This window comes from Canis lupus, chromosome 5 (genome assembly GCF_011100685.1).
Source record: "Canis lupus familiaris isolate Mischka breed German Shepherd chromosome 5, alternate assembly UU_Cfam_GSD_1.0, whole genome shotgun sequence".
In the NCBI taxonomy this organism is placed as follows: domain Eukaryota; kingdom Metazoa; phylum Chordata; class Mammalia; order Carnivora; family Canidae; genus Canis; species Canis lupus.
In genome coordinates this window covers 56040918-56182670 of record NC_049226.1, presented here as the reverse complement: position 1 = coordinate 56182670, position 141753 = coordinate 56040918, and the positions used below count along the sequence as shown (strand labels likewise).

The 141753-nt window shown below is 50.7% G+C and overlaps 4 protein-coding genes across 8 annotated transcripts in view; 1 reads left to right on the top strand and 3 right to left on the bottom strand.

The window, feature by feature from the left end:
- The window catches only part of CPT2 (carnitine palmitoyltransferase 2), a 26613-nt gene extending 24155 nt beyond the window's left edge, over positions 1–2458 (top strand). For both annotated transcript variants that reach the window (XM_038537499.1, XM_038537500.1), the window contains exon 5: positions 1818–2458. In XM_038537499.1, the coding sequence (XP_038393427.1) occupies positions 1818–2149 (332 nt within the window). In that variant the 3' untranslated portion in view covers positions 2150–2458. The remainder of the gene's footprint in view (positions 1–1817) is intronic.
- An 8523-nt stretch (positions 2459–10981) lies between these two features.
- Positions 10982–19055, bottom strand: CZIB (CXXC motif containing zinc binding protein). 4 transcript variants are annotated; one of them, XM_038537501.1, is made up of 8 exons: positions 18899–19052; positions 18608–18691; positions 16804–16860; positions 16392–16473; positions 16155–16186; positions 14497–14574; positions 13727–13792; positions 10982–12472 (listed from the first exon to the last, which is right to left on the bottom strand). In XM_038537501.1, the coding sequence occupies exons 1-8, from the start codon at positions 19010–19012 to the stop codon at positions 12395–12397; spliced, it is 591 nt and encodes a 196-aa protein (XP_038393429.1). In that variant the 5' UTR covers positions 19013–19052; the 3' UTR covers positions 10982–12394. The 4 variants fall into 4 exon arrangements, with proteins under 4 accessions (XP_038393429.1, XP_038393430.1, XP_038393431.1 ...); XM_038537502.1 differs by lacking the exon at positions 16804–16860 and having other exon boundaries at positions 18899–19055; XM_038537503.1 differs by lacking the exons at positions 18608–18691; positions 18899–19052 and adding an exon at positions 17732–17840.
- Positions 19056–20961: 1906 nt separating this feature from the next.
- Positions 20962–32230, bottom strand: MAGOH (mago homolog, exon junction complex subunit). The gene is made up of 5 exons (XM_038537505.1): positions 32013–32230; positions 29323–29381; positions 27951–28061; positions 23267–23349; positions 20962–21199 (listed from the first exon to the last, which is right to left on the bottom strand). Exons 1-5 carry the CDS (start codon positions 32098–32100, stop codon positions 21100–21102), a joined length of 441 nt encoding a protein of 146 aa, XP_038393433.1. The 5' UTR covers positions 32101–32230; the 3' UTR covers positions 20962–21099.
- A 3778-nt stretch (positions 32231–36008) lies between these two features.
- LRP8 (LDL receptor related protein 8) lies at positions 36009–115717 on the bottom strand. The gene is given in 20 exon segments (XM_038537492.1): positions 36009–40623; positions 42905–43081; positions 44170–44342; positions 48035–48103; positions 50033–50257; positions 51096–51248; positions 52417–52558; positions 53967–54106; positions 54359–54477; positions 57524–57751; positions 59322–59496; positions 62872–62997; positions 63084–63203; positions 67384–67506; positions 68321–68692; positions 71743–71755; positions 71757–71872; positions 79682–79804; positions 114750–114869; positions 115585–115717. Coding segments are annotated over 20 exon segments (2886 nt in total). The 3' UTR covers positions 36009–40584.
- Between the last annotated feature and the right edge of the window lie 26036 nt (positions 115718–141753).

Genomic DNA, 141753 nt, shown 5'->3' with positions numbered 1-141753 from the left:
TGAATCAGCATGGTGTTCCACTTGGTTCTGGGTGTATTTTGGTCTCTGTGTTAGAAAGCACTAATTTCCACCACTGTAAAACAAAACAAGGGATGCCTGAGTGGCTTAGCAGTTGAGCATCTGCCTTTGGCTCAGGGAGTGATCCCAGTCTGGGGATTGAGTCCCCTGTGGGGAGCCTGCTTCTCCCTCTGCCTGTGTCTCTGCCTCTCTGTGTGTGTGTCTCTCCTGAATAAATAAAATCTTTTAGAAAAAACAAGAAACAAAATACAAAAACCCATAATTCATATATCTACTAAAATTAAATTGAATTCATTGAAAGGAATCCCAAAATGAAGACTATATCCAGGACATGTAATTATGGAAATCTGAAAGTCAAAAAGGAAAAAACTTAAAAACAAAGAGTTGGTAAAATATTGTAGTTAAGGCAGGAAAAGAGAAAAAAATATTGGAAATTTTTAACCTGAAAGATACATGAATCAGAAAAAAAACTTCAAGTTCTATATACTATTTTCCCTGAGTCCTGGAGCTTTCCAGTGCTACTTGCTCAGTACACTTGCTCTTCCCCTGTTCTTCCAGCTGGTCTTCTGGGGGGATGGGGGTGGCCTGCTGGGCTGATTCTTAGGTGTCCATGCCTGGCGGGAGATGCCCCGCCCCTTGCCTGGTGGCCTGGCTCAGTGTGAGCTGTTTATCCTGTGAGGCCTTTGTTCCCTAGAGGCTGCCACCTCACCCAGGTGAAAGGTGATAAGAAGAAAATTAAAATGGCAGTGGCCAGATCTCCAGCCCCAGAGCCCAGAGCTCCACACATGTACCAAACTGTAGTCTCCCAGTGCACACTGGCCTACATGCTCCCAGGGGCAGGCATGGGGGCACTGAGCACAGATTGAAGGGCGCCCAGCAGCAGGAGAGTTCTCGCCATCCTGGGTCCTCCCCAGTTCTGCCTGTGCCAGAGGGAAGAGAAGATAGCCAGCATTGTCCTCTGGAGCACCCTTGGATTGAGGACCTGTGCTCCCAGGGTCTGCCTCTCCCAAAGGGAATGGAGTACAGCCTGCCTCCATCTGTTGCCGGGCTTTAGGGTAAAGAAGCTCAGGAGCTGGCCCACATCCCTGGCCAGCTTCTCCTAGATGCTCCAGGAGGGTTGCAGCGTTCCGGCCCTTTATCGGATCTGACTATGGTTTGTGGTGAGCTTTCTCCTGGGCACCCCTATCCTTATTGTGTCTCCAGGAATATTGAGACTTCACTGGCCCTCCTGTGATTCTGTCCTATTTCCCCACTGAGCACTTTTCAGTCAGGGAAGGCTCTTTCAGGTGCAGATTTCTGACGTTCCTGATTGTCTGTTGTACCGCTTTCCTTCTGCAGCTTTCCTCTGCTCTGCCTTCCTTCCCTGGCTTTCTGAGGCTCCCCGCCCCCCACCTTTCCTCTTTTCTGCCGTCCTACCTTGTCAGAAGCCATCACTTTTCTCTCTGTAGCATTCCAGCTGTTCTCTCTTTACATCTCAGGTTGAATTCATAGGTGTCCAGGATGTTTTGAAAGTTTTCTAGGTAAGTTTGGGGAACCAGATGAATCAAGGACTCCTACTCTTCCGCCATCTTGCCCCCTCTCTCCTCCATTGTCAAAATTTTTAAAAAGTCGTGCTTTCATTTTAGGCTCAGCTGTAGAGGTTAGTGAGTTGGAGGTGTGCATGCATAAGCAGGTAGACGCTTCTTCCACTCTCAAAGATGCTGTGAAGGGGCCTCCTACCACAGGTGGGGGTTTTTACTAAGGCCCCTTTCAGTTAGTTCTGGGATTCTGAGACTGGTTTTCTCTTTTGTCTCTAACAGGCCAGGGCTTTGACCGACACTTATTTGCTCTGCGGTACCTGGCAGCAGCCAAGGGGATTGCTCTGCCTGAGCTCTACCTGGACCCTGCATACAGACAGATAAACCACAACATCCTGTCCACAAGTACACTGAGCAGCTCAACAGTGAACATTGGCGGCTTTGCCCCTGTGGTCCCTGATGGCTTTGGCATTGGGTATGCTGTTCATGACAAGTGGATAGGCTGCAACGTCTCCTCCTATCCAGGCCGCAATGCCCGGGAGTTTCTCCAGTGTGTAGAGAAGGCCTTAGAGGACATATTTGATGCCATAGAAGGCAAACGCATCAAAACATAGCTTCTGGATGGGTGAAAAGCCTCCATTGCTTCATTGACATGAAAATTGGGGGTGTATGTAGCCAAAAGGTGCTATTCTGTATACAAAGGAAACTAATTGCGAGGTGCCTAAGCAGCCAGTGCTGTAAGGCTTGAGCTTCAAAGTCATGGTTTTAAAGCTAACCTTATAATTGCCAAGTGGGACTAAATCACAGGTAAAGATAATGAGAAGTTTCGATATTAAGGGCATTTAATCAGGAGGTGGGATTTGGAAGGATAACTTAGGTGTATTTATTGTTGAAGCAGAAATAAAATTATTGCTTGGAGATGGTTCTTTTTAGTTGTTGTTGTTGAACCTAATTTCCTAATCTCCACAAAGAACTTTCCAACACTAAGTTCAGTAAGTTCCCACTGCCTCCTGGTTCTTCAGGTGAGGTGGGAAGTGCTGTTTCATCCTCCCTATAAACTTCTATGTCTCCTGAGACATCTCTTTAAAAATCCTCTTGATTTTTCTAGAAAGTGGTCTGCTTGATTCTGATAGTCTGCACTGGTAAAGGGTATTGCTATGGATTTGGCGGAGTATTATTTGGCTGTTTCAGCCAAATGACGATTTTTAATTGGTATGTATTTAATCAGTTGAATCTTGCCTGCTACCTATGGCCTAATGTACCTGTGACTACTTTGTACATTTTGCACTTGAAATCTCTGGTTTTGAGTGAACACAGCATTTTTTGTTAACAATCTATTGTTAGAATACTGCTATCACATGAAAGGAAAGGTATTTTGCCCTGTTCTGTCTTGTGTTTCGAAGAGGAAGGGGTTTTGTTTGTGTTTGGTTGTAGCTGCATTCCCGGTGGATTGCCCAGCGACTCACTGGACAGCTGGGATTTGAATTCTGGGAGAAGCCAGTCACGAACCACTTCCAACGCATCATCCCCCTTCATTCTCCTGAACAGTTCACATATTCTCAGTGGACTCCCCCGTCCTTCGCTCAGTCATCATTCAGTGACTCCCCAACAGGTACCAGGTTCCCTACAGCCCTTGGTTTGATCAGAGAGTGACACCTGATCACTGCCAGCGCACGTGAACATCACGTGCCCTCTTCGAAACACTGATCAAGAAAAGGTGTTTCTTGTGCGCGTGCGCAAGTCACCCGGAAGCACTAGCGGAGGCCCCGCCCCACCGGGGTCGCTTCCTGGGCTCCGGCGCTCTGTGGTAGCCGCTTTGTGCTCGGGCCTCGGGCCGCGGAAGGCCGTCGCACCAGGGGGTTCGTGCACCTGTGCTGGCTGAGGAAATGGTTGACAGGGCGACAGGTAAGTTCAAAAGCAAGTGTAAAACCTATGCTATGTGTGGCGCTGTTTGCTGCGTGGGTGAGTCAGATGACCGCGTCTCTGGCCAAAGCCGATGGCATCATTTCAGAGAACTTAGGACAGGAGAGGATCGTGGATGTGCAATATTTGTCATAAATAGGGCAGCCCGGGTGGCTCAGCGGTTTAGTTCCACCTTCAGTCCAGGGCGTGATCCTGGAGTCCCGGGATCGAGTCCCACGTCAGGCTCCCTGCGTGAGGCCTGCTCCTCCCTCTGCCCGTGTCTCTGCCTCTCTCTCTCTCTGAGTCTCTCATGAATAAATAAGTAAAATCTTAAAAAATATATATTTGTCATAAATAGTGATTACTATTTACACCCCCGCCCCCCCGGACCCCCCATACCCGAGCTCGCCTGGTGTCCTGGTTCTGTCATGTCCTCCCTGCATGACCCAGAGGCCAGTTATTCCGTCTCTGGTGTGTGAGCTCCTCTCCGTAATCGAGGACAGTGCCTATGCATGGGGATGCAGCTGTGATGATGTAGGTAAGGCACCGGGCAAGCAGTTGAAGCTCAGTCCCTGTTCTCTTGCTGCTCGGAGATGTCCGTGCGGGGGCTGTTCCATTGCTTATGGAAACGCTGACCTCACTTGAAGAGCCAGTGTCCCCTAGTATGAGCTCTTAAGACCAAAGCCTTGAGGGAAACTTGCAGGGCTAAGATGTCATATTTCATGCCTATGTTTCAGGGTGAATGTGCCCTCGGGCAGTACACCCTGGGGACATGCAGTTCTTTAAAGGCATCTCTTCTGTGGTCTGCCTCTGCGTTCCGCATCCCTGTTTACACCTTGCCCACCCTTCCTCCTGGTCCTGGATGCCTGCTGCGAAGGATTCTACGGTGGTACCTGGGAAGGCAAAAACACTGAAGTCTCAACCCACTTGAGGCTCATACTCAAGTCTTGCACCTTTGTAAAGCATTCAGCTGATTTGATACCCTCAACTCTGGAATGCACAGAAGTTATTTCCAGTTTATCTACAGAAGATGGATAGTTGGGGAGGTCACTTGGTAAGTGGTAGGATCAGGACAGGCTCTTTTGATTCCTTGTCCAGGGCTCTATTATGTTTCTGTTCATCTAGGCTTCCAGTAATTACATCTTTTTTTTTTTTTTTTAAGACTTTATTTATTTATGAGAGACAGAGAGAGAGAGAGAGGCAGGCTCCCAGTGGGGAGCCTGATGCAGGACTTGATTCCAGGACCTCAGGATCATGACCTGAGCTGAAGGCAAGAGGCTCAACCACTGAGCCACCCAGGTGCCCCCAGTAATTACATCTTAAACTAGCTGGCCTCCCAACTCAGGAGAACAGACTTTGCTAAATGAATCCATGCTGCTCCTGACCCTAAAGCAGCTCCCATATGGAGACTCCCATGTGAGGAGTGGGCTTTGGGAAGTTGGCAAGTTTTGTCCAGGTGGCTTTCTCTGTCCATAACTCCAGAACAAGTGTAGCACATCTCCAGATTCACAGCCATACCAGCCTCTCTGGAAATCATTTGCTTCTCATTGAGGTGCCCCCAGGACCCCCAAAGTCAGCTTTATGGATACCATGTAGCTTATGGTTTTTTTTTTAAAAGCTTTATTGAGATATACTTCATATATTATACATTCCACTTATGTAAAATGTATCATTCAGTCATTTTAGCGTATCCACAGTTGTGCCAGCATCATTACAATGAATTTTAGAACATTTTCATACACCAAATAAACTTTATACCCATTAGAGGTCACTCTCCATTTCCCTCAGCCCCTCCTCCACCCCCAAACACTAAAAACACCAGTCTACTTTTTGTTTCTACAGTAATTTTCCTACTCTGGGCATTTCATATAAATGGAATTATATTACTGATGTAAGCCCTTTTGTAGTGGACTTGTTTCACTTAGCACAATGTTTGCAAGGTTTATCCATGTTCTAGTATATGTATCAGTACTTATTTTTTTTTTATTGCTGAATAGTGTTTCAGCATATGGATATATACCACATTTTATTTACTCATTCACCAGTTGATGGTCATTTGGGTTGCTCTACTTTTTGACTATTAATAATCCTGCTGTGAACATTCGTGTATAAGTTTTTTTTTAAGATTTTTTAATTATTAGAGACAGAGAGAAAGGGGGAGACGCAGGCTCCACACAGGGAGCCCGACGCAGGACTCGATCCCAGGTCTCCAGGATCTCGCCCTTGGCTGAAGGTGGCGCTAAACTGCTACACCACCGGGGCTGCCCTGTGTATAAGGGTTTTTTTTTTTTTTTTTTTTAATCTTTTTGTTTGTTTGTTTTAAAGAATTTATTCATAGAGACACAGAGAGAGAGGGGGGCAGAGGCACAGGCAGAGGGAGAAGCAGGCTCCATGCAGGGAGCCCGACGCAGGACTCAATCCCAGGTCTCCAGGATCACACCCCGGGCTGCAGGCAGCGCTAAACCGCTGCGCCACTGGGGCTGCCCTGTGTATAAGTTTTCGTGTGAAGATGCTTTCATGTCTTTCGGGTATAGACCTAGGAGTGGAATTGCTGAACCACGTCATTGCTCTGTTTAGTCACTTGAGGAACTGCTAGGGTGTTTTCAACAGTAGCTGCACGATTTTACATTTCCACCAGAAGAATATGAGGGTTCCAGTTTCTCCACATGCTCACCAACACTTCTCATCCATCTATCTTTTTTGCCATATAGCCATTCTGGTGGGTGTGAAGTGGTATCTTGTTGTGGTTTCTAATAGTTTATGTTTTAAGTTAGACCACATCAGACATGCTTTCCAAATCTAGTGACACCTCTCCAGTTATCTTCCTGTGACACAATGACAAAGAATGGGAGCCAGGACTTGAGGAGGTAGACATGAGACAGGTGGTGCATGGAGAAAGTGAGGGAGGTTTGGTGTTGCAGGGTCATCCCGTCCTCCATCCTTCTATTCCTAGCTTTGACTTGTGTTTTAGCCATTAAGAGGCTGGACACAGTGGGTTATTGCTGGAGATCACTGACTTGTTCCCTCCTGGCACCCATAGCTAGGGATAGCTACGAAGTTACCTTCCTATCAGGAGGTGGAGTCTATTCATTCCTGTCTTTCTGCATCTAGCCGCCACTTGTTCTTTCCAGTTCATTCTCTCTTCTCACTGTAGCCAGTAATTTTTCTCAAGTTTAAGCCTGATCATATCCCTGCTCAAAATTCTAAAATGGTTTTTCATTAGCTTGGGAAGAAGTCCATACCTCTCATTGTGACAGTTGAGTCCCTGATGGAGCTGACCCAGCTGATCTTTTCTTACAAGGCTTATACTTCCTCAGGGATCCCATGCTATGCTGTTGCCTCTGCTTGGGACACAATTCCCTCCCCGCCCTTTTGGCCATCTGCTCAACTTTCAGGTTTCAACTAGATATCACTTCCTCCAGAAAGCCTTCCCTCAGCCCATCCTCTGAGACTGAGTGCCCCTCCTGAATAAGCCCAAAGTGTCCCGGCAGGCTAACCTTTCCCACAGCACTTTTCAGGGTCTGCAACTTTCTCCATTGTTAGACTGTGGGCAACAAGAGGGGGCCCCAGGGCTTGTTAAATATTTGGGAACTGATTATTCCTCTGAAGCCCTGTACTGTGATTGTTTACTGGCCCAGCAAGCGTCTTGAGGGCTGAAGGCTATTGCATCCCCATGTTCAACACAGTGCCTGGCACATGAGCCATGTAATCCATGGAACAGCAAGATGATGACTGTTGCTGTAGTTAGAGGTTCTAGAGCTGAGCAGAGAGAAGGAATAGTGCTTAAATAGAATGTAGTGAAGTGCCTTCCATATACTACAGTGCTAGGTGAGTAGGAAGAGTGGTAGCAACCTGGCAAGAGCCCAGGTCTTCCAGAGGAGCTAGCTCATTGAATTGATTGCAAATTCATGTTCCTCTCTAGTTATTGTTAAAACATTGTTATTAGGATATTTCAAAAGAAAAGTTTTTAGGGGCAGCCCGGGTGGCTCAGCATTTTAGCGCCGCCTTCCACCCAGGGTCTGATCCTGGGGACCTGGGATCAAGTCCCACGTCAGGCTCGCTGAATGGAGCCTGCTTCTCCATTCTCCCTCTGCCTGTGTCTCAGCCTCGCTCTCTCTCTCTCTCTCTCTGTCTCTCATTAATAAATAAAATCTTAAAAAAAAAGTTTTTAGTTTTCTCACTGATTATTAGTCTTTGACAGTTCAACCACTATGTTTGTCTGTAGTAGTGATTCTTAACTGAAGATCATAAAATTCCTTGGATTATCTAGCCCAGTAATTCCTGCCTGGATGCATCAAAACCGGAATTCTAATGTGATAAATCTGGTCTTGTGTGAGTCACATATGAGGCCCGAGTCCTTATAATCTTTTCTTGAATACTTTCAGGGATTGGGAGCTCATGATCTATAATGTATCACATTCTACTTCTGGAACAATATTAGGAAAGTCTCTCTTATATTGAGCTAAAATCCATCTCCCTGAAACTCTACACTTGGGCTAGTTTGCCCCTATGGAGTATAATGGTCTTTGCCCTCTCCCATGCAGGAATCCTTTGGCTCTGTAAATGCAGATCATATTGTGCCCCCCACCACCACCCCAACACATCTTTCCTAGTGTTTTCTCCTGCATAAACCTCTCCTGTTCTCAGACTATACCGCACAGGAATGATCTCCAGGTTTAGTGAGTTTTGTTTGTAATTGCATTAAAGTGCAGAGGACCAAATGGGGACAGTTCACCACAGCCTGGATTGACCAATCAGGGGGAGGAGAGGGCCTGCTCTCACCTCTACCTCTTGCCACTATTTCTTTTGATCTAGCCTGTGATCACTTTTAATTCAGTCAGTTTGCAGTTGGCATAGGGTGATATTTTGTATTAATCCAAAATCTACAGGTCTTTCCTCCATGCAACTCAATCCCTATCTGCTATAAATCTAATAGGGTTTTTATAATCAATACCTGGCATTTGTGCTATCTTGTTAGATTGTATCTTTTGGTTCCAAACCGATTCTTTCTAAATAGGAAGCAGGCTCAGAACAGCCATACTTGTGAAATTAGGGCAGTTATTCACTGCTGCTTCCCAGTTTAGGGAGCAGCAACATGTAGGTAGTTGGTCATTAGAGAACAGCGGGACTGTATTTCTAACCAAGTCAGACCTGCTTCCCTTCCCTGCTGTACAGCACCCCCAACATTGTGCTGAACACGTTGCCTTCATTATCTTTAGTCCCTGCAGCAGCTCAGCTGTGAAATCAGGGTGTGGTCTGGATATATCCAGTTCATTTGAGAATGATTTTAAGTAAAATAAAATCTCAGGTCTTATCCCAGAGATTCTAATTCAGTAGGAATGAATAACATATCTTTTCCAGAAGCTTTCCCAGCGATCCAATGCACCTGTTTGTTTGGGAGTGACTGTTTCAGTTAGCAGGTTATAGTTGCTTGACTCTTGAACAAGACAGCTTGGGTTTGATTGTCTTCCTCCCTCTAGAGCTTGCTGCAGCGGAAGCCTTCAGGGAAGATGGCTGAATGAAAGTTAAGATGCACATTAAGTGTCAGGAGAGTGAAGATGTCTGGTGTTGGGAGTCCTGAGCTTTCTGAAGGCTAGGCATGCAGCCTTCTCTGGAACTCTGATGACTAACCAGGGTGAGGGCTCAGCCCAGTGTGACATGACATACAGAGGAAGGAGGGCAGCATTGTGAGATGATCAGGCTTCCTGGACAGGCAAAGATCCTGGGCACCTCTGCCCTTCTGGGAAACAACAGAAATGACCATTGTACATGAGGACACAGCTTCGTGTTCCCCAACCTTCATCTCATTATTCATTAAAAGTCAAGTGTTACAAACATGCCTGACTTAAAAAAAATGCTATTGGATAAAGATGGTACCTTTTAAACATCTGTTCAGAAATAACATAAGAGGATACTGAGGACCTCTGTGGAATGTCCAAACAAGACAGTAGGGAATTTAGGACTCAGGTGGTTTCATCTTCCACTTGTGCCCATCTCCATCAGCTTTAATGGCAGGAGACCATACATCCACTGGCAGGAGACCAGTCCTGGAGTGTGGGGCAGGGAGCTAACTCTCCTGGTGAAAAGGGGCAGGCCTCAAACATGTTACACCGTTTTGACTAATTTTTATCTAGTAACAATGTCAGAACTGAAAGTGCTCTTTAAGAGGGACAAAATGAGGTGCCAGAGGGACGGTACCTGCCCAGTGTTTATAGTGAGCCCGACACTGAGCCCTGGGTTCTTGTACTCCAACATGCTGCTGCACCAAAGCACTCAAGGTAACTAACCTTGGAATGGACTTTTGTATGCAGAATGAAACAGGGTCCCAATATCATTTAATGCATACATTTAAACAATTGCCCCAGCACCATTATTGGTGGGTTAAAAATTTCCCTACTGTTCTGCAACAGCACCTGTCATAAACCAGTTTTCATACATACAGGGGTCTGTCTACTGTTCCTCTGGTCTGTTTGTCACAGTGCCAGTATGATGCTGGCTTAATTGCCATTGCTCTTTAATTACATCATGGCGTCTGGCAGAGGGAGTCTCACACCTGTGTTGCATCACAGGTTTCAGAATCAACTTATGTTCTGTTAAAAAAAAAAAAAAAAAAAGTTGAGATTTTGACAAGAACTTTATAAATACATGTTTTTTTTTAAGTTTTTTTTTTAATTTTTATTTATTTAGGATAGTCATACACACACAGAGAGAGAGAGAGAGAGAGGCAGAGACATAGGCAGAGGGAGAAGCAGGCTCCATGCACTGGGAGCCCGATGTGGGATTCGATCCCGGGTCTCCAGGATCACGCCCTGGGCCAAAGGCAGGCGCCAAACCGCTGCGCCACCCAGGGATCCCTATAAATACGTTTGTTGAGGATCTTTATAATATCAAGTCTTCCTATCCACCGATAGTAGTATAGGTCTCCATTTATTTAGGCTTTAACAGCTTTCAGCAGTTTAATAATTTTGTCCACTAAGGTCATGAACATTTTTGATAGATTTAAGTCCTGCTTACTTTTGGAGGTACTTTTTGTTGTTATAAATGGTACTTTTTCCTTGAATCACATTTTGCGTGTTGTCAGTGTACTGAAGTGCATTTGATTTCTGTATATTGATCTTAAATCCAACACCTATTAATAATGCTTTTGTATTTTGTAAGTGGAAAATCATAATCTGTGAAAATGAGTTGTTTCTTCAATACTTTCCCCTTAACTTTTTGTTGTTGTCTTAGCACACTGGACAGGACCTCAAGCATAAGGAAGAGTAGTAGTGATCAGCGGTATTCTCCGCTCACCCGACCTCGAATGGAATACTTCACGCATTTCATTTGCTCTACATTCTCTACAGATCTACTTTGTGATGTGAGGGTAGTTCCTTTCTATTCTTAGTCTCAGAGTTTCTATAGTTGGTTTTATTGTTGAATGGATACTAAATTTTACTGAACACTTATTCTGCATCTGCTGACATAATCTAATTTTCCTTTAATCTGTTAGTGATTATTTGGGTTCTTCTACCTCCTGAAAAATAAGAAAATAATCTAAAATATAAAGAAAACCTTGAGATCCTTTTATTATTTGTCTTTGTGAGCTTCACACACACTGGCTATTACAGAGACTAAAACACAGAAAGGCTGCTTCTCAGGCTGCTTCCACTGATTTGTTTTCAGGCTAAGCAGCAGATTGGACCCTGTGGGTGATAGAACCTTATAGACCTGGTGGCAGAGGGAGGGCCACAGCAGCTCTGCTATGTCAGATGCAGAAAAGAGCATGTGCAGGGGCCAGGAACACAGGGAGCATAGAGGGAACACGATGGAGATGCCAGACTGGAGAACAGACAAGGTAGGCATCTCTTTACCACTGTGGACACAGCCAGCTTTACCTGAAATCTGAGGTAGTGCCCCTTCCTAGTCCCCGCCACAACCAGTGTGGAAATGGGCAGATCATTTCCCAGTGGGCCTCCCAGAAAATTAAGGTAATAATTTTTACTTCCAAAGAATTCTGGCTCCAGCAGAACACTGGAATAGTAAGGTCTCTCACAAGTTTTCCAAAAGATGGGTTCACCAGCGTGAAGGCATGAGCATGCCCTCAGGATCTAATCGTATACCAAACAACTCTTTCCACTCTGCAGGGGACCCTCAGACCCAGGGAACCAGGCCCACAAGACACACAGAGCCACGACTCCGGTCTTCAGACGTCCACAGGGCTGTCCAGGGGTAGAACATGAAAGCATAACCACAAAGTGACCAAGCAGGACCAGCAGGAGGAACTCCAGGGAACATAAAGGCTGACTTAGCAGAAGGAAGAGCTTTCATATGGACTCCTCTGATGGGAAGAGGACTGCCCCTCTCAGCAAGTAGACAGACTTGATGATGGTCCAGTAGGAATTTCAGAGCAGATTCATACCAGGACTGGACTGCCAACTCTAAAGTCCCTGCTGGCCCTGGAATATGAAGTGACATCAGCTAAAAATGCCTGGGCTTACTTGGGAGAGAAGGTGGTCAATGTAGTGTTTTGGCTTAGGACCATGGGGCTCATAGAATCATTCCACAGGCCCAACTGCCCTTAGCACCATTGGCCTTGACACCTTAGGTCCTTTGGATTGACCTACCCACTCCCCAAGGGCTGGAGCCCTTAGAAGCTATGCACTCCCGCATATTTTACAAATTGGATCTTAAACTGTGGGAACGTGCCAGGAAGCAATCCGAGACTTCCAACATGAATTCTTATTTGTGGAGGAGTTGCTGTCCTTCTGCCTGACTCTGCCTTCATGCAGCAGTGCAGCACAAACAGGGGCTTTATTAGTGGGCTTGGGGGGCTGTGACAGAGCCCAGCATGCAGGCTGTGAGGGCCTGGACAGCTCCTGGGAGACAAGGGACAAGGGGCCTAGCCTCAATGGCTCTGCTGCTTGGGGCATGTTGTCCCTTCTCAGTTCTTAGAGGCAAGTGTGCAGGAAGAAGGTTCAGCACTTCACAAACTGGTGGGTGACCTCGTAGATGCCCACAGATTCCTGAGCCTTTTCGTCATAGTCCGTCCAGTCCTGTGGGGAAAAAAAGGCGGTTGTCAGCCTCGAGATGGCTTAGGACAGTGTGGACAAGGGCACTGTGGGACTTTAAAGGGCCAGTTCAGGCTCTTACTGAGATACTCATGAATATGTATGTCCCAGAACAGAGCTAGAGCTCATTCTGAGCAAGTCACTTCTCAGAGCCTCCGTTCTGTCTTCTATTTAAAGAAGGGACAGGGACACCTAGAGGGTCATTGGTGGAGCGTCTGCCCTTGGTGCAGGGTGTGATCCCGGGTCTGAGAATCGAGTCCCGTGTCGGGCTCTCCACAGGGAACCTGCTTCTCCCTCTGCCTGTGCCTCTGCCTGTGTGTGTCTCAAATAAATAAAATCTTTTAAAAAATTAAAAAGGGGGATCCCTGGGTGGCTCAGCAGTTTAGCGCCGCCTTCAGTCCAGGGCCTGATCCTGGAGACCTGGGATTGAGTCCTGTGTCAGGCTCCCTGCATGGAGCCTGCTTCTCTCTCTGCCTGTGTCTCTGCCTCTCTCTCTCTCCCCCTCTCCCTCTGTGTGTGTGCGTGTGTGTGTCTCATGAATAAATAAATAAAATCTTAAAAAAAAAAGGGACAACAGACTTCATGTTGAATGTCAAAAGCAGCATATGAGGGAACCCATGTAAAAGTATTTAACATAGTGCCAAGCCATGTAAGAGTTCAGTAAATTCCACTTGTCATTAGGTGCTATGCAAACTGAAGGAGGCTTCTGTCCTCCTTCTGAAGTCTCATCACAAGGCTTATGTAAGGCAGTAACCTGTCCAGTAATACAGATGATTTTCATTATTCATGGTAGTTTTATGCTGCAAAATCACCACAAATACTGAATTAGTAATCAGTGAACCACTGCTTCCAGGGGAGATACAGGGTTAGGTAATCTTGGAAACCTCTGATGACATTTTCAACCAATCAATATATAATCTTATTTTGGGTAGGTTTCTGTTTAAAAACACCTTATAGGTAATTGATTCATTAATATTGAACTCCTAGCCAACAGCACTATAACTCATAGCTAAAGAAAGCTTACCTAACATGCATGTTCTCCATTAGGCATATCCCAGACTTCTTGCTTGTGGGACACTAGATAGCACCTTTAGCACTACACTTAGGGCCATTTAAACACCAAAATCACCAACAAAAAACAAAACAAAACAAAAAAAATGTGGAGTCATCTTTGTTCGCTGAAATGGTAATTCCCACCAGGTACCCAATAGTGTCCTGCAAGGCCCCCACGTCCTGTACCTTCTCCTGCAGATTAATATCGCTGAAGACTGTCCCCGATTCCACACCCTCAGCAGCAAACCCCGCCTGTTGGTGACAGGAAGACAGCAGTTAGTCTGGAGGAAAGGAGGCACTGGTCCAGCATGTGAGGGCTGGCCAGGGAACAGGCTCTTCTCACACCACCTTTAAGGTGGGAGGACAGAGGTGCAGTGCGAGCACCTGTTCTAGAGTAACTACTGCACTTCCCAGTCCTGGCAGCTCTCCCAGGACTGAAGTGGTTCCTTGAAACTACAGCCCCGGACCAGAAGCAGGAGGGGTAGACACCTTTCTGTTACCCCTGTGTTCCTGAAAGACTCTGGGCATGTCATTCTCCTCTCTGGACCTTAGTTTTCTTGTTTAGGAAACAGGGATGAGAATATGGACTTGTCTATCTGCTTCACAGATTTGTCATGAGGTGAAAATAAAGTGGGAGGAGTACTGGTTCTGGAGTCAGATAGACCTGGGTTCAAATGACAGTTCCAGTGCTTACTGTCACCTTGGGCAAGTGGCAAAAATCTCTGAACTTCTTTCCTTGTCTTAAAAATAGGATGAATAACTTCACAGGGTTACATGAGGATTAAATGAATATGTAAACGTGACCAGCACAGTGCCCAACATATAGTAGACACTAATAAATAACAATTATTATCCTTAGAAGTCCTAGTCCATGGTCTCTGGATGAAGCAAAGTTATGCTGTTACTTCCTACATGCCCTCCCCAAAGACACAGGTACCCCAAGAAGACAGACACACCTGGGGCTGGAAATCAATTGGTTCAAGGCCTCGGCACTCAAACTCCACAATTGTCTTGAACTTCTCATTGTCTTCAGCCTAGAAAGGAAGTGTGTTAAGGGGGCAGGTCCAACTGGGCCCTTGGGAAGACCTCATTCCCCTATCCTTCCTGTAAGCCCAGAATGAGACTTGGGGGCAACTCCTCCCCTTCTGGAAGAAGACTGCATTGGGCACCTGCTCCTCATAAGACCTTCTTGGACATAGTTGCTACAGAAGAAAGACTGAGTTGTGGAGTCAGCCTGCCTGGATATGAGCTCAGACAGGCCTGCTTCTTTTCCCAACTGGGCCTAAGATTATCAGATTGGGCTGAGGGAAACCACTACAGGTTTGCTGTGAAAATCTGAACTATGTAAAGTGCCAGACACTATGCCCAAATGGTAGATAAAAATTATCAAAATAAAAAATATGAGGGATCCCTGGGTGGTGCAGCGGTTTAGCGCCTGCCTTTGGCCCAGGGCGCGATCCTGGAGACCCGGGATCAAGTCCCACGTCGGGCTCCCGGGGCATGGAGCCTGCTTCTCCCTCTGCCTGTGTCTCTGCCCCCCCCCCCCTCTCTCTCTCTGTGTGACTATCATAAAAAAAAAAAATATGAACAAGAATGTTAGGCTATAAAGTATCCAAATCTTCCAAACCTCTGCCATACTATGAGGCAGGAGGCTGAATTAAAAGCCTTTGAAATGGGGTTTTCATGTGGAAGAGGTGCCTCTTGAAGGGGCTAGTATAGTGAGGAAATTCATGCCTAAGTGACCCATGGGCTCTGAGATGCCATTCAGTCTCATTCTGTCATTCCCTGTAAAATCATTTCTACACACCAACCATGTGCCTGGCACTGATGAGGCACTCTGTTGGCCCTAGTTTGCTTTTTGTTAACTGGTGTTTCATCCACTATATATCATTTACTTGAAAACACTCACAACTTCTCCCTTTAACTTCCAGACAAAACTGAAAATTTGGCATAAGTCAAACATGTTTCAAAAATACTAAGTAAGGGGGCATCTGGGTGACTCAGTTAAGTGTCTGATTTTAGCTCAGGTCCTGATCTTGGGGTCCTGGGACTCAGCCCATTCGGCTCTGTGTTCAGCGGGCAGCCTGCTTCTCCTTCTGCTCCTCCTTTTGCCCCTCCCCCTGCCCATACTCTGTCTTATATAAATAAATAAAATTTAAATTAAGGAATAGGTGAATACAAGTAACTACCCTTTAAACAGAGAGACTCAAAGTACACCCTCCCTCTGTTGTCTTTGAACTAATTTGTTACACAGTAACATATAACTAGCTAATAACATCAACATCGAGGGTGCCAGAGATGGCTCCCCAATCCTCTGTGTAGACAAGCAAGTGCTTTCAGTGATGGAAACTGAGTGGCCAGGTTGGGCCAGAGGTTCCCTGAGCTCCCATAGCCCAGTGCTTATTAGAGAGGCACTGCAATAGCCTTATTTATGACTCTTCTGCCTTAAAAGCCAGTACATGGTGAGTGACTGATAGGAGTGAGTGAACAAGTAAGAATATGAGTGCCCCATGGCACGTCACTCTGGTGCAGAAAAAAACTCTGGAATCCAGGCTTCCCAGTTCCCAGCTTAGATTTAAATGCACCGTACCTACCACCACAGCAGGAAACTTACATTGTAAGATTTGATGGTGCTGCTCAAAATCTCTGAAACATCAAAGAGAAGACAAAGTTGACTTGAGTCCCTACTTGCCCCCATCCTGGTGCCCAGATGTGGCTCTGGGAGAGTCGGCTGCCACGGCCTGGGCACCTCAGGCCTAGGTCCACCCACAGTCACACGAGCCTGCTTTTGGTCCAGTACCAGGAAGATGTGGCCCAGCTGGCAGAGCTCAAGATTCGTGGCCCGACCTACCGATGGAGTTTTCCCTCGCACATAGTTTGCACTTCTGGACCATGGAGGCGCTGCCACGACCTCCCTTCAGTGCCACAGTGTCCTGGCAAGGGTAAACAGAAGCTGTCACCACACATTCATTAGACAAGATCCCATCTACCACTTAGACAGCTGAAGAGACCAAGACTCTGACAGGGAGTGCCATCTGCCAGGATAAGAATCCTGGGGAGCTCCTTGAGACTGAAAAAAGGATTCCCCTTGATTTTGAACTCTGCCTCACATTCCAAAGAAGCCTGTTCCAGGGCTGCCCTTCCAAACCACAGAAAACATGGTCCAAAGACCTGAGAGATTAGGGTCACAAGTTCCCTCCCCAGATCCCTGCCTAGAGGCCTAAGTGTTTGTGTGCAGCTATCGTGGTAGGGGAAGCAGTTACCATCAGCCGAATATACTGCCACTTCTCTGAAATCTCACCACAGTTGCCACATTTCATCTTGAGGGAGGAAAAAGAGGGATTAGTAAAGTAGTTGGCTCAGGTGGGCAGACAAGGAAACGGCAAGAAAAGTGTGACGTAGGCAGGGTCAAACTACCTTCTTATCCAGTTTCACCTCCTCTTTACTACCAGCCCCAAGAACACATCTGGATTTCTCTCTGGGCACAGAACAGGTCACGTGTTTCTCCTGCAGGCTTGCCCACCCTCCTCTAAGAAGTACCCGGTCTGGCTGGACATCGAGGGCTCAGGAAGGGCAGAAATGCTCTCAACAGCGCCCACCCCCACCCCTCGTTGGGCCTGGGGCTTCCCTTGTAGGTTCCCAGTAGAAGTATTCATCACTGTTGTTACTCCACGTCTGTCTCCTTCGCTAGACTCTGCTTTCTGAAGCGGAAGAACATGAATTCCTCAAATAAGCCCTGGGACTCGAGCTTCAAAGTATTTGGTAGTAAAGGTGTCTAGAAAGCTTCCTAAAAGGGACAGAGCTTTCGCTGGGGTTTAGACGAGGAGCGACACAGAGCAGAAGCTACGAGATCTGGGAGAGCTAAGGGCCTCAGCCTGCTCTGCACGAGGGGCCTCCGTAGACCAGATTCGCCGGTACCGGGAGGGGAGAACAACATGAAGACGATTTCACGAGAAATAAAGCCCAATGTACAAGCGAAACACAAGGTGCAATTCCTCTCTTTACTAAAGAATCCCAAGACCCCTTCTTGTAAACCAAAGTAGCCTTTCGTTTAGTGTTTCCGTAACATGAAATATTTCACGGAGGAAAAATTACAAAGGGAATTCCGAGCCCTTGCCAATTAAGAATTAACCAATACATTCTGAAAAATGAACAAATTCTAGTCGGGAAAACAACATTTAAGGGTAATACATTTCCAATCTTGCCAAGACGCAGATCCTCAAAAGCCGACCTGGACACGGGAAAGCTCTCCCGGCGCCACCCGCTGGCGCCCCGCCCCCGCCCCCTGGCGCCCCGCCCCTTCCGGAGTCGCTCCCCCACCCGGAACCTCGCGGCGCCGCGGCCTCCCAGGCCCCTCCCTTCTCCCGCCCAGGGCCCCGCCCCTTCCGGAGTCGCTCCCCCACCCGAAACCTCGCGGCGCCGCGGCCTCCCAGGTCCCTCCCTTCTCCCCGCCCCTGGCGCCCCGCCCCTTCCGGAGTCGCTCCCCCACCCGGAACCTCGCGGCGCCGCGGCCTCCCAGGCCCCTCCCTTCTCCCGCCCAGGGCCCCGCCCCTCCCGGAGTCGCTCCCCCACCCGGAACCTCGCGGCGCCGCGGCCTCCCAGGTCCCTCCCTTCTCCCCGCCCCTGGCGCCCCGCCCCTTCCGGAGTCGCTCCCCCACCCGGAACCTCGCGGCGCCGCGGCCTCCCAGGCCCCTCCCTTCTCCCGTCCAGGGCCCCGCCCCTTCCGGAGTCGCTCCCCCACCCGGAACCTCGCGGCGCCGCGGCCTCCCAGGCCCCTCCCTTCTCCCGCCCAGGGCCCCGCCCCTCCCGGAGTCGCTCCCCCACCCGGAACCTCGCGGCGCCGCGGCCTCCCAGGTCCCTCCCTTCTCCCCGCCCCTGGCGCCCCGCCCCTTCCGGAGTCGCTTCCCCACCCGAAACCTCGCGGCGCCGCGGCCTCCCAGGCCCCTCCCTTCTCCCGTCCAGGGCCCCGCCCCTTCCGGAGTCGCTCCCCCACTCGGAACCTCGCGGCGCTGCGGCTTCTCAGGCCCCTCCCTTCTCCCGCCCAGGGCCCCGCCCCTCCAGCCGCACCTTGAGGTACCACCGGAAGTCCTCGCCCAAGGGGCGGAGGTTGGTGACATTCTCCAGCGTGGCTTTGAGCTGCAGCGCAATTTTCTGTGGAGAGGGGGTGGCCGGAGAAAGGGCATCAACCGCGCCTGCGCAGCCTACCTTGCCCCAGCCCCGCCCCTCCCAGTACGAGCTCTGCCTCCCTGCTCCTTCCCAGCACAAGCCCGCTCCTCTCATTCCCTCCTGGCACGAACTCCCGCCGCCCAGGTCCTCGCCACCTCCCTGTCCCTGCCTCGGCGGCAGCCTCCGCCTCACCCCCATAGTGGCGTGGCTCGGCTCGGCCCGACTCGGCCTGGCGACAGCGGCGGCCGCTGCTTTCCGGCCTGTCGTAAACGGTAGGCGCCGCCGGCGTACCGTGCGGGTGCGCATCTCCGGCGTGCGTCGAGGGGGCGGGGCCTCCACCCGTGGCAGCTGCCTCCCACGTGGGCCGGTGTTGTCTCCTTCCCTCCTCTAAGGGGACCGGCGGGGTCTCGTGAGTCCACGATTAGCCTGCGCTCAGAGCCGCCGAACCTGCTTCCGGGTGCTTGCTGAACGCCGGTGTCCTGGCGGCACCATGCTAGTCTGAGGGATCGCGTAGCAAACACGACGTCCCTGCGCGAAGCCTCTGCCAGGGCTTTTCCTGCCCCTCAGTTCTGTCTGCTGGCCCTTCCCTCTGTCTCTGCCCCCAACAGCCGCGCGGCCCCTCAGACGGCGTGGGTTCCCCTGCCCGCGGCCAGCTTCGCAGGCTGGGGGATGGGCGCTCCTCTGAACCGCCCGCCCTCTTTCCTTCGGGGGGTGCCCGTGACCGTGTCTCCGCCGCGGCCCCGTCGCCGGGTGGTCCCTGGGCGCCTGGTGTATGCTGTGCACGAGCTGAACCTGGGCTCTGTGCCCCCGTCCAGGGCACTTGAGGCCGCGGAAGCCCGCAGCTCACGGGCGCCGCTCCGCCTTTGGGGTTCTCCCTCTGGTCCTGTCCTCTTCACCACTGCCTTGGCTGCCTACGCACTATGTATAGAGGGGGCACCTGGACTTAGGAACCCTGAAGTCTCTGGTCCCAGATCTGGCCCCGAGTTCCACACCGTCGCCTTTGAAGGGGGCGGATGGTGTGTAGGGGCCGGGGCGGGGGGCGGCAGGACGCTGGCCTAGGAGTCAGGGCTGGGACGTGTCCCAAGCTGGCCTACCTAAGGGTGGGAGCTTACCCTGGTCACCTCCCTCAAGTCAGACTCCCCAAGCCCAGCGCCTTCCTTTCAGTGCCCGCAAACTGGTCAAACAGCAGTTTGCCTAAGCAGTGCAATTTAGCAGCAAGAAGTTCCTGCAGATCTTCCTGCTGGACAAGTTCCCAGACTATCCATACAGCTGGTCTCGGTTCCTAATGACTTCTGGTATTCGGATTTTAACATTTAGTTATTTGAGAGAGCGAGACACAGTGTGTGCTTGTGAGCATGAGGAGGGGAGGGGCACAGGGAGAGGGAGGAGACTCGCGCCCCCAGCTCCATCCCAGGACCCAGAGGTCATGACCAGACTGAAGGCAGACCCTTCATCCACTGAGCCATGCAGCCGCCAGTATTCTGATTTTAAAATGGATTATTAGAAACCTCTGAGACCAGGCATTTTAGCTCTTACATTATAATAAGCCAAAATGTTTTCCTCCATACTGAAATACGTACAGATGTATCTTTAAAAGAGGATTAAAAAAAAAAAAAACCCAACCTCAATTATCTCAACAAACGTGGAGGGAGAAATTCCCTTTCACACCTAAAAATTTTGCAATACTTCATTAATGTAAAATATCCAGTGTTCAAATTTCCTTAATGATGGCGATTTTGTTTTTTGAATCATGAAATCATGAACCAAAATAGGGTCCAAATATGTACTGTCTCTCTTTTTTTTTTTAAGATTTTTTATTTATTCATGAGAGACAGGCAGAGACACAGGCAGAGGGAGAAACAGGCTCCATGTAGGGAGCCTGACACAGGCCTCAATTCGGGGTCCCCAGGATCACCCCCTGGGCGGAAGGCGGCGCTAAACCGCTGAGCCATCCAGGCTGCCCCTGTACTGTCTCTTAAATCTCCTTAATCTACTGGTTCCCACACAATCTCTATTTATTTTATGTTTGCAATTTGTGTATTGAAGAAGCCTGATCCTCTGTCCTGGAGTTTCCTTTGGAAATTGTTGATTAGATTTGTTGTATTTTCTAACCTTTCTGTTCTCTTATTTCTGTAAATTGGTAGTTATATCACAGAGTTCATTAGATTTTTGGCAGTACCTCACAAAGGATGTTAGTGTTTTAAAAAACAATTGAGGAGAGTTCACATGTTCAGGTCTTTATAAAATAACAAGAGTGCATTTTGTTACGTATTTATTAAAGACTAATTTATAGCTTATAAAAAATATTGCCCTGATATACACAAAAATTTCCTGATAATGGTAATTAAAAACAGATACTTCCAACCCCCCTTGTGTCCACACCAATTATCAATCTAGATTGGCTTAATCTTGAAGTGTAATCCAATAAGACTGAAGACCAAGCACTTCAGGTCCTGGACAAGATAATAAAATACTCGTAAGCCTTCTGGATCCCTATAATGCAAGAGGAAAAACAGGTTTAAAAATCTGGAAAAAACGTTAAAAAACCCAAAAAATAAAACCTTTAGTAACCCAGAGTATTTACATAAAGCAATTTACAGAATTAAAACTTCAAAAACAACCAAGTGTCCATAAAGAAAGAAAAGGCTACATGCTATGTATCAAAATAGACTATTACGAGGTCATTTATTTTATTTTATTTTATTTTTTTACGAGGTCATTTAAAATGTAGTTTTTAATGGGGACCTATTTATATTAAATGAAAAAAATCATTATTAAAGGTAACATTTCGGGATCCCTGGGTGGCGCAGCGGTTTGGCGCCTGCCTTTGGCCCAGGGCGCGATCCTGGAGACCCGGGATCGGATCCCACGTCGGGCTCCCGGTGCATGGAACCTGTGTCTCTGCCTCTCTCTCTCTCTCTCTCTCTCTGTGACTATCATAAATAAATAAAAAATTAAAAAAATAAATAATAAAGGTAACATTTCTGATCTCAATTATATTTTTTTGTGTTTTTTTTTTTAAAGTTTTTAACACACTAGAAATATACAAGAAATACTGGATACCAATGGTTGTCTAATTGATAAGTTTATGGGTGATTTTCCCCTTTTTACTTTTCTGCATTTTCTACAGAAAGCATGTATTACTTTCAGAATTAAGTAAACTTAAAAAAAAAAAAATGAGTAGTATTAAGCAGGTCCAAGAGGCTGAAGATGACTATGGTACAACTGGCTAAGAACAGGAGACTGTCCAAAGGAAGACAAGCCCAGTGCATACTAGAAGTAAGCCACAGGGGCACCTGGGTAGCTCAGTGGGTTAAGTGTTTACCTTTGGCTCAGGTCATGATCCCAGGGTCCTAGGATCAAGCCCCATGTCGGGCTCCCTACTCACTGCGGAGCCTGCTTCTCCCTCTCCCCCTCTCTCCTGCTCATGCTCCCTCTCTCTCAAATAAATAAAATCTTTAAAAAATAATTTAAAAAAATAAAGTGAGCCATATCTAATTCCAGATCCTCAAAACACAGGAGCTAGAGGTTACCAAAGTCTTTTTTTTTTTTTTTTTTTTTTTTTTTTTAAGGTAGGCTCCATGCCCAGGATAGAACCCAATTCGGGGGATCCCTGGGTGGCGCAGCAGTTTGGCGCCTGCCTTTGGCCCAGGGCGCGATCCTGGAGACCCGGGATCGAATCCCACGTCGGGCTCCCGGTGCATGGAGCCTGCTTCTCCCTCTGCCTGTGTCTCTGCCTCTCTCTCTCTCTGTGACTATCATAAATTAAACAAACAAAAAAAAAAGAACCCAACTCGGGGCTTGAGCTCAAAACCTGAGCTGAGATCAAGAGTCAGATGCTTAATAAACTGAGCTATTCAGGAACCCCCAGAGGTTGCTAAATTCTAAAGACTCTTTGTAGCATACAGATTCATGCCTCAACTTTATAATTTGCCCTGACAACATGAATTTCCAAATTTGTATTCTAAAAACTCTTCAAGTTTCACCATTGTCAGACTATAAGATGTGCTAGTCTGAATGGCCAACACTGAAGGTATTCAGATCAACCCAATGACTCCACAGTTATCTCAAGCACCTGTTTTGACATACTTCATTTTCTGTTCTGGCCAAATTCTTATTTTACTCCTCCTACGACATTACCCTGTGTGTAACAATGACTGAAAAAAACATCAAAAGCATCAGACCAAGGCCCTGAGAATAATTTGGGAGTCTCTCTCTAATGATGAAAACAAAGCTGATGCCTTCTGTTTTGTTTTGTTTTAGATTTGTTCATTTTAGAGAGCAAGTAAACAAGCAAGAGCGAGAGAGAGTGGGGAGAGGGGCAGAAGAAGAGAGTTTTAAGCAGACCCTGTGCTGAGTGCACAGCCTGACATGGGGCTTGATCTCATGACCCTGAGCCGAAACCAAGAGTCAGATGCTTAACCACCTGATACACCCAGACACCCTTTCTGACTTGTATTTGTACCAGATCTTACCATAATGGTTCCAGTATGGTTCAGAATTTCATAGCAGTCTGCTTCAAAACAGACACATCTAGATATAAAGGTCATATACACTTACTTGGATTGATTGACATCAATAAGAGAACCAATTTTTGATGTTGTAAAAGAAATGTGTTCATCTCCAATGACAATTTCAAGCTCCTAGAAGCATTAAAAACAAACAAAACTAAGTCAAGCCAAGTTGGATTCTTCATCAACCACATAGAGGATATATCATCTGTCAAATCATACAAACTTTACAACAGGTAGCCACATAAAGACCAGTTCACTCTGAGCACTAAACTGTACTGGGTCTAGAAACAAAGAGATAAATACTGGTGTAGTCCTTGAGTAGCTTATACTCTTGGAGGAAGATGTGTTTTGTGAGGCCCTACCATTTCTGGGATTTGGAAGAATTTACACATTTCATATAGGAGTTTTCATTGTTAAGCATGTGGAATAACATGTATAAATCTTGTGTTTTAAAAATACCAAGAATCTAACCTTTCTGGGCAAAATGGGACAAGGAAAGGAATTCTAGATCTTGGGTTTGATCCCAGCTTTGTCACTACCAGCTGTATGCTTTTGGATTTCAATGACACAAGTACTATCTTTAAAAAAATCTTTAAAAATATCTATGAAGGTGCTCATTGTGTGCCGGCCATTATTTTTGGTACTTGGGACAGATCAGTAAAACCAAAGGTCTCTGCCCTTGTGAAATTTACAATCTAGTGAGTCCTTTTTTTTTTTTCTTAATTTTTTCCTATTTTTTTAAAGATTTTATTTATTCATTTATGAGACACAGAGAGAGAGAGAGAGGCAGAGACACACACAGGAAGAGGGAGAAGCAGGCTCCATGCAGGAAGGCTGACATGGGACTCGATCCCGGGTCTCTAGGATCACACCCGGAGCCGAAGGCAGACATTCAACCACTGAGCCACCCAGGTGTCCCTCCTAATTCTTTTTGATTTAAAGCTTTAATTATGAAAAGAAATCTAATAGAAAATATAGGAAACTATGAGACCAATGTTCTTAACAACCAAATATTAATAGCTTGTCATACCTCCCATTCCATTCTCCTTCCCGCAAGTTTTTTAGATTTGGTAATATGTTTTTAAGTTTTTATGTAAATGATCATACTATATGCATCCTTTCCTTCTTTTCATTCAACACTGTTTTTGTATGTGATCTAGCTCATTAGTTTTAAATGTTTTAGAATATTCCATTCATATCCTTATTGAAGCATACTTAAGTTCCTAATTTATTTATTTTTTTAAAGATTTTATTTATTCATAGATACACAGAGAGAGAGAGAGGCAGAGACACAGGCAGAGGGAGAAGCAGGCTCCACGCAGGGAACCCGACGTGAAACTCGATCCCAGGTCTCCAGGATCACACCCCAGGCTGCAGGCGGCACCAAACCGCTGCATCACCTATGAACAATGTGGTGAGAATATTCTTCCATGCATCTCCTTGTAGGCATGTGAAAATGTCTCTAGGAAAATTCCTAGAAGTGAGGTAGAAGTTTTTTCAATTTTGTCAGATACTACCAAATTATTTCCTAAAATGGTTGTACCGATGTTATTCCCACTAGTATATAAGATCCCCTTTCTTTTTTAAAACTTGTTGCCCTCAGGGCAGCCCCGGTGGCTCAGCGGTTTAGCACCGCCTTCAGCCCGAGGTGTGATCCTGGAGACCCAGGACCGAGTCCCATGTTGGGCTCCCGAGCCTGCTGGAGCCTGCTTCTCCCTCTGCCTGTGCCTGTGCCTGTGCCTCTGCCTCTCTCTCTCTCTCTCTCTGTGCCTCTCATGAATAAATAAAATAAAATCTTAAAAAAAAAAAAAAAAAAAAAAAGCTAAAAAACTTGTTGCCCCTCACCCTCACTTTTTGCTATTCTAGTGGGTTTGAAATGGTATCTCATTATTTTCCTGATTTTCATTTTTCAAAATGTAGAAATTTTCATGTATTTATTGGCTACTTGTTTTTCCAGTTCTATAAATTGTTTACTCATAACCTTTGTCATACATTTTGCCACTGACTTACCTTTTTATTATTCATTTGTAGTTCTTGAAATATTCTAGATATAAACCTTTTTGCCAGATATGTTTTGCATATCCTTCAGTCTGTGGCTTATCTTTCAACTTTATCATGATGTCTTTGGCTAAACAAAAGTTTTAACTTTAAAGAAATCAAATGTCTCAGTCTTTTCCCTTGAACAATTTAAAATATTCCTTCTCTACCTAGAAATAATAAAAAAAAGTCTATATTTTATGTTTTAAAATCTTGTTTTATTTCTATAAATAGTCTAACTTTAAAATATAAACATACTGCCAATCGTACTGGTAAAATTTGTTAAACAATCCATCCTTTTTCTATTAATTTGAAAGTTTACTTTTGTCTTATCCTGCTCTGACTTCCCATATATTCATGGGTTTGTTTCTGGGCTCTCTATTCTGCTCCACTGGTTTACTGGCCAATTCTGAGGGAATTCAATAATACAGATGATTGTTCTTTTTCAAGAAATCTTCAAAAGTATCTTGGTTACTCTTGTCCCTTTGATCCTCCCTTAATTTAATGCTCTCTTAGGCTTTAGGAAAAATCCTGTTGTGATTTTGATTTGAACTGGAATGAACTTATAAATTATTTTAGTGAAATTAATATAAATATTGAGTTTTTCCACCCATAAGAATGATATATATTTTTATGTTCTTCTATATCAAGCCTTTTCCCATCTTATATATCTTATTAAACTTACTTCCAAGTTCTTTATAGCTTTTGCCGCAATGATGAATGGGATTTTTGTTGTAATACCCTATCTAGAGGGTCATTGCTAGTGTATAGGAGTATGCCCTGTCGTCTTCACAGGACTACTGTGATTGCTGAATGAGTTAATAGAGCTAAAAAATTAATGGTAAAGCAAAATACATGATTTTACTGAGATCCCATGGACATAAATTAAAAAGTTAACTTTAGAAAATACTGAGGATAGGATTTTCTTTTCACTTTCATCAGGAGCTAGACTAGGTATTTATCCAAAGGATACAAAATTAGTGATTCAAAGTGATTCACATCCACCCTAATGTTTACAACAGCAATGTCCACAATAGCTAAAATATGGAAAAAGCCCAGATGTCTGTCGACAGATAAATGGATAAAGAAGATGTGGTGTATATATATAATGGAATACTACTCAGCTATCAAAAATAATGAAATCTTGACATTTACAGTGATGTGGATGAAGGCTTAGAAAGCCTTAGAAAGCCTTATGCTAAGCAAAATAAGTCAGAGAAAGACCAATACCATCTGGTTTCACTAATATATGGAGTTTAAGAAATAAAACAGATGAACATATAGGGGAAGGGAAGGAAAAATAAAAAAGATAAAAACAGAGGGAGACAATCCATAAGAGCTCTAAACTATAAGGAACAAACTGAGGGTTGCTGGAGGGGAAGTGAATGGGGGAATGGTGTAACTGGGTGATGGACATTAAGGAAGGCACTTGATGGAATGAGCACTGGGTGTTTATATGCAACTGAGGAATCATTAAATTCCACTCCTGAAACTAATAATACACTAAATGTTAACTAAATTGGATTTAGATTTAAAAAAAAAAGTTGCCCTGCCATTTTGAGGTAAATTAGGAATTAACTTAAATGAATTTTTGTCTTTAATAAATGTAATTATTATTGAACTTTTACTATACACTGTACTATTTTAGTCTCTACAGATATAGCAATGAGGAAAAATAGGTAAAATCCTTGTATTGAAGGAGCTTGCAGGGATATATGCCAATCTGTTACAGCAGGGGGAGGAAAAGGGATATAGCAAGTAAAGCAATTTCAGATAATAATAAATGCTACAAAGAAAATAAAACATCTTTAAAAAAAAAAAACAATAGGGAGGGACATTTTAGGTTGGATGGATAGGCAAGACATCACTGAGGAAAAGATGTTTGAAACCTACACTAATAAAGACAATGTTGGATAGAACATTCCAGGCAGGATGCAGCAAATGCAAATGCCCTAATCTAAGAACAACCTAGGTGTGTCTGAGGAACAGAAATAAGGTGAGTGAGGTCTGAATGCGGCAAAAGACTATGAAAACGGTAGAAGATAAGGTGGGAGTTCAGATTTTATTTCAGATATAGTGGGAAGATAGCAGAGAACTTAAAATGAGTGGAATACATTTATATTTTGTAAGATTAGTCTGGATAGAAAAATGGGCTATACAGGACAAAAGAAAAAAGGAAATCAATTATAAGTCTAAATTAGGAAGGTAGCAGTTGAAGTGGAGAGAAATAGCTTCCTTGTTAACACAGATATGACAGTGGCTTTTATTTTAATTACCATAAATGGTTTTCAGAATAAATATATAAGCCATGAATTAAAACACATATATCTAGCTGCTTGCATGATATTCCTTCATTAGACTGCTGAAATAACCATGTTCTGGTTCTCTTTGTATGTTCACAATGCTTTGTCCATAGTAGTTACTCAGTAAGTGAGGTGGGCAACAAAACCTCTGAGAAGGGCTGGCAGGGGGAAGAGTCATGAAGAAATCCACCAATGCAGGTGGTCAGGAAGCACCACTGGCTTTCTGTTCCTTCTTGTGGGATTACTGCTTCCTTAGACAAATGTGCTGGTAATGTACTTTGTGTAGGGCTCCATTAATACATACACACAGATTCAATGTCATACGCACGGCAGTAAAACTCCTCTTACTTCTTAAAACTTCTGCTCTATAGGACAGTTGCTAACACTCACCTGCCGGCCCACTCGATCCGGGGGAGGCCACAAGGCATCATCCTCTTTGGTAATTTCACTGTCATCAATTATTCTCTTCAGTTCCTCCATTACACTTTTATGTACATAAGCCTGAAAGCAAATTAAAAAATGGAATTTAACTTGCATCCCTAAGCAAGTGTTCTGACTCAGATAATGATTAAAGATTAAAAAGAAAAAAAAAAAAAAACCTGCTAATAAAAACTGGTCTCTGGCACCACTGTAAGGTAGATGGCATTCAGGTGTGACCTCAGCATGCTCAAGAGGGCAGGGCCAGAAGTGCCCAGTGACTATACATCATACCCCATCTACCGGTTTCTACTTCTTGGCACATCCTGTTCACTTGGAACTTCTCCTTGCTTACAGACTGAATTCACACCTGAACCCAGAACAAAAGATCTGTGAGTGAACCCTGGTTATTCCTACCGAGATGACATGCTTATGAAGACCAGAGACACATCTTTTAAAATACATTTTGTATATCAGTCCACACATAAAATATATATGTATATAAGCAGGCTGAGACATGTGGGTAAACATAAAACTGAATGCTAGTTAAACATAACAGTATGAAGATATAGTAACTGTTAAGACATTTTCAAATGTGACAAAGTGGTTAAAAGGAAAGAGAAGCTTTGATGAAGCCTCAATAGTGAGGCAGAAATTAAGCAAAATAGAGCACATGGACTTGACAGAGGCAGGCATAGCTTTGAATTCCCACTCTATCTCTTGCTCGTCAGGATGAGGTGACTTTGAACAAGCCCCATAATTAACATCTGGGCCTTCATTGTAAAGGGTATATAATACCGCTAATCAAAAAGGCTTACAATCAGGGTGAAATAAAATCATATGTAAAACACCAAGTGCCAAGCCTGGCATCTAACCTGCATTCAATGATGTGAACTGCTTTCCCATGTTCCCTTTCCCCCATCCAAATGCAAATTAAAGAGCTCTTCTGAAAGCTATGCACCAGGAAATACACAAAACACTTTAGGTATAATGTATTTAATTCTGTGATAGCACTGGGGGGGGGGGGGGGGGCAGGTTAATTATATCTGTTTCTGCAGACAAAGAAACTAAAACTTATCAAGCCAGGTTATTTGCCCAGGGGCATAGAGTAAATAGCAGATTCAGGGTTTAAACCAAGATTTGCAAGACTTTAAATGATTACAAAAGTGGTTTAACATTGTAAAAGAAAATATAAACTAAAAGATGTGAGAAAAATTTTAGAAGGTGTCTATAGATATGTCTATACTTCTCTATTCTTTTTCAATACTACTTACTCCCAGAAAGAACAAAAACATGACAAAAGGCTAAATTGTAGTGAAAGAAAGGCTCTCAGAAGGCTCATTACCTCTTTTCTGATCATGACATCATTTTTGTAATTGCTGTTGTTGGCATATCTCAATTTCCCTGTGAGGAGCGAAAAAACAAATTCAGTGTATATTAAAAACGTATAAATAAAGCTTCATTAGCTCACCAAGACTATCAGCTGTTGCTTAAAATGTATCCTAGCTTTCCCCTCAGCGTCTACCAGATTTACTATTCAAACTTCTGATGTTCCAACAATAGCAGTCTTTCAGTTCTTTATTTTCGGCTATTAAGTAGCTTCAAAGCCAGAATATTGCTGACATTGAATTATAATTCTTGCAAAAGGCAGCTCAGGTGTGATAAAAGAACATAAGCAGAACATTGTGACTCTGGCAAATCATATCTCTGCAGGTTAATGTCCTCAGCTGAAAACAGGGATAGTGATGGTAACTTACTTGCACATAAGGCCTCCTGAGGCTCAGATGAATTGTGAAAGCAGTTTGAAAATTGTAAAATGCTGTTTACATATTATTCATGTGACCATGCAATACTCTGATCTATTCCTATGGTGGAAAAGTTTTGGTTTTATTATTAAGCATATTTGGTATACAAGGCCTTTTGTGTGTATATGCATCCAAAAGGCTATATGCTAGATATGAAGGAAAAGAAGAGAAAAGGAAATAGATGAATTTTTACCTTTGGGATTACACATGTAAAAAGAGCCAGATTAATTGATGCCTCACTGCACTCACTATCTCTGCCTTGTCTCTCTTGGTTCAGTTCATTCTCCATACGGTAGACAAAGTGATGTAGTAACAGACCAATCTAATTAGGTTACTCTAATACTTTTTTTTTTTGGTAAGATTTTATTAATTCATGACAGATGCAGAGAGAGAGACAGAGACATAGGCAGAGGGAGAAGCAGGCTCTCCTTCAGGGAGCCCAATGCAGGTCTCGATTCCAGGCCCCCAGGACCATGACCTGAGCCAAAGGCAGACGCTCAACTACTTAACCACCCAGGTGCCCCAGGTTACTCTAACACTTTGATAATGACAATAGCTTCTCACTGCCTTCTTTTTTTTTTTTTTTTAATTTTTATTTATTTATGATAGTCACACAGAGAGAGAGAGGCAGAGACACAGGCAGAGGGAGAAGCAGGCTCCATGCACTGGGAGCCTGACATGGGACTCGATCTCGGGTCTCCAGGATAGTGCCCTGGGCCAAAGGCAGGCGCTAAACTGCTGGCACCACCCAGGGATCCCTTCTCACTGCCTTCTTGATAAAAATCCAAATTCTTCAACATGGCATAACTGCTAAGCTGAGCCCCTGCCTGCCTTTCAGGCTCCCTCCTGCAATAGTCCACTCTTACACAGCTGGAGTTAACCACCTTACTTGGTTTCTGCTTGAAACATCCCATGCACTTTTTGGTTTTCAGCTTCTTTGATGTTGATGTCCAAATGCCTAACCAACTCCTGCACATTACTAAGACTATCACTCCTCTTCCCCCAAGTCATTTTATGCAGGAAGCTTTCTCCCATCCTCAGGCTACCTGAGGGTTAGGTTAGGTTGCCTTCTTTCTGCTCCAGAGTCCCTTCCGTTTCTTTGTACCACAGCATCAAACACACTATCCTATCATTGTTTGTTTACAACTGGGGCTTGTCAGATTCATCTTTGTGCCCCCATTTAGTGGGAGGTTTTTTATTTTTTATTTTTGTCATCTTTGATTCCTTTTCCTCCCCACAGTGGTCCTTCCCCCAGATCTTATCAAACAGCAACGTCCTATTGGTTCTGCCTCCAACAGTATCCTGAACCCTTCTATGCGCTTTTGATAGTACCTTAGTCCCAACCAGCATCCTTTTTACCTTGACAACTGTTCACTGTCTCCTAATAAGTTGCCCTGTCTCCACTCTTGCAATGATTAGAATAGATTACTTTTTCTAATCATTACTCTATTTCTAATCATACTCCATGATTAGAATACTTTTTCAGGAAGAGATCACATCTCTTCTCTCCTTAAAACTTTCCAGTTGCTTCCTGCTGCACTTAGAATAAAATCCAAACTCTCCACCATGGCCTGTAAAGACCTACATGGTGTACCCCTGCTTATCTGACATTGTCTCCTACTATTCTCCTCGGAGCTCACTACTTCCTCAGCCATACTGGCCACTTGGAACATGCTCGTTCATGCCCCAAAGCCTTAACACTTGTTACTCCCTCTGTCCAAAATGCCCTTCTTCCCGAGCTTCACAAAGCTGGCTCTCCTTCTTGTCACTTAGGATTCAGTTCAAATACTACCTTTCCAGAGAGCACGCCAGTGGCCACTCTGCTTAAAAGCAGTCCACTTTTTAGCAATTACTCCATCGTTTTGTTTCATGCTCTGACCACTCGTCATTATCTGAAATCTTTGTTTGTTTATATCTCTCCCAGCACCAGAATATATACGCTATGAGAGGAAACTTGTCCCAAATTGTGAAAGAGAGCCTGGCACAAAGTATGCAATCAGTGTCTGCTGAATGAAGCATTCTAGTTAAAAAAAAAAAAAAAAAAAAAAAAGTTCGTGCACATGGGAAGAACCAGCGGAGCGGTCACAGGAGTGGCCCTTTCAGATCCGCGCCGCAGTCATCAGTCCCGTCCTCTCCTAGCTCCTCCTCGCACATTCCGGAGCCCGGGCCTCCCCGCTCGCCCGACCCCAGGCCCCGTCCTCGCTCGGCCGGGGCCAGAGGCCGCTCTTACCGTCGGGCCGGAACTCAAACTCCAGGAACTCATGGCCGAACTTGCCCTTGTGACCCACGTAGTAACGCAGATAAAAGTCACTCTCCATGGTTCATAAGGAGGCAACGGAGACGAAACTTGACCAGCAAACCTCGTCGCCGCGCTGTGCGCCCAACACTGACGTTTACCGGGGCGCGCGGATGTGACGTCAAGGCGAGGCTGCCGGTCGCTGCGAAGCGGCCCAGGCCGTCTGCGTTCCCGGAAGTGGCGGCAAGTCTGGCGCATCCCCCGGCGGAAACCAGAGCCCCGTCGCCCGGAGGCGGGGTCAGCGCAGCCCCGCCCCCTCGGCCGCCGGCGGGAGCGCGGCCACGGGTCGCCCCCGGGTTTCCCGAGGCTCGAGGCCGCAGGCGACGCGAGGGCGCCCGGGCTTGGGCGGCGGGTCTGGGGACCCTGCTTCACGACGTCCGGCTGAGCTCCGCGAGGGCTGCGCCCCAGGCTCGACCTCCGTGTGCGTGGGCCCAACGTGGGCGAGCCCGAGACAGCTGTTCACCGTCGGTGATGAAGGAGCTGACCCCACGGACCGCCGCACGCGCTGGCGCGTGGGTCAGAAGTTGGCTCCGGCCGAACTTTGCTCACGGAAACGCTCCCCACAGACGCCTTTCCTGAATCCGTGGTGCCGCTGCCGTTTCCCTGGAACTGACCTCTCCCTTTTATCCCTTTTACTTTTACTTTTTTTTTTTTTTTTAATTCCTACCTTTCCCTTTCTACTTAACTGGTCTCTAGAGCAGGTGCTGCGGGTAGAGGTTAAACTGGATATGGAATTTCCCCTTCTCGTTTTCTAGGCTCTGCTTACCCGGCAGGGATTCTCCGACCTGGCTGCACAACGGAGTCATTCGGGAGCATCTTAAAAATACTGATGCTTGGGCCCCACCCCAAACCAGACAATCAGGTTCTCTCGCCGCCCTGAACCTGGGCGTTGGTACTTTTTTGCAAACCCCCCCCGCCCCCCCCCCCCCGCCCCAGATGAACAACGGGGCAGGACTGATGCCCAAGAGCCCCTTGTCCTTTCAGGCCAAATTGGTTGACCTCTGTGAAGTCTTTCAGGCTGTGGAAAATTTTCCTCCTTGAGTAGGCAAAGGACAGTCAAAACCCTAATTATTAGGAAACTGCATTAGTTCGTGGAAGTTCCAGTGAGAGCAGGGAATTGTGAAATCAGGTCTAGAGACCGTGCTAAGATGGCATCATTCTGGGGGCCTGACCACTGTAATTGTATACTGTTCTTCATTGAGGTCAGTGGCCTCTTGATTCTCATTCCCAGTCTTAGCATTACTCCTTTTCTTCCCCCCAAAAATAACTGGTGTAGAGTGGGTGTGAAGAGGGAAAATCACTGGAAGCTTGTGTTAAAATAATCCTTGTGTGATTTGATTCGCTATGATCGAAGGTGTGAACTAACCTTCCACGCCACAGTCATCAGTCCCTTCCTCTCCTAGGATCAGTGAATCTCGAGGTTCACTCAAGTTTATCTTTAAAATGAGGGACAAAAAAATAAAATAAAAATAAAAAATAAAATGAGGGACGCCTGGGTGGCTCAGTGGTTGAGCGTCTGTCTGCTTTTGGCTCAGGGCATGATCCTGGAGTCCCGGGATCGAGTCCCGCATCGGGTTCCCTGCATGGAGCCTACTTCTCCCTCTGCCTGTGTCTCTGCCTCTCTCTCTCTCTCTGTCTCTCATAAAGTCTTTAAAAATAATAATAAAAAATAAAATGAGAAAAATAATGTTATACATCTGGCAGGACTGTTGTAAGAATAGAAAACAAAATCTTGGAAATTGGAAAAATACTTTGCCAACTGTAAATTGCTATAAAACTATAGGGTGTTTTATTTAAACACACACACACACACACACACACTGGGGGACACCTGACTGGCTCAGTTGGTTGAGCATTAGACTCTTGATTTTGGCTCAGGTCATGATCTTGAGGTCCCGGGATCAAACCCTATGTTGGGCCCTCCCCCTCCTCCCAAGCAGGGAGTCCACTTGGGATTCCCTCTCTCTCCCTTTCCTGCTGCCCCTCCCCCTCTAATAAATGAATAAATCTTTAAAAAAAGAAAGCATGGGATATGGGTGGTAACAAGGGAATTGTATGAAAAAGAGAAGGGAACCACGAGGTATTAAGCACCTAATAAATGTGAATCCATTTACAAATGCTTATTCTTTGAATCCTCACAACAGTCTTGAGGCGGTAATTCAATTAAGTATATAGATTCATCAGGTAATTACCACGAAGTTATTTTCCAAGAGTGAACTTATAAAAATTATACTGTTAACTGTTGAATCTGGGCATCTGCAGATGTGGCAAATATCAAACGTTTTGAGAAAACTTAAAGGAACTGGACACCAGTCAGACTGGATCCAGGTTTGGGGGCATGAGACAACATGGTATAGCTGAAAGAACATGGTCTGTGCACTTATTGTTATGTGCTGGGAATAATACAATGGTGAACAAGACAGACCTTTATAGAACTTGCAGAGGAAGCAGTTGAGCATACAAGCAATTATAATGTAGAAGCAACGGTTACAAATAGAGGAAGCACAGACTACTATGGAAGCACATGGGATGGCTCCTAATCCAATCTAGGGGCCTAAGGGAAGTCTTCCTGAAGGAAATGTTCCAGATAGAGGGCCCAGAACTGTGTGGTTGGAATACAGAATGAAGTTGTGAATATAGTAATGAAGTTGGAGAAGGGACAGAAACCAAATGGCTTACAAGGCATATTAAACTAGAATATGGGCCAAAACTCAAAGGTATTGGATTTTAACGCAAGGGAAACAGATGAAGAACTTTAAGCAGGACAATAGAAAGGCTGGTGGTGACGTGACCTCTTGCCTTCTAGAAAAAAAATCACTCTAGCTGCAATATTGGTAGGAAGTTGCTAATAATGATGATCACCCAAGATAATGGTAATGGAGATGATAAACGTGGATGGATTCGTAAGGGGTGGGCAAAGGAGATTAAGATGTGGCCGGAGAGGTAAGGAAAAACCAGGAATATGGTGTCATGTGCGCCAAAATAAGAGTACTCTAAGGTGTGCCAACGGTGTTAGATACTGCTTCCAGGTCAAGGAAGAGAAAGACTGAAACTGTAAGATTTGTAATCAAGGGATACCCGGAGTGGCTCAGGGTAAACGTTTAGCGCCGCCTTCGGCCCAGGGCGTGATCCTGGAGGCCCAGGATCGAGTCCTGCGTCGGTCTCCCTGCCTGGAGCCTGCTTCCCCCTCTGCTCGTGTCTCTGCCTCTCTCTGTGTCTGTCATGGATAAAGAAAAAATAAAATCTTTAAAAAAAAATTGTAGGGATCCCTGGGTGGCGCAGCGGTTTGGCGCCTGCCTTTGGCCCAGGGCGTGATCCTGGAGACCCGGGATCGAATCCCATATCAGGCTCCCGATGCATGGAGCCTGCTTCTCCCTCTGCCTGTGTCTCTGCCTCTCTCTCTCTCTCTCTCTCTATCATAAGTAAATAAATAAAAATTAAAAAAAAAAGAAAAAAAAAAAAAGAAAAAATAAAAAAAAATTGTAATCAAGGAAGTCCCAAGGGACCTTGGTGAAAGCAGCCTCGGAGGCATAGAAGTAGAGGCGAGGCAGAAGTACTGGTATGCAAATAGGCAGAATTTGTTATGGAAGCAGAAATTACCCAACCCTGCGGGTTAGGTCTGAGTCTAAGAGAATGGAGGATTTGTGAAGGAACAGTCCTACGCAATATCAAGGACAAGCAAAAATTAGACGGAGAGGCGGAGGACAAGCTAGGCACAGAACACCCCATGTGCTACATGTACTTTGGGGTTACTAAATATAACTGTGTGACTTGGGGTAGTTCCTTCACCCGTTTCGCAATGATAGTATCGATAGTATTTATCGATTGTTTAAGGCTAAAATAATTTATGTTGAATACTGGGTATACACAGTAGGGACTCAATCAGTGATGGTCCACCCCCTCCCCCCTTAAAACATCACAATGAAACACTTTCAGATTTTAAAAAATGAATTTAATCTCTCTCTAGAAACAGTGCACTGATTTTACAAATGTTCACATTTGGTTTTTCGTTCACCAAGATGATGTCAGTACAGCTAGTGAGATGCAGCACACCACCCTTTGCTTCTGGAACAGAAACCAGACTGCACAGGGCACTGAGTACAGAAGCTAATGAAACTCGGAATGACAAGACAAAAAGAGCAGAAACTGTTAGTGTGACCCAACATTCTAACATGCCTGTTACATCAAATATGGTCCTTTGAGGGTGGGGAGTGGGGAAGACAAACAAGGAAAATTCATTTGGGTACAATGTGATGGAGTCTGCAAACCAGTACTTCACCCCCAAATTAACAACAGCTGTATAGAACAAAATGCTATTTTAAAACACATGGTTTTGTACAGGTATGTTTTCTCTTGTAGTTTTTGTAAAAAAGTATCAAAACCTTCATGTCTTTAAATATATATATACATATACAGGTGGCTTCTTTAAAATTACTTTTTATAGCACAAAGTGTTTGCAAATGCAGAGGGTTTCTGCTGATTCTTGACTATGCACATGGTGCATAGCCAGAATGAACAGAGTTCCTGATTTCTTATATTAACTGAAAATTTGAAGCTGTAATTCCTCCACCTCTAAGTTCTCTGTATCCTGAAAATCCCCAATACCCTAAAAATACACTGTGAGAAGACTCCGATACTTTATCTTCATGCATTGATGGGAAATGAAGTTATTTACTCTGAATGTTTAATTGCTAACTCATTTATATTCTGTTAAATAACGAGCATGGCTGGAGTCAGGGAGAGGAGTGAGGCTCACATTCCTGTGCTCTCTCCTGACTCCCACCGGCACCTGACTAGACAGTGCTTGGGGTTCCCTGTGCAGATTACACATCTCCCAAATATCGTTTTCTCAATGTTGAGAAAATCTCAGAGACTCTTGACAACATGGAGTACTTCTGTGAAAATTCCATTACCCTTATATTTAAAAAAGGGTCAACTCAAACATACGAAACGCAGTCACTATTTCCCTTTGGCCACTGGAAAGCTTGAGGCTAAAGACTGCCATGTCTGCAAAGTGCTGGCGATGCATCCTGACGAACTTTCCATGATGCACGTGGTGCCTCGTACACAATAAATGACTAAGAAATGTTTGCATAATTGAATCAGAAATTAAACATAAGTGTTCTATAAAGTGCTTACATTGAACCTGTCTTTCCATCCAGCCTCATTTCTTGCTAAGTCCCCCATGAGCCTTTTGCTCATTACAATGAATTACATGCCGTTCCTGAAAGCCCCCATGCTGTTTCATGCATGTGTGTCTCCTCTGACACCCCTATTTAGTTTTTAAGACTTAGCATAAGGTCACTTCTACAATGCCTTCCTTGACCCCATTCCTCATCCCCTTATATAGAAATGACCTCTCTCTCTCTCTCACTTGTGCCTTAATAATACTCTGAAAAGAATCTCTTCCTTTTTTTTCCCACATGTCTTCCTCTATTGTTACTGTGAACTCCATAAGGACAGAAAACACTTGAGTGACCTGTACATCTACAGTGCCTGGCACTTAGTTGGTACCTAGCAAATGGTTTCAGTGAATGAATATACTGCCATCATGGAGAAGATTAGAGGGATCACAGTACTTATTGCCATAAATTTAACTCTGATCTCATCTTGAGGGTAAAAGTTACCTCAACCTATTTTATAAGTAATCATGTTATCAAGAGTAAATAAATAAAATTTTAGTTTTCTGTTTCTGGAAGGCTATTTCTACCAGTGTCGTCATAATTCCACTGGAAAGATAGGCCATAAGATAGGTAGCAGGTTTCATACAATGTTCAGACAGTCCGAAGTAGTCACCTGAAGAAGGAAAAGGAGGAAAAGGTCTGGGACCAGTTTCTTTCAGACGGAGGGAAAAAAAAAAGTCTGATAAATCTTCTACCCTCCTGGCATTATCTGTAGGTTTCCTTCCAGCTCTACAGTCCAAGGACTCTATGATCTGTTATTGGCTGTAGGTGCATGATAGCACAGGGGCAAAAGGCAACAGAAATGCAATAGTACCTCAAAATGAAGTTCAGAAGCCTCCAAGATTACAGAGGGAGGATGGACCTAACCACCTCAGATTTCATCTTATTGACTACCATCTGACATGTGGGTACTCTGCAATTTGTCTTCTGCAGGTTGCTTTCATAGCCACCTCTTCCAAACTGCAGTTGTAACATATTCAGGAAACGTGGATGTCTTTGAGAAAGTTGTGTTTCATCATCATTTTGAGATCTCAGGCTGAACCATCCTGACTCCATTCATTCTTTTTATTTATTTTTTTCTGTGAAGGCCAGGATCTGACTGAAAGTTTAGAAACTACACGTTAGTCACTGTTCTCATTTCCCCAGGAAATTCTATTTCTTTGGAGGTGGGTCATAGAAAAAGTTGTTTGTGTCATGTAAATCTCAAAATTTTTTTGTCATTTTTCTTCAGTCAAAAATAATTTTACTTTCCATTCTTGAAAGAATAGTAGCAAGTGATTAAGCTCCATAGGAGTTGGCCACCTGTTCTTAAAATCCTATTTGGTATTGGTCTCTAGGTCAGTTGCCTCTCAACGAATGTTTCGGGACGATCGACACATGCGTATCATGAGGAAAATTGCTTATTTATGCAAAGCATAGGGCCGAGGCTCCAGAACACGTTTTCTCAGAAGTTAGGAGACCATGAGTGATGTGGAGAAAGGTCCTAGGAGCAGGGTTACAGAACTCCCAAATGCCCGCCTGGAAATTTGAAGGGTATCAAGCTGGTGAGATATCCAAGCTTCATTGAGTTGGGGGGCCCCAAAGGCAGAGGGGTGTCAGAGTTTGTTCACATGTCTTGTCCCTGGCTGTCTGGCGGGCGTGAAGTGGCACAACAGCAGAGTTAGGAAAAGATCAGGTCTTGGATGAGATCCGCTGGGGACAGACTTCCTTCTGGGACTGTAGGATTACGTTTTCAATGGTAGACCCCACAGAGAGAAAAGAGCGCTTCTCCCACCTCTCCCAAGGCCCAGGAAAAACAAAGAAAAGTGTCCATAATGAAAAAAAAAATCTATACATATACCCAGAGTTTTTCCTTTTATTTACAAAGTAGTAAACCAAATCCCTGTGTGAACACATGTACCCAGTATTCTATAGTGTTGTGTATACCATTTCCCCCTCGTAGGACATCAAGTTTGGCCACTTTTTCTGACCTAAGCCAAAAACCAGTCTCATCTATATGAACACACGATGGTAGCAAACCTATGTTGTTTCCCTCACTTACAGGAAATGGGAGAGAGTAAGGGAAAGGGAGAAACAGAGATGTAACAGAACCTACTCCACTGTCCTTATCCTCACCCACAGCATATCTCAGAGGTTCAGTGCCTGAGCCAGTCTCTACAGGAAACCTGAGCTGTTCTAGAAATGTCTGCGCTTAGCTCTCTATGAGTAAGGACGGCACCCTAGGAGGGCTTCAGAGAAGACAAAATGAATCCAACCCAAGCATCCTGAAGGAAACTGAAGTTACTTGAAATGCTGAACTTTAAAACAAGGAGCGGCCAAGGTTCAGGCATATTCTCACAGGAGATCATGAGAACTTCTGGCACTGGTTCAAGTCTGTGCCCTGGCTTCAGCCACAGAAGAGAAAGCCCAAGTGGGAGCCACAGCAGCCACGGGGGAACTGAAAGGCTTTTTGTGACTGACGGGGGTCCTAGGAATTGCCAGAGGTGGGAAAGATCTGCCTCTTCCACAACATGTTTACACAAACCATGGCATCCGTTTTTTTTTGAGCCAAATTGCCAAAGGCTTCTCTGAAAACTACAGATATCCCTCTGTGGACTGTTTTCCAATGCATTTATCCGTATGGATTTGAACAGCCACAGGTGCACCTCTTCTCTACAGACCTCTCTCTCTCTCTCATACATACACATATAAACGTAAATGCACACAGAGTCTGCATGGTGGGCCACTCATACCAAAAATAAATACTCTCATGTCTCTAAATTATTTATAGAACTAATCTTATTTTTGAAATATGTTAATAAATAATCTAAGTGGGAGGAGGGGGTTGAAGTGTTTTCTTCTTTTTTTCACTTATGTTGATGGATAGCCACAAAGCATAATCATTTTATATACCAAAAAAAAAAAAAAAATCAAATCCAAACTCCAAAACCTAAAAAAGCCCCCCCAAAACCAAATACCCTCTTGTAAATATACTTTTAAAATGATGAGTAAGCTACTGTACCACCAGCCCCATTTGGTTATGTACATCATGTTAGTCACTTCGCAGTAGCCATTCCATGAAATCCTCATGGGTAGTGCAACCAGTTAAAAAGTGTATAAAACATTATACATATAAAAACTCTCACATCCTTTGGATGTTTGCAGTTCATCATAACTTTGTGGTTACCGTTCCGCAACATAAATTAAAAAGAAATTACACACATACACGCTCACTCACTCACACAGACCCACGTACAGAAACCCCTTCACCCAGGCATACACCATCCAGAGAGTGTAGTGCATGGGACTGAATTCCATGAGGCACGAAGGGAGTGGTCCCATCCTCAGGGCAGTCCATCATCTTCAAGGCTTAATGCCACTCGCTGGGGAGACAGAGCAAAGAGATCACCATTAGACCCACAGGAACTGAGTACCCACAAGGTAGCAAACATTCCATTACTTTACAGGCATTAGCTCACATCATCTTCATACTACCCCAAGAGACAGGTTTGTCTTACTTATTTTACAGATGAGGACACGGAGACTTGATGAGCTTTAACAGCATTTGTCCTGGATCACATAGCAAGTGGGTGAACTTAAATTTGAACCCAGGTCTGTGTGAATGCAGAACTGTAGCTTTCTTCATCACTCCCTTCTGCCTTGATGTAAAGCAGTGCTTAGAGATCTCAACTTTCTGAGTCCTTTTCCTTATAGGATTTTAGGTTTGTTCAACATCAGTGGGTCAGCTCTGGCAAATGTTTCACCCAGGCCATTAGCTGCTTGCCTCTAGCTTGTGAATCACAATTAGGAAGGCAATCTGCCCCATTTCTCCTAGCTGATTATACAGGAACAGAAGGCAATACAGGTCAATTAAATTTAATTTGTCTTTCCCTCAACCCTACTTTCTAGTTATTAGATGCTAGACTTCCTCTGACTGTTAGTGGACGGAGCCCATTAACCCCTGAGCTGGTCTATTCCATTGGGACAGTGGATTTGACTTCTTTCTTACACCCACATGAAATCTGTTTAAGTATTCTGAAGTTCCCTGACCCTCGTAGACTCAGTGAGTTCTATACAGACAACCTGTGAAATCTGCAGACAGTGTCTGTGTTCCCTTCCTTTCCTTCTGAGTATTTTCTCCTCCAGTCTACACATCTGGCTTTCCCTAGCTGGGTATGATGTAACCCTGTATCCCACTCTTCCATTTCCTGGATACATTCCTTTGGGCAGACCCCAGTGTATCAATATCTTTCTTGTAGCTAAGTGAATTTGGGCTCACCACTTCACCTCTCTGAGCCCTGGCTTTACCATCTGTCAGATGGGAGTAGTAACAGGTCCTACCACATAGAGTTGTTGAGAAACCAAATGAGATGATCTCTATAGAGTACTTAATACAGTAACACACATGGGGGCCAGAGTATTCTAGATCAACCTGATAGCATAATAAAAAAGAATCAGACTAACATTTCCCATCTGTGGAATTGTGCCTACAGGCAATAAAAAGTGACCCTACTGCCTTTCAAGTCATCTTTGGGTTACTGGTGGTTTTGCATGAATGCCACAGCCTTGCTCTACTAGCATAGGCACTTGAGACTCTCTTCTTCCAGTCCAGTTACCCTCCCGCTCTCTCCAAGACAGATCTCTAGGCCAAAGGCAGGTCTCGGAAGTGATGCTGGCACTACCTGACAACAGGTTGCTGAGGACACCAGTTCTTGGAGCTCCCAGGCTATTCACCCCATGATGTAAGTGGAAAGAGCACAGACTTTTGTGTACAAACACACTAGAGTTTTTATCCTGCTTCTGCCACTTCTTAGCTGTGACCCCAGGCAAATCATTCAAAGTCTCCAGTCTCAGTTTCCTCATCTGCAAAATGGGGCTAATCACATCAACTTTATAAAGCTGCTGTGAAGACCACACGAGGAAATGTATGTAAAACACCAAGTAGTGTCTGACACACAGGAGGTTCTCAGTAAATGTTGATTTCCTCCCTCTCCTGCTCTATTTTCCTGCAGCTGGCAGGAGCTGATTCCTTGGGCCTCAGATACATCAGAAATCGCTCCTCCAGAGTGGTAGTTTGCTCCCTGGGACACAATGCCACTTCACACGTACAGAGTGCTTTATAACTCACAAAGCTCTCGCACGTGTGCTGTCTCACCAGAACACTATGAATTTAGGAGGCAGATAGAATGGGGGTTAACATTCCCATTTTACAAATAGAAGTGAGCAGAGAGAAGTGACTAAGACCACAGCTACGGAGCAGTGAAAAAACCAGGAGCCACCTCCTCAGGCTAAGCTCAGCGCTTCTTCCACTGTGCCCCCACCTAGTCTAACACTTGGTCAAGCACCTGTTTGCGTGATCGGCCGAGGCTGAAGTCTCAAGGCCATCTGCCAGCCCTCCTCACTCGCTTGACGTCATTTCCCATGTCTCCCCTTCATGAATAACGTGCTTCAGCACCAATGCAGTCTACTCTGCCCCATACGCGATCATTTCTTCCATGCGCCATTTGCTCAGTCTACAACGAACTCATCTTTCCTCTTTGCCCCAACACCCAGCTTACAGTTTGCAGCCTTCCAGGACCAGAAAGCCTTCTAGGATTGGCTGCACTTGCCTAGGCTCAAGCCCTCACTCGCCAGCCCCTCAGACTCAAAGTGGCACTGCCCTACCTTGCACTTGACGACAGGCAGCTCGGAAAGAGGGTTCTTCGGGAGTTGGTGCGGCTGTGACCTTGGGTCCCCCGGCAAGACAAAAAGCTCCTTGAGGGCAGGGGCTGGGTCTTCCAGTTCTCTGGTCTCCCCAAGACAGGGCTCTGCCCACAGTGGGTGATCAAAGCTGCTGATTGCCTGACAGGGGGATGGACTGGATGACCTATGAGGTCACACTCAGCCCCCTGACTCTGCTACACCACCATGACATCTGCTCCAGACACTTTGCGGTCCTTGCTCCCCCAAGAAGCCAAGTCCTACTGTACCCCTCAACCTTTGCACAGGCTTCTTTCTGGAATATGCCCTTTTCCTCCTTCTCTTGCTGAAAATCTATTAACCTTTCAAGGATTACAGTTCATTTGTCACCACCTCTGTGAGGCATTCTCTGCCTGATTTCCCAGACAGAATTAACAAAACTCCCTCCCTTGTAGATGCTCCCATAGCATTTGTTCGGCAAATATGTACTGGGAGCCAGCAATGCTGTGCGAGGCACTAGGGAGACAGATTAATTGAACAATCCTGCCCTCAAGGAGCTGACGGTCTCGTGGGGAGACCAATGAGCAAAAAGACAAGTGGACTACATTGTGGCAGGAGCTGTGATGGAGACAGGCTGTGGAAGAACAAAGGAACCAGGGAAAGCTTCCCGGAAGAGAGACTCCTGAGCTCCACCAGGGCACTACGCACACAGCTATACATAGTAAGTGACTCCCTCTCACCCCCACCAGCTTCTTGGAAGCAAGTACACTCCTTCCTTCCTTGTGAACATGCATATCTGGTGCTGTGCTTGGCTTGCTGCCAGCACACAGGGTTTGCTGAAACCTAAATATTTGAATTATGTGGCCACAGTTTGCATGGCCACAGTGATTCTTCCAGGCCAAAGATTCTGAAAACTTACTCAGCAGAAAGAAAGACCTTTGGCTTCCTTAGCCTAGGAAGAGCCCCTAGCTACAAGGTGGTCCTAACACACTTTTACCCCAACCACCGGCCCCAGCATCCCTGTGTCCCGAGGGCCTAGAATAGTGCCTGGCACATGGTAGGTTCTTAATAAATGTTGGAAGGCAGGAAGGGAGGAAGGGAGGAAGAGAGGGAGAAAGAAAAGGAGGGAACAAAAGAGGAAGGAAGAGAGGGAGGGAGGGAGGGAGGGAGGGAGGGAGGGAGGGAGGGAGGGAGGGACAGAGGGAGGAGGAAGGCAAACTTCCAGCAAGGGGTACTTAAGGGGTACTTACTGCAGGATAGACATGGCCAATCTGCGCAGTCCTCCCTATGTGGAGCTCATCTTCATCCTCTTCTTCCGTTGTTTTCCTGTACACTGGGTTGTCAAAATTCATGCTTTTGGTGTTCTTCCGCTTCCAGTTTCTCCAAATCAGGTAGCCGCTCATGCACAGCAGGGCTATTACCGCTAGCAAAAGGGACACACACACTGAGCTTCCAGGAGGCTCCAGCCCATTGCTCAAATGTTGGTGCATTTCTTGCCACCTCTCTAACTTCCCTTGTTCTTCAGGCTGTTCTCCCCGTTATTCTTCTGCTGCTTGGAAGCCCTTCTCCTATCTCTTCCTCTATCACCTACTCATCTTTGAGGATCCAGCTCAAATGTGAAGTCTCCTCAACTTCTCCAGCAACAAAGAGTCAGCTGCCCCTCCTGAGTGTCCCCAGTGCATGGTACTGCACTGCATATACGGGTACCCCGGCCTGGACCGAGCTCTTTGTGGGCAGGGACTGTGTCTTCCTCATCTCTCTGCCTAGCTCAGCAACATGTACTGAGGGAATGAGTGAATTTCTTCACCACACCTTTGTCCTAATGCAGCTGCTTCCTTGGAATGGAGGGTAGATGGGGGTGTGGGGGCGTTTCTTTCCAAAGCTAGGGCTCTGCAAAAAGAGGAGCATCTCTAGAAGGAGACACAGGCTCTGAGTTGGAATAGACAAATGTATTAATGAGCAAAGGAGGAAGTTCTCAAACACAGCTGGGCAAAGATGGGGCAAAGCAGCTTCATGAGATAATAGGCAATCATCATGAGCATTCAAGTGGAGGCTGGTGACAGCTATCCAGGCTGCTAGAGAGGGAGTTTTTACTTTGGTAAGATTGTAATGGTCGATACCCTTTAAAGATAGGAATAAGGCAAGGATACCTGTTAGCACTGCTGCAATTTATTGTTTCAGAGATCTAGCTCTGCAGTAAGATTAGAAAAAGAACTGAAGAGGACACATAGGGGAAAGCAAGAAACCAAAGTGTTATTATCAGTTTTGTATGTTTAGAAAAATCTTGGAAAAGCAGATAAAAAACTTAGAAATCACTTTAGTTCATCAAAAATTAACATAAAAAGTCAATAGCTTTCTTACTAATCGCAATAACCAATTAGAAAATGGAATGGAATAAGAACACATTTGTAGTAGCGCAACAAAAACTACAAAATATCTGGAATAACCTAATAAATACACAAGTCCTATATGATCTATACAATTTTACAGAAGGACATAAAAGAAGGCTCAAATAAGTTGCGAGATGTGTCTTGTTACTGGATGCAAAGCTTCTATATTGTAAAAACATGAATTCTCTCCATATCAACTTATATATCCAAAACGTAAGATTTCATCATGATTTTTATAGAATTAAGAGGATTCTAAAGTTCAGCTAGAAGAGAAGTTGAAAAAAAAAATAGCTAAGTTGTTCTCCCAGTATTCTATTAAAAAATAGTGTGAAGTTCTTCTAGCAAATAGGAACAGATAGATAATTGGTGATGAATGAACAGCCCAGAAGCAGATCAAAGTGTGGGTAGGCATGGAGTTTATAATAAAGATGATTCACATCAGAGGGATGGATGATTTAATAATGGTCTTGGAAAAACAAGACAAACAGGTCTGTAGGAAAAAAAATAGTTAAATCTCTACCTCACAGCATACTCTAAAATAAATTCCAAATGGATTACTGTCTAAATATAAAATAATATGGGGCACCGGACCGGCTCAATTGGTTGAGTGTCTGCCTTCAGCTCAGGTCATGGTCTTGGGATCCTGGGATTGAGCCCCACACTGGGCTCTCTGCTCAGCAGGGAGCCTGCCTCTCCCTCTCCTTCTGCATCACCCCCCAGCTGGCTTTCTCTGTCTCTCTCTCAAATAAATAAATAAAATATTTAAATTAAATAAATAAATAAAGTTTAATAGAAAAATATGCAGGGATATATTTTAATAATTTACAGTGAGGCAGACCTTCCTAAGTAAAACACAAAACCCAGAGATTCTAACACAAAAAAAATGAACATATCTGACACTTGTAATTTTTAAATTCATGCATAGCAAAAGATACCACATACATATTTAAAAATCAAGTGGGAGTATGGGAGAGAATATCTGTAATGTATATTACAAAGGTTTAATGTTTGTTATGCACAAGTATTTCTACAAATAAGAATAAGATCAAAAGCCAATAGAAAAACAAGACAAGACGGTGAATAAGCAATTCATTAAGGATGAAATATAAATGGCCATTAAGCTTGTGAAAAGATACTCTACCTCGTAAGGAAATGCCAGGAAAAGAATACTATTCTTTCACCCCTCAGATGAGCAGAAATTAAAAATATTAATTATATCAGAGTGGGTTATATCAGGGAAACTGCACATACCAGCCATTCTGTAGAGGAGAGGATGGCAGGAAAGAGCTTGACTTATCTTTCACTAAACAATGTTCAAAGTATTTCCCACTCTCTCTACTCAAAATCAGATCAGCCCAGAATGGTCTAGCCATCATCTTGACTGTCAAAGCCTTTCACGGCCAATTCAAAGGGCACCTTCTGTACAAGTACCATTCCCTCTCTTCTGCAGGGCATCACGCTTCTATTGCAGCACATGGTAATACGCATTAACACCTCTCTCGGATCACTTACTATGACCAAGTCTGATTAAAGACTGAAAGCTCTTAAAGTCTTTCATCTTTTTCTTCCCTGGATCCCTGGCATTTGGCACAGTTTGCATAGCGCAAAACTTCCGAAAACATTCCTTCACTTGCTCACCACCATACTGGGGATTTCTGGGATAAATGGGCAAAGTCCTCATCCTTGAGAGGCTCATGGGCAAGGAAGGGAGATTAACCTATGAATGGGCGCCATTCGAAGACTCCACCAAGAGATGAGATGAGACTGGTGCAAGAGACGGGACATTCAGAGTACTATGTAGACAGTGGGGTGGGAGAGAGTAAATCAGCCTCCAGGGTTTTCTGTGGGGTTTAAGCAAATTTTATATTTTGGCCACAGTGAACTTCTCGTTATACACACACACACACACACACACACCGTGGTATTTCCCATTCCTGGCCTTTGCTTCCTGCTGTTTTCACTGCTTGGGTTGCTCTGGATTCTTCTTCACTTGGCTGCCTCAGTGTGAGTAATTTCCTATCATTTCTACTAGTAAACCTTCCCTGCCCTCTTCCTCTCTCTTCTGATGCCAAGTTATGTACTTCCTCAGCACTTCCTCTGGACCACATATGGCTTGACTTTAGATTTCCCATGTCGTGATCAGATTGTCTGTTACACGTATCTCTCCGGCAAGACTCAACGTTCGGAGGACAGGAACCGTGTCTCATTCATTTTTAATCACCTTCTCTCCACTTATCACAGAATCTGGTACATCACAGCACCTTGATAAATGTTTGTTGAAAACCAAACAGAACGAAAGCAAGGCAGCAGGATTTGCTAAAGGGATGGCAAGCAGCTCTCCTAATTAACTCGACAAATATTCTATTTGTCCTACCAGACACTGCCAGGAGCTGGGGAGAGTAGCGAGCAAGAGAGGCACCAGGCCTGTGCCCGTGGAGCCTATAGTTTGCCATCAGGTGGGTGGCATGCAGAGTGTGAAGGCCAGGGAATAGGGATGCCCTGGGACGGCTGCCTGGGGCCAGGTCCCAAAGGGTCTTACATGCCAAGCTAAGAAACCAAAATGCAGTACTGGGGAGTGGGCAGGAAGGCTGCCAGGGCAAAAAAATCTCTGAGCTAGTTTCCTCGATGGGACAGGTCAGGGTGCTCATTGTCCTGTCCTAGTGCTTCTCCCCAGGGCTTGAGTGCACTTTCTCTCTTCTCCCCAGTGACTTGGGGCCACACTCACCCATGGGCACAATGATCCCAATGACAGCAGCAGTAACTGTTGAGCCCATCTTGCCACCTTCGTTCCCATCTGCAAAACACAAATGTGCAGAATGATGCTCCATCACGGTGAGCCCAAGTCCTTGCTGGCCTCAAGCTGAAAAAACTCCCCAACTGCTTCTTGTCCCCATTCCAGAGAGATGATCCTGGCTCATGCCTAACAATTCAGTCTTCCCAGATCCTATCAAAACTGCCCTGAGGTGAGCAGGACAGATGTCATCTTCATTTCACACATAGGGAAGCAGAGTCTTCCTGGGTTCTGGGGACTCACAGAGAAGCAGCAGAGCTAAGACCCAAAGCTGGGATTTGTGCCCCATGTCCCTCACCCTTCTCATGGGACCACAGTGCTAGGAAGCTGCGGGATGTGCTTGGCCAAGTGAACACTGTGGTCTCCATGCTGCTGACAGATCGAGGCAAATGCCTTTTCCAGCCAGGAGCTAGTGCCTGTCTCTATTGTTTGGATAGTCCATCTGTCCACCTGGATTCTCAGCTTATTTTCAACAAATAATTAAAATGGGATGCAATATAATGTAGTGGAATCAACAGCACAGGCTCCTGGGGTCAGACACCCTAGGTTCAAATCCCTACTCTCCACCTCACTACTTGCATGGGCAAGTTACCCACCTCCTGGGGACACTGCAAAGGTCAAGTGAGACAATTCACATAGAATGCTTACTTAGCCCAGTGCCTGGCACAGCCTTGCCTGGCTCAAAGGGGGTTGTTTCAAGGCCTAAGTAAAGTATACAAAAGCACATTCTACACTGGAAAGTGCTCAGCAAATGTACCATATTTTCAAAGTGTGTTGCACCATCCTTCCCAGTCTTACAACCATCTTTACGATAACATCTGTATAGCACTTTTTAGTTTAAAAAGCTGTTTTCCTGGATGTTCACGACAGCCCCCTGAGGCATGAAGAGGAACTGCCAGTGACATTCACTCCAGGAGGGCAGGTGATTGCTGTGGCAATGGCCCGGATACCGTCCTCACGGCATACCTGTTTCTCTGCATTACTCTCGGGCAACCTAAGTGGTAGGGGGAGCAAAGGGGGACACTGTGGCAGGGCCGCACCCCATTGCTCACGAGCACGCACTGGACAGCGAGAGTCAGGCCCAGAGCAGCAGGGAACCAGCGGGGAGACTCCATGCTCGGAGGCTCTGCCCCAGATGAGAGGACCCAGAGCTCATCCACGTGCCACCTGCCTCTCCAGACTTCGAGGCAAGTGCTCAGCTCTGGAAAGCCAGCTTCTGCAGGCAAGATAGGCCCGATGAGAAAAGTGCTGCCAAGCTGCTTGGTTTCTGGGCCACATGTGGGAAAAAATTTAAAAGGTGGTTTATCTTCTTAGGGGAAGTCCCCTTGGCAGGTGACTCAATTAAAAAGGTATCTGCTGGCTAATGAGACAGAACATTCCTAGCAGTGACAATTACTGCTCCTGATGATTTAATAAGTGCTGAGCTTAATTATTTTCATGCCGGGGTTTGGAAAGCGGGCCTAGCAGACCACAGTGATGGATATTACTATCTGGGAACCTGCAGAGGGGGCTAAGAACCGACACCAGAGCTTCTGAGGTCCACAGATTAGAGGGACACCCTGCGACACACCCATCAGCACTGCGTGAACCCCGGCACAGGCCCAGCAGCTGTGTATGTGAGCACTTCTGTTTACACTCCTCCTCAGTCTCTCCAGGCAATCTTGTGAAGCAGGTGGGAGAAGGGTAATTACCATTCCCTCTTGTAGGTGAAGAAACTGAGGCTCAGAGATGGGAAGTAGCTTCCCACAAGACCCTCTACAGGTTAGGGGCACCCGAGACTCCTGAATTATAGAAGGGCACCTCTACCTGCTTCTTCAGGGATTCTGCTCTGGTATGATCTCTTCTTCCACAAATCCACCCACCCCAGCCCCATCCTGGCTTCCCAAAGGCCCCCTCCCATGCCTTGGAAGAATGTGGAACTCAGTTCCTTACAGTGCTGGGAGTGGTTGCTGGTCCCAGGGCTTGGGGTAGATGGCTTGATGCTGGGAGTCCTGGGGACACTAACTGAGCTCGGGACCACAGCTGCCAGGCTTGGCGTCTCTGTGCTGTGGTTCTGGTAGGTGAGGCTGTGGACGGTGGTCCCAGGGGCTCTCGTGGTGTCGGCTAGTGTCCTCGCTGTGGTAGGAGCTAACGTCGTGGTTGAGGTAGATTGAGGTGCTGGAGAGGAAATGCCACAGAGGTCACTCGGACAGAGTATTCTATCGCTTTATGCCTAACTTATTGCCTCTACGAATTATACTTATAAACTCCTCCTCATGGCTCAGCTCAAATGCCACTTTTGGGAAGGCTTCCCTAAACCTCCTGAATAGGCTCCGACTTTTCCTTTAGCTGAATCCCAAGCACTTTGTGTTTATACTGCACAGTGACTTGATTAAGACAAGTCATTAAAACAAGGCTATAGAATCAGGTGTGGGCAAGACCACTGTAAAGACCGGGAGAAGGGGAAATCAGATAAATCTAGAAGGATTTTACATGCCTATTGTTACACACTGCTAGATTTAAATTCTCACTCCACTTTAAGCGACTGAACCTGGAAATCACAACAATCTCAAACAAAAGGTCTTGACTTTTGATCAAGACTAGACAATGAATATAAACTTATACGGTTGAAGTATGAACTATTAGTCCCAATCATATCACAAAAAGGCTTCTGTGTACTGTGTTAAAGTGTACTTGAGGAATAGGTAAGCTCGAGGTCACCTGCACAGAAACAATAACCAAAGCCATAGGGATCAAGGGTTCTTAATTTTAGGTCTTCAAGGGCTCCAGAAACACCCTGAAACTGAATTTAAAATGTTGTATGTATACATGTGTTTCTCTTGGAAGTGAGAAGAGAAAGCCTGGGAAGGGCTGGAGACACCAGCATTCCAGGAAGGTAAAGAAGGCAATAAGCATCCAGAACAGACAGATAAAAACCGGGAGCCTATGTCACCCCAGAAGCCAAGAGAGTAGATTTTAGCAGGAAGGGGGCCAGACCCCTGGTAGGTCTGCATACCTCGGTAGCACCTCTTCATGTCTGGGCCCAGCCACATCGTGTCAGGACAGGCACATGTGTACTTGGGAGACAGGCTGGAGATCTGAGGAGCAGGAAGGCACAGGTACTCACAGCCTCCATTGGGCTGGGCACTTAGCTCACAGGCATCTGCAGCTAATGGCAGAGAGAGAGAGAGAGAGTTGGAGCAAAGATGAGACACCAAGTTGTCCTTCTCCCAAGGAGGGAGGCTCTTCTCACTCTGCTGGCTCAGACGGCTTCCTCCACCACTGTTACTGGTACCTGATGTTTTACCTCTCCCCACCACTTTCTTTCTTTCTTTTTAAGATTTTATTTATTTATTCATGAAAGACACACACATAGATAAAGAGAGAGAGAGAGAGAGAGAGAGAGGCAGAGACACAGGCAGAGGGAGAAGCAGGCTCCATGCAGGGAGCCCAACGCGGGACTCAATCCCCAGTCTCTAGGATCAGGCCCTGGGCCGAAGGCAGGCGCTAAACCGCTGAGCCACCCAGGGATTCCCCCCACCCCCCACCGCTTTCGTTCAATCTGACGGCAGCTCTGAGAGGCGGCTGTATGCCCCAGACTCTCAGACAAAACACCCCTAGGCTCAAAAACCACAGATTGATCAGAGTTATAACTCCAAAAATTTTACAGATGGAATTTACCCTGAGGTCTGCTGGGCTCCAAAGTCTATGTTTCCCCCTATGCCACATGCCACATCTCTTTCTTATTTAAATTTCTATATCTAGAATCAGGCACCAAGCTCATCTCCTTGCTCCCCTGTGCTTTCCCACCGGCACCCTGGCCACAGCTGAGTGACAGGTAGACTCAGCATTAGATCCTGGCGCACCCCAGTAGCAGGATTCCCAGCTTCTGGTCCCAACCCACGAGCTGGACTGCTACAAGGCCCCGGGGTACATTTGCTGATACTGCTGCAAAATGAGCACACATAATAAATGAGAGGCGACGTGCTCCCTCGGGGCAGAAGGAGCTCTTGGGATCAGACAGACCTGAGCCTGGGTTTTAGCTCTGTCTGTTTACCTCCCTGAGCCAACTTTCCTTTACTTTCTCAAGGAGAAAACTAATAACCGCTCTTTGTAGGCACAAAGAGGAGTCTATATGGCTTCTATCTCCAGCCTTATTTCACCAAGAGCTGAAGGAAATGAGATAAAACGTGTGACAGCAAAGCACTGTACCAACGAGAGGGGGCTGCAGCTAGATCCCTCGGGTGCTGGGACATCGCGTCACACCAACGTGTGCACAGCCTGACTAGTGCAGGGAGAGGACGTGGGCAGGGGACCTGGGGCCACGGAAGGCTCACCTTTGGGCTGCTTCAGCTCATGGAAGATGACAATGTCATGTGGGTTATTGAGGTTCTCAGCTAAGACGGAGATTTCCAGGCCGTTGAGCCGATTTGCACTGAAAATAGCCTCATTCTCCAGGTCTGTCCAGAACACCTTGTCCTGTGGGGTACAGAGGCAGAGGATGGGAGGCCTAGAGCCCACACCCATGACCTCAATCTGAGGGCTCAGCCCCAAACCATAGTCAGAGGAACTGCCCCAACATCTCCCCTGATCTCCCCTCATCCACAGATTCACAGGAAGGGGGGCTCTCAGCCTCGAATCTGTGGCACAGACCCCGGTTTCCTTCTGTCACAGATGGTTATCTGTGGATTCTGTGCTTTGGCCTGAAGCCTGCTCATTAACCCTGAGCTAAGCCTGCTTCCCCGAGTCCAGCAGAAACCCAGGGTTGGATCTCGCCAGTTGTTACCATTACTAGGCCTGGGACCGAGACTGGAAGGGAGGTATGAACCACAGAGGACTATTCTCTGTTGGGTCCCCCTACAGCCTCTGGGTATACACATGTCTGCATCTAGTCCATACAGGCCCACAGGTACATCCGTGGGCAAACTCACAACTACAGGTTTAATCATGCAGCTTCGTGCACAGGTCTGGACACACACCCATGTGTTCATACACACACAGAAAAGCATACTTGTACCGAAATGACACTTAACCAAGTACTGGTATACATATTTACATATTCACAAGCACCAGCACATATAGAAATGCACACTTTATGTATACACATGCACACATACTTTACACGTACATGCCACGTATATGCACAAGCACACACACGTGTCTGAACACACCTGTCTGTCGAAGCAGGGGCTGCACTTGGAGGTGGGGCTTTGCCCACAATTTCAGAGCAGTGCTGAGTGTGTCACTCCAAGTTAATATTGCCAATGCCCACCACAGACCACTGTCCCCTTGCTTTCCCTCCCCTTGGGGGCAGAGTGAGTACAGGGGAAGAGATAGATATGTTAGACCTTGGTTGGTTCTGGCTTCCTCCTTCCCCAAAGAGAAAGGTTGTCAGGGTCAGAACACAGGCACGGGAGGGTCTGGCCTCTCCTCCCTCTGAGGAGCTCTGTGAGGACCGGACCGAGCTGATGTCCAATTCACTTCTACGACCTCATGCTCCAGCCACGGTTAGTGGGAGTATGCGGAACTGAATAGCGTCTCTCAGGCTACTTTCAACAGGAGATTCTAAGGAAATATATGTTCCTTCTTCCCTCCCTCCCTTTATTGGATTCCTCCTGTACAGGGGGTACAGTGCCAGGTGCTAAAGGTACAGAGAGGAACACACGCAGTCCAGCAACTTACCTGTGAGAAGTGCTCTGAAAGGGGTCTTGGGAAGGAAGCACAAGACAACAGGCTGCAAAGCCTCAGTTTGCAGACATACAAGTCACCTGGCTTCCCTGTCCCTTTGTCTCCATTTGGACAAATCTCAGAGAGCCACCCTCTTTGAATGAGCCTTTCCTAGGCTTTGGCTTCCTGATTGGGTAGTGTCCCCCCTCCTGGGGCTCACCTCAAACACAGCTATCCCAAAAGGGTGGCTCAGGAAGTCAGGGGAGGAAATTAGCATCTTCCTGTTGCCTCCACTGAGGTCGATGCTGGAGAGCTGGTGAAGCTTGGAGTCTACCCAGTACAAGCGCTGGTTCAGCAAATCTTAGGGAGGAACACAGGAACAGGGCATCAGGTCTTGAGTTCAGGACCTCAACCAGGATCTCTGCTCCCCTGTGTCCACTTCCCTACCCACATATCCAGGCCAGGCCTCACAAAGAGGCCAGCCTGGGCAACCATCCACAAATACAGGCACCGGCACTGTAAGGGGATCTAAAACAGGAGCCATGGAGCTCCAGATGATAGTCAGGACCAGGTCGCAGGACAGGCCCCCAACCTAGGGAAGGCAGGGCTCACCCAGGGTGATTCCATTGGGCCATTCAATGTTGTCTGATACCAGTGTTTGCCGGTCCACACCGTTGAGCCCAGACTTCTCGATCTTGGCTTGATACCCCCAGTCAGACCAATACATGAACCTAATAAAAGAAGAACTCAATTGGGCTTTTTGTCCGCACCCAGGGTGTGGGTGGTCTGGGTCACAGGGCTCAATGACCCATTGAATGTTGAAGATTATACTCAGTGGGGACTGGGAGGGCCTCTGAAATCCATTGGAACCATCAAATCTAAGAGTTAGCAGGTGCGTTAACTTCCCCTCATCTGAAAGCCTGGGGAAGCCGGGACCCCGAGAGTCCCCCCAGCCTCAGCTGAACAGCCTCTGAGCCCCTCTCTCCCACTCTGGCAGCTTTAATCAGAGCCCTAGAGGCCAGAGCAGGAAAGGCCCCCATCAACCCTCTTTTACTCTCCTGGTCTACAAAGGAGAAAGTGGCCAGCTTACCCAGGGTCATGCAGCGAGAACTCAGCCCAGGGTTTCTCTCTCGTCTTTCTTAAATATTTATTGAGTACCTACTATGTGCCAGGCACTGAGCTAAAAGGTTTCACCTCATGTACTGAGAATGTAGCATCCCTGGTCCGTTAATCCCATTCCCTATAGAGCAGGCAAATGAACTCTCAGAAACCGAAATAAGTTGTCACTCTCTAGTGTTTAAACTTCATGGTGGCTTCTCCTATTGCCCTTAAAATAAAATTACAAATCCTTCCCATGGCTGACAAAGCTCTGCCTGCCCAGGCCTCTGGCAGCCCCTTTGGGGCTGCCACCACTCTACCCTTCCAAACCCCACGCGTGCCCCAGGGGGCTCCAGGGCACCAAGCCTTTGTCAGACAGAGCTTTGTCTTCATAGAGCCTCAGGTCACCACCCATCCCGGGGCAACCTCCCAGTGTGAACGTCTCTGCAGTACAGGATCCTACTCTGTAAGTAAGTGTGCCTGTTACTGGCCCTTGCCTTCCTAGCACTCATACAATCAGTTATTTATATGTGCTTTTGGAGAGTTTGGTGTATTTTACCGTCTATTTTCCCCACTAGTCTAAGCTCCACCGGGGGCAGGCTCATCTGTCTTGTTCCCCATTGTATACCTGGCAGGTAGCTCATGTGAGACACAGAAAGAGATGCTGATTTAATATTAATTGGACAATGTATGTTCTCATTCGAGCCTTATAACAGCCCCAGGACAGTGTAATTATTAGCCCCATTTTATAGATGAGTAAATTGTGGCTCAAGGAGTTGACTTCCCTCAGATCTCACTGTTACTACGTAGTGAAGCAGCCAGCCTTCAAATTTAAATACAAAGTCAAGCTGAGGGGGATGCCTGGGTGGCTCAGCGGTTGGGCGCCTGCCTTCGGCCCAGGGCAAGATCCTGGGATCCAGGATTAAGTCCTGCATTAAGGAGAAGCAGGCTCTCTCCTTCTGCCTGTGTCTCTGCCTCTCTGTCTCTCTCATGAATAAATAAATCTTTAAAATAAGAAAAAAAAAACCCAAAGTCAAGCCGAATGGTGGGCTTAACTCTCCCCAAAACTGCCTCTGCTGAAACCTAGTGTCAAGCCAAGGCTGACTTGGAGCTGGGGAGCTGAGTAGTTATGCTGGCTACCCTCTGTTAGCCACTTTGGAGCCACTCTCGACCCATTCTGCTCTGCACACCAAAACACTGACCCACATGTGAGCCACATCAACGGGCTTGGCTCCCTGGCCTTCTGGCTTCCAGCTGCATTCAACAAAATGTTTGAGCAGAAGGGAGAGGCTAAGGTCAGGATGTTTGTTCCAGGCTCCTCTCTACAAAGCTGCCTCTGGCTGGCTGCTACTCTGAAGGTGACCACCTTTCCTTCCTGACCCGGGTACGCCTACACTGTTAGGGACAGAGCATTAGACCTCACCCACTCCTCTGTAACTAGTCCCTTCGTCAGACCCTCCTCAAATGACCTTTTTTTTTTTAAGATTTTATTTATTTATTCATAGAGACAGAGAGAGAGAGAGGCAGAGGGAGAAGCAGGCATCATACAGAGATGCCTGACGTGGGACTCGATCCAGGGTCCCCAAGGATCACGCCCTGGACTGCAGGCAGCGCTAAACCACTGCGCCACCGGGGCTGCCCTCCTCAAATGATCTTAACTTGGGTGTGCGGTGGGTTTCCCGCTGGGACTAGGACTTCAGATGGGCTAGGTATAACCATGTGTGGGGGGACACAGGGAGCAGGGCGGAAGTGGGGGTTAAGTGAGCCGACTCAGCACCATTGGGGGCCTGGCCCTGGGCTGGGTACACCTAGGCATGATCATTAAAGCACAGCTGTCACAGTCACCACCCAAGGCCTCACACATTCAGGGGCCACCCTGCCCCCAGCAGCCCTCACTGGAAGAAGAGGGGTTTCCTATCCCTATTTCACAACTAAAGAAACAATAACAGGAAGAAGCTGGTGATCCTGACACACTTAATATGACTTCCTGGGACATCCCTGCTGAGGAAGGGAGGGAGGAGGCCTGCTCTGTTCAGAGTCCCTACCCCCAAAATGGAGGTGTGGCCAGAGCAGGGCAGCCTGGATGGTGAGAGGCCCAGAGACTGTGGGCACAGGGGTGGGGAGCCTGCAGCACAGCAGACCTAGTGATCTTGGTCCTCAGGTATTACTGGTGTCCTGCAGGGCAGGGGGTAACATGCTTGATGGGACTCCAGAGGCCAATGGAGACCGTCAAAGTTAGGCAGATTTGGGAATATAAGGGAAAAAAATAATCCTAAACATTCTCTATGGGCAGAACTGCATTGAAACGAAACGGCCCCTATAGGAAGTAATGAGCTCCGTGTCTCTGGGAGTGTGGGAGCAGCCACCAGATGCCCACCTGCAGCAGACGGCGGCCCGAGGAAAGGTTTCCTGCCCCAGGTGCTTCTACTAGGAATCTCTAGAGCCCGACTCTGCTCTGAGATGCACTGATCCTATGACATGATGAATGAGCAGCAGAGTCCAGGAGAACCCTGGTGACTATACCCAAAGAAGGGTTAACAATCTGGGGGGGCCCACATGGTCTGTCTTGGGCTGCCTCAGTGGCCCGGGACCTTCCGAAGTCCTCAGATAGCTCTGATGACAGACACCTGGGGCCTGAGTGCCTACAGTGAGAATCTGAAGTTTGGGTCAGACACTCACCCTCTCAGGGGGTCGACCGCGATGGCCCGGGGCTCACTGAGGTCACGGCTGAAGAGAGTGCATCGGCGAGCGCCATCCATCGTGGCCACGGAGATGGTCTTGTTGCCGGAGTCCGTCCAGTAGATGTGCTTATGGACCCAGTCCACCGCCAGGCCCTCTGGAGAGTGCAGCTGCTCATCCACGAGGACCTCCTGCTCTGCTGGATCGCTGGCCTTGTCCATGTAGGCGCTAAGAGCAACCAAAGCTGGCCATGGGTCCATCTGGAGCTGCCTGGGAACCCTTTCCCCCTCTCTCTCCTCTCTAGGATATGGCCGTGGATTCTGGAGGAACTTGGCTAGTTTCTATCCCACACATTCCCTGGGCCACCCGGGGTTGGCCTGAATCAGCCACGGCCTCTAGCCTGGAGGAGCCCATTTTAGTGGGGACAGGAATTACTAGCCAGGTAATCAGAGCACAATGTGGTTACAGAAAGCATCAGATACTACAGCAGCCGAGAAGGGGAAACCCCATTATCCTGGAAGGCTGGAGAAGGCTCCGTAGTGAGTCCTGAAAGACTGGTCATGAGGAGCACAAGGGACAGAAAGCAGAAGGGACAGCACATGCAAGTGCCCAGAGGTATATATTCTGGAATCCTGAGGTACTGGGCAGGGGCAAGTGCAGGCAGGGGCCGCACCCTGGCAGGCTCTGCAGGACGTGCTAAGCAGCCAGATTTTATTCTGGAGGGAGTAACCGGACAGGTAAGAGGACATGGTCGGACAGGCATGTGGGATCATGGACCCTGATACGCTAGAGGGGAGGGGATGAAGACAGGGAGATGGGCCAGGCGCCATGACAGCATCCGGGTGAGAGATGAAGGGAGTCTGTGCCAGCAAGAACGGAAGAAGGGGCTGAGCTGCTTCTAGCTGCTGAGCACTAGCTGCTTCTACGAGTGAGTGTAAACTGAGTATGTCTGTGCGTTCAGGGTGTGCTATGCGTCTAGTTGTCAGTGAGTACCACCCTATAGATCTGCCTCCATCCCTCCATCCCTCCCTCCCTCCCTCCCTCCCTCCATCCCTCCTTCCATCCCATTGTTCTTTCAACAGTCTACCCTGTGCTTGGTCATTGGCAGTCCTGCCAGGTGGATCTCAGGACACAGAAAGGACATAACATCAAAACAGGTGCCTGGACATGCAGGGAGGCAGGCTTGTGGCATTTGAGAAAAACCTACGAGAGGACCTCCTCATGTGTGTGAGGGGCCTGTGGAGAGCCAAAGTCCACCAACTATGGCATCAGACAAAGTAAGGGCTGGACTGGAGGTAGTGCCATCCAGAAAGAGTTCCCAGACACCCCAGATTGGGTAAGAGGCCCCCTCTGTCCTTTACCCTCAGGATTAGCATAATGAACATCACTCTGTCAGGAGTGCAATCCTCCAGGCAGGACCACATCCAAGTCATCTTGGACTGGGTCATCCTGAGTCATCCCCAGGATCCCATACACAGGTATGTGAGCTGCTCTAGAAGTCCTTTCTGGCCGGTGGAACATTTCCTGTCCTGCACTGCCCACTGGGTCACCAGGGGCCAGTCAGAGCCCAGGTGTCAGAGCCCAAGCTGCTCTCCCAACAGGGCTCTCAGCCGAGGCCAGCCCAGGGGCAGGAGGAGTTCTGGCAGTTCCATCCACTGTGATCCCGCGTCCTTTCCCAAGTCCCCGTCTGTCCTGGGGGACCCTGGAGGCAGAGAGGGGACAGAGGCCACCCTTCCTCTTCTCCTCTCAGGCCCCTCCCCTGCCCAGGCCTGGCTGCAGGATACCTGCCCCTGCTCACCTATAGATCTTGCGGTAGGAGAGGTCACACCAGTAGATGCGATTGGTGGCAACTTCAACATCCAGCGCCACAACGTTCTTGAGCATGGGGATGAGGCGCGAGTAGTCTCGCTTCACCAGGTCTATCCTCCGCACTTCATGCCGGTTGGTGAAGATCAGGGAGGGGCTTTTGCCAGCTGCCATGCAGGATGGTTGAGAGAAAGGGTCAGTGCAAAAGGCGGGGCTCTACCCCTGGCTAGCTTGGGTGAGGATGCCTCGTTTCCCTATAATATAGGAGTGATAATTCCTAACTCACAGCTTAAAGGAGCAGATGAAAAATGGGTATAAAAAGTAAGGTACAAAGTACCACGCATAACAGAAGGATTTTTATTCTTTTTATTAGACACAAACACCCCCCACATCCTTTATGACTCCCCGTTTCCTCTTTAGGCTTACACTGAAGGCCTTCTGTGGTGTGACCCCGAGCTCCTGGTCTGGCCTCGTCACTCACCCCTAACACACCTTGACTCCAGCCACCAGACCACCTATTATGACCCAGCCGCAGCAGAGCTTGGCTGCCTCACGCCTCTGCTCAAGGAGTCCCCTCGCCCTAGAATGCAATGCTCCCTAACGCCCCTGCTTAGGGTCCCACTGCGACAGTTCAAGAAGGAGAAACAGGAGCATTAAGTGTTTTAGAAAGGGCCTGAGGCTACAGTGTAAGGACAAACATCAGAACTAGGGTGATTTAAAAGAGGAGACTCAGTCTCAGACTCTTCTCCCTGAAGCCGGAGTCTGTAGTCTATGCGGAATGTGTCTGGGGAAACGGCAAGGGATGAAGCTGCAGAGGCTGGCAGGGGCCAGATCGGGAAGGGTCCTGTGAGCTGGGTGTAGAGTTTGCCCTTGACTCTGAAACAGCAGCAGGGACGGGACAGTGGAGACAATACACAGCTGCCCACGCACACACAAAACCCACTTTTAGGAAGATCACTAGTGACCCTGACATTCCTGGCTACTCAATACAAGGGTCACTATCCCAGAGGCTGATGAGAGACTAGCACTTAACTCCGGCTGCCACTCCCACAGCCCGTTTTTAGATTACCGGGCCACTCTCAAGTACCGACACCTGTACCTGGTGCTGCCTGGGCCTTCTCCCTCTGTGTTGCACCTGGTCCCTGTCACTATGCATCTGTGCCAGGCTAATGAGTTCCCTGGGGGCCAGGAAGGACCAGCGCAGAGCCCTGTGGGCCTGGGCCTGTGACCTGTGTGTTGTGATGAGGAGGACGTGGTACCAGCAGAGAGTCCAGAAAAACAGAGCTCTGGGTACAGAAGGGGAAAGAAGGAAAGCCGACCTCAAAGACCTGCCATTCTTGTCACCCCCAAACGAGAGCAGTGGCACCAACCTTCAGAAGGCAGGAGCTGGTTTACGGGGTATCTTGGGGAGACCTCCACTGAGAGCCGTCTGTGACAGGAACCCAGCATGTGGATGACTGGGGTTTTTGTGTGACTGCACTTTGGAAGCTCATCTGCAGGGGCTTGGATTACATGGCAGGTGTGTGCTGTCTCCACTGCATGTATATAATCCGTGTTGTGGGTTACATGCATCCCACACAGGGAGGGCTGGGAGGGGAGAACAAGCCTCATGTGACACACGATGTGCTCATGTCCATGTCGCCTCTTGTGCAGTTGGGGCAGCACGGTTTTGGGTTTGCAGAGTGCGCGTCCATTACCGTGGCTGCTGTCCTGGTATAGTCTGCACACCGGGCATTGTATTCGGACATCTGAACTCCAGACTCATATGTCCAACTGCCTCCTCACGACTTCCACTCGGGTGGTGGTCTAGACAGCTTTCTCAGACTTACCATGCCCAAATCAACCTACTATTCCCCCAAACCTGCTCCTCTCACCATCTTTCCAGCTCCATAAATAGCAATCCTGTTTTCCCAAAAACCTTGCAGTAATCTTTGGCTCTTTTTTTTTCTCTCTCTCTCACATCCTTGCATTCAATGGATATGTGAATCCTGTGGCTTCAAAAGAAGTCCTGACGTTCAAAGTTATGTCGAGTCTGTCTGCTTCTCACGATTTGCACTGCGACACCCTGGTCCAAGCCACCCTCACTCCTTCTGGGTTATAGCAAAAACTTCTTACATGGTTTCCTGCTTCCTACCCTGACCCCTCAGAGTCTCCTCCCAGCACAGCAGCCAGAAGGAGCCTATGGAAATGTAAGGCACACCATGTCCCTCCTCCACTCAAAACCTTCCAAGGCTCCCCACTGACTGGGAGTGAAATGGAGAGTCAGCGCTTAGGATAGTCCAGAAGGCCTCTGTGATGTGCCCGAAGTCACCTCTCTGACTTCATCTCCTATGCTCCTCGCTCTAGCTAGGCCATTATCTGAACTCACCACACATGCTCCTGCCTCAGGGCCTTTGCACTTTCTGCTCCTTTGGCCTGAAATGTGGTTCCTGCAGATAAACGCATGGCTCCTTCCTTTACCTCCTTCATGTCTTGACTCAAACATTACCTTCTCAGGAAGGTGAGGCTTCCCTGACCACTCTAAAACTGTAGCCCTGTCTGCCCTCCTGCAATGCCCTCTCCCCTTCCCCACTTTCTACTCCTCCTAAGCCATTATCACCATCTGCCAGGCTCTGTTTTTTTGTGTTTTTGTTTTTGTTTTTTTAAGATTTTATTATTTAGGGACTCCTGGGTGGCTCAGCAGTTAAACGTCTGCCTTCAACTCGGGGCGTGATCCTGGGGTCCCAGGATGGAGTCCCACATCAGGCTCCTTGCATGAAGCCTGCTTCTTCCTCTGCCTATATCTCTGCCTCTCTGTGTCTCCCATGAATAAAATAAAATCTTTTAAAAAATAAATACAAATAAAAAAACTTTAAAAAGACTTTATTATTTATTTGAGATAGTAAGAGAGAGCATGAGAGTATGAGCTGGGGGGCAGAGGGAGAAGCAGACATCCCCCTGAGCGGGGAGCCTGACATGGGGCTCAATCCCAGGACCCTGGGATCATGACCTGAGTCGAAGGCAGACGCTTCACTGACTGAGCCACCGGGGTACCCTGTATTTTATTTATCAAATTTCTTGTCTGTCCTCCAGCAGGATATGAGTCGCACAAGGGCACACGGGGACCTGTGTCTGCTTTGCTTACTGCTAAATCCCCAGCGCCTAGGACAGTGTCAGGTGTTCAGCATAAAGAATGGAATAGAGTGTATTCAGGTGGCTGAACTGGTCAATGTGCAGGTCTGCGCATGTCATGCTCTCTATGGGGATGACCTGTTCCATGTGCTGTCTGCATGGTCCAGTTTTTGTCCGTACAATGTGTGCGGTGCAGGTGCACCCTCTATGCTATCCTGACTGGCTCTATGTAGGGTCCATGCAGGTGTCAGTGTGTGATGTGTTGTGTGCATGATGTACACTTACAGTCCAAGCATGTGTGCAACCTGCCTTGTGTGTGTATGCATGTGCATGCACAGGTGTGCCCATCTGCTCCTCACAGACGTGGCGACATGTTGCTTTCTGTACCCCTTCGGAGCTGCCCCGTTCCCCCCACCTCGGGGCGCCCATACCAACAGCCTTGCAGTTCTTGGTCAGCGTATCCATCTCATAGCCAGGGTGGCACTCGCACTTAAAGTAGCCCTTGTAGTTGACACAGATCTGGCTGCAGGCATCGGGGTCCTCACACTCGTCAATGTCTGTGAGGAGGAGCACAGGTCAGAACTGGCAGGGGGCTCGGCCTCTGCTTGGGGGTGGGCAGGGGCAGGAGAGGGGAGGGTCTCACCGCCACAGGTCTTCTGGTCCAAGAGCTGGTAGCCTGCTGGACACGTGCACTCAAAGCCGATCTTGAGGTCCGTACATATGTGGGAACAGCCCCCATTGTTGTGCAGACACTCATTCAGTCCTGGGGAGGGACACAGGCTCCTGAGGGTCCCAGAGCCCAGGCTAGGGTGGGGGCAGGACAGGGGCAGGGCTGGGAGCTGAGGTAGAGACTCGGGATGACAGGACCCCCGCAGAGCCCAGATGCTCTCCATCCACACTGAGCTGCAGCCTCATTAACCAGGCGACTGGTCAAGAGGAGGCTCAGAGAGGGGCAGGTCCTTGCTCAAGGCCAGACACAGAGGCAGGGACAGAGTGGGACTCAGGCCCTATGTCTCCCAGGCCAGGACTCTGTCTCCTGGGAGGCTCGAGGCAGTGAGGGCCACCTGAGGCCTTTCCTTCACAAGCACTCGCCTCACAGCTCCTCCTTCCTTGTGACCTCATGGTGCGTGGACCACACCTAACCCTCAGGATGCTTTAAGAACCCCTTCTGAAATGCCCTTGCTTAAACATCTCCAGCCTCAAGGAGCCTCCTTCCCCCTAAGGCAGCTGGCCCCATCTGCAATAGCTCTTTATGAAGCTCTTCCTCATTGGACTGGCCTTCCTGAAGCTTCTGCTCCCACTCCAGCTCTGCCAGGTAGGGTTGGCCAGAGTCTGATGGCTCCCTCAGAAGCTCCTTAAAGGGCTGATTTCTGGTGCCCTGCCATTCAAGTGTCTTCCTCTGGACACATCCCATCTGTCCACATCCCTCCCTGGACAGGGCCCAGAACTTGTCTGCCGCCAGCCAGTCTGAACAACAAAGGCTGTCCCCACTGAGCTTGTGGTTATGTAGGACTCCAAGCTTTATCTACACAGAGCTGCTGCTTGACCACTTCTCTCCTACCATGAAATATGATGTACTGTTATTTCCACCTTCTCCCCTCTCAGCACCTGTCCCTCTTCCTATACTTAGTCACAGGCCTGGTCCCGGGAATACCAACTGCCCCAAGGGCTGAAGGGATGCCAGGAGCTCATCTGCTCTCCCCATCCTCCACTCCCTCGTCCCCTCTGGCAGAGTCCTAAGGGAGGTCAGAGAGGCCAGGACCGAGGCTCACCATGTTCTCACAGCATCTTCTGAACTTTGGAATCACAGGTTAACTCTGCAAGCCAAGAGAAGGTGCCATGCCACCCTTCTACCCACCAGGTTCATGCAATCACCACTCCAGCCAAGCCAAGCAGAGCTGAGAGGAGCCAGCCATGGCCATGCACACAGCTGGTCTGAGCTGCCCACCCAAGGCCATGCACAGCTGTGGGTGCCCCACCTTCAGCCTAAGCCATGCTTAGGGATTATTCCCCATTACCCCTGGGCCTCCTCCTGTTTGCCTGGGATGTTGGTGGAACTGAAAGAACAAGATCACAGCAATCCCATGACTGGAAGGTTTGGGGTGACTGAGATGGGCCCAGCCCTGGGAAGGCCCAGCCACTTGGGGGGCGCTGAGCCAGGACAATTTTGAGGTGGTCTCTGCGGGGCACCACCGCAACACCAGGAATCTTCCATCACTCCACGCCTTCCCTGACCCGTATTATTCCCTCAGGGCTGTCCATCCATCTGCTCACTGCTCAGTCACTATCTCATTCATGCACCCACTCACTGCCCCCCTCCCCCCGCAGGCAGCAGCAATTCAACAGCTGTATGTACCAAGCACTTGACAGACTAGCACGTGTAGGATGGCTCTGAAAAGGGAAAAGGGTTCAGATTTCTCTGAAAGAAGAAAAGCACAGAGTCCTCTAGGGCTGAGGTGCATTGGAGCAAAAGAATGAGCAGTGGGTCTGGACCTTGTTGACCTTGCTCTGGAAGGCCACGGCCGCCAAGGCAGAGAGGCTGAAGGGGATTCCCTGGGCCTTCCCGGTTCTATCTAGCCTGGAAGCGATTCCATTGGATGCCTGCAGGGGATGGAGGGGTGGTGGTCCAGAGGCACCAGGGAAGGAAGGGGAAGGGTCACTTTCCCCAGCACATGCACATATTTGCATGCTCACACACGCCAGTTTACGTGCAGAGGCACCAACAGGCCCATGGGCTCCATAGACACATTCATACAGACACGGGGACACACAGAGACACGAGATGTGGTTCCCTTGCCTTACTAAGAAGAGCCATGGACACAGAGACTGGCCTCTCACCAGCACAGAGACACAAATACATGCATACCTACTTCTCTCAGGTGTGTCATGCAAAAGACCAGAAAGAAGAGATTTAGTAGGTTGGCAGTCCCTGGCTAACTCCAAATCAGGGTGGGGTGGGCAGCCAGACTCAGGTGCTCCCACTTCCTTATCCTCTTTTGTCTAGGCTCCTTCTTCTGGGGCTTTTCTTGGCAGGGCCTCTGCAGGAGCAGTAGGGCCCAAGAGGAGCGCCTATCCTGCAAATTCAGGTGGAGGGTGGGTGACCTTCACCCAACTACTCTTCCTTCCAAAATCAATTTTTAAATCTCCCCCAGGGGTGGCAACATGCTGCTCCTGGGGAGTTCTAGACAATGAGGATCCCTGGAGGGCCCAGGAGGGGAGGTGCTGAGTGAAAACGGGTCTGCCAGGAAGGTAGGGCTTGATCTAGGCTCTTTGCTCCCAGGAATTCTCTGTCCAAACCCCTGAGCTCAGAAATGAACCTTCCTGGAGCCCACACTGGGTTTCCGGCATGTTCTATCAGATGCCCACTTCACCTATAGCCCAGACTCTCCTGTTCTTTTTAGCCTGGAACCCACCCTGACAGCTCTAGCCATTAGGACAGCTCCCTCATTCCACCCCTTACTCATGCCCAGCCTGTAAGTCTTGTCTCCCAGAAAGTCCAAGCTCCTTGGGGCTCAGGATAGTGCCACCTCCTGTTGCTGGGTCTGCCTTACTCTCACTCAGGCCTGGCCTGAGGTGGGCGGCCTTGGATGCACCGCAGTTGGCTACCTCCTGCTGTCCCATCTCTCCCCCTTTGCCAGGATTCCTACAGGGCCTGGAAGGCCTCAGAGGCAGGGCACTGGCTAGGTCGGCAGGGTAGAATCACTGAGGAAGAAAGTTTCAGAGTGAGCACACACTCAGAGGTCTGAATGAGGAAGGAGGGAGGAGAGGCCAAGTCTGTGAGAGGAAGCATAATTGAGCACCTGGGTTGGAAAGGAGAGGCAGTTCGATTTGGAGAGATACAGAAAGAGGCCCCAAAGGCAGAGAGTCCCACCTGAGGCCAAAGGACAGCGCAAGAGTCCAGAGAGAGGGTCAGAGCAGACTGTGTGCAGAGGGGCAAGGCATGGGCCTGGGCCCGGATGCCAGGGGGTGCGGTGGGTGGGGGGGTTAGTCCAGCAGCCAGAAGTGGACAGGTACTGTACCACACTCTTTCAGAGGCTCATCCGACCAGTCCCGGCAGTCTCTTTGAGCATCACACACTTTCCCGCCGTCCACGCACTCGCCACTCTTACACTGAAATCTGCGGGGACCCTCACATGTTGACTCTGTCGGGCCGGACAAGAGAGTGGACAGGACCTATGAGACCTTGGGCAGGAGGGCTGGTCTAGGTCCATGGGAGGCGAGCAGAGTTCCAGCCCCAGCCCCAGTCCTACTGGTCTCTAGAGGGCCCAGGACAGATGGTTGAACACAGGGCTGGTGGGAGCTCAGCTCTCAGAAGTGCAGGACCCCAGGGATAATCAGGATGCCCAAGCATCATCTAGCTGGGTAAGGCCGGGGCGGGGTGGGGGTGTGTGCCTATCTGGCAGTGCTGGGCCCGGAGACAGAAAAGCAGGAGCCCTACAGAGATCCTGGGGGCTGCACTGACCATCTGAGGTGGACCTGTGCCCTGGAGGCCCTGCACAGGGGAGGTCACCTCACTGCTCAACCCTTCATCCATTACCCCAGATGACCCCTGATCAGGACCCTGGCTCCTGCAGGCGGGGAGTGATAACCAAACAGTCATCTGAGAATTAAGGGGGCTCCGTGGGGACTGAACCTCCACTCCTGGGAAGGAAGCCACTTGGAGGCCCGGATGTGGACAAATGATGGAGGCTAGACATCCTACAGTGACTTTTCATGTACCCCTAGTCCTCTCAGCTTTTGCAAAGTCCTTTAAAATCCTGTTCTGGGGCCAATAGGACCCCAGGAAGTAAATCTAGGTAATTTAGGGGCAAGTGATGCTCTGGGGGAAGACACATCTCAGGGACCGAGCGGAAACCTCTCTGAACTCTGCTCTCTCTGGAGCCCAGAGAGCTCAGGGCTCTTCTTCAGGGAGAGTGTCACTCCTGTGGCCCAACCCCACATACCCTGTAGACAGCCAGCTTCGTCACTCCCATCTGGACAGTCCTGTTCCTGGTTACAGCGTTTGAGTGTTGGGACACAAGTCCCATCCCCACACTGGAACTCATCCCCACGACACGTCCCCAGAGCTGCCAAGAGAGGGCAAAGAGAGTGGGTCAGGCCCAAGGTGGTGTTAGGACCTCTCTCCTCCCCCAGCCCCCAACGCCCAGACCATATCCACCCTCAGCAAGAACAGAACCAGTGGCTGAGCTTGGGAGTCCTCAAAGGACACCTGGCCAAGGCACTTTCAGTGTAGAAATGGGGAGACTGAAGCTCAGAGAGGGCGAAGGCCTCACCCAGGATCACATAGCACTCTGGCTGGCAGAGCCAGGACTAAAACTCAGGTCCCGTTTTCCCATCCACCACCTCTCCCCAGAGCCACCTGTCCCCAGTGGACCCGTGGCCCTCTTTTGAGTGTTGGTGCTCATTACTTAACGACTTCATCCCTTCAGCAAATCCTTCCTGAGCACCTACTGCATGCCGGGCACTATGTGGGACGTCGGGAACCCAGAGACTACTGGGGGGCTCCCCACCTTCTTGGAGCTCAAGGTACTACTGGAAGGGGAGCTGAGGAACAAACAGACGACATCACAGCAGAGCTGTGCTGAAGGAGATGGTGGTTCAGGGGAGGCGGGGAGTACCGGGTGGGGAAGCCCAGCTGGGAGGGTTGAGGCCCAGCAGGTGGAGGGGGGCAGCTCCTGAGTGTACCAAGGTCCCGGGCACTGCAGCCAGGAGGCAAATGCTCCAAAGGGCAGGGCCGGAGAAGACCCTCGGCCTCTGCGGTCAGACCCGAGCTGCTCCAAGCAAGGACTCCACCTGCCTCAAGCCCGGGCGCCGTAACCCGGGTAACCAGGGCCTGCAGTGAGGGGGCAGGCGCGCCCGTGGAAGGGAGCGGGGGCTTACGGCAGTCGGCCTCGTCCGACTTGTCCTTGCAGTCGCGGTCGCCGTCGCAGCGCCAGCCCAGGTGCACACACTCGCCGCTGCGGCAGGCGAACTGGGCGGCAGCGGCGCAGGCGGCGGGCGCGGCGGTGGCCCCGGGGCACAGGTCGGCCGCCTCGTCCGAGCGGTCCTCGCAGTCGAACTGGCGGTCGCAGACCCAGCGCTCGGGGATGCAGGTGCCGCCGCCGCCGCCGCAGCGGAACTCGCGGGGCCCGCAGGCCGGGTCGGCGCAGCCACGCTCGTCGCTGCCGTCGCCACAGTCGTCGTCGCCGTCGCACACGAACACGGCGGCCAGGCAGGAGCGGTTGCTGCACTGGAACTCGTGCGGGGCGCACACTGCGCGGGACAGAGAGCCGGTCGGCCCCGCTGCGGGCGGGCGGGGACACGACGACACCCTGACGCTTGCCCACGGGCCACAGGTGGGGGCCTGACTGGGGGACCGGAGGGCACTGGGGCTTCTGATCCCAGCAGGGGCCTCGCAGGGGACCTTGGGCAACACCCTGCCCTCCCTGACCTCGCGGCCTCCTCGCGGGGATGATTCCCCTCGGGCAACAGCACGGAGGTGGGGCTGGGAGCACCTGGGCGGCAGGCCCGGCCGGTCTTGAAAGGCCAGGTGATGTTCCTGGACACGACACCCAACGTGACGCTGACCCTTCCCCAAGGAATCAGGTCTGGAGCTGTCTCCTGATGGCAGGGCTGAGGCCTCTTCCCACAGCTATGTGCCCGCAGCATCCGGGTCAGTCCCCTGGCCTGGCATCCAGGCCGCTGGGCACGGAGCCGCTGCTCTACCCCAACACCTCAGTCAGCCATACTAGACCCTTGGTCCACCTGCTCACCTCGAGGCCTTCGCCCAAGCTGTCCCCTCTGCTGGGCGCTCGCCTCCTGCCCACCGCTGCCTCTGTATTTCAGTGACATGTACTCATCCTTCAGGGGCCCCACGTCCACCTTTTATAACACCCTTTGTACTTTCCTACTTGGGAAGCCTCCCTCCACCCCTGCTCTCCTTCTGTGTGCCCTTCACAGCATGCTCATGTGTCTGGGTCTCATGTCCTTCTGTCTCCCTCACAACTACTGCGTGGGGATGGGCTGAGACTGACCCAGCTTGTCCTGAGAGCCTGGCACAGAGCTCCCTGCAGGGGGCAGCTGTGCAGTGGGTGGATGGGTGTGGGCAGTAACTAAGGGATGTGCAGTAGTCAAGGGCACGGGTCACTGGCCCTGCCTGGGGCCCTGGGCTTCCTCTGTCTAGTGAACTGCTCACTTCAGAGGCTGGGAGGGCTTTGGAGACCACCAGCCCAACTGCTAGTTTACAGATGGGGAAACTGAGGCCCAGAAGGAGCAACTTGCCCAGGGTCACACAGAACCAGAACTCAGGTTTGGGGCTCTTCTCTCCTACTCTGACCCCTCTCAGTTCCCTTGTTTTCTCTTCTTTTCCTGGAATGGAAGCCATTTTCAGAGCAGCGACCTCCTCATCTCCTCCCTGCTTCATTCCTTACACAGAGGCCACGGCTAGGTCTGGGGGCTGTAGCCTTGGGTAACCTGATGGTGGTGGCAGCACCAGATCTCTCCACATGGGGGCACCAAGAGTCTGCTTCTATTTTCTGATAGAAAAATGTCATTTTTCATTGTTATTGAACATAAAATAGAATGATGTCTTAGGTTTCACAATGTAGGCAGCTCGTCATGTGTGTCTGACAGCTCTATCAAGTTTCTGACAGTTGCGTTTCTCCCCCTTCTGGGATTTTCGGATGTTGGGGCACTGGTGGGAAAACCACATGCTACCTTGTGGTGCCTGCCCCCCAAGATTACACCGATGCCTGGAGAAGCTCCCCTCTTTCCTGCCAGACTCAGCTTGCATGTGTCTGGGGGTGGGTAAAGACTCACTAAGTTCAGAGTTCTGGGAGGAAGTCCTTCCTTATTCTGAGTTCTCCCTAAGGTTTTAAAGTTGACAACGACTTCAAGAGCCATATTCTCACACCTGCCTCCAGAGACCCCACTCCCAGCACTCACAAATGGAAGCAGCTCTGGGGGAGGAGAGAAAGAATAATTTTTGCTCCTCTGCCCAGCTGGTCCAGAGCTGTAGCAGAGCCATCCAGTAGGACCTTCTAGCCACCCTCCCATCTCCCATAATTAATGAAGAACATGCCTGCCACACAATTTGCCCTAGTTAGAGATACTCCCACCCTGTGCAATCGTGGCTGATGGCCCTTAGAGCTGAGGAAACATCTGATGGTGGTGGGAGGCGGGTGCGGAGTAAGAAGAGAAGAGGATTCATATTGGCCAGTGAAGGCCTGCAAAATTATCACAGCTCAGGAATCAAGCCAGTGCCATCACCACGGACGGCTCTGAAACTGCTGGTCCCAGCCAGCATCTCCTCCCCACACCCAGATGCTTCCTGCTTCAGACACATCAGAACTCCAGACTTGGAATCTAGAGTGCTGTGACTCAGACACCTCCAGAAAGAGATGGCATTTCCCTTGGGCCAGGGAGTATGGATGGGATGTAAATATAGAGGCTGGTGGATAAGTGCCTGGCAAAAGTCCTCATAATACCCCAAACCACCTATATTTCAGTCCAGCCTTGCAGCCTAGTTATCGACAGCCAGTCTGTCTCCCCTATTAATCATGAGCTCCCGGAGGAAGGTGGCACGTAGGATTCACCTCATCATCCCTTCCAGAGCCTGGCTCTGGGCCTGGCACACAGTAGGTGTCCATCCAATTGAAACAAGCATAAGCCCCACTGGCCCAGGACCTGCTGGCCTGCTCCCTGGGCAGGAGATAATCCTGTGTTTGAAGCTCAGTGATGTGGAACTGCCCCAATGACCGCTTCCATCTGTTCCTGCCGAGGCTGCTGGGTCTGTCTTCCCGCCCTGTGACATTCCTGCTGGAGTCTGAGATTTCAGCATCAGGCGTCCTTCACACTTCAGGAGTCTGCCCCTCCCCCACCCCAGCACCACCAGTGCCCTGGCCCAGGCCACCACCATGACTCCCTATGGCCCAACCCTGGCCCCCTGCCCTTGCTCAGAACTCAGTGGAGACGGATGGAATGGATGAATAGATGTCAGATATGGTAAAAAGACTCCTGGGCTCGGCTGTCCAGAGCCAGATCTGAATCTCAGTTCCATCACTCGACATTGGAAGCTATTCCTCGCTTGTCTGAGCCTCAGTTTCCTCACCCATAAAATGGGGATGACAATGGCTGCTTGTGCAGTGGTTGTGAGGATGAAAGCCGGAAATGTCTCTCCAGAGCGCCTGGCCATTACTAGTGTCCTCATGGTTACCCTTTGCTCTCCCCCCACCGAGCCCCTCCAGAAAGCCCCTCCAGAAACGGCTGCTGCTCCCTGAGGCTGCCTCACTTCCCAGCAGACCCTGGGACCTAACCCAACTCACAGGTGGCACAGCCTGGCCTCGTCTGCACCGCTCTCACAGTCCTTCTCCCCGTCGCAGCGCCACGAGGCAGGCACACACTTGTGGCTGGCGGGTCCACAGCTCAGCTTCTCTGCAGGACACACCTGCTTGGCTGTAGAGACAGACACACATGCATGGCTTAGCCAAGGGGGACATGGGGCATGGCGCCAACCGGTCCTCCTGCCTGACCCCAGCCACCTGGCCCAAGGCCTTGGGAATCCATCAGGGCCTCCCTGCCCCGGGTCTCAGTTTCTTCATCTGAGAAGCAGCGTCGTCCACCCCAAAGACCCTCTGAATCCTACATCTGATCCCCCCACTCCCTGCTAATGCCCTCTCGTGGGCCCCTGGGCCCTGGCACTCAGGCCCATCCTGGATCCAGCCACCCGTTTGCCTCACCAGCCCTGCCTCCCACCCTTCAAAACCTCCCCTTGAGCTCCAGCAACACAAAATTGCCCTGCCCTTCATGCTTCTCTGCCATTTCCCTACTGTGTGCTAGGGCTGAAATATGCCCCGACTGGGCCTCGGTTTGGCTTCCAGATCAGCAGCTCCGTGATCTGAACCTGTGGATTAGGAGGGCTCACCAAGGCCAGAGCAGCTCCCTGGGTACGCCACCCCCCTCCCGCCCCCCTCCCCTGGTGATGGTGCTGAGCCCGCATCAGAGCAGTGCCGCGCTGCAGGGCCCAGCGGGACCACACAGCTATAATTACTGCAGCAGCAATCAGAGGCTGACTCAATCAGGGGCCTGGAGCCCCAGGGTTGATTCTCAATTTGGAAGAAAGAATGAGAACCCTGATCAGGGCTGGGCACAGCTCTCATCCCGAGCATCCCAGGACGATCCACGTGACAGAGCCAGCTGTGGCAGACGCATTTCAGACCTCTGCGGCCGGCTCCCTGCTACTCTCCATGGTATAAACGCTGTCGTCTCCAGGATGTGCCAGGCACAGAGCTAGGCACTCACTTAATCCTCACAATAGCCCAGCAGGGTGAGGATTATGTCAAGCTCTCCAGCTTGGAGGTCACGGGCAGGGGCTCTGGAACCTGGCTTCCTGGGCATGAATTCGGTCACTCACTGGCCATGTGAGCTTGGCCCACAGTCCTCACCTTGGTGCCAAGACAGTGGGGCTGATACTATTCCCTAGTACGTAGGATTTTTAACATCTGTCAGGCACGTAGAAGAAAGCCCAGCCCAGTGCTCACTGATGATTATCCGCTAGTATTCTCCAAACGGACAGATAAGGACTTGTACATTCACTCAGTGAGTATGTCCTGAGGGCTACTGTGTACCAGAGGGCGGTAAGCACTGGGTTCTAGTCACACAGCTGCTAAGAACTGCGTGACGACTCCAAGTCAGCTGGGGCTGACCCCAGAGGCTTGGCACAGTCTGTTGCACCTGCCGGCATAGGGTCACTCAAACCTCACTCAATTTCGCCCCCTCATCTCAGACCAGTTTCCCCTTCTCTGACTTTCATAGCTGGGATGGTAGGGCAAGAGAGATGGAGAAAAGGGATAGGATGGGGCAGAGGGCAGGTGTTTGAGGCAGGGCCCCCAGACGCTGCTATGCCAAGGGGGAGGAGTACCTTGGACTCCAGAGTTATCCCTAGGAATACATTTCATGAAATATGAGGCAACCCATTGGGAATACAGGATCTATGGGATTCATTTTTTAGAAATTCCCCTTCACAAGTAACTGTGGCATAGAGCCCTAGAGAGCGCTGACCCTCCAAGATCTTTTACAAAGGCTGCCTTGGGGCTGTACTGCAGGGTGTTGAAGGAGGTATGGCAGCTGGGAGGTGGGGCCCTTCCAGAACACCTCTCTATGGCCCCCACACTGCAGGACCCCTGTAAGCACAGGAAGGAGCTGAAGCTGACCAGTGTTTCCCAGAGTCCTGACTGCAGGGTGCGGTGTGAGGAGCTGCTAAAAGTGCAGGTTCCTGGGCCTGGCTCATATCAGACCAAATCCAGACTTTGAGGGCAGAGCCCAGGAACATGCATTTCAGCAAGTCCCCCTGCCCCCTGCCCCAGTGATTCCCATGCACCCCATCTGAGAGTCATTGGGTTAAAATTCTGCAAGTCTAAAGTATATAGAATATTTTATCTCCTTGAAACTCCCTCCCATAAGGGTGACAGAGGCATTCTGTATGCCTGCAAGCTCCCGAGAGAACAGTGACACAGAGGGACGAGGTGACCATGTATCCTGAGCCAGGCCTCTGGAAACAGAACTTGAGCAGGGAACTGGAAGGAAGCCCTATTTACTGAGCACCCACAGGGCATCAGGCTATGCCATTTCCCACATCGCCCTCCACCTCCCAGGTCAGCAGACCCTGCAGGCTGTAAGTGCCCACTCCAGGGTGCCATTCACAAAGGTCATCCTAGCAGCACCCCCAGAGGAGAGCAGGGCAGCAGTACTTAAGATAGGCACTCCGTTTTAGAGATGAGGAAACAGGCTCAGAGAGAACAAGGAACTGATCCAAAGATGCACAGCAGGTGAGAGGCAGAGTCCTGGTTCCTCTGACTGAACCTGCCCTTTCCATCAAGCCCTGCAGGCTCCTGTGGGTAGAGTAGTCCAAACCTGCCCCAAACTCTACACCTCAAAGCCCAGGTGAGTGAAATGGCCCTTCACCATCTTTCCTCACCTCTTAAGGCCTGGTTCTGCATACCCCAGTGCAGCAGGCAGCCGCTTGAACTTTTAATGAATATTTATATAGTTAATTGCATAACCTTTCAGCAAGGACAATGATTAAACAATCCGTCTGCTTTCTTTCTTTATAATTAATAAGACATTTGCTGTGTCCTTAAATAGACAGCTCTAATTACAGGCTCTGGAGGATTCAGCAATGCCTGACACCAGCCCTCCTACCTTCAAAGTGCCAAGGCACTGTCCTGGAATGCTAGGACACGAGAGGTCACCTGGAGGAGCACCCATTACGGTAACAGGAGACAGTGGCCCAAAGAGGGGAAGGGACCATCTAGGAGACTAGATACCAGGTGTTTCAACCACCTCTCTCTCTGAGAACCTCCCCATCGCTGTTGTTAATACAGCTTCTCCCCAAGGCTAGGAGGCGAACCTCACTTTCTAGGCTCCCGGCTCAGGCCTCCTCACTGCCTAGCCCTGGGAAGCTGGTCTGGGTAAGTGCTGACATGCAGTATCACCTTATGAGGGAGGGGAGTGCTATTACTACCTCCTGTTTACAGATGAGGCAAGCAGAGCCCAGAGAGGGTAAGGTGTTTGCTCAAAGACAGAGCAGAGTTGGACTTCCAGCCCAGGTCTCTTACCTCCAAACACACTGTTTAACCACGGCCCATGAGGAAAGCAGGCCCCGTTGGTGCCCCCAATCCCTCTGGGCTGGAGACAGGGTCACCAGAGGAAGGAAGCTCACCGGGCCTTTACTCAGACAGCATGGCCACCTCATGTCCACATTCAGGACAGCCAGCAAGTCACTTAACCTCTCTGTGCCAAGGCTCCATCTGAAAACGGGGCTACATGCTCTCTTAGAATTGGTTGTTGGCTTAAATGAGGAAACATGAAAATCTAGACACTCAGAGCCTGGAACAAACTCAGAAACCAGTTGCCCCTGTTTCCTCTCATGAAATGCAAATGCAAGGGGCTGGGTGGGCTCTGCTCTCATCCCTGGGGTAGTCATTACCAGAGTCCACAGGGCCTTCCGCAGAGGAAGATGCCCTGAGGAATGCCCTGGCCTGTCAAGTGTCCTCGAGGTCCTGAGAGGCAGGTGTGAAGAGCCCCACCATCTCTAAGATACCAGGCATCCTCCAAAGTCAGCAAGGACCTGGAACTGCATGCCAGAGTGGCTGGAGGCATTATCAAGTCCCAGAGAATCCTGCCCCAGAAATCCAATCCACTGGCATTCTCTAACGTATGAGTTCACAAATTGATGAAAAGAGAAATGTCTGGTGAATAAAAGAATGAAAGTGTATGATGGCTGCTTAGTGAGCAAGCACATCTGCAGCATCAGGACATGTGAGGCTTAAGGGCAGGCAACCTCCAGATAGGAACTGGGGACTGCCAGCTCCTGGGGTGGGGGGCCAGGGACTCAGGCAGTAGGGCTCCCAGGGTCCAGCTGCTGCCCAGGAAGCACGGCAGGGGGGGTGGGGGCAGTCAGACCTGCCTCCTTCCCACGGGCTCAGGCAAAGGACGCCTAGCTGGTCAGCCTCTAGCCTGCCTCTGGGCCTCTCAGACTGATCGATAATAGGAAGGGGCACTGGGTTCATCTGTAAGGTCCCTCTTCCACTGGAAAGGTTCTAAGACGATGAATAAAATCCCATTTTCAATAAGCAGTACCCAAAGTTGCAACTCACTCACCTTGAATCAACCTCCCCATCCCCACCCCGTACCCCTCCCATCAGACGCCTGAAGGTGGGTCAGAAGCGTCCCCAATCAAGTGAGCTATAATTAGAGCCGAAGTGCCACTTTCATTAGGCAAATGTCCCAGGCTTTCCTACTGTGACTCCTGGCCGTATTTGATAGACACAAATCCCAGAACCAGAGGAAAGAAAGCCTGGAGAAACCCTAGCTAGCTACGGGTGGATGACATAGTAGGGGAGCACGAAAATGGGGACCTGCTCCCAAATTCCTTTCCTTCTCTATCCAAACCCCCTTACTTACTCTAAAATTTTAAACTAGGGATCCCTGGGTGGCTCAGTGGTTTAGCGCCTGCCTTTGGCCCAGGGTGTGACCTTGGGGTCCCAGGATCGAGTCCCATGTCGGGCTCCCGGCGTGGAGCCTGCTTCTCCCTCTGCCTGTGTCTCTGCCTCTCTCTGCTCTCGCTCTCTCTCTCTGTGTGTCTATCATGTTATTCATAAAATAACAAGTTATTCAAAAAATAAAATCTTTAAAAAAATAAAAATAAAATAAAATTTTAAACTGGTGTATGGGAGAGAGGGTCTGGAATCAAAACACAGTCTATAAGAGTAACACTGCCATTTACTCCAGCACCAACACTTTGCCGTATCTTTTCCATCTCATCTTCGTAACCCCCATAAGGTATATGTCATCACTCCATTTTACAGATGAGTAAACTGAGGCTCAAGGAGACTGAGCAACCTGCCTGAAGTCTCACAAGACCTAGACCCAGGGATCCCTGGGTGGCGCAGCGGTTTGGCGCCTGCCTTTGGCCCAGGGCGCGATCCTGGAGACCCGGGATCGAATCCCACGTCGGGCTCCCGGTGCATGGAGCCTGCTTCTCCCTCTGCCTATGTCTCTGCCTCTCTCTCTCTCTCTCGCTCTATGTGACTATCATAAAAAAAAAAAAAAAAAAAAAAAAAAGACCTAGACCCAACTATATCACACACCAAACCCACTACACTTTACTCCTGTCTATAATCTTTTTTTTTTAATAAAGATTTTATTTATCCATGAGAGACAGATTGAGAGGCAGAGACACAGGCAGAGGGAGAAGCAGGCTCCCTGCAGGGAGCCCGATGTGGGACTTGATCTCAGGACCCCGGGATCACAACCTAAGCCAAAGGCAGGTGCTCACCTGCTGAGCCATCCAGGCGCCCTTGCCTATAATCTTTCTTTGAGTTGCCATTGATAGTCCCTAGGAACCCGGTTAGGCTAAAGAGGTGAACCTGGTAGACTAAGGAGGTTGCTATGGCAACACCAGTTAAATGGGCAGTGGGTTGGCTACCAGGTTCCCATTCGGAAGGGAAACAGTGAGCAAGCCTGCTGCCAGGTCCTGCTGTCCCAAATTCTGCTAACCCCTGAGGTCCTACTCTGGCCCACCTCCTCTGGGCAGCGCCCCCCAACCCACCCACAGGCCTTGTCCACCTCTGATCAATGTAACTGAACTGCACAATAGGTGGGATCCTGGGCCTTATGCCTCAGCTGGGAGAGAGGGTCCTAAGAGTCCAGGAATCTTAGATCATGGTCTTTGGGATTCTGAGATGTTAGAAACTAGAGCCCAGAGAGGGACGGGAAGGTGTGCAGGATCTCACAGCAAATTCACTAGGAGAACCCAGAGGAGGGCTGGGCCTCCTGACTCCCAGGGTTCATCCTGGACTCCTGTTCCCACAGGTGCTCTGTCAAACCTGAGAGGCTAATGAGCCCATCTCATCAAAGAAGGCCACAGGGCAGCCACAAACCTGTGTGTCTTGGAAGCAAGGCCCTCGACTTCTCCAGTTATTCAACTGTCAAATTATAGTGCCTTACAGTGGGCACAAGGCAGGCCTGGGAGGCAGGAGAGGTGAGGCTGGAGAGCCCCTGTGCAGCCAGGGGATGGAAAGGCAGCAACTGCTAGGATGCAGGGAGAGAGGGAGAAAGACAGGGAACCATGGGGCACAGAGGAGAGGAATGGCAAGAGAGAGGCTGGGTAGGGGGCAGGTAGAGGGAGAGATGGTCCAAGAGAGCAGGGTGGGCAGGGCCCTGGAGGGGGAGCAGGAATGAGAACAAGGAACATCAACATAAAGAGACAAAGACACAGGAAGAAGGGGAAGCACAGCTCTCAGGCTGGAGGACAGACCCTGGAAGCAGTGTGCTGAGGCTCCCCTCCCTCCCCTGCTGCGCCCACAGTGTCCAGGGTGGCTGCTGGAGCGAGGCCGGCCGGCTACAGTGCCCCCTGCACAGTCCCCTGTGGCCACCACCCCCTCCCACACACACAGTCCTGGCCCCTCCTTAGCCGGGCAGCCGAGGGCAAGTGGCCAAACACATCCTAGCCTCAGTTTCCTTCTCTCTAAACAGGGATCCAAGCTTGCCCTGAGGATAAGAGTCCCCATGGGCATGGCCAGGCTTCATGCCTTCTGTGGCTCAGAACAAAGCTCAGGACCAGCCCCAGGACAGGCTGGCTGCCGGGGGTAAGAAAAAGCACAGGGTCGATGGCCTAGCGGGGGGGTTGGCGGGGGCAGAGGCAGCTGTGTGAGACCCAGGGTCGCTCCTGCTCTCCCTTTCTCTTTCTCTCTCTCTCTCTCTCTCACGGAGAGACTGGTAGTAGATCTGTTGCTAGGAGACGAAGAAACCCAGTTATCACCAGCCACAGCCCTGGATGGGCAGCAGGCCTCAATGTCCCCGCCTCTGCCTCTGGGGTAAATGTGACCCCTAACAAGCATGGGGACTGGGACTCAGAGGTCCTCCCTGGCCCAATCATCCTCCACGTGCTCCTCGCCAACCTTTTGTCTCTGTCTTACTCTGCTGAGGCTCTGCCTGGGACTGCTGGGGACTTCCCCGCCCCCTCCTCATCTCCTTTTTAATTTAACAAATGTCACAGAATGACCTGCCGGGTGTAAGTTTGCTTTGAGGATTAGGGCCTGGAAAAGAAATCAAGGCGAGACAAAGGCCTGAGCGTGGGAGGCAGGCCTGGGGCTCCGGCTCTGGCCCTCAGCTTACCCCGGCTGCCTCTACTGCCCTCCCGGCCTGCCATGGACGCCAGGGTGCCTGGGCTCAGCTGGCTCAGAGGATAGAGCCAGGGCCTCAAAGTCCTGGCTGGATGGTCTTGGGCATGACACTCAACCTCTCTGAGTCTCAAAAATTCAAAATTCAGAAAGTGATGGTCCCCCACCTCATAAGGCTGCTGTGGGAAGAAGATGAATTAGTGCACACGAAGAGCCTAGCACTGTGTCTGGCACACAGTCAACACTTAATAGGCACCTGCTGTTACCAGTACTGTTAGAATTATGATCAGAGTCCTCCAGAAAAATAGTGGGGGAGGCTGCAGGGAGACCCGGAGGATACGCTCTGGCTGCTTCTAGGTCTGGGCGCTCCAGGAGCAGGACCCAAGCTGCAAGACACCAGCAGAAACTAGCACTGGGTACGCCTGGCCATTCACTGGGAGCCCCGGATGGTGCGGCCCGAGGAGGGTCTGGAGCGGTGGCTGACAGGTCACCTCAACTGAGCCTCCCAACCTCCTGACAAGGAGGATCTGATGAGGAAGCTGAGCAGCACTCCCACCCCCACCCTAGGGCCAGGACTCACTGCAGGTGGCCTCAGACTCATCAGAGCCGTCGGGACACTCCTCCTCGCCGTCACACTTCCACCGCTCTGGGATGCAGTGGCCGTTGCCACAGGTGAAGTCACTGTCTGCACAGGTCTTCTTGGCTGTGGGACAAGGAGAAGAGCATGAGGGGCCTAGTGGGCACAGGGTACAGTCCAGTGGCCCTGGGGGGACCAGAACATGTTCCGTCTGAAAGCAGGACCATGTGACCTCCCACCACCCCACAGGCCACAGAGGGCCTCGCTAACCAAGGGAGGACAGGAGAGCAGCTCTGATTTATTCCTCAGGCATCTGCTGCGCATCTGGTAGAGACAGGTGACAGCTGTCCCTGCCTCCAAGCTTAGGACCTCAGGGTCAGCAAGGGCACCTGGATCCATCCTCCAAAGGACTGCCTGTTCTCTTGTCTTATTCCTCACTCCTCCTCCCCTCAATGTCCAATTTCACTGCCACCACCCCCAGGAAGCCTTCCCTGATCACCTATGGCAATGACTTTAGCCCCTTCAGCCAGCTTTCAGCCCCTTCACTGGCCTGTCCTGCTACCCCTACCAGGCTCCTCTGGAAGCACCAGGGAGCTATTGCTAATGAATCCTAAAAGCAAATGATTACTCTGAGACAAGATTAATGAGGTATGTTCTGTTGGGGGTGATGAAAAAAGCATCTACTGGGTGAGACACCCACTCCATCTCCCGCGAGTAAGTGCTCTCGAGGCACTCACAGCCTTGGAGGGAGGCTCTGCACAGGCATCTGAATCCCAGCTCTGCCTCTGTCTGCGTGACCTTGGGGGTGTTACTGAACCACCGAGCCTGTTTTCTTATCTATACAATGGGAAGAAGCAAACAAGGGCTCTGCGGAGGAGCGGCAAGTTACAATGTCTGAAGAATATGGAAAGAGGTCCTGGCACAGAAGATGCAGTCCGCAACAGCTACTCTGTTTTTTGTTTTGGTTTGGTTTTTTGGGTTTTTAAGATTTATTCATCAGAAACACAGAGAGAGAGAGGCAGAGACACAGGCAGAGAGAGAAGCAGGCTCCATGCAGGGACCCTTGATCCCAGGGCCCTGGGATCACGCCCTAAGCCAAAGGCAGATGCTCAACCACTGAGCCACCCAGGTGCCCCTGCTGCTATTCCCGTTTTTATGGATTGAGCCTTAGAAGCAAAGGAAACAGGTGTTTTGTACCTTCACAGGGGCCATTATGTAGAGACTAAATTCTCACAGCTGGTAACAAAAAGTGGGATAATAAGGTAGGGGCCACCAGAGTCTGCCTTTGTCCCTGTCCCTGTATTGGCCTGATATTCCTCCAGGGCAGGGACTCTGTCGGATTCAGAACAGGACCCAAGTCAGGACAGATGTCACTGGGGACACTGACCAAACGGGGGCTTGGCTGCCCAGCCTCTGCTCCCACACTTCTCCCAGGGAAGCTTCTTCCCAGTGGCCAGTCCTGGATGATGTAAACCCTCCCCCAGGCCCTGGGGCTGCCTCTGAGGCCATGTGACTGCTCCCCTGGCCTGAACAGCCTGGATTTGGGGACCGACACTGGGTCTCCTGAATCAGTTATACATCTGCCTTTCAGTGGAATCCTTCAAATACATCTACATTCTAAGATGAGCTTTCTTCACACTTTCTTTAGGAGAGTACCTCTCTGTGCAGAGCTAGAAGAAATGAGAGGAACCTGCATACCTACAGATTTGCGGGGGAGGGGGCTTTAAGGCCCAGAGAAGGAAAGGGGCTGGCCCAGGGAAACACAGCAAAGCAGGGATCACAACCACTTCTCGAGCCTCCCAGCCCAAGCCCCCAAGCAGCCCTCCCTGAGCTCCGCACCGAGGAGCTGGTGCTGGTAACAGGTGCCAATACGGTCTTTTAAAATCACAGCCTACAATCATCTGAAATAAATACGGCTATGAACCACAGCACCCAGTGCATTGTCCCACATGAGGACCAGCGTATCCCTTGAACAAGAAGCTCGGCCTCCGCAGAAAAGAAATGTATATCCTAGTGTCTTCTTTATCCTGTTGTAACATTCTCCAAGTGCAGTCTGTGTGCCCATCTCTGTGCAGATGCTTTACCAGGAAACCTCACGACATAGGGCCACTTAGGTCCCCACTTGACCCCATGGAGACATCTTGGCCCAGAGGCGTTAAGTACATGGCCAAGGTCACACGTGGGTGGGAGCAGGGCCACAGTTTGACTTCACAGTCAGGTCCCTCGCTTCCCCATTGTGGCTCTTCAAACAAAACACTCAGCGGCATCAGGTGTGGAAGACAAGCCTCAAATGAGGGGGGAAATCCTGCAGAAGCTCCGGCTCAGCGTTCAGTGAGCTTGCATCCGTGCTCACTGCATCCCAGGCTCCACACTGAGCACACAGAAGAGAAACCAGCCCAATCTATCCCCCAGGAACTCCGTGTGAGGAAAAACAGGCAGAACCCAAAAAAGCAAGGTGAACTTGAAGAAGAAGGGGACAGAGGGGCTGGCCCGGTCACAGGTCTGGGCCAGCTGACACTATCAAAATCAGTCCCTTTCCTCCCTAGCATTCTGGGAGCCTGGGAGTGAGCTTGGCCCCACCGTGTGCCGAGCCCTGGAGGTGCCAGGCTGGGAGGTCAGGGCAGTCCTGGAGGGCAGCCCAGCAGCCTTGAGGCCGACCAGGTTCAGAAGCAGCAGGCCTCAGGGATGGATGTCCCATGTCAGTGTGCAGAGAAGGGATTTGTCCACTGTCAGGACCCGTTTGCACATTTTCCACCCTGGCTCTGGCCTGGCACCTTTCACCCAACACCCCAGGGACTCTGCACATCTATCCTGGTGGTGCTGTGGAGCCCGTCTGACAGAAGAGGAACCTGATGCCGGCAGGCAGCAGAAGTGGGATTTTAATTCCACGTGGCAGCTGCTGAAGCTTGGGCTCTTTCCACGAAGGCCGTCAGCCACCTCCGTGTTATCACATGGCTCAGAGGACCCCATAAAGTATTCCCGTGGAATGTGCCAGAATAGACATGCACCTGTGACCCGTCTCTGCTAATGGACCACTCTGGGGAAACTGAGGCAGCATGGTTGCTCTCAGGTTGTGGACCAGAACTAAATCACCTCAGTACGCCACATCTGAAAGTGTAACCAGATGGAAAGATTTGGAGCAGGGGGTAAGACCGGATCCTGGCACAGCCACCTCCTCTCTGGGTGACCTTGGGCTAGTTCCCTCCCTCTCCGGGCACTCGGAGATCGTGGCTTTCCCAGGCAGCACCTGTACAAGGACAAAAGGCAACAGGGCTGTCCCAGGAGACCCCGGTGAGCATCCCGGTGTTGGGTCGGTCAGCGCAAGGAGCCCGCAGAGGTGTGAGGCTACACAGCCCTGCCACGGCAGGAGGGCTCAGCGGCCTTTCAAGGCCATAGGAGCAGGCCATGCCAGACCCCATTCCTGGCCTTGGCTCCAGCTCCCAGAGGGACTCCCTCGCTGGGCTGGAGGCCGTGGCCCCAGTTTCCAGGGATTTATTTCCTTCCATGCCAGTCTGCCCCTTGGACAATGCCCACCTCTGTGAGCCCCTGTGCCCCACATCCAGGAGCTGTGCATAGTCATCCAGGGTCTGCGACATCATAATCTGCTACCATGGTAACAGATGGGCTGCCACAGAGGATTTGGGATTCCAGAGGGCAGTGGGGAGGAGCCGACCCCAGGGCAGAGTCCGGGGAGAATGGGAAATCCGGGACAAAGGAGGTAGGCGTTGCCACTTGTAACAAGAACACAGGCAGAGCAAAGCATCAGACACGCCGTGGTCAGTCGAACTCCACTCTGCTACACATGGGCTGTGTGACCTTTTGCAAGTTACACAACTTCTCTGAGCCTCACTTTCCTCACCTACATTCAGAAATAATAACCCTGCTTCACCAAACACACAAGGTTGTGGGAAGCGAACGGGCTAAGGATGGTGTTGGGGCTTCATAAACGGAGAAGCTTAAAGGTGCAAGTTTGAGGGAGGCATGTGAAGTCAGCAGCCTCGGCTGCTGTGTGCGTGACGTCAGGCCCATCAGTCATATAGGGCCACCGCCTCAGTTGGGAGATGGAGGTATGACGCCGACTGAATCTTAGATCCCTCAACACCCAGAGTCTATGATCTTGTGAAATTATCATGATCGCTCAGCCCCTCCCAGCTTCCTCCACCTCCAGGCCTCCTTCCAGGGGACAGTACACATCCCTCACACTGCTGTTCCCCACACCCCACTGGCAGCCCCAGGGCACACAGGGGATTTCAAAGCAAAGATGGGTCAGGGCTGCCAGGTGGAGCTGCTTGGTGTGACTCCACTCAGCAATCAGTGCTCTGTCCTGTCAGAGCCGCAAGCTCCCACACAGCTCTCCCATTCTGCACGCCAGAGAGCCAGGGACCAGGAAGCTGACCAGCCCAGGAATCAAGGAAGGAATCCTGAAGGAGGGGGCCAAGTCCAAATAAGAGGAGTTAACCACCCGGTGGGAGTGACGAGAGGGACAAGGAGCATTCCAGAAGAGGGACAACAGGGCCTGGGGTGTGGAGGGGCCAGCAGACGGCCATATGGGGTTGGAGAGGAGGCAAGGGGCCTGGGAGCTCCCCTGGGCTGGAGACCAACTGGCCTTGCCTGGCCCCACGCTGCCCCTCAGAGGCCCCTTCCCCTGAACTCACCCAGCCTCCACTAAGGACAGGGGCTGCTGCTTAGTAGCCAACAAATACGCATGTCTCTAAGCTGCCTGGGCTTGGCTGAGGATCTGGTGAGACTGTGAGAGACGATGACTGGCCCCTAGCAGAGGAAGAGAGAGGCAAAGGGTAGGAGAGAGAGAAGGGAGGAGTAGCCATCCACCCAGATGTTTCAGATAAGACTTGCTGTCTTCCTCCTCTGTAGAGCCATGATGCCCACTGGCTTACTGAAGGTCCTGAGAAGGCCTGCAGATATCAGATTGACTTTGTTTCTCCCAGCACTTCCCAAACCTGTTTAGCCAAGGAACCTCCTTTTTAGATGCCACGTCTATTAATTTCCCAGGAAACAAGTGCATCAATGAAGCACATCTGAGGAAATACTGCTGCAGGGCAAGTCCCTCATCCTGCAGATAAGATGAAGCCCACGGAGGCACAAAGGCCTATGGTCACACAGCTGAAGCCGGTACCTAGTTTTCTGTCTCTGGGCCAGCTCCACCAAACCATGAAAAACAGGAGAAGGTATTCACAGGGCACGTGGCCCAGAGTGAGGCTAAAGGGGATCCCAGTTGTCAGAGCAGGGACCTGTGCAGAGGAGAGCAGGGGCAAGGAGACGGGTATTGGGCCACATGGCACAGGGGGATAGGAGAGTCGTCAGGAATGCAAGCCCTCAGGTTTCTGCAGACAGGCCGTGGGCCCCCGGGGAATATTCTCTGAGGGCAGAGCAAAGACCCATAGCCAAGGTAGAGTCCAGCTTGACATGGCTGTTGAAGAGTAGCTCCCTTCCCCTCCTAGGGCACAGAGGGACCAGTCTGCTCCCACTTCCTCTCCTAAGCCTGGACCTGGCTCTGGCTCCCACAGCCTGGCCCTAAGGCAGCTGGGCCACTTGTACCCGGGTCGGGAGATGAAAGAGCCGCCCCCACCCCTGCCAGTTACCCTACTGCAGAGCTCGCCAGGCCCTGGCATTGCCAAGACAACCGCTGCCAGCAGAATGAAGATCCGGGTGGGGGCAGGGGGCGTGCCAGCCCGCCCCGGCCTACTAACCTGGCAGGCAGATTTAAATGACAGCCCAGGAAGCTACTATTAAACTGTCACCCCAGTCAACGGGACGACAGACCCCAAGTGTTCTCTGGCTGCAGCAACAACACAGCAGGGGTGAGAGGAGGAGGAGACTGTGGTCCAGAGCAACCTGCACCCCCTCCGGGGAGGCCCCTGGCTGCCTGCTCGGTCACCCATGGGCCACAGCCACCCTCCCTGGCTGTGGCAGGTCCTGGCACGGAGCTGCAGCACCGTGCAGGGCCTGAAAACTTGTTTTTTTTTTTTTTTTTTTTTAAGCAGGGGAACTCTTTTTCCAAGTAAAACCTCGACATATGAAACAGGCAAAAACGGAGCTGCACTACTTACTAGAAATGGGGTGAGGGGAGAACACATTACCCATTTCCTCATCATCCCCTGAACAATTCTGAAACAGGCCCCGGGCGGGGGCATGAAACCCTGGGTTCAAGGCTTATCCCTAGCAGCACCAGGTTCAAGCCCCAACTCCCACCCCCCCAAAGCCCTTCCTGGATTTGTGATGTTCCTACGATTCTTCTGGTCAAGGATTCTCGTGGGTCTAAGTGGTGGGTGGTCTCAGTCTAAGTAGAGCACATGATTCTCAGTCTTGGGGTTATAAGTTCAAGGCCCATGTTGGGTGTGGAGATTACTTAAAAATAAAATCTTAAAAAAAAAAAAAAAGATCCCGTGGCTCTAATCTAACATTTAGAACAGCTTCTGAGGATTTAAGATTCTAACTCTCTAAGGAGCCAAGGTTCTAAGCACGCTGTGATCTGCTCACCTTCAGCCCCATGACGGGCAGTCCCAGCTCAGGACCGTCATTGCATAAGGCACACATGGCCACCAGCTGTGCATGGCCTCCAACTCCATCCTTGCAAGGCACCACATCTCTGAATCTGAGCGTCCCCACATGCTGACAAGCACACTCAAGGCTCTTGGCGGTGCTGGAAAGGCAAATGGTTCCCACCGTGTCCTAACACCCACCAAGTGCGGTGGGCGGGGCTTGGCTCCCAGCTTTGTGCGGCCCAGCAGGCTCTGGGGCCTCGGGCCACCACCATCCATCAGCAGGTGACATCTGAGTGTGCTTTGTCCCCCACCCTCTCATCCCACCTGGGGAGAAAGAGGAAATGAAGCAGCAGCAGGTGCTGGGAATGGGCGGTGGGGGCGGAGGGTTTGAGGCTGTGGCTGGTGAGGGCCGACCCACAGGGGGACATGAGAAGGGTTGAAGGAGAAGAAGAAGAACAAAGCAGTGGGCCTGGGAGGACCACTCTTTGGTGAGGGCATCTTTGCTTTCTAAATTCGGCAGTTTCCCTCAAAATTTTCCAGGTTTTCTGCTCCTCTTCCAAACTATTCCACTAAGAAGCTACACATTTTATAACCTGTCCAGATGATAAAACAAAACAAAAAGGTGTGGATATGAGGTCTGGAAGGTCAGAGGGGAGACTGGATGGGAGGCTGCCACAGAGAGGTCTTCCTGGGGGAGGTGGCACTTGGGTAGGGCCAGATTCCCCAGCTGGAGGAGGGGCAGCGGAGGGATGGTAGGGTCCGCACGGCATCCCATGGTCGGCTGTGGAGGAGGACACAAATGTTGCTCACAAACTGCCCACACTACGTTGTTCTTAAATGAGGAGATGGGGTCTCCATACTGCCCTCAGCTCGGGGTCCTTCAAGAGATATGCCATCCTCATAGGTGAGGATGCAGAGAGGGCTCAGGACCAGGGGGGGAGGGGGGCTAAGCAAGTCTTCCTGGGGAGACTTGAACTCTAGTCCCGTCTCTCCTGGCCCAGGGCTCTTTCCTGAACGTCCTTAGCCTGGATGTTCACCTGTTTGCACAGCAGTGCTTCACCATCATTCCCATCATTTCCTTCATCCCGCTGTCCCCCTCACATGGGGTCTCACGCCAAGTGGGTGCTCAGAGAATACCTATGGCTCTGACCTCTTCCCATTCTGTGCCTCAGTTTCCCCAGGCGAACAGGTCTTTAAGGACGCCCTTCTGAAATTCCAGGTGTGTGGCTCTATGACAGAGATGTTGCTGTCCCTCCAAAAGGGTCACCTGGGGCTTCCGAAGCCCAGACCCTGCTCTGGGCCCCAGCACATCATAGCTGTTCTCAGACACTGCCGGCCCCCAGTCCCACCGTCACCAAGGGAGGTTCAAGCCCTTGCTGGGGTATGTGGGACTCCCTGTCGCCACGGGGAAGATGAGCGTCTCCGAGGGACTGACCACAAAGGGGTCTAACTGTCACAGTGATTTGTGGACACAGGAGGTATTGAGCCAGCGACAGCTGTAGGGGTGGGGGAAGGTGGGTGTGGGGAGAGGTGAATGGGATCCGCAGGCCTGGCTGGTGCCTACAAAAGTACCAAACATCACAAGAAGGGTGCTGCTTAGATGATAAGGTGGCACACAGCTCAGGCCGCTCCCACCCTGGATCTGGGCCATCCACTTGGCACTGAGATGTTAGAGCCCCAGAAACAGCTAGAGGGAGACTCGTGGTGCCCTCAGAGTAGAGCCTCCAGGGAGGAGGTGCGGCTGGAAAACTGCATGACCTCCAGCCACAGTCCAGCCGGGCTCCCGGCTTCCTGCTGCCCATCTACTCGGTGGAGAGCAGACGGCTGGCCCCAGAGGGGACTCAGCCTCCTCCCACCCAGGGACCTTCTGGTCTAGCCCTAGCCAGGCCACCCGAGCTGGGGTTCATGGCTCCCCCTCCCTCGGGCCGACAGCAGAGACTGCCAAGGTCCCCACCTCCCGGCCCTGCTCTCCTACCACCAGCCCCTGATCAAAGAAGGGGCAGCTCTACCTCTTCCTCTGCAGAAAAGACTCCAGATCCCACTGCAACCAGGCTCTGGCACCCACAGGGTGGGTGACCCCCACCGGACCGCTCAGGTTTCAAGAGCTCCCTGGGCAGACTCTGCAAGCCACGGGAGTCCAAGGACACAGACCGGGCAGGCGCTGCCTGGGGCAACAGCCCGGGTTGGGCCTGCTGGTGGTCAGGGAGCGAACGATGGAGTTATGACCCCGGCCTCTCTGGGAGGGGGGCGGTCCTCCTCCCACCCCACAGGCAGTCAGGGACCGAGCCCCTGTGGTCATGTCGAGGCAGCACCCTCCACCTGCCAGTCAGTGGCTGACCACACGGGGAAGTGGCCCTGGCTAAGGGGAAACTGCAAACATTTCCACCAATTGGGCAGCTGGGAGAAGTGCACTTCCCAAGAGGTGCCTCACTGGGCCATCCTGGTGACAAACCGGCAGCAAATCTCCCATGTCTAGCCTGGGAGGCCCGGCTCTATTACGTGACCTTGCATAAGTCCTGCCTACTGGGTGCTTTGTCTCTTCCTCCACGGCATGGCTGGATTGGACAAGAGGCTCTCTAGTGCCTTTCCTCCAGAGGTGTAGTATTACCCACCACGAGGTCCAGAGCGAGAATGAAAGACAGTGGGAACTGTGGCTCTGTCCCTAGGCCCTGTAAGCCCACTCTGTGGCTGCAGGTGGGAGCCATAAAACCAGAGCCAGTTGCCGTTGCTCCGCTGGAGTCCTCTCCATAATCAGAAAACCATCCTTCCTGGTCCTGCCAGGTTCCCACCTCCCCAGGAAGATGACCAGTGTCTCAGCACAATCCTCATGGACACCTCAAGCTACACTGCTAATTGCTCTGGCTCCATCCCTGGCTCCCATGGCTTCCACATCCACACAAGGGTCACGGACAAACCGTGGGCTTTCCCACCAGCTACCTTGACTGACACAGCTCTGCCAGGCAGGAGGTGTGCATCCCTCTCTCCTCCCTCCTCAAGACCAGCTCAAGAACCTTTTTTTTCTTTTTAAAGATTTGTTTATTTATTTATTTATTTATTTGAGAGACAGAGACAGAGCACAAGCAGGGGGAGGGGCAGAGGGAGAGAGAGAATCTCAAGCAGCCTCTGAGCAGAGCATGGTGCTTGACTCAGGGCTTGATCCCACGACCCTGAGATCATGACCTAAGCCAAAATCTAGAGTCGGATCCTCAATGGACTGAGCCACCCAAGCATCTACTACTGATGGTGTCTGACCACGCCCTCTGCAGCCAACAAGGCAGAGAGGCGTGGAGACCCAGCCTGGGGCCCACAGGGCCCGAGCACTCAGGGAAAGCATTTACAAACTCCATTCCCATGGCTGCTTATTTTGCTGCCGTATTTCTGGCAGGTCAGATGTGGGCAGTGCCCGTAGCAAGCCCTTCCAGACTACACCCAGCCCGGCGGCCCGCGGCGAGGTGAAGATCTGCAGCCCTGCAGAACAGCATTCATCTCCCTGTCAACGGCCGGGGGAGGCCTCCCCTCCACTAGACCGGAGCACGGTGAGAGCTCAGTAAGTCATCCCAGTGATGCGGTCAGCCAGCCGTTGGTGGCCCAGCTACCCACCATGACGCCAGCCTCAGGCGGAAGCAAACCCTCCCTGTCTCATCTTAGCAGGGCCCTTGGCTACAGGAAAGCCCTTCACAGGGCTTTCCCTGGGGGAAGCCTTCCACAAACCCAGGCTTGGGCTGGGGAAGAGGGTTCTGAGTGGCCGGGGCCTCGGAGCTTCCCCTGCAGGCTTTCCCTGACCTCTGTGGTGGCCTTGGACCAATCTCTTACCCTCCCTGTGCCTCAGTCTCCTCATCTAGACGTGGGAGGAGAAAGGAGTCAGGTTTGTCATGTGTGTCCTTCATGGGCCTGCCTTGGGCCCTCACCAGGTCAAGAACGGGAGGGACAGATGAAGGAAGGGCTCTCCAGGCCTGCAGGCAGGGCTGAGCACAGTCAGCACCTGCTTCCAGGAGGGGCAGCAGGGGTGCAGCTGGCTGACAGGGACAGCAGAGGAGGTAACTGGTTCTGGGTGGCTGTTCCATGGGGAGAGGGGAAGGGCCCTGAAAGTCGGGGCCACAGAGGAGCAGCAGACCTGGGAGGGGGATCTCAGGGCTGCTGTGAGGATGGAGACTGTCTGGTTGGAAACTCGGCAGAGTCCAGCAGGAATGTGCAGAACTAAGATCCCAAATGGAGGTGGTGCTGATGGCATATGGGACCCCAGCTCCCTGCCCCTAGCTCTCTCCTGGGCCCTGCTCTTCACAGCAGTTCTATGAGGGGGCACACAGGGTGCCCGGGGCATCACTACCTTTGAGAGATGAGGCAGCAAAGCCCTAGAAAAGTAATGGATTGTCCCAAGGTGACAGGGCTCAAGCAGAACCAGAACTAGGCATTTTTATCCATAATGCTCTCCAAGGAAATTGAGGGGGGTGAGGTTGCCATGTGGCCTCAGCCATGCCCCCCTTTTGAGGAGTCTCAGTGCCCTGGCTGAAGACAAGGGCACTGAACTTGGGGGTGTTGGCCCTCCCAGCACCTCCCGTCTCTGCAAGTGGAGACAGCTGGCAGGGCGGAGGGCAGGGCTGGGAGCTCAGGCTGGACCTCAGGGAAGAGGTGCTTTTGGTTGACAGCAGTGGGGACTGGGGACTCTGGTTTGATCCAGAAGTCAAAGTTTGATTCTAAAAGCAGATGGAGAAGGTGGTTTCTTTCTTTCTTTTTTTTTTTTGGTGTCTTGGTCCTTCTGGAAGGCAGTGGGGTCCACTCTCCGAAGCCCCTCAACATCCTGGGGAAGGGGCTAGGAATGGAAATGTGGAAACCCATTCCCATTGGACGTGGGAATGTGGAAACTCTGCCCAGCAGGTTCCTGGGGGAGCTGGCCCCTGGGCCTCCAGCTCCCACATCCTCCAGCTCCCACATCACCTCGGGCTGCTGATGTTTTGTCCAGTGGGCGGGCGGCCTACACCGTCAGCAGGGCACTCGATGTCCTGAAACCACCGGTGTGACTACGGGGAAGCTACTTAACCTCCCAGAGCCTCGGCTCCCTCACCTATTAAATGGGGCTAACCCTAACTACACCCCTTGGAGGGCACAGATCACGGGAGATTGCAGGTGTTGAAATTATCTGGTGAACTGTACAGCCTACAAAGGCAATGCAGCTCTTGTCCATGACTGTGTGGTTTCTTACCATCACCTCCACTGACCTTCCTGCTGGGACTTTGGAAGAAAACTTGGTTGCCTCCCTGCTGGAAGGGGAGAGGCCAAGGGCAAGTACACAAGGGGCTCGGTTCAGATGGGAGAATGCTCTGGGTCCCCCGAGGTGCCGGGAGGTGGCCAGTACAGACGGGGCCATGGGGGGCGGGACGGTAGATTACAAGCAGAACATACCTGGAGTCAGGCCCCAGAGGCCATCTGGTCCAACTCTTACATTTTGGGGAAACGGAGGCCAGAGAGGGCCTAGCCTACCCAGAGGTCACACTCCCAAGGCAGCCTCAGCAAAGCAATTACATTCCTTCCCAAGACCCAGTCATGGAGCAGAACTAACTGCAGCCTGAGAGACTCGCAGTCATAAAACAGACTCTTAGAATCACTGAACAGACATTTCAATTCTAGGAGAGGCCCTTGGAATCTTAACACACATGGTCTAAAACGCACTTGCACCCAAATGGCCCAGGGTTAGCACCGTGGATGCGAAGAAGCTGTCCAACTCTGAAATCATGGAGAGAATCTTAAACCCACAGACAGAAGACAGAGCCCCAGAAGGTTCTCATCCAGGCGCCAGGACTGGCAAAGGCCTGCCCCTTCCCCCACCCAGTGCAGGAATCCTCTGTTCCCACTGCTGACATATGGCCATCCTGCCCTCTTGAATGCTCTCAGCGACAGGGGACTCAGTCAGCTGTGCCGGCTGGAGGCTGGACGCGTTCCTTCCTCTTGAACAGAGAGGGAAATAAGTTCTCAACAGGAGATCCCCACTTTGTACAAATGGGTTTTTCACCCCTCCTTGTTCTTTGGCTCTGGTCAGAAAGATTCCTAGGGAAGTGGAAAGGAGCCAAGAGCTGCCACAAAATGACTTTAACCACCAGACAGGCTGGTAATAGGTTTCGGTGGGAAAAAAGGAAGGAGAGGAGCGATTAATTCCAACTTGCTACACGATAAAGGAAATTAAGGCATAATACCGAGAAGGCAGCAATTCTATTAACCTGTATGGAATACCAATTACTTCAGTCTTCTCAAAATTGCTAGAAATAAAGAGAAAACCCCAAAAGAGAATGTGATTGTGGCCCAGGGCTCATCTGGATTAGGCTGTTTGTTTGCCCTGGCACCCTAATGATGGGAATGAGAAAAAATTCCCCGTTTCCTAGGAGACGGCCGTGCTGGAGTTGGGGAGGAAAGGCAGGCCCACGCACGCGTTGCCACTGGACTGCTTGGCAAAGAGCTCAGGGCAGAGGGGTCCCCAGGCGCCCTTCAGGGAGAGCTTGGTGCAATGGTCCCCAGGGCCTCCCCGCGTCCCACACCCTCAGTCCTGTGCTTGAGAGGGACCGGGGGAGGGTCCAATGACCCCTACTCTAACTGGAAAGTCTTAGATCTCCATTGCTGGAAGCCAGAAGACTCAAGCCAGGGGCCTACTGTGTACCAGGTGCCCTGCTAGCTGCCGGCAAGCCCTGCAGTTTGGAAAGACCTTCAGAGCTGGCCACATCTCAGGGTGCTCCAGAGCTGGGGCTCAGGGCTCTGGCTGAGACCACCCACCTATCTGGGCAGAGTTAATGGCATGGATACCACTCACTGCCTCCAGCCAGGGGCCCAGCAGGACAGGTATGAGGCCTCTGGGCCACATCTAGGCAGGAAACAGTGGAGAAGGGGGTGGGCAGGTGCCCGCAGATCCTCACATCCTGCCCAGGCCTTGGCCATCTCTGCCACTGCTCACCCCTTACCCTGAGGTTCTGAGCCAGCATGGTAACTCCAACAAGACAGGTCCCAACACAGCGTGAGTGAATGGGAAGCCACTTCTGAAATAGCCTGCTCTGTGAACATGCCCATTGCTCGGGGACTTCCAGCCGCTTCCACCTTGTCTTCAAGTAGACACTGTTTCCTAGCACTGAGGTTTGGCCATACTGGTCTGCTGCCCACTACAGCCCCCCTCCCACCAGGAGCAGGTTAAGGAACCAGGGCTGACATCCTAGATCCCCTCCCCTTAGCAGCTATGTGACCACCAGCAGGTGACTTGACCTCTCAGAGCCTGGGTTTTCCTCATCTAAAATTGTGATGGTGAATCCTGACTTGCAGGGTACTTGGTTGTGAGATTCGTCTATCCGCTGACATACGGCTGGCACTTAGAAGATATCTAGGATATTCTAACATTTCAGAAAATAGAAATATTAGAAAATGTTCAGTGATGGAAAGTACAACCTTTCTCAGTGGCTCTCCCTTTCCCTGACTCTGTACATAGTAGTAGGTCCTTGAGATGTTCCCATTATGGTTACTAAAGGGCACCGGGAGGCCTAACCTGTGTCGTCCATGGGCCTCCAGGTTCTTTCTAAGGTAGTTTTTCCATGTGTAAGTAGGAAGGCGGTTCCCTGAAGAGCCACGTCAGGGCGGGCAGCTGGAAGGTGCTCCACGGCCCATTTCTGGGTGAATGATGAGCCTGTCCAAGGTCAAGCTCATGGGAGGCTGGGGGGGTCAGGGGGTCACACAGGCTCATACATCTTCCTCATTCTCTGGACGCTCCCCCTCTACTATGAAGTCTTCCATGTCCCCATGTGGGACCCAAGGCCTCTTTTGGTCACGGACTCATCACCCTGGATTATTGTCACTCAACTATCTTTCCCCACCAGCCTAGCAACTCACCAGAGGTAGGATAGGTCTACACGGTGGGCAGTGAAGGGACACTTAGGGAATGTGTGTGGGACAAACGAATGAGTCAATGAACACAAGCAATCTTGAGGCCTGGGTCTTTTCTTTTTTTTTTTTTTTTATTTTATTTTATTTATTTATTTATTTTTTTGTTTTATGATAGGCACACAGTGAGAGAGAGAGAGGCAGAGACACAGGCAGAGGGAGAAGCAGGCTCCATGCACCGGGAGCCCGACGTGGGATTCGATCCCGGGTCTCCAGGATCACGCCCCGGGCCAAAGGCAGGCGCTAAACCGCTGCGCCACCCAGGGATCCCTGGGTCTTTTCTATCTATACAGAATTTACAAACCATATTCAGCACACTGCATTCTGCATACACAGTAAAAACAATCGTTGTTAATCCACTGCTTTAAAAGTCCTCCATTTAGGGATCCCTGGGTGGCGCAGCGGTTTAGCGCCTGCCTTGGGCCAAGGCGTGATCCTGGAGACCTGGGATCGAGTCCACGTCGGGCTCCCGGTGCATGGAGCCTGCTTCTTCCTCTGCCTATGTCTCTGCCTCTTTCTCTCTCTCTCTCTGTGACTATCATAAATAAATAAATTTTAAAAAATAAAAATAAAAATAAATAAATAAATAAAAGTCCTCCATTTATGTATAATGACCCGGGCTTCAGGGGATCCCACGTTCTCTCCAGTTAGTTGGTTGGCACTCCCACATCCTCCCCCCAGTGACAAGAAACTCCTAATGTCCCCTTTCTTCCTTTCTAAAGACACAGCCATAGTACCAAGGAGAATAGAGCTAGGAGCCAAGAGGCCTGGGTTCCGGTACCAACCATAGGGCTGTGTGGCCTTGAGCATGTTACTCACCCTCTCTGGGCCTTATTATCACACCTGTTGGATAAAGGGTGAGTCCCACTGCTTTATGGGTCCTGTTCTTGCTCTACTTCATTGTTATATGGGAGGCTGGAGCTGCGGGACAGTGCTAGCACCCAGGTTGATGGTTCTGGGGAAAGGTTCACGATCTGCAAAGCTAGGGAGGGCACCAGCCTCCTTTTAGGGTGCCACCTCCTGGCCATCTCCTTAGAGAACTTTGGGGACATGTGGCCCTGATTATGGTCCAGACCCTCATCTATCCACTGCACCTCAGGGTTTACAAGGCTCTTTGTATACACCTCTCCTCATTGAGTTCTTATAACCACCCTGTGAGGCTCAGAGAGAGACAAGACAGGCCTAGTCCCTGCAGCTTTATATCTGCCCAGTGTCCTGACCTGATGCCACCTCCTTGCCAGCACAGTGGCCTAGCTGCCTCCTTCCCCAAATGGGATGGACATGGGGTCTGCAGTGCAAGTCCTGACCTTGCCCTCTGAGCAGCCCTGAGAAATGGGGGTGGTACTGTCTCAAGAACATCTCCAAGTCACCATGAAAATTCGACAGCATAAAAGATGCCAAAGGCAAGAGACACTGGCCAGCAGAGCAGAATGAGCATGGCACAGCAAGTTCCAGAGCCTGAGTGCCAGTCCTGGCCCCTCCATACCTTGGTTCTGTGGTTGGGCAGGCCTGGGCTTCCCCATCTGTCAAAAGGGGAACAAGACCCTCCGCGCCTGCCCCCTGCAGGCCACGTGTGTACTTGCCAAAGCCACCCTGCTCTCCCCCGTGCGAGGCCCACTCTGTGATCTCCACCTCAGCCAGGAGGGTTGAGGTCTGCCCCCTCTCTGCACACAGCCCAGCATGACTCACCGCCCCCAAAAGCGAGGCCTGAAGTGTGCTCAGACAGGCGTGCAGACCCTCAGGCACATGCACATGGCACGTGTACTCTCATATGAGCACACGCACATACAGAAAGGCACACCTTGCACACTGAGATGTGCCCCACACACCAAACATACCCAGACACACACGCCACACCGTGCACACACGCCACAGCACACGGACTGCACACCCACACATGCACAGGTGGCTTCACATGACATTCACACACTATAGACAAATATGCATAGATTTTCCTGCTTCTCTCACGACAGCCAGATGGTGGGATTCTCCCAGAGGGCTACCATTTAATGCTCTAATTAATTAAAAAAAATTCTAGGTACGCGGAGCCTGGGTTTGTTCCAAACGTCTCAGGCATGGCACAGCTCAAAGCCAAGGAGAGAAGCAGGTATGAGGGGAGGACTGTGGGGCCAGGGATATATCCCGCCCTGGAGGGTTGATACCTAGCCTAGCAAGGGGGGCTGGGCTCCAGGGCCATCTGCCCAGACATGAGCCTGGTCCTGGTTCCAAGACTGCCCCACGACCCGGGACAGGGACAGACTCCTTCACAGCATCCCTGGCAGGGCTGTCCGGCCTCGGCAGACCAGGGGCTCGGTCCCCGAGGAGGCCACTGAGCTCCTGTCAAACTGCACAGCAGTTATGGGGCTTGAGTCCAGACCCAAATTCACTCTTTAGGGGCCTTACTGTGTGAGGCAGTCTGGGAGGAAACAAAGCACAGAGCTCCATCGTCTGCAGCATGAGATGGATGAGGGTAAAGATAATGGGCAGGTCCAGAGGGACTTGCAATACCCCCTGTCCTCCCGCTTACATGCCTCTAGGGAGGGGGAGCTCACTACATGCCCCAGCAGCCTGCTCTGACTGGCTCGTAGTCCATCCTGTCCCGGTCTCCCGCTGAGCCCCGGCTGCTCTCTGGGCCACAGGGCCCAGGCGTGTTAGGCTGGCAGGAACCACGCCACACGCACCCCAGGCCTTCCCTCTGACTTTCCCGGGGGCACGTGCTTTGCTGCTGAGTGTTTGGGAAAACGCAGCAATAAATTTACCGCCTCACTTATGAGTAATTTGCTGTCAGGAGCTCTGCGTAAGCAGAGGACTGAATTAACGAGGCTTAATTAACATTAATGTTGTGACAGATCTCAACCCTAGCTGGAAATCCCCCCTCCTCGCAGCCCCGGCCCTCGCCTGCCGCTTGGGGGCTCCTGTGGGAGGTGACAGGCCCAGGGAGGGCTCTGGGAGCGGTTGATGGACGTGATGTGGGAGGAGGGGGTGCTGCCTCCTTCCTAGGATTAGGAGGGATTTGGGATCTGGGGGCTGGAAGCCTGCAAGAGCTCAGCCAGGAGCTTCTGCAATTCTAATTCCAAAGGAGCTTTCAGGTTAAGTCCTTCATCCTCGCCTGGTGCAGTGGCAAATATGTAGACCTCAGAGGCCCAGCCGCCAGGGCTCGAACTTGCCACTCACACACTGCATCTCCCCACCCCTCTGTGCCTCGCCACCCCCGCAGCAGAGGGCTGGGGGTGTCAGGGGATTCACGAGGCCACCCACAGAAGGCAGACGTGTTCTGGGATCTTCATCTCAGCCACTCCCTCCTGAGTGATTACTGTGCCCTGTGGTCATCACCTCATCTAATCCTCCCACAGGCCTTTGAGGAGAGGATTGCTAGAACCCCACTGTACAGACGACAGACCCGAGGCACTGAGAGGGCAGTGATAGTCCAAGGGGGTGAGCAAGCAGAGCAACCCAGTACACTCACTGGCGAGCCAGTGGGTAACTAAAGAGCCAAGGTGAGGGGTGAGCTCAGTCGGTGGGGCCATGTGGGGTGGGCACAGGGCCTGGCAGTAATGTTTGTGGAATCAGTCTATGAATGACGGAAAAAGGAGAGAAGCTGCATCCCACCAAAGGGGCCCAGGAACCTGTTTCTCCACCACTAAGACTTACTAAGCTGCCCCCTCCCCCCGCCGAGTGCCCAGCCAGTGACAGGCTCTGGAGAAGAGATAAATGTGGTGGAAAGTGCATGCCCTGCTCTCAGGATCGGTACCACTGTCTACTCCTGGCATTCCCCCAGGGCACCCAGCTGAGGTCTGGCACGAGGTGGACACACTATAATTTATCATTAATGACTGCCATTATTAATATTAATGGGGAGGATAATTCCAGCCAGGACCAACATCAAGGAGCAGCAGAAGACCCAGCTCCCCACCACCTACCTGACAGCTCGGCCCAGCCACAGTAAGATCCCTAGGTGCCACCCTGCTCTCAAGGCGAGGACAGGCTCTGAGCTTCAAGTCCCAGGTCTCTCCCGAAGGACTGCCCGGTTGAAACCCTAGTGTCAAAGATCTGCCCAGGAGTAGTGTGGGGAGGAAGGTAGGGGCAGATCCACCTCCAGAGCATGGCCCCTCTTCAGCCCTGCCAAGCCCCACATATTCCCAAACTCTGCCACAGAACCTGCCCACCCAGCCGCCCCTCACCTCCTGACTTAGACATCAGCCACATGACCTCAAGCCACCTGCTACCTTCTACCTCATTCCTCTCCTCTGTAAGACGGGGGATAAAACAGTACCTATCGAACAGGGCTGATGGGAGATCAAATGAGCTACTCTCAGGCATGGAGTAAAGGTCGATAAATGACAGCTGTGATTACTGATAACCCACAGATCAGTCGTGGTGGAGACCCAGCCCTGTCCGATGCCACCAAAGAGACAGATGAGCTGGAGGGTGTCTCTGGTCTGCAAGGCTGCTCTAAGGCAGCATGGTCAGCAAGGGGCTCTGTGTGGCCCCTGTGACAGGTCTGAGACCCATGAGGCCTTTCAAGGACAGAATCAGAAAGAACACTGTTTCTGGAAATAGAGCTGCCATATGAGGAAGTGAGGTCTCTACCCCAGAAGGTGTGCAAGCAAGGATCCATCCATTCACTGAACAAGCATCCACTGAACCCCTCCTGTGTGTGAGGCCCTGTGTTGGGCACGGGGTGCTGGAAAAGATGGCAGTGACCTAACTCTGCCTGGGGAAACCCACACTCTATAAAGGGATGCTGAAGGTACCAGTCTCCCTGGAACAGGCCTATCCACTCCTTCTTGAAGCCTAGAGAAAAATCAAGAGGCCTTGGGAAACCCCCAGGCTAAGTTCTGGCCCTGCAGACATGAGGCCAGGCCCCACCTGCTCTGAGCCCCCCATGGCCCGAAGGGCCTCCTGGTGCCCATGCTCTCCTGTCCTGGTCCACCCTGACCACAGCTCAGCCCCAGGCCCCAGAACACCGGTCCAGCCCAACACTCAGTGTCCCCTGGGGTAGGGCCTCGGTGACACAGGATATGGAAAGAGAGGAGTGGCCGTCCGCGTTTGGGCAGGGGCAAGGCCATGGCCATTCCCAGGCAGGTGATAGGCTCACCCCTTGCCCATTTTCCTGCCCAGCAGCTTCCATGCCCCTCGGCCACTGCAGTTCCTAGGGAGCTGGCTTCAAGGAAGCCCAGCAGCCAGACCACCAGCTGCTGCCCCCTCCCCATGCAAACCCTGGCCACAAAGCACCCTCCCCCCAGTTCTGCCCGCCTGCGGTGACAGCCTCTTGGCACCAGCTCTCCCCTTCCCTCCATCTGTCAGGAGTTGGTGCAGACAGACTGTGAGAACCACAAGAGGAAGTAGCGGCTCTGTTTGGCCCCTCCCCCTCCCCCTGCCTCCCCAGCACTCTCCCCCTACCCCCCTACCCCACATCCATCCTCCCGTTCCCCCCTCCTCCCCGTGTCTTCCTTTCCCTTCCATCTGTCTCCATCTTCTCCTACCGATGAAGACACTGATGAAGGGGGAGTGGGGAGAGAAGAAGGACCATCCAATGACCAAGCCAATGACCCCCACTTACTTGTAACCACCACACACCACGGCCGAGACTCAGCACCCATTTGTTTTCACACCTGCACCCCGTGGGCCTATGGGCTCAGTGTCTCCATCCGTCCAAGTGGTGCAGTAGATCCTGCCAGGCCCACCTCCCACGGGTACCAGGAGCCCAGAGGCAACACATGGGAAGGGCCTAATAAACTGTAGAGCCTTGTGCAAGTTCTTGGTGTCCTCAGTTTCTTCCCATTTAACACAGGAAATACTCCTCTTGGGAGTGGTGAGACCGGAATGGGACATGAACAAACAGAAACACAGCTTGAAGATTATAAATGGCAGCAGGAAAGTGAGACTGGGTCACCAAGATGATCCTCACCATATTACTATGAGGTGAGCAGGGCCATGCTGGGGAGACCGAGGCCCAGACACAGCAGTCACAAAGCTGTGTCAGATGCAGGATGAGAACAATGGCCAAGTGCCCTGGCCCTGTCCACACCAGCACCCTGACCAGGATACTCTGAGCTCCTCCGGGCCTTCCAAGGGGCTCTACATCTCCTTGAATTCTCCCAAATTGCGGAAGGGTCAGCTTTTTCTTTCTTCTCAAGCGAGCCCTGCCCAACCAGGGCAGCAGAACCCACAAGTAATGGGGTGGCCCTGCTGCAGATGTAGAGGGAGTTTGTAGGACACAGGTACACTGGCACTTTCCGCTGTCAAACCAGGACAGCTGTGAGCCAGCCAGGATGAGTTAGTCACACTGGATGGGGTAGGCCCTGGGCCACACCAAGCTGCTGGGCAAATGCAGCCGTGGGCATTTCCCCTGAAATAGAGCAAAACCTGTGCTCACTCCTACCCAGGGAAGCTTAGCCCAAAGGCACTTCCCCAGGACTCATAGAGACACCCCTACCTGGCATGTGCCATGTAAGGAGTGGAAAGAGGTCGGGAGGGGCACTGGGCACGTGGACCCAGACAGAGCTCCATCCTGTCTTCCTCGGGCCCTGGCTGGATCCCCCTGCCCCAATTCCCAAGGCCTGTGGTCTGGTGTGAACCAGAATCATCATCAGACCATCCCAATGCAGAGTGGTAAGGACAGAGAGAAACACAGGGATGGACAGCCCAGAGGATGCCCAGGCCCACCTGGGGCTGGAGGGAAAAACTCCCTGGAAATGGTGACTCTTGAGGTCAAGAGCTATTGGACAAGCAGAGAAGAACCTTCCAGGCAGAGGAAACCACATGTGAGAGTACATACGATGCCCCTGTTGACATTACTCCTCATTTTGAGTAATGCTAGAGAATAAAGTCTTGGCATTTGGGAGGCAAGTAGATGGTGAGGTCTGGGGCTGGAGAGATGCTAGGTACATGTTAGGTCCTGAAAGGCTCTGAATGTCAGTCAAGCAAACTCGATCCTACAAGTAGTAGATGTCACTGTAGGATGCTGAGCAAGGATAGGACATGCTGGACAGCATCTGACGGCAGAGCAGAGAATGGATTGGAAGGGAAGAAAAGAGATTGGGTTGGCAGTGCTAGAGAGGCCCAGGAAGGCCACAGCAGGATGGGGCAAGGACTGGATTTGGCAGGTGGCAGGGGAGGAATCTAAGGACTTAGTGACCCTTAGAAGTGAGAAAGACAGGGGTAGTGACAACTCTTCAGGTTCCTAACCAAGGCCAGAGCGGTGCCCATGCTGCCAATTGGTCTCAGGGCCAGAAGAGGCCCATCCACAGCCCCGAGTGCTTATGTGCTAGGCTGCAGGTCACTGTGGGCTCCGGGAACTGCTGCCCTACTAACCAGGAGACCAAGATGCCTGGAGAGGCATCACTTCACCTATAGGCAGGGCACCTCTGTCTTCACTCTCACTTCCCTGGGTAGCAGGTCACAGTTACAGGAGGTGAATATGCAGCCTGCCAGGCCCCAAGTGGCAGCAGCCCAAGAGGGCAATGGGCCTGACCTGAGGCCTCACAGTAGGTCAGTGTCATAGCTGGGAAGGGATGCTAAGCAGGCTTGGGGGTGAAAATAGGCCTCTCTCAGCAGAGGCCCCAGAAACAGAGCTGGTCATAGGATGTAGGCCTGGTCTTACTGGAAAGAAAGAGATTTTCTAACAGAAAGAGCCATCAAGGAACAGAAGAAGTGATGTGGTCTATTAGTGAGCTCCCTGTCCCTGGAGGTATTCAAGCAGAAGTTGGCCATCACCTTCTCCAACTTCCAAGGCTGCTGAGTGGATTTCTGTGTTGGGATCGGGTGGGAAGGCTCCTCCGGCCAAGCTCCTCTGGCCAAATGAGGCTGCCGGTGCAGCCCCAGGAGCCCAGCTCGCTCCCTCACTCACTGAGCACATAACCACTAAGGCCTGCTCTGTACCAGGCCAAGGACTAGGGGCACCAGGAGTGAGGGGCAGGTGGTGAAGCTGGCGCCCGGCAGGGGACAAAGGATAGAGGCCGTGGCTGCCCACCGTCTACACCACAGGTCTGCGCCCTCCCCCTAATGGACCGAGCACCCGTATCTTCCTGGGCACACCCGGAGCACAGACCCCGGGCTGGGCAGGGTCACACACAACACAGCCTCCTCCCGTGCCCCGCCCTCCCAGAGGTCCCCGAGGCTCTGGACTCATTTCCTCATGAAGTCCCTGGAAGAACTCTTCCTAATGAAACTAGGACAGTAAGTTCTGGCCTGGGGCCACAGGGAAGAAGCAGGGACAAAGAAGCCTTTTTAGGGGCTCCCTGACTCCTCCCATCCCACCTGGCAGTGCAGCAGCTCGGCACAGGAGGGGACGCCTGCAGGACTGGCGAGACATGGAGGCTCAGGGAAGGAGATCAGCAGAAACCTAGCAAACCTTGAGTTGTGCGCTGACCATGGCCAGGCACTGTTCTTCATGCGCTACCCACGTGAACTCACACAGTCCTCCAACCACCTTGCCCAGGTAGGCACTGAGGCCCCCGTTGTGCAGCTGAGACAAAGGCTCAGAGAGGTGAAGTAACTTGCCCAAGGTGACCCCGCTGGAAAGAGGTGAAGTGCGGACCCGCCCCCCAGCCATCTGGCTCAAGGCCCTGCTGTCAAGTGTCAGAGTGGAGGCTCTCACGGATGGTGCAACACTCGCAGGAGCGGTCAGAGGTAGGAGGACTTGGGAGGGGTCTTCCCGTCTGTGACCCCCACCGGTCTACCCGGCCAGCAAAGGTCTGTAGTCTGGCCCAGACCACGCCAGGGACTCTGAATGGCAAACACTGTCCAAAAGGACTGAAACTCCAGATGCAACTCTACCTCCCTCCCTCCCAGTACAGATGGGGAGAATGAGGCCCAGGGGAGGGGGGGGAATGAGGTCCAGGGGAGGGCAGAGACTCACCTATCACTCAGCAAGTCAGTGACAAGGAGAGGCTGCTAGGTCCCGGTGCAAGGGCACTGAGAGCCGGGGTGGACTGGTTCTCTGTAGGGTTCAGTGACCACACAGAGCCCTCCACTCCCAGCACAGAATCTGCAAGTGTGGACGAACATAAGGCCAGGGAGCGGGAGGGCGCGGGGCAGAGCACAGGGGCTGCGACCACACAGGCCGGCGGGCATCTGTGTCCAGGGCGGCCCAGGTCCTGGCTCTGTTTCACTGTGCACAGGCTGGGAAGTACTTATTACTCACTGTACAGAAGCCTGAGGTTCAGGTTTGAGGGACTTGGCCCAGGGCCTCCAACTAGGATGTGAAAGAACTACAGGTTCTTTCACTGGATTCAAGACCCAGGTCTGGGGGGTGGGGAGGCGCTGGGGGGCCACACTCCTTCCCGCACCAAAAGGAGCAGTCAGGGGAAGGGGAAAGGACATGATCGCCCATGGCCTTGATACGAAGTCCATACTGACTAGCTCACGGGCATTAAAGAATTGGCCCAGGCTCAGCAAGAGAATAAACCCCCAAGAGGATGCAGGGTCTGCTGATACATGGTCAGGTCTGGCTTTGTGTGTATATATGGCTTAGGCCACGTGCCCCGTGGGACAGGTTGGCTTTCACAGCCGCTGCTCTGGAACTCCTGGCCTCAGGGACCAGGGGGCAGCTCCTCGTGGCCGTGCACTTCGGGCCTGGCCATAGCAGACTCCAGCTCCTGCCAACACCCTGGCTCTCAGGGGAAAACAGAAGATTCCCAGAGAACGGGGTCTGAGAGGGATGCCCTCCTCCCAATGAGCAGAGACCCTAAGAGAAGCAGGGACCTGCCAATGTGACTCGGCAAGACGGGAGCTGGAGGGGCAGAGGTGGGCCTCTCATCCGGGCCATGGGGCGATATCAACCTCAGCCCCCCGGGTGGGGGCAGGTGAGGGCCGCAGAAAGGCTGGGGTTAGTGGGAGAGGCTGCCGCGGCGTGGCAGGGGACAGGCTGGGAACAGAGGCCGCTGGCGCCTCTCCAGCTACAAAGAATTCCCTGCCACAAACACCCAGTGGGGGGCTATGGCTTTGGCTCTGCTCCATGGCTTTGGCGGGCGTGGGAGGAAGAACGTCACCTTGACCCTGCAGCTTTGTGTGTCCAAACTGTCACCTGCCTCCCGATGCACCCGGTCTGGGAGCGCACTCACCCTACCTGCACACATGTGTGCTGGTGCACACGGCTCAGAGAGGGCTCTGAGGTGACAGGGGCGGCAGATGGTAGCTTGGGGTCCAGGAAGTAGAAGAGGGAGGGAGGGGCGAGCGCCGGTCTGACTGTCCCTGGATTCGGGCCACCAGGAAAATCCACCCTTGGCCACCAGCTATTCACCCAACCCCAATGGGGCCTTCCTGCCTCTCATCGGCTGCCAACTCTCTGATGTTAACCTGGACCCGGTGAACTAAGGCCCTTTCTGGACAACTAACAATGCCAGGCCTGTAGTGAACCAGTTCTCCTTGGCCTCATCTGCTCAGCCAGCTACCCCAGGCCACCCGGGAAGCAGTCACCCTGGGGTACCCCAAGCTGACGGGAGCAGAAGTGAGAGGATTCCTAGAACTTCCCAGTCTGAGAAGCTACTGTTCTCCCCAGCAGCTGATTCTCCCGCCTGGCCAGCTGACCTACATCTCTCCTGCTGCCATTTGAGCAGCTTCCCCTCATGTCTTTGGCAGAGGAGGAGGGAAGCTGCTGACCGTCCCTTGTGCTGGGCCGTTCCCTGCACAGGGATCATAGGCTCGGGAAGGGGAACAGGGATGCTCATTTTCAGGGCCAGGTGCTGAACACTGGCCTGCACGCTCTGAGAGGGGGGCTTATTATCCCTGATTCCCAGACCAAGGATCAAAGGCTCAGAATATAAGACCCACACTAGGAACCCCAGCTACCCATGGGGCTGGGGGCGCCTGGCTATTTCACTCCATTACTGCAATGCCTCCAACCCAATCGATCTTGGGCATGAGAACCAGGCAAAAGGGAAAGTGGCCCAAAGAACCTGGGCCTCAGGGCTGAGTTCTAGAAGTAGATCCTGAAAAGCCAGGTGCCCTCCATCTGCTTGTCTGGAATCCACCCACTGAACCAGCTCTGCTGCCACGAACGCCCCTCACCAGGCAGTAAGGAGCTCGAGGCCCATAGCCTCCCCTGCCACCCAGGCCAGGACTGGCCCTGAGCCAGTTCCAGGGAGGAGTTGCTCAGAGTGGTGGGTGCAGTGGAGGTGGAGCAAGAACTAATGGGGAAAGGGAAAGGGAAAATAAAATTCAGACAGGAAGAGACACTTGCCTAGGGTCACTCATCAAGTTACAGGCAGAGACAGCTACAACTATTACAATGCTGCAGGGATGGATTTCTAGAAATATCTGGAGAAGAACGAAGACTGGTTTTGTTCCCTTTTGTTTTCTTTGGCAGGGGTGAGGAGTCCTTGGGGCCAGAACACGGTTGTCCTTTCTCCTGGCCTGGCTTTCGGTGCTCTCGATCTGGCTACTTTGCCCCGTGAGGCCAACATGAGAGCGCCTTGTGCTCAAGAAAGAGGAAGCTCCTGCCGGCTGCCTGCCTGGCGATACTGCCATGCTTGACAGTATCCTTCCTCGGAATCCATCCAAAGGACGAATGTGCAAAGGTATATACAGTGCGAGGGCGCATATCCCAGCACCACGTCACGGGGTGGGATGAAGCAACTGAACACATGTCAATCGATAGGAGACTGTCGCTAAGTTATGACAATTCCTGCAGTGCACTACTCTCTACGCCTTGGAGCAAGGATAAGAAGCTCCGCAATTGACAAGGAAAGCCACATTTGGCGTGGGGAGAAGACCGTTAGCATTAACACATCCTCATTTTTGTTAAATGAAAAAAATACACATGTTCACACACTCCAGCTCACATGCAGAGAAACACCTGGGAGGCGATGCTGCTTCCACAATCGTACAGCCAAGGGGGGCGGTCACCTTCCTCTTTCTGCTGGTGTGTTTCGTAAAATTCTAAGCATAAGATTACTTTTGCATAATCAAAATAGTTTCTTTTTTATTTTTTAAAGATTTTGTTTATTTATTTGAGAGAGACAGAGAGAGCATGAGCAGAGGGAGAGGGAGAGGCAGACTCCCCACTGAGCAGGGAGCCAGACACAGGGCTCAATCCCAGGACCCTGAGATCATGACCTGAGCTGAAGGCAGATGCTTAACTGACTGAGCCATGAGGGGCCCCCTTAATCAAAATTATTTCCATTGGAAAAATAAATAAAATCAACTGAGGCGGGCTTCAGCTTCAGCACTGCCGGCAACTAGCTTTGTGGCCCTGGGGATGCCCGGTGCCTTCCCTAAGACTCAGTTTCTACATCAGGAAAATGGGGATGATAATTAACTCCTACATCACCCTCTTCCAAGGATGGCCATGAGGCACAAACCCACAAAGGCCATATTGTGTGGTTCTCACAGGCTGAGAGGGCTGGCACTGAAATGGTCTCCGAGGCAGCAGGGGATGATTTTGGCCTCATGACCACTCCTGTGGACCTAGACTGATAGTCCCCAGAGAGGCTTTGGGTGTCTGTCCTGCTGTGTTCCAAGCCACAGGTTTATGGAGGGTGGGAGGCGTGTGTGGGAACCAGGAGCCTCCTGGCTCTGCCTCTCTGGGTGAGTCTCCCAGTCACCAGAGCACATTCTGAGGGACCTGACGCTATGCTGAGTTCTGCACCCCTAAGGCAGCCAATCTGTGGGCCTCTGGGCTGGGCCCTGCCAGGGACACCGAGGTCACAGCAGGTGCAGCAGGTGCGGAGCTCACAGCCAGAGCCCCTTCCTGAGCCACTGAAGCTAAGGGGCAGTCCCTGGGGTCTGTGCCATAAGGCAGCCTGTGAGGAGTCGGACAAGCACAGCTGGGGGTTAACAGGAGCCCCAGCTCCTGCCCGAGGGTACCCAGAGGCCAGAGCCACACAGGAGGGAGCCAGTACACCCACCGGCAGCAGGGGCCAGCAAGAAGGGTGCCTGGGGCACCTGGAAAGGCCGCACTGTCACTGTTGTGACTGGATGTGAGAGCGCCTAGACTTCCTTTCCCTTGTGACAGCCTGCAGCCAGACAGCCGCGGCTCAGTCCTGCCACTGCCCAGCCAGGCTGCCCTGAGCAAGGGACCTCACTCCTTTCCTTTGTGAAGTGCTGCCATGATCCCTCCCCATCTCGGCTGAGGAGGTCTTGCCCGAGAAAGCCCTCAGCGGCAAGCACACTCCTTAACTCCTGTTACAACAAACACCAGTATTTTAGAGCAGCTCCCAGCAATCCAGGAGCAGGCCCTAGCCCCTTCTCGCACAGGAGCCTGTGCCCAGCCCTGGTCCTGAAACACCTTCTTCCCTGACCCAGCAGGGCACGGAGAGGGCAGGGGCAGCAGGGAGGGGAGCGTACAGTCTCCACCCAGTCTAGCCCGGGGAACTGAAGACATCTGCTTCTGGGAATGGGCCCCTGATGACAGCTAGGGCCGATCTCTGGACACCAGGGTCCTGGTTGCAGCTTCTGGAGCCTGAGGCTGGGAAAGCTCCCAAGTTTGCAGGGTGAGCACTGAGAAGCCGGCGTGCACGTGCAAGGGAAGGAAGCAACCCTGTGTAACTGCCAATAAAGCCAGGAGCCTGAATGAGGTCCCTGTGGGATACCCAGCTCCCTTCTTGGGCCTCAAGGGCCCCCCAGCTGACCAATATCAGCTTCTCACCCTCAAAAGTAGGTAACATTTTCTCAGTCATGTTTATGCCTTCGCATGCCATCCCCCAAAAGCCTCCTCTGTGCCAGGCCTTGTGCTTATCTCAAACTGCTCAGACTCTCCCAAACAGCCTGGGGTTCCTACGAGGAGTAACTGGACACAGAAAAGGTTATTAGAAAGCTGGGGAAGGCTCCGTGGAGGTGACAGTGAGCTAGGATTTGAAGGATGGGTAGTAATCAGTAAGTGCAAAGACCCAGAACCAGGAACATGCATGGGAGGTTCAGAGAAATGAAGACCACACCTTGATGGTCTCGATGGATGCTCTTGATGACTCAGGCTCTTTAACTTTCCTGGAGGAAGCACCCTTCCACTCCTAGAGCAACTCACCTGTATTGGCAACAATCTGCTGAGTCCTCAGTTTCCCTATCTGTACAGGCAAAACAGTAATCTCCACCTCACAAGCAATAGTCAGGACAGGCCTTAGAAATTGTGGAGGGTCATACCCACGGGAGGCTGCATCCGGGGCCACCGTATGTAGAGGCTTCATGGGGTCTCCAGAGGGGAGAGGCCCCCCGCCCCAATCCAGAAACCTGTAGCCCAGGGAGGCATTGCTGGACATCGCCACCACTTACCCACTTTCTCTACATCCTCCGAGTCCCAGGCCTTCTGACCCCACTAGAGGAGACAAGCGCTCGGAGAGGAAGAAGTCTGAGGAAGAGTCTAGGCTCCAGAGCAGATGTGAATCCAATCCTGGCTCCACTATTTATGCCTCGTGACACTACCAAGTCACATCTCTCTGAGCCTCAGTTTTGTCATCTTTAAAATGGGAATAATAAGAAAAACCGGTCTCTCCGGGTTGTGAGCTAATGACTGCAAACTGCCCAACGTGGTGCCAGGCATGGGTTAAGAAGTCGGGATCTGTTATGAGTAATTTCCTCTAGGGAGCTACTTCTTTTAGAATCCCTAGTGCCCAGCACAAGGTTGGCAGAGCAGACCATGTGGAAGAGAATCTGAGACCGAGGGAAGCACAAGGACATGCTGTGGGAGCTCAGGGACCAGGACGCTGGAGGACCAGGGGTCAGGGAAGGCAATCTGGGGGAGGTGGCATGCCCACCAGGCCTCCAAAGATGGGGTGATCTGGATATGCAAGATCTGTGGGGCCCCAGGTCTGGCTTCCTGGGGGTGGAGCTGGCCCAGGCCTCTGACTACCAGCCCTGGGGCCTGGAGAGCTTCCACTTGGTTACATCCCTGAGGTGGACACAGCCAGGTCCACACACCGTCCTGCTCCCCACAGGGCATCTGCTTCACCTGCTGTTATTTCTCCAAGGAGGGAAAAGCTGTCAAGCCAACTACCAGCCGACACCTAGGAGGACAAAGCCGACCTACTCCAGGTCTGTGGCACCTGGGATCCCTGTGGCCTGAGAAAGCCAAGGCACTCATGGAGCAGAACTCTTTTGTCCCAGGAGGGCCTGTGGGAAAACCCATGGGAGACTCAACCAGACATGGGGGCACAGTCCTGGATCTAGAAGACAGGGAAGCTTGGGGCCTGCTGGGCAGAGCCCTGGGGGGCTGTAGGTCTTCCTCCCCTTCCCAGGCACACCCAGGAGGAAAGGAACACTGGCCAGACAAGACTGAAACCTGCTTCCGGACCAACACAGGGCCAGAGGGACGCCACCCTCTGCCTCTCCCAGGGCCCCACACCACCCATCCACTGGGACCAATCAGGCTTTTTGATTCATTTCTTCCCTCAGCCCCTCCCAGGGCACCTTCCAGCCCTTTCCAGGTCCATCTCAGTGGCCTTGGGACCACATCTGCCATGGCTGGGCAATCAGCTGCAGGAACCTTCAGATATCAGGCTAAGCAAATGGGGGCAGGGGAAGCAGGGGGGGGTCTTGGGTAGCCTACAGAGCAGCCCCCCCCCCCACCAAGTTAGGTACCTAGAGACCTCAGTGAAGCTCCTCCCTCTGAGAATGATCATACCTATTACCATTCATTGAACACCTGCTGCTCACCAGGCACATTATCTCATTTAACCCTCACAATGTCTTTGGAAGGGAGAGACTATCATCACCCCTATCAACCAAAGGTCAAAGCTAGGATACACACACCTTGTGTGATCTTATGTGTCTGATTTAGGGCCCCATTGAGAATTTCTACATGGCTCCCTAAGTCCTTTCTCTCTCTCTCAGCTCCTAATCTTGACCTTGAGAATAGAGGGTAGCAGGGAAGGTTTCCTGGAGGAGATAATACCTGCACTGAATCTTCTAAGATGGCAATAAGAAGGTAGCCAGCTGAGGTTGCAGAAAGACTGTCCCAGGCAGATGGAACGACATGTGCGAAAAGGCCTGGAGGTGAGAAGCAGTAGAAGGCAGGAGTGAGATGGAAGCTACTGTTCAGGGTTGCAGGCTTCTAGGAAGAGGCTGGGGGAGAGCGGCAACAGGGGCCAGTCAGAGAACCTGATGCATAGGTGTCTAGGTTGACTTTCCCCTATGGGTGTGTGGAGGGCTCAGGAAGACTGTGGATGGTGGAGAAGCCTGGTCGATAGGACTTCACAGGCAGAAATAAGCCATACGGTCCATCCAACAGGACATGAAGCTGGGCGTGAGGTCGGGAGAGTGAGAACGGGGCCAAGCCCAGGCAGCACGCTGAAGGCAGATGCCGCTGCAAGCTCCAGCTGGGAGCTGTGGCTGAGCTTTCATTATTTCCAGGGCCTTCCCAACAAGCCTCGGCACTTCTGCAGCCCAGCCTTGCCCACTAATGAACCCCCAGCCATGGGAGGCTCAGTGTGCCCACTCTTTATTAAACCTGGGGTGGAGGGCTGAACAGGTGAAAGAATCTGACCGGAACAAAACTGGTCCACCTGTATCCCCTGCCCAGCCCCAAAAAGCAGCACAGAGTTCTTCCCAGAGCTGGACCAGGGGGTGGGGGTGGGCTCAATATCATCTCAAGAAGGGGAAATGGAGGTCACAAGGACTTGCCTGAGGTCATCAGTTCATGCTTGAGACAGCACAGGTGGCATAGTTAGGCGCCTGCGTGCACACCCCAGCAATTTCACTTAAAAATCCTATAACCCTCGGGCCAGTTACTTAACCACTCTGTCCCTTTGTGAAATGGTACTAAGGCAGGTACTTTGGAGACTTGCCCCATTTTACAGAGCCGAGGAGCATGAGGCGGCGCATAGAGAACCTCGGCACAACGCCTGCTCCAATGCAAGTGCCCAGCCAGCGTTCACTGTGGTGGTTGTTGTTACTCTGGGAGAAAAGGGCTGGCCAGAGACCAGAACCCCTGACTCTGCCCCCAGACACTAAGGAGCAACAGGAAACTGAGGCCAAGGAGCCAACTGGCGTACGTGACCAGGTCCACACCCAGGGGTTCCACCCCACTTTGATGGGCTGGGCTGCCCCTGGGCTTCCTTGAACCCAGCCATCCGGCTTCCAGCCCTTTCCTCCACTTTGAAGGTCTTTTGAGCCTGGAACCGGAGTCCTACTAGCATTTTATTTCCCCATCCTCCCAGTTCTAAGGACATCTCCACCAAGTGCCAAGTCCCACCCACCATGGATGAAGATCAGGACTTTAGCAGGCCTTCGTTTGAGTTCCTGCTCCAACTCTGAGAAGCTGTGTGACTTTGAGGGGGGAGTCATTTCACCTCTGTGAACCCGTTTCCTCCTCCATAATATGGGGACCGTACCACTTATTTTGAAAAGGTAAGCCTCGTGGGAATGGTATTGGGTATCATCTTTTAAGACCTGGATTAGCTATCTCCTCCTCCAGGAAGTCTACCTTGGCTTCCTCCACATAAAAGCTTCCTCCCTCCAGACTCCATCAGCTTTTTGGTATTCTTGGGTGGCATTCTGGCCCCTTTGGGAGCTTGCTCTCATGTACCTCACGTAGACTTCACTTACAAATTGCAATGCAGGCCCAGAGAGGTACGGATGGGGGGCGGTGTCAGGCTCTCTCATGGGGTGGAAGGGTTGGAACGCCAAAGGAAGGGGTAAGATATAAGACAGAGGAGAGGCTGCTCAGGGAGGAGCCAACAGACTTGAGGAGAGGGTAGTTCAAGGAAATGCAGTTTGGGCAGGCAGCCCAGAACGGGGGTAGGGGCAGGTGGGAAACTCCCCACATGGGGAAGGAGAGGATTATGAAAGACCACTTTCAAACACGTAGCCCGACACAGCCACCCAAAGCCTTCCCACGGGTCCCGTTCTAAGGAGGTATGAACTCATCCCTTCCCTTTGCCGATCATGTCTGAAGACCTTCCACACACAAAACCTACAATGGAGGACAAGCTGCCCCATTGGGCACATGAGGAAACAAGCTCGGAACAACTAGGCCATGTAGGACTGGTAGGAGCCAGAGCCCCACCCTCTCACACCAAGCCCTCAAACTCGTCCGCTTTTGTTCAAGAACTCTGCGCAGGGACTTTCCTCCATCCACTGTAGAAGCAAAACAGGAGCCCACATTGGCCATGAGAGCTCCCCTGGTCCCACTGGGGTCACCCAGACACCCCGTGCCTTCATTCCTCCATCTGACCCTGAGCCTCACGTGGAGATGAAAAGCAACAGGCCCAACATGTGGAGCACAGCTTTCCAGCCCCCGGATCACGCTCTCGGGTCCTTCTGCGCCATATTCCCCACTGCAGAAGACAGTACCCCTGAGCTAGGAGACACGGATGTCCTAACCAAGTTCTGTCGCTCTCAGCTGTGTGACCTTGGGCAAATCACTCAACGTCTCTGAGATAGCATCCCTATCTACAAAGATGACAAGGACAACCGTCACAGAACAGCTGTTACAGAGCCAGGAAGATAAGGTAAAACCAACCCAGAACTGCCATTTCCATTTCCCTGCCTCATCTGTGCCACTCCCCCTGTAAAGGGCCAACACAACTCCAAGGGATGAGACTCACTATAATATTTTACCCCAGCAACACCATTTTCATCATTTCAATAGCAGCAGGGAAGAAATGGGAAGAGTTATGATTAGGCCTCTTTAAGAACTAAATTCAGGCTCCTACTTAGCAGCTCACTAACTGTGGAGCAAGTAACTTAATCTCTCAGTGCCTCGGGATCCCTGGGTGGCTCAGCAGTTTGGCGCCTGCCTTTGGCCCAGGGTGCCATCCTGGAGTCCTGGGATCAAGGCCCACGTCAGGCTCCCGGCATGGGGCCTGCTTCTCCCTATGCTTGTGTCTCTGCCTCTCTCTCTCTCTATCATGAATAAATAAATAAATCTTTAAAAAGAAAAAAATCTCTCAGTGCCTCGGTTTCTTTAAAAAAAAAAAAATTTATTGGGGATCCCTGGGTGGCTCAGCGGTTCGGCGCCTGCCTTTGGCCCAGGGCATGATCCTGGAGTCCCAGAATCGAGTCCCGCATCATCAGGCTCCCTGCATGGAACCTGCTTTTCCCTCTTCCTGTGTCTCTGCCTCTTTCTCTGTGTCTCTCATGAATAAATAAAGTGGTTTTTTTAAGATTTTATTTATTTATTCATGATAGACAGAGAGGGGGGGGCAGAGACACAGGCAGAGGGAGAAGCAGGCTCCATGCAGAGAGCCTGATGTGGGACTCAATCTCAGGACCCCAGGATGGTGACCTTAGCTGAAGGCAGACACTCAACCACTGAGCCACCCAGGCACGCTGTCAGCACCTCAGTTTCTTTAGCCTGTGAAATAAGCCTGTTGAGAGGAGTAGAAGAGTTTATGCAAGATAAACACTGACCACAGGGCTGACACACAGGGAACAGTCAGCATATGTTAGTCACATTACTTCCAATTACATTACTAGAACTAGTGCTCAAAAACAGGCCGAGAAGCATTAGCCCAAGTGGTCAGGTGAAGCCAGGAGGGGAAGACAGGCACAGAACCAACTCTGGATTGCATCTGGGAAAGCATCCTGAGGCTGACCGGCAAACCCACAAAAAAAGCCTCAAGGACTCAGCAGACCACGCCTGTCCAGGTGGCCCTCTACCCCTCCTGCCCCTGTGCGGTGCTGTGGATTTGTCCACCCGTTGCCTTCCTGTAGACCCTGCAGGGCTCCCTGACCTGGAAGGTGGGCCTGTTCTCCAAAGCGCCCCAGGGCTGTCCCGGAGCAGAGGCACTCAGTAACCATGAATATATGACCACCTGCGTCTATTTCTAGAGTCCTGTTTTTCTGCCTGGCAGATATCCGAGACCACAAGCACCCCAAGAGGAAACCTGCAAAGCTGTAGAGCCCCAGGGTGCAAGCAGCATGCTCAGCCAAGGCAGCCCGGCGCGCACCACCACCAGCTGAGGGTTCCGAGCAGCCCGGGGATCCTCGGGCCTCTTCTGGAAGCGGAACTCCTTCTCCTGGCTCCCTCCTTCCTGGTCCGCCCGTAGCCTCCCCCCAGGCCCTGCAGGCAGGCTCCCCAGGGGGGCAGAGCGAACTACACCGTGACTAGGCAGAAAGGCGCCGGGAGCCAACCAGCGGCCCGGCCTCACCCGCACTTAGAGCCCCGGGGGGACGCGCGGGGGTGTGACCGGGGCGGGGCCGGGGTAGGGCCCAAGCACCCCGGCGCCCGAAAACTGCACACCCGCCCGCTCCACGATTGGCCGCTCCGGCCACGGGGGCCTATGGGGTGGTCCTCGCCTAGCCAATCAGGGGCCCCGGGGAGCCCATTCATTCACAAAAAAAAAAAAAAAAAAAAAAACGAGCAGGAAAAGGAGCAAGGCGAGGCCCGGAATTGCCGAGAACTTTGAAACACCGGCGCGTTCCGGGGCGGACGCTGGAGTCCAGGGGTCCGGTGGCAGGAGGCTTGACACTCGTAGGGGCTGCCGCGCGCGCCCCGGCCCACAGTCCAGGCCGGCAAGCCGGGCGCGGCGAGGGCGAGCCCTCTTCCTGGCCGCACCGCCCCGGGCTCCGCCCCGAACCCCGTTAAGACGCGGCGGCCGCCCGGCTGACTGGGCCACACCAAGGGCCACCCCACCCCGGGGAGGCCACACCTGGGCAGCTTCCGGCAGTGAGGTCCACGCAGGCGGCCCCGCGGCTGCGGCCACGTGCGCGCTGAGCAAGCCGCCCCCCGCCGCCCCTCCCCGTCCCCGGCAGGTCCCGGCGGGTCCCGGCGGGCCACTCACGGCAATCGTCCTCGTCGCTGTTGTCGGAGCAGTCGTCGTCCTCGTCGCATCTCCACACGGAGGGGATGCAGCGCTCGTTCCGGCACCGGAACTGGTCCTCTTCGCACACTTTGGCCGGCCCTGCTCCAGGGAGAGGGGGCGTGAGCCGGGTCCGCGGACAGCGCAGCCCGGGCGGCGGGGAGGGGCCCCGGTGGGGGCCGATGACGGAGCCAACGCCCGCCGCGGCCTCGGGCACCCTCGGCGCAGGAGCGCGGAAAGGCAACGGGGTGGCGGGCTGCTCCGTGGCACTGCAAGGCCAGGCGCACGCAATCGGGGTCACACGACTTGGCCAGAGCCCCCCCCCGAGAACGCTCCCCCGCGCTCCCCCGCCCACAGCCCACAGCAGCCCCCGGCCCCGCCGCGGACGCAGCCCGGCACGCAGCCCCTCTCTCCGCCGCGCAGGGGTCGCCGGAAACGCATTGTCGGCGGGGAGGTCGCCCGGCTCGGCCCCACGCCGCCGCGGGGCGCGCGCCGGATACATCCCGCTGCTCGAATCACGCGGCGCCCCCGCAAGCATCCCTGGCCGCACACGCACACACAAACGCACAAAGTTCCCGGCCCGCCTGCCCCCACGGGGCCCATCCCCCAGGAGCAGGTGCCGAAGGCAGGGCCGACGCCACCAGGAGGCGTGGGGGCGGGGGCGAGGGCACCCGAAGGATCGCTGGGTCCCGAGAAGCCATCCCACCAGGCCCGGGCTCGGGGGGCGCCCGCGCACCCGCAGCCCGGGGGCCGGCGGGCCGCGCTTTGTTGGCGGCTCCGGCGGCGCGGAGCCGGGCCAGGGACCAGCCTCACGCACCTTGGCCGCCGCGCTGTGTATCCGCCGCCGCCGCCGCCGCCGCGAGATGCTGGAGCCGCAGCGGCAGCAGCAGCAGCAGCAGCAGCACCGGCGGCGCCAGCGGCCGGAGCGCGCCCCGCTCGGGGCGGCCCATGGCGGGCCCCGGGCTCCGGCCGCCGCGCCCCGCGCACCCCGTGCGGCTGCCGCCGCCGCGCCTCAGCCCGCCGAGTCCTTGCCGCGGCGCCGGGGATGCCGCTGCCCCCGCCGCCGCCGCCGCCGCTGCCGCCCGCCCCGGCTCCTCGGCTGCATTTCAAGCAGGTTCCGTGACGCTCGGCGGCGGGGCGGGCTCAGGCTGGGCGCGCGGCCCCGGCCCTGGGCGGCCGCCGCCGGCGCGCGCGCCCCCTCCCGCCGCCTCCTCCGCGCCACGCTCCTCCCGCTGCTGCCGCCGCGGCCTCCTCCCTCCTGTCCTTCGTGCAGGCCCCCCTAGCCTGGCGCGGGTGACCCAGCCGCGGAGCTGGGAGCTGCAGATGCTGGGAAGAGCCAGGCGAGGTCCCCGCCCCAGAGGTAGCACACCGGCCGCGGGAAGCAGCGCTGGCTGCCTGGAGGAGGTGACAGGCTAGTAGAAGCCTGGAGGGTTGCATAGGAGTAAACCTGGGTGGGAGGGGAGATGACGTTCCCTGGTGCACGGGCCTGGGCAATGTACACACGGAGCAGAGGGCATTGGTGGTGGTGAACAAGAGTCAGCATTCCAGGACGCCGGAGACCAGGGAGACGCTGGGGAGCTGGGCGGAACCTCTGCACCCCTGAGCTGCTACCACCCAGATACAGTGCACAGGTGTAGCCGGTTAATGTCCCCATGTGCCTCTGTTCATGTTACATGCTTATGTGGGGCATGGCTGAGGACGTGAGGCAGATGGCTTGAGCCTGGCACTCGGACTTTCTGCATTGATCCTATTCAGCACTCTCCATGGGGTCAGGCAAAGGGGCAATCAGGGGGACCTGCAGGGACAACACCTAGGCTTCGCTGTGATGGAGAAGGGCGGGGACTGTGGAGCTCCATCAAAAGGATGTGTTATCCCTGCTTATGGGGAACACACACGCAGGGCCTCTGTCCACCCTTTGTGTAAAGGAGAAGTCCCCTTCTCTGGCAGGTCACAGCCCCACCTCACCTGTGCCAGGGTGCAGAGAGCTAACTCAGGACAAGATTTTCCCTGCCTGCTGGTAAGTGAGGCTGACCTGGCACAACCGTCTTTGGAGAATGAAGTTTGAGGGCATTGGCCACTAAAGAGTCAGACTTGCCGGTGTCTGGGCCCAGTGAGGCCCTCTCCCATCTCCTCCTGGCCCTTCACATCCATGGCAGAAGGACAGAAGAAGGAGCTTCAGGAGCTGTTAGTCCCAGGCCTGGGAGCCACTGTCTCATCATCAGCCCTGTTACTGAGCCTATTCCTTACCACAAAGGACAGCCCCCTTGGGCAGTGGCTGTGGCCACCTCATAGGAGAGGGACACAGACCCTAGAGAGCCCAGCCGGTGTTCTTGCCATTAGCCCTTCTAGCCTTTGTTCATCCAGACATTGAACAAGCATATCCCAGCCTTGCTCTGTGCCAATCCTTTCCTGGGCCTAGGGGATACCAAGGTGAGTCAGACATGGTAGCAGTCCCGGTGAAGTCCCTGGCTGGCGGGGAGACACACTAGCAACACACAGGCAATGACACGCATGCACACTTTCAACAGAAACTGATGGAACACCCACTTTGTGCAGAGCATTATCTGAGGCCCAGGAATACACTGTATAAGTGGAGGAGGTCCCTCTTATGTCTTACTTGGGAGAGACAGACACAAAAGCAAGAAAACAAAAAAGATTTCAGATCATTATAACTGCTGTGAAAAATAAAATAAAATAAAACAGGGTGATGTGACAGTGATGAGAAAAAACCTAACAAGTGATCAGGGAAGACCTCCCTGAGGAGGTCTCATTTCCCTGAATGGCAAGAAGGAGCCTGCTATGGATTGAATGTTTGTGTCCTTCCCAAATTCATATGGTGAAACCTAATCCCCAATGTAAAGGTATTTGAAGGTGGGTCCTTTGAGAGGCAGTTAGGACATGAATGGAATAAAAGTAGCCCCAGAGAGATCTCTGGCCCCTTCTGCCATATGAGGACACTGCGAGAAGATGGCCATCTATGAACTAGGGAGTGAGCTCTCATCAGATACCAAATCTACTGGTGTCTTGATCTTGGAAATTCAGCCTCCAAAACTGTGAGAATTGAATTTCTGATGTTTATAAGCCACCCAGGCTATGATATTTTGTTATGGCAGCCCAAATGGACTCAGAGCCCAACCACGTGAAGATCGGGTGGAAGGGCATTCCTGGCAGTGGGAACAGCATGGCGGAGGTCTTGAGTTGGCCTGAAACCTGATGATGAGGAGAAGGGTGCATCAGTTGAGGTCCGAGGGAGTCAACGAGGCTCTGATCACATGAGGGCTTTGTGGGTCACAGCAAGAACTTTGGGTTCCATTCCAAACAGTGATGCCCACCATGACAGCAGGATGCCTGAGACGATGGAGCCCCTCCAGCAGCCCAGACTGACCTCTCTGGATGAGCCCCTCCTCCTCCACGCCAAGGTCTTAAGAAAACCAGTCCCCATCTCTGAGTCTCAGTTTCAGTTTCTCATCTGAGAAATGAGGAAGACAGGGAATTTTCAAGATTGATTCTAGTTTTAAGATTCTTGTGTGGATGGCAGTTCAGAGGCAGCAAGGTAGAGAGGTTAAGGGTATGAGCTCTGGGTTAGACAGCCTGGGTTTAGCTCTGTTCCTTCTCTTCCCAGCTACATGATGTCGGGTAGCTCACTTCACCTCTGTGGCTCAGTTTCTTTAGCTAAAATGAGGATGGTGGAGGTACCTGGGTGGCTCAGTGGTTGAATGTCTGCCTTCGGCTTAGGTTGTGATCCTGGGGTCCTGGGATCGAGTCCCAAATCGGGCTCCTTGCAGGGAGCCTGCTTCTCCTTCTGCCTGTGTCTCTGCCTCTCTGTCTCTCATGAATAAATAAATAAATTAATTAATTAATTAATAAAAATGGGGATGATGACAGAACTCATCTCAGGGATATGAGGGTTATGTTAGGTGAGATTACGTATGCGTGGCATGAAAGCTACAGTTTGTGCATAATAACTATTAGTTATTTACTATTATTCAAACAGAATTCCCTGTTCAAAAACCCCTGGTGACTTCCCAACACTCACAGAATGAAGACTGAGCCCAGGTGTTCCTCGACCTTCCCTTCCCTTTGCTTGTATGGTTCCCCCAGATCCCCTTGCCAAGATGGGCAGCTCCTCATTTCTCAACAGCCCCTCCTCAAAGGTTCTCCAGGCTCTCTTCGATCTCCAGCCAATTTGGACCACTTCCTTCTCTCCCTCGTCAGCCCGGGACTTCCCTGAGGACAGGAAGCAGCCTTCTTGCATTTCTGGGTCTCTGGCATGGGGCACGTTTGACCAATATTTGTTTCTGTCTTCCTGAGGTTTCTGTACCCTGGGAGGACTTACTCATCCTTATTTTCAGAGGATAAATACAAGGCCTGGCACGTAACACACATTAAATAAATGACGTCTAAGTGTTTGAAAAAGTTAAAAGGGGGATCCCTGGGTGGCGCAGCGGTTTGGCGCCTGCCTTTGGCCCAGGGCGCGATCCTGGAGACCCGGGATCGAATCCCACATCGGGCTCCTGGTGCATGGAGCCTGCTTCTCCCTCCTCCTGTGTCTCTGCCTCTCTCTCTCTCTCTCTCTGTGACTATCATAAAACAAATAAAAATTTAAAAAAAAAAAAAAAAGAAAAAGTTAAAAGGTAAATCATATCGAGTAATTATAATAGCTAATTCTTACTGCACGTTTGCTGGGGGTCAGGCACCATCTAAGTGCTTTCAATGCTTTAACCCGTTTAGTCCTTATAACATCCCCAGGAGGCAGGTCGTGTGTTTCTCCCATTTTACAGATGAACACACTAAGGAATGGGGAGGTCACACAGTTAGTAAATGGCAGAGCCAGCAGTTGAACCCAGGCGGCAGAATTTTTCAGGGCGCATAAGTTGGTGAATTCCAGGGAGGGGCAAATGGAGAAATCCCGGCCCTTGACGGACACCAGACAGCACATGGACACTGAGGCATAGCTTCTGCTGCCCAGGTGACTTGTCCCCACCTGATCTCTCTCTCCACACTAGGCCAACTCAAGCATACAGGGCCTACTTCTGGGTTTCCAAGGAAAATCCTCAAACCCAGCTCCTCATGAGGCAGAAACAGGTGACATTCCACCTGCTGTCTGCATAGCACGGTGCCCCTCCTAAGTCTCCACATCCTGCCTCCAGAGCTGCCAGGGGCCCAGCCCATGCACACTCTACTCCCTCACCCTGGCCTCCCAAGAACAGGAGCTTCAAGCTTATTCCAGTCTGTAACCTCTGCCTAGAACACTCATGCACTGCCTGACTTCTATTTCATCCTCAGCTCAAGTGCCTCCTTCCCTGGGAAGCCTTCCAGCCTCCTCCATAGAGGTTGCAGCTAAGGCCTTCTAGAAGAACTTCTTTTTTTTTTTTTTTTTTCTAGAAGAACTTCTGCATACATCTCCCTAGACTCCCTTGACTGGCCTTGTGCTAGGTGAGGGGCACAGATAAGCAAGACTACGCCCTTGCCTTGGAGGGCATACAGTGACAGTGCTGGGTAATAAGAACCCCAGATGGGGCTGCTCGGGGGGTGTCAGATTCCTACCACCATGTACCCAAGACTGTGCCACCCACCAGCCAGGGTAACAGACCAGTGACCTGAGCTAATCACAGCTGAGCTATAAGGGCAGCAGAGCTCTCCCACTGTCCGTGACCTTCACTTTACAGAAGTCTAGCCCAAGTCCTTCATGCTGCACTGGGAGCCAATTGTCAATTTCTCTTTGCCATAATCTCTCTGTATTGCTTTCTTTCTCTCTCAGACTAGACAGTATCTTCATTCCTATAAAAAAGGGGATTCTAATTCATTACATGAGCTTTTTGTAGATCAGACCACTAGGGTTTAAATCACTTGCTAACTATGTGATCTGATCTGAGTCAAGTTATTTGAACCCTCTGTGCCTCAATGTCCTATCTGTAAAATGGGGATGACAATGTTACCTAATAGTATTAATTATCTATTACTACGTAACAAAATACACCAAAAATTACCAACTTAAAACAACAATAAGTATTTATTATCTCTCACAGTGTCTGTGGGTCAGGAATTTGGGAGCAGCTTCATCGGGTCACCGTGTTAGTGAGGCTGTGGTCTTCTGAAGGTCTAAGTGGAGTTGGGGGGTCTGGGTTGTCTCGCCCACATGGCTGGCAAGTTCGTGTTGACTGTTGGCAGGACCACTCAGTTCTTCACCACCCAGATTTCTCCATCAGGGCTGCTTGAGTGTTCTCACAACATGGTGGCCCACTGCCCTGACAGTTCCTGATTCGAGAGAGAGACGGAGAAAGCAAGGAGGAAGTCACAATGTCTTTTTATGATCTAACTATGGAAGCCACACTGAGTCATTTCTGCAATATCCTACTGGTTACCCAGGTCAGCTCTCACCCGTGTGGGAATACATATGGGAGCATGACAGCCAGAAGACAAAAATCACCCATGGGCACCTTGGAGATGGGTTGCCGCACTATTTCACGAGTTAGTGGGAATTAACTAAATATACATAAAGTGCTCAGAAGGGTTTTCGGTACACAGCACGCCCTATACAAGTGTTTGCTATTATTGTTTCTGTGAGTAATGCGAGTACAGAGTACACACTGCATAACGATTATCTACAATTACCGGGATCATCATTGCTGTTAGCTCCAGAACCCCTCATTACATAGATGAAGATACCCAGGAATTGAGAGGATGGAGGCATTTCAGGGTTTCGCAACAGACCACAGACAGAGCAGGACCAGCCCTGCCTTGGTTTCTGGCCTCCTGGCCGTGTGTTCTCGGGAGAACTGGCGTCGCATCTCCCTCCTTCACTGCCTTGCTGCTGGACACTGGGCAGGTACCTTTCCCTCTCTGGGCTCTGCGCCCCCTCACATGAGGCGTTGGACTTGGTCAGTATTTTCCATGATCCGTCCTTCTCACCAAGTCCCCAGATGACTTCCTCCCTTTCCACCTATTTCCTCTCCCGTCAGCCTAGATTTTCCTTTAAATCCTTTCACTTAATAAACTTAGCTTCATTCTAAGTAATAATCTCCATGAAGTCACAGATTTGAGATGCTAAATATGTTTTTCCAATACACATTAAAGAACTCATGGCTATTCCAATAAACAATGATCCTCTGTCCATCCTTCCAGATGGATCTTGCTTCTCTCAGAGGCCCCAGCTCTGTGTCCCTCGTTTATTTATTTATTCATTTATTTTTTAAAGATTTTATTTATTTATTTGTGAGAGACACAGAGAGAGGGGCAGAGACACAGGCAGAAGGAAAGCAGGGAGCCCGATGCAGGACTCAATCCCAGGACCCCAGAATCATGACCTGAGCCAAAGGCAGATGCTCAACTGCTGAGCCACCCAGGTGTCCCTGTTTCCCTCATTTAATGTGGGGAAAAGGATGGAGGGCAGGAACCTTGACCGCTCTGCTTGGGACAGTGAGTTCCTCAAGGTGACCTGGTGACTGCCCAGTTCCTGAGTGCCCACTGCCTGAGTCCCAGGGCTTTCTAGCAGAGGCTCAGCAATTTTCCATGTGCTTTTGTTTTGGTTTTGTTTTTATTTTATTTTTTCTTATCAAAGTTTTACTTCCCATTGTTTCCAGAATCAAATAGTTTTGTAAGACTTGTTATGAAAAGTCTTATGTCCTTCACTTTCTCCTTCCTTTTCCTTCTCCCCAGAGGCAAACACTTTCAGTTCTTCCAGTTGATTCTTTTGCTATTTACCTCCTATCATTAAATAACACACTCATTTCTATGTTTTGATCTTTCAGTTTTAGGCACTCTCTTTGACTTCCCACTGTGAAGATGAGGATTTGGCTCTCACACATACCCAGCACCCGTAAACGCATAGCCGTACAGACACCCATGCATTCATTGTCTGAGTCAACCCCTGCCCATTCTTCCATTATCATTGTGGTATGTGATTTTTAAACTTTTTTTTCATATTTTACCTATTTATTCATGAGAGACACAGAGAGAGAAAGGCAGAGACACAGGCAGAGGGAGAAGCAGGCTCCATGCAGGGAGCCTGATGTGGGACTCGATCCCGGGACTCCAGGATCACGCCCTGAGCCGAAGGCAGATGCTCAACCCCTGAGCCACCCAGGCATCCCTACAATTTTTTTATTATTATTATTTGTAAATCACTTTTAATTGTGGTAAAACACATGACACAAAATGTGCAATATTAACTGTTCTTAAGTGTACAGTTCATTAAGTGGCATTAAGTACACGCACACTGTTATGCCCCATCACCACTGTCTACCCAGAGCTCTTTTCGTCTTGAAAAACCAAAGTTCTGTACCCACGACACAGTAACTCTCCATTCTCCTTTGCCCCAGCCCCTGACAACCACATTCTACTTTCTGTCTCTATGAATGTGACAACCCTAGGTACCTCATGTAAATGGAATCAGACAGTGTTTGCTCTTTTTTAAAAAGTTTATTATTATTTCTTTTTAGTAATCTCTACACCCAACATGGGATTCAAACTCATATAACCCTGAGATCAAGAGTCTCCTGCTCTACCCAGGGAGCCAGCCAGGTGCCCCTATTCTTTGATCTTTTATGATTGACTTATCTCACTTGACTTAATGTATTCAGGCTTCATCCAGTTGTAGTGTATTGCAGAATTTCCTTCCTTTATAAGACTAAATAATATTCCATTGTATGCATAGTCTACATTTTGTTTATTTATCCTTGACGGACACTTGGGTGGCTTCCATCTCTTGGCTGTTGTGAATAATTCTGCTCTGAGTATGGGTGTGCAGGTGTCTCTTCCAGTCCTCATTTTCAATTAATTTGGATATACACCCAGGAATGGAATTGCTGGATCATGTGATGATCCAGGAATGGAATTGCTGGATCATATGATGATCCTAAATTAAATACTTTTAATTTTTTTTAGAAACAACCATATTGTTTTCCACAGTGACTGCATCATTTTATATTCTCACCAACAGTGCATGAGGGTTCCAATTTCTCCACATCCTCCCCAACACTTGCTATTTTCTGCTTTTGTTTTTACTTTCTTTGATACCCATTCTAATGAGTATGTGGTAGTATCTCATTGGAGTTCTAATTTGTATTCCTTTGATGATTAGTGATAGCATCATTTCATGTGCTTATTAGCTATTTGTATAGTTTCTTAGGAAAAATGTCTATTCAAGTCCTTTGCCCATTTTTAAATCAAGTTGTTTGGGGGTTAAGGTTGTTGAGTTTTAGGAATTCTTTATATATTCTGGATATTAGCCCCTTATTGTATATGTGATTTGTGAATATTTTCTCCCATTCCAAGGGTAGCTTATTTGCTCTGTTGAGTTTTTATTTTTGATACACCCCAATTTATCTATGTTTTCTTTGTTGCCTGTGCTTCTGGTGGCATATCTTGGAAGGATTTTTATGTGATCATAATGGAACATGCTATAACTAGTGTGTCATGATGAATTTTTTTCCTGCACAACTTTGTGTCTTTTCTAGAATTAATAATTGATATTTCGGCTTCTATTGTTTCATTCTTTGCTTCACTTTCTATGTATTCATCCCTTATTTGTCCCAAACTCTCCTTAATTTTTTTAAATCTCTAAATACACTCACTCACATTAAGTATTTACTTATGTGGAAGAAATCCCTGCAGATCTCCAACTGTTCCACCCAGACAGATGGATGGGAAGGCTAGCTGCTTAGCTCTCAGCTCTCATCCTGGACTGTCTCTTCCTCATTACCTGGAGTTCTCAAAGGTCTCTCCACTTTCATATTGAATTTCTTCCTTCCCAGATCCCACGTCTTCCTCTTTCTATACTCACTGCTGGACTTGAAGGAACACCTATCCATAGCTTTCTAGAAGAAAGTATTTGAGGTATATTTTTGGAGACCTTGCATTTCAAAAAGTGCCTCACATATAATTGATAGTTTGACTAGGTATAGAATTCTAAGTTGGAAATAATTTTCCTTCTGAATTTTGAAGGCTTGATCCATTGTCTTCTAGTTTCTGTTGAAAAGATCAATGTCATTCTATTTCCTAACCTTTTTAGGAAACCTGTTCTTTCTCTTGAAACTTTTAGTCTCCTGTATCCTCATTATGTCTTGGAATAAATCCATTTCCATCAGATTGTATTGGGCATGCAGTGGGCCTTCTCATTTGAGAAACTCATCTTCAGTTTGGATAAAATTTTTTAAAATTACCTCTATAATGATTTCCTCAGCTCCATTTTCTCTGTTGTTATAGTTGGTTTCTCTTCTCTTTCTGACTTTCCTAAATTATTTCAACATTGACCCTCTTAGACCGGTCTTCTATATTCTTTTTTTATTTTTTTATTTTCTATTTTTTAAGTGATCTCTACACCCAATGCAGGACTTGAACTCACAACCTTGAGATCAAGAGTCACAGGCTCTGCTGACTGAGCCAGTCAGATGCCCCTCTACATTCCTTATATATATTTTTCCACCTCTTTTTTTCCTCCATTCTGAAAAATTTCTTCAACTCCCTACAGAGTTGTTTTTTTTTTTTTCTTATCATATTTCCCAAAGCTCCTTATTTGTTCTCTGACCACATCTTCTTTATAGCATTTTATTGGGGGTGGGGGTTTTTTTGGATGCAATTTTTTTTCTTATTTATTTGAAGATGTTATATTAACAATAGTGGTTGTTGTTGTTTTGGTTAAGGTGTTTATCACCATGCATAGTCTCTGCTTCCTCCAAGTTAACTTTTTTCTAACCATTGAAAAGACTAGTTAGAAATTGGGAGGATATATGGCAGCACACATAGCAAACAAAGCATTACTACTTAGATTACATAAAGAATTCTAATAATTTAATAAAAGAAGACAACTCAAGTTTTTAAAAAGATATTATTTATTTATTCATGGGAGACACACAGAGAGAGGCAGAGACATAGGCAGAGATAGAAGCAGGCTTCCTATGATCCCAGGACCCTGGATCACAACCTCAGCCAAAGGCTCAGCCACTGAGCTACCCAGGCACCACTCAATTTTTTTTTAAGAAAAAGATACAAAGAAGTATTTCACAACAGGAAATATGAATGGAACATAAATGTGAAGGAAAGATGCTCAACATTATAATAATCAGGAAAATGCAAATTAATACCACAATGAGATTTTCTACAGAAGAGTTAAGTAGTCACAGTGACAAGTTTCAGTGAAGATGTGAAGCAACAAGGATTCTTCTATATTCCTAATGCAGTGAAAACTGCAACCATTTTGTAACTTGGGATTTCATTACCATATAAACCCTAAAGAAACTCACGCATACAAGCACCAGGAGAACCGTACAGGGGCGTTTGTGGTAGTGCTGCTTATAATGGCAAAAACGCAGAAACCAAGCTAACATCCTTAGCAGGAAAATGAAGTACTAAATTGTGCCACGTTCATATAATGAAATCCTATACAGCCATGGAAATAAACAAAACACAGCCGCAGCCAACTGTGTGAAGGAAGCTTAGAAACATAATATTGAGGGGCAGCCCCAGTGGCGCAGTGGTTTAGCGCCGCCTGCAGCCCGGGGTGCCGGGATCGAGTCCCACGTCCGGCTCCCTGCATGGACCCTGCTTCTCCCTCTGCCTGTGTCTCTGCCTCTCTCTCTCTCTGAATGAATAAATAAATAAATAAATAAATAAATAAATAAATAAATAAATATTTAAAAAAAGAAAAGGAACATAATACTGAGTAGAAAAGCTTGTTGCAGAAGACTGCGTACAGCACAATCCAACATTTGTAAGACCCCAAAACAAGCAAAAAGAAAGTATAGTGTTTAAGTTTTCATACACATGTGATCTGTAATACAAGTTTGTTGTTTTTTTTAACAGAGGTAATAATTCAAACAAAATTCTAGATAGTAGTCACTTCTATAGGGAAGGCAAGGGGATGGGATAAGGATGAAGCCCACGTATTAGTCGTCCTCTCATAGCTTCATTGGGTTCAAAGGTTTCCATTATTAAGCTTCATATCCAGGGTGGTCATACATCTGGTATTCCCAGGACAGTCTTGATTTATACCTGTTGTCCCAACATAATGAATCATCGCAACCTCTTTCTAAGAGAGGTCCTGATTTGGATAATAAATTGTATGACTAGCCTATTTTTTCCTTTTTAAAGTTTATTTATTTATTTATTTATTTGAGAGCGAGCACACACGTGTGTATGCACACATGCGTAGGGGTAGGGGCTGATGGAAAGGGAGAGGACAAGCAGACTCCCCACTGATCAGGGAGCCCAACATGGAGCTCGATCCCAGGACCCTGAGATCATCACCTGAGCTGAAGTCAGACACTTAACCAACCGTGCCACCCAGGCATCCTTAGCCTATTTACTTCTTATAAAAATGCAATATATGAAAAAAAATAATAAATAAATAAATAAATATAAAAAATAAAAATGTAATATATGTCTGTTTTGTATTTATCCATTATTACATAATATATACATTTTTTATATATTTATTTTTTAATATATACAATTTTAATGCCAAGGCCATGGTCTGACCACAGTCTAATAGGGTATTTGTGGAATGGCCTGGGCATTCTTCTGAATCAGTCTGGGTATCTGTCCTTGAGACCTCAGATGAACCCTTCTGGTCAATCTGACATCCATGCCCCTTGGTACTCACACCCCACCCTACCCCAGGTCCCATGTTGCCCTCTTCTCCACCTGTCACTCAGTGTGGGGTCATCCTCTAGGGGGTCCTGGAAATTTCACTCACAGTGCAGGCTCATCCAGGATCACTGACATCCCCCTCTGTGCCCAACCCTATGCCGGGCAATGGTGAGGACCCAGTCTGGGCCCTGCCCTTGAAAAGCTGTCCAGGTTCAGGTGGAGATGAAGACTGTGACAAGCCAGCATATCATGGCAGTGACACAGCCTGGGGTGTGGCCCTGCAAGGGGGAGAACATAGCCCAACCTGGGGACTCAGGGAAGCCTGGTGGGAGCTGGGTGGGACAAGTGAGGAAGAATGGTCTTGGTACAGGAGACAACATGTAGGGAGCAGTGGGTGGGCAAGAGCCAGCTGGACTCAGAAAGGGCTGTTCACAAAGGCCAGTCTAAGTGAAGCACAGAGCACAGAGTGACACAGGGGCGGAAGCAAGACTGCAGAGGGCACTTCTCAGGAGCCTTGAATGCCAAGCCTAAGGACCTGGGCTCTATGCTGAGGGCAGTGAGAAAACACTGAAAGATCAGGGAGGCACAAAGTACTATAAAGTCAGGGACAATTGTATCAAATGAGCTTAAGAAGAAAACTGGGGAGAGTCAGGGAGACAAAAGGAGACAAAGTAATAGAGAAATTTTACTATTGTGCTGGGGTTTGGACACCACCCCGGATTGGCCTCCCCTCCCCCATCCCTCGTGGCTGCCCAAGCATCTGTGTATCTGTGCATCCATGCATCCATACACATGCATGCTCAGGGGTCCTGTGTGTGAGCCCTGGTGCAGGGCTCTCTGGGTTCACGTACCACCCTTGCCACAGGTCCTACCCATGTCACCCTGGACAAGTGACTCAGGATCTCTGTAACTCCACATTCCTACTATAAAATAAGGATGAGGAATGTATCTACCTACCTCATGGAAGCTCAGTAGAATCATAAAGGGGGAGGATCCCTAGGTGGCTCAGCGGTTTAGCGCCTGCCTTGGGTCTAAGGGTGTGATCTTGGAGTCCCAGGATCGAGTCCCACGTCAGGCTCTCTCCGTGGGGCCTGCTTCTCCCTCTGCCTGTGTCTCTGTCTCTCTCTCTCTCTGTGTCTCTCATGAATAAATAAATAAAATCTTCAAAAAAAAAAAAAAGAATCATAAAGGCCTGGAACATAGTAACCTCTCAAAGAGCATGAACCATCCTTGTTAATGGAGTGGAGACAATTCAACTGCAGAGACTAGACATGTGGCCCAGGACCCAGCACAGGGCAGGATGTGTCCCAACCAGTATACACACCCAGAGGCAAAGACTTTGCTGTGTTGTCGCTGTACCCCTACAACTAAAACAGTGACTCATTCAGTGACTAGATGAATGAATTACAGGACTCCCAGGTACCCTACTTAGAAATAAAGCCCCGAAGTCTCTATGTCCTTGCCTGGAGTGGGGTGTGTGTGTGTAGGGGGTGGAATGTGCATAATGATGTAGAAAACGTTCCCTGAAGCACAATCTACCCCCCTACAGTTAACAGCTCTTTTTTTTTTTTTTTTTTTTTTTTTTAATTTATTTGAGAGAGAGAGAGCAAGCATGAGACGGAGGAGGGGCAGAGGGAAAAGCAGGGAGCTCAAAGTGGGACTTGATTCCAGGACCCCGGGATCATGACCTGAGCTAAAGGCAGACACTTAACTGACTAAGCCTCCCAGGTGCCCCTACAGTTCCTTTTGGATCCTCACCGCACCCTTGTAGGTGAAGTATCACTGCCTGTACTTCACAGATGAGGATCCTGAGGCTCTGAAAAATACAACACCAGCCCACAGCCACACAGGATATATGACCAAGCTCAAGACTCCTGGCTCCCACTGCCCCACAGCTGTCTGGATATAGACCCTCAAAACGTCAGAGTGGGGGGACCTTGAGAGAGGCCATCTTGGATGTGGGCTTTTAGTTACAGAGTTCTTTCTTCAATAAAAATCTGGGGGTACCTGTCTGGCTCAATGGGTGGAGCATGCCACTCCTGATCTCGGACTGGTAACTTTGAGCCCCACATTGGGCATAGAGCCTACTTAAGAAAATAAAATTAAAATTAAAAAATTAAAACCTGTGTGAATCCTCAAGATGTGAGATCTGTCCAAGAGGACTATATTCATCACGCTAGTCTGGGCTCTGCTAAGGTAACAGACCCTGAAATCTCAAAGGGGTAACACAATAAAGGTTTATTTCTTGCTCACACAAACACAATGTGGGTCAGTGGCTCTCCCGAGCACCCTTTTTCCATATGTGATGACTCAGGGACCCAAGTTCCTTCCATCTTATGATGCCACAGCATACAATGTGAGTCCACTACGCTGCCACTGTGGGAAGCGAGGGAAAGAGCAGAGTGTCACACGAGGAGCTTTAAAGCTGGGCCTGGGAGCAGTACACCCTACTTCTGCCAACGCCCCTTCCAAACACCCCAGTCACCGGCTTTTGTCTTCTTGGCAAGTTAGGCAAGAAATTCAGTCTTTCTGTGTGCCCAGGAAGAAGAAATAAGGCTGGCCAGCCTGTGGTGGCACCACGTGCTTCTGTGGCAGGGCAAAGAGCAATCCTAGGGCCCCGGAGCCAGCATTGTCCATCCAAGCCCCCCCCCACAACATTTGAAAATCTCCACTTGTGTCCAGCAGCAGCTGGGGAGGCTGAGGCCCAGACACAGCCTGGATTCATCCAACATCACTCCAAGAGTCCCAAGAGAAGTGTTCCCTGGGGTCCCAGGCAAGGGGAGGGGACACCCCAAGGGCCTAGGCAGGGGTGACGCCTGGAGCAGTTTCACATTTCTTCTAAACCTCCGTTCTGGCAGCACTTGGCTGCTGGGCTGAATTCTTAGAGACAATCAGCCTGGCGTGGAGGCTTCTTAGTTTTTAAAATTCTTTCTGCTGTAATCTCTTAAACCCTTGGCGCCAGCGCCAGCAGTTGTCTCACAGGAACTGGGGTAGCCTGAGATGCTTGATTCCTTCTGATCAGGGGTTTTAGGAGTCTGGGGTTCCAGGAACCTGTCAGGGACACTGCCTCCACCTGGAAACCAGGCCACAGCCTGTTAGGGCCTGGAAGTGGGGTGGAGAGAATAAGTAGCAGGAGCTGGAGCTGCTCCACTGGTGTCTCCCTTTCAGACCTGGAGCCCCTACCCTGATGTGACAAAGATATGGCTTCTCAGAGCCAGAAAGTCCAGGCTGCTCCCCAGCAAAATCTACCCTGCTGCTTACCAAGACCCAAAGAAAGACTCCACCCCACCCAAAGTTTCCCTGCTCCTGCTGCTTCTCTGGGTGGCAGGTGAGGCCTGAGGGGACCCCGCACCACCCCAGGGGCCCAGGGACCGGGAGCTCCTTCGGGAAAGCTGGTCCATCTCTGCCCCATCATCCACGGGCGGTGTCCCTTTGGACAAATCCCTTCACCTCTCTGAGTCTCCATTTCCACACCTTTAAAATAATTCTATGAGTCCATGGTGTCAGGAGAATCCCAGGAGATGATGTCAGTGCTGTTGGGCCAGGACCAGGGCTGAGGCCTGGGAGGCCCCTGGGGTGGAGTTCTCCCCGTTTGGCCTTGTGCTCAGCAGACGCTGGTAAATGTTTGTTCTGATTATTTAAAGACAAGACTGCCAAGGGTGCCTAGAGCAACGGCAGGGCCTGGCCTGAGGGGACAGGTGGTCTGAAAGCACAGCTGCAAGAAGAAAGTGGGAGCCAGGAATCAGCCCAAGAGGACTCCTCTCTTCCAGGACCCTCCACCCAGGAGCCCAATAGACATATCATTTATCTTCCCCTCCAGCCCCACTTTCCCAGGCCCTGCCAGGAGCCCCCAGCCTGTCTCCGAGGAGATGTCCTCCCAGGCTGAGCCAGGAGCCAGCCAGCCACCCCAGGCACCCACACCAGCATGTGTGCGCTTCAGCTCATCTGTGCTGGATGGTGGTGCGTGTTTCTGCACTTCTGTATACTGGTGTGTGTATTTGGGTGTAGAGGCGATTTCTGCAAGCATGTGATCCTGTGTGCTTGGGCATACACTGTGAGTGCATGAGTGTGTGTAAGTTCACAGACGTTGCCTTGTTGCTTGCTTGAATCTAAGTGTGTACATGGGTGCCTTGGTTAGGGGGTCATGCATGCCTTTGGTAATTGGGGTGTAGGTACCTGGGTGGACCCTATGAGAAGAGAGCTGTGATGTACGTCTGTGTGGCTGTGTGTTTTTTAGTGTGTTGCTGTGTTAGGAGGGGATTCTGTGCTTGTATAAAACTCATATGCAGGGACGCCTGGGTGGCTCCGTTGGTTAAGCGTCTGACTCTTAGTTTTGGCTCCAGTCATGATCTCAGGATTCTGGGATCGGGCCCCATATGGGGCTGTGCATTGAGCGGGGAGCCTGCTTGGGATTCCTCTTCCTCTGCCCCTCCCCCCTGCTCTCTCGCCAAAATAGATAAATAAATCTTTTAAAATAAAACCAAGGGGATCCCTGGGTGGCGCAGCGGTTTAGCGCCTGCCTTTGGCCCAGGGCGCGATCCTGGAGACCCGGGATCGAATCCCACATCGGGCTCCCGGTGCATGGAGCCTGCTTCTCCCTCTGCCTGTGTCTCTGCCTCTCTCTCTCTCTGTGACTATCATACATAAATAAATTTAAAAATAAAATAAAATAAAATAAAACCAAAAACTGCTAGGTACACAGACCAGGGTTTGAGAGAGGCAGACACACAGTTGTGATGGTGTGTGATGGGGGGCATGACAGAGGTCCTTAGGGCCATGGAATTTTGGAGGAAGGTGGGACAAACTTTGCTCACAAGGAAGAGGAAGTCTTTCCAGAGGGAGACCCTTCAGGCAGAGGGAATAGTTGGAGCAAAAGCTTAAGGTTGGAAAGGGCACATTGGAACAATGTTGTAAAAGAGGTCCTGGAGGGGTGAGATAAGGGACCCAAGAAGGGTCACAGAGCTAGGCTTAAGAAACAGAGCGAGAGGGGTCCTTGGGTGAGGATGGAGACTAGGAGGCAAATGCCTCCCTACTGTATTGGCTGGGCCAGCCCTGCCCCAGGTTTCTAGGGAGATGGATGGCATGCCTCCCTCACTGATCTCAGCTTGTTAATTCTTTGTCCTGGTGGTAAAGGCCTGTGTACCCAGCCAGATCCTGGAGTAGGGCTACAGTGATGGAAGTTGCAACCATCTGGGATGGAAATTCCAGGGGCCTGCATCTTCCTTGCTGAGAAGAGCCCATGTGAGTTTAGAGGCCATCATGTGCTGTCATGCATGGTGCTCTATATTCATAGGGTAGTGGGTAAAAGCAAGGACTCTGGTGTCCGAAGGCTTGGGTTCAAATCCTGACTCTACCACTCAGTAGTTTGTGACTTTGGGCATGCTACCTAGCCTCCATGCCTCAGTGTCCCGACCTACAACAGGGAGATGACCATAGTAGCATTGGTGTCTCCTGATAGCATTGAGGCATGGGTTAAAAGTCTAAATATATGTGATTTACTTAGAACAGTACCTGGCTTGGCCATTAAAGGCTAGGAAAGTCTTAACTACTATCGTATGTTTTATTATCTCCCATGTTCTCACAAGGACTGGATGAGGTGCACATTATTTTCTCCATTTCAAGAGCACAGGCTTTGGATTCACTCAGAACCCAGACCCGAGTCTGAATCCTGACTCTGAATCCACCCCCGGCTGTGTGACCTGGGGAAAGACTCAGCCTCGATCTCCTCATCCATGAAATGGGACCGTTGTCAAGAATAAATGGAATCGTACATGCAAAGCCTTTAGCTGGGTGCCTGGTGCAGGGTAAACAGTTTTGACGAATCACAGATGAGGAAAGGGAGAATCAGCGTGGGTAAGAGGCTTGGCCAGGGTCACAGAGCTAATAAGTGGCAGGGCTGGGATGAGAATGTGGTGACCAGAACCTGGGCACCTCCACCCTGCCACCCTGTCCGGCCTTCATTTCCCCATCTGTAAGGCAAAGAGCTGGACTAGGAGGGCCTGCTGGGTGGATAAGCAGGGATGGAGGGCGCTGGATTCAGGCTGCAAACCTGGGAGGGAGTGGAGGAAACCCAAGCTGCCAAAGCCCAACTGCAGCCCCAGCCCTCAGCCCTGCTGGTTTCCTTGCCCCTCTCCAGGGACTGTTTCCTGAACCCAGCCCCGCCATCAGAACCTACTTCACGGCGTTGCCCAGCTACTGGAAGTCACATGTTTCCCATCTCAAGAATCCTCTCCAAACCACTTGCCCTGTGACCTTGGACAAGTCTCAATCTCTTCAAGCTTCGGTGGCCTCATGTTTCAGCACACGAGCTCCGTGATGGTAAAAGTGCCTGACTTGTGTGTTGATGACTAGCCCTTATCGAGCACCTGCTGGGTGCCAGACTCTTTTCTAGCACTTTACCTGCATTTAATTAATCCTCCCACCAGCCCTGTGAGTGGCATACAGTTTCCTGTTACCCCTGCTCCCCAGGGCAGTAGAGGTCCCCCCTCACAGGGCCCTGAGAGGGCCGTGAGGAGGTGCTGGTGTTTTATAAAATTTGAGTTCTAGGGGGTGTCTGGGGGGCTCAGTCCGTTGAGCAGCCTGCTCTTGATTTTGGCTCGGGTCATGGTCTCAGGTCCTGGGATGGGGCCGCGCATCCGCTCCTTGCTCGGCAGCAGTCTGCCTGAGGACTTTCTTTCCATCTCCTCCCCTGCTCGTGAGCTCTCTCTCTCTCTCTCTCATAAATAAATAAACCTTTTTTAAAAAATAAGATAAACTTTGACTTTCTGGGAGTAATACTAACAGCTATGTATGTAGTACACACCAGGTGCCCAGCTCTGGGGCAAAGTCAATTTCTCCCAGGATCTCATTTGTCCCTCACACACCCCTTGGTGTCAGTTAAGCGTCCACCACTGGCTTATTTTTATATTATTTTTATTTTTTTTAAGATCTTATTTATTTATTCATGAGAGACACACAGGCAGAGGGAGAAGCAGGACCCATGCAGGGAGCCCTATGTGGGACTTGATCCTGGGACTCCAGGATCACGCCCTGAGCTGAAGGCAGGTGCTCAACCACTGAGGCACCCAGGCGTCCCCACCACTGGTTTAATCTGTTTGTTCCATGCTCAACATGGTAGACCCTGGGTGTGCAACAGTGGATCCGGTTTCCTTTAACAGAAGGTGCTGAGTCTCCCTAGAGTCCAGGCTGGAGCCTCCAGCTCCCTGTGCCTCGTGGGGGCAGTCCTTTGTGGGGAGGCTTACCAGGCACACCATCCACTGGTCAGTCCCCAGCCTGGTCCTGGCCTCCTCTTCACTCTCCTGATTTCACCACAACTCCCCCCATGTCGCCCACCCTGGGCTGAGTGCCCGCCTTCCCTCATCTGACTATTGCACAGCCCCCTCATTGTTCTGCCCACTTCCACTCCTTTCCCACCCAGCCACAAGGGTCTTTGCAAACCCAGATAGGACTGTTGCTCCCCATCTAACACCCTGCCATGCCCCCGCCCCCCACTGTTGGTCTAGCATTCATGACCCTCCTCCCTCTTTGGTTCAGGTCTACCTCCCTCCACCCACCCCCACCCCCACCCCCACCCCCGGCCTCTCCAGTCTCATATTCTGCAGGGCCTTCTAACTTCCCCGCGCCTTCACATCTCCAAGACTCTGCATCTGCTGTGCCTTCCTGTGATCCACTCTTTGTTTGACTAATATTCGAGGCTACTGTTCACAGGTGCTGCTTAGGCACAGAGATATAAAAGCAAACAAAAAGGACAAAGACCCTCCCCTCGTGGAGCTTACATTAGCAGGAAAGCCAGAAAATAAACCAGTAAGCCAACTTAAAGTGCATCACGTGGCCAGAAGAACTGTGCTCCCACACAAAAGTGGAGTCAGGAGGACCAGATGTGCTAAGTGGAGGTGGATACCAGAATTTCACACAGGGTGGCCATTGAAGACCTTGCTGGGCCCAGCTCTAGGACATTTCCACCTCAGGAGAAGCCCCCGTGCCAAGGAATCAGGGGGCTGAATCCCGGCCATTCTGGAGGGCTTCCTGGAAGAAGTGTCCTGATACTGACCTTGACCTTGAAGGATGTGTGGTAATTATACAGGTGTGAGAGTAACAGTAGAAGAGATACCTGATGCAGCCTGGGAATCAATTCATTCTTGACCGTTTGGATGTCAGGGGCAGCTCTCGCCCCAAGGCTGGGCCTTGAACCCAGACTCCTAGCTGGGACACCTCACCCCCGAGAATGCCTCCACTCCCACCCAAACCCCGTTCTCCTGGACTAGAAACCATGGGGCTGAGCCACTCAGGGAAAGCATGTCAGGCAGGAACACGGCCTAAGCAAAGCCTGGTGCCCAGTCTCCATGTGGCCTCTGGGAAGGTCGGGTGGACGTGGTACACACTGGGCTGAGCCTTTCTAGTGGCAACCCTGCCAATCCCTGGCTAAGGGGGCCAAGTGGAGTGGTTTGCTGCCGAGTTGCCACAGCCCACCCTGACTTTATGAACTTAATTTGTCCTGAGCGTCACATGGACACTCAGAATAAGGCTGCTGTGGGGCCCCTCGCCTGGTTCCTGCACCATAATTCTGTGTTTAGGTGAACCAGGCTATGGTGTTTCTCTGCTGCTGATTTGTGCCTGAGGCCTTTGGGGATGGGGTGGTTCAGCTGCTATTTGCAGAAAGCCCCTGGGGCTTAGAAATCTGACCTAGAATGTGTTCTTATCCTTAGGCTCAGAACAAGCTCACTGTCCCCATTTTATGGGAATGGAAGGCAAGGCTCAAGGTTATACAGTGGATCATAGTGGCAGAGAACCCAGAACTGCTGTGTCTCAACCGGAGCACTTTCCACTGCTTCATCCAGCTCAGGATTTTGTCAATAAGTCCTCTAAGCCAAGAGGAGGATGTTCCCATCTCCTTACTTGTAGAGAAGTGTGGGGAGGAAAAGCAAACTGTGGGAACGTAAGGAGCCCACAGGCCTGGAGACTGCTGAGAAACTAGACCATTGCTCAGAAATATGCATATGGGGTCAGGAGAAAGAGGGTCCTTGCTCTTCCTGAGCACCTGATATGCACCTTGTGCTATGCAAAACCTCCTTCTCATTTCCTCAGGGAAGTCTCTGCTTTTGAAGGGTCATCAAAAATCAGATCCATGGGCAGCCCCGGTGGCTCAGCAGTTTAGCGCCGCCTGCAGCCCCGGGTGTGATCCAAGTCCCACATCAGGCTTCCTGTATGGAGCCTGCTTCTCCCTCTGCCTGTGTCTCTGTCTCTCTCTCTCTCTCTCTGAATAAATAAACAAAATCTTAAAAACAAAAAAAATCAGATCTATGGGAAAAGAAACCCTCCAATGTGGTCACCTTTTAGGAGTGTAGGGACTGAATGCTCTACCACAGGGGTTCTGCAGACAAGGGCTAAATTAACCCTGGTGTTGGCACCAGGCCTAGAGTCTGAATCTGAACCCCAGGCCACAGATTCAGTCATTCATCTATTCATCCAGTGATCATTTATTAAACACACGCTAGTGTTGGGTCTGTGCCAGGCACGGGGGTGCTGTGCTGAGGAAATACGCACTTGCCCTTGCCCATATGGAACTGCTAGACTAGTGCAAAAAACAGTGTCATGGTTTGAAGCGCTTTGAAAAATGAGGCAGGTCAAGCCGGGTGAGGGGCACTGTGCTGGCCTCTCTGAGAGGGACACACAAGCAGGACCCGAGGGGGAAGGTGCCTGCACATATGCAGGAAGAGTGTCCAGGCACAGGGAATAGCCAATGCGAAGCCAAGTCTACACTGCTCACATCCGTCCCCTGTCCCATAGCCTCCATTCTAGTTTTTTTTTTTAAGTTTTATTTATTTATTTTTTAAGATTTATTTATTTATTCATTCAGAGAGAGCGAGAGAGAGGCAGAGACACAGGCAGAGGGAGAAGCAGGCTCCATGCAGGAAGCCCGATGTGGGACTCGATCCCGGGTCTCCAGGATCACACCCCAGGCTGCAGGCGGCGCTAAACCGCTGCGCCACCAGGGCTACCCTCCATCCCAGTTTAGGCAGGATGCTCCTGCCTTCCCCGCCTAGCCCCCACACTATCACAGGAGGGAGCCAGTGGGTTTGGGTGGCAGCCTTGTTGAAAATAACCAGAGATCCACAGAAATCCCTCCTATTTTAAGGCCTGATTTTCCCAGTATATAGCAGTCATACCTGCAGGAGCGCACAGGATGATTTTAGGAGATGCGTGGGCAAGTATCTCCTCATTTTCACAGTAGTTTATTTATTCCTGAATGTATTTAGAAAACAATAACGAGCACATCAAACCTGGTATTATTGCCAAGGACACATGGCAAAGAGGCTTTGTTTATTTCAATTTGAAATGGAAAAATACAAACTATAGAGAGAGAGTGTTAACTGTTGAATCTTGGAGAAGGATATAGGGCGTTCATTTCTAGGCTCTCACCTTTTCTGTGTAATCGAGGAATTTCAGAGTACAAAGTTGATGGGGTAAAAATAAAACCAGGTGGAAATCCCTCCTGGAATCCTCTTTTAAAGACAGTCCATGCCTTCTCTGGGAACAGAGCACAGCGGTTGCAAATGCAAGCTTAGAGGCCCGACTGCCTCAGTGTGGCTTCTGCCTGTGGCCTTGAAACAGTTCTTCAACCTACCTCAATCTCTCCATTTAAAAAGTGAGATAATAATAGTACCTAACATCTTGCTGGGTTGTCTTGAGGCTCTGATGAGCTAATAGATGTATGGCCTCAGATCATCGCCTCCCCAGAGGTGGGAGCTCGTCGATGCTGGCTGTGCTTCCGCTGGCCGGTGGATGTGGGTCAGGGTGGCAAAGCACCTGACGCCCGGCCGCGGCCTTGCACTGTGAAGGGCTTCATAACCTGCCTTCTCTTTTATCTACATACGCACAGAGACCCTGGCCAGTTCTGCACAGAATGTATTTTAACAAATCAATCAGGTTGATTCGTACTTGTATGGGGCTGTTAATTTTTTATTTCAGTTTTCAAAATTTAATGGCATTGTTTTGTTTTCCCTGTTCATTTTTAAGATTGAAGTCCATGTGAGGCAAGTCATGGTGGTTTTCCATTTGTGAGTATAATGAAAAGCTGCCCTTTAAAATAAAGTAGAAGTGAGTTGATCTCTGAACTACCTTCACAATATTTCTGTAAACCTAAAACTGTTCTAAAATTAATATTTTATTTTTTAAAAATCAGATTCAATTTTTAGAAAACAACCTTTTACAGAAAATTGCACTGATTAAAGGCAAATGCTAGATACCGGCTCTTGAGATTTGCAGAGACAGAGGACGGGCAGGGAAAGGGCTTTGCAGGGGTACCAGTTTCATCAGCCAGCTTTGCTGAAGGAAGCAAGCAGGTCCAACAGGAAGGGATCCAGGCAACAAATCCCCAGCCTGTCTCTCTCCTCCCACCCTCCGGGCAACTGCTGCTGCTTCCCACCCGAGGAACCAACCAAAAGCCAAAGGGCAAGGGAGCCCCAGTGATGCAGGGGGTGGAGCAGAGAGTAGAGGCAAATGGAGAGTGTCCAGTCCCGGGAAGTTGCAGGTAAAAGGTCTGCTGCAAACATCTAGCAGATTTGTGGAAAGAGCCAGGAAGCCAGGTTAGACTGCCCATGCTTCACACCAGCTGTGCAGTACGGGACAGTCACTGCCCTCTGTCCTCAAGGGTAGCAGACGTTCCCCCTGGGAGTGCAGAGAAGCTTAAGTGAGTCAGCGCAGACTGTGAGCCATCAAGCCATCGGCCACAAGCAGGACTGCTGGTCAAACCAGATGATCCTCTGCCCTTTCTAAGAGAGGATAGTGCTCCTCCCATTTCCTCCTTGCTGTGCCGGCATTGCCTGCTGCCCACGGCTTCCCTGGGGGCTGTAACGAACTCTGGCACAGCCAGGGTGGGTCCTGCCACTGCCAGTTTGTTCACACGGTCTCCTTGCTGTCTCAAATCCCACCACACCCCTTCTCACCTTGTCCACCCTTCAGGGTACAGACCAGGAGCTTGAGGCCCAGAGAGGGGAAGCAGTTAGTCCAAAGCCACAAGGTCAGTGGCAGCTGAGTGGTATTACAGAGAGCTGACTGGCCAGGACATCAGCAGGGAGGCCCTTTCCCTGGAACTGGCCTGATTTCCTGGCCTGAGGGTCTCCCCAGGAGGCAAGAGAGTCCTGGTCAAGGCTTCTGGCTGTCTATAATTTTCTAGCCTAATTAAACACCTGCAAATCCATTTGCAGCTAATGATATAGAGGGAGCCCCAGGGAATTTTTGGAGGAAAGAAAATAATCATTCAAATTGAAAGAATAAATAAATGTAGTCCTGCTGGAGTGTAGAGGTGCCGCGGGGTATTTCCGTGATTTCAGCACCCACCCATGTCCGGCAGGCCTCCCGTCCCCATTCTTTAATGGATACATGATGGCTTTTGGGTATTAAGTAAAGAGATTGCAAAAGTACCTTCCAGCCCCCTTCCTCCCACGGCTTTCCTGGGCCCCGCGGGGAAAGCCCTGCTTCCCATCCCTGCCTGCGTACACTGACTGTGTGGCCTTGGGTGCGATCTGCCTTCTCTGGGCCCTTGTCTTTCTCACCTGTATGAAGGAATAATGGTCCCTCTCCTGTTGTCCTTGTCCTGCCGGTCCAGGAGACGAGAAAGCATGTAGACCCAGCCAGCCTCCTCTCTCTCCCCATCTTTTGACAACCCACCGTGCTACAGCCACACTGAACTTCCTGCCGCTCCTCAAATACACGCCATGAGATGGGGAGAAGGTGGATCAGTCAGATTTTGCTGTGTAATAAACCGTCTTCCAAGTTCAGTAGTTGGTTGAAAACAATAGGCATTTACCAGTCAGCTGGGCTTATTGCTGGGCCTGAGTCGGGACTTGCCTTCTGTGGCTGATTGATTACACAACCGGCCCCAGTTCTCCATCCTTGGCCCCCGCTTCCATGTCCTTTGCAAACAGGACTTTACAATCCATCCCATCAAGCAGGGGAGCTAAGTTCTCTACCCCATTAATCCACCCTGGCCTTATGACTTGCTTTGATGAATAGACTGTGTCAGAAAGGCCACTTGTGAGCTTTAAGGCCTCAAGAGGCCTGGCATGCCCTCTGCTCACTCTGGATCCCTGTCACTGCTGCCATGAGAACAGCCTCGGCCAGCCTGCTGGGTGTGGGAAGACACCATGGAGAGAGGCCCCAGCCATATCAGCCCGGGCCAGCCTAGACTTGACGGCCCCAGTCAGCCAGGGCAACTGACTGTTTCAATTTGCCCAGGATTGACGGGCTTCCTGGCATGCGGGTCTATCATCGCTGTACCTGGAGAAGGTTCCAGCAAACCAGGACATTTGGTCACTTTATAGCTGTCTCAGCAGCTGTCTCAAGTAGAGGATTAAGCCTACCTGGGGTTAGAAGAAGTCACTAGCTGACACATAAATGTTTATTGTTTTAAAACAACTGCTAATTTGGGAGGTGATTTGTTATAAAACAAAATCCAATGGGGGCACCTTCTCCATTTCTGTGTGAAGAACTCAGAGTTGCAGCCCATGCAGAGCACAACTGCAGGGGGAGCCCATCACAGAGACTACCTGGTGAATGGCAATGCTTGGAGTGGTGCAGGACAGAACCCTGGAGAAACTCTTGGAGGCCCCCATTCAAATGTCACCTCCTCTGTGAAGCATTCCCAGACTCCCCTGGATCTTATTTATTAGGGAAAAGAGTAGAAGTGTGAAGTCAGACAGACTGGGTTCAAAGGCCCTGCCACTTACACCTTGGGCAAATGATTTTAAACTTGTTTGGAAAATTGGAATGACAATTACCGCCATGGGCTCGGATTGTTAGGCCAAGTAGGTGCCTGGCCTGTGCCCAGCAAACAGTGCTGCTAAGTCAGGCTGTGTTTCATGAGAGAATGAAGCACAAGCTTTTCTCCTGTGCAGTTCTGAATTCTCGTCTCTCTGTCTCCACTACTGTTACTCCTTCCCTGGGCTCCAAGAGTTTCTTTTCTTCCAAAATGCAGTCACCTCTTCACTGACCTCCTGGCCTCCAGGCTTACTCTGTATTATGCATTGGAGCCAAAGGGACTTTTTCTTTTTTTTTTTACAGCAAATTTATTTTTCTTTTGATGTACAACTCTATGAATTTTAACACACGTATAGATTTGTCTAACCACACCCATAACCAGGACATGCAACAGTTCCACCACCCCAAGGGATTTTCTTTTCAAAATACATATTTTTTTAATTTTAAAATTTTTGAATATATGATACATATACTTAGTAAAAATATATATTTAATTCTTTTTTTTATTTTTATTTATTTATGATAGTTACAGAGAGAGAGAGGGAGGCAGAGACACAGGCAGAGGGAGAAGCAGGCTCCATGCACCGGGAGCCCTGATGTGGGATTCGATCCCGGGTCTCCGGGATCACGCCCTGGGCCA

Bases quoted from the DNA above. Each gene is read 5' to 3' on its own strand.
- CZIB (XM_038537501.1), bottom strand. From the start codon at position 19,012: ATGCGCACCCGCACGGTACGCCGGCGGCGCCTACCGTTTACGACAGGC. The intron at 18,692-18,898 runs GTGAGGCGGAGG...CCCTCTCCACAG, and splicing joins CGAGCCACGCCACTATGGGG to AAAATTGCGCTGCAGCTCAA. The intron at 16,187-16,391 runs GTAGGTCGGGCC...TTGATGTTTCAG, and splicing joins TGCGAGGGAAAACTCCATCG to AGATTTTGAGCAGCACCATC.
- MAGOH (XM_038537505.1), bottom strand. From the start codon at position 32,100: ATGGAGAGTGACTTTTATCTGCGTTACTACGTGGGTCACAAGGGCAAG. The intron at 29,382-32,012 runs GTAAGAGCGGCC...CGCTCCTCACAG, and splicing joins GTTTGAGTTCCGGCCCGACG to GGAAATTGAGATATGCCAAC. The intron at 23,350-27,950 runs GTGAGTGTTAGC...TAATGCTTCTAG, and splicing joins CGGATCGAGTGGGCCGGCAG to GAGCTTGAAATTGTCATTGG.